The sequence below is a fragment of the Lagenorhynchus albirostris genome, chromosome 19 (genome assembly GCF_949774975.1).
Source record: "Lagenorhynchus albirostris chromosome 19, mLagAlb1.1, whole genome shotgun sequence".
NCBI lineage: Eukaryota > Metazoa > Chordata > Mammalia > Artiodactyla > Delphinidae > Lagenorhynchus > Lagenorhynchus albirostris.
The window spans coordinates 57831856-57963629 of NC_083113.1; the positions used below are offsets into that span (position 1 = coordinate 57831856).

Consider the following 131774-nt stretch of genomic DNA (forward strand, 5'->3'; position numbering starts at 1 on the left):
ACAAATCAAGACTAATCTGTCTGCAAAACAAGTCTGGTCAATTGATCGTATAGGCTCCTCCAAACTGGCTGAGGTGGAACTCCTCAGAAGGAAGTCTCAGACTGAATTCCCAACAGGCTTCTCAAGGCCAGGACAGTCATGCCCAAGGCCCGTCAACAGGCTCTGCCTCAGCGGAGCTCTCAGTCCCCCAGATATTGACATTCTTGTACAGGCCAGGAGACAGTCTTTCCCGTTCACCTGATAAGGCTGCTCGGACCCCAAGAGCCCCCAATTTCTGGAGGGACCAGGCAGAGAGAAAAGAAAAATGTTTTAATTCTACCCACAGGTGCAGTTTACCAAATTGCTAAAAATCATAACCAACTTGAGGGGAAGGGCTTCCCTCTATCTGGAAAACACAGATAAAAACCAGTAACATTCCAGACGAAACCCATAAAAATTATAACCATATTCACCAGTTTGTTTAGTAACCAATCTTTTTGTTAACTTTTTATGGAGCCATCAGGTTTTCCATTAGGATTCTTTAAGTTCTTACCCAGTTCAGCAATATAATCTGAAATTTATCAGAAGCCTGTTACTGTCAAAAGGCCCTTCCTATGAATCTTCTTGAAAATGAAGCACTTTTGCAAAAGCAACAGAGTACAACTGTCTAAAAATGACAAATGACTTTAAAAGGCACAGTTAAAACACCTGATCCCAATGTAATTGATAAGAAACATTTGGCTATAAGAATTATGACTGGGACTTCCCTGGTGGCGCAGTGGTTACGAGTCCGCCTGCCAATGCAGGGGACACGGGTCCGAGCCCTGGTCCGGGAAGATCCCACATGCCGCGGAGCATCTAAGCCCCTGCGCTACAACTACTGAGCCTGCGCTCTAGAGCCCGCGAGGCACAACTACTGAGCCTGCGCTCTAGAGCCCGCGAGGCACAACTACTGAGCCTGCGCTGTAGAGCCAATGAGCCACAGTTACTGAAGCCCGCGTGCCCAGAGCCCGTGCTCCGCAACAAGAAGCCACCGCGATGAGAAGCCCGCGCACCGCAACTAAGAGTAGCACCAGCTCGCCACAACTAGAGAAAGCCCGCGCGCAGCGACGAAGACCCAACGCAGCCAAAAATAAATAAATTTATTTTAAAAAGAAAAAGAATTATGACTGATTATAATCTGAATCCTTAAAAACCTTAATCTCTGGCAAAAACCAAGAAGCAAGTAATTGTGCATTTCTTGATTAGAAAACTTACGCTTTAGTCTTCCTCTCCTAAGCAGGCAAGGGTAGGTAAACTTAGACCCATCCAGTAATTAATGTTCCAGTATTTTACCCTATTTGAAATGACGCAGATAGTCAATGAAGTCTCTTCATTTAACTTAGTTCAGTTTCAAGTTACCGAAGTCTGGAGAGACTATTTTAGATAGATACACCCAAAACATAATCATTTCTATAGAGTTTACTTCAAAGCTCTTTTTTCTCCTTTCCTCTTAGAGATCACCTGAGATCAAAGTTCCAGAGACCTCAGGTAGATCATTTACCTCTCAAAGGCACAACAGCAATTCCTTCTAGAGAGCTAGCTCAACCAATGACAAAAGACTCTGATACAACAGCGGAACCGTTAGAGACCACTGGCCTCCAGATACCCTGGCAGCCCCACTTCAGCCGCCATAGCGCCCCACAAACCAGCGAGAGCCGACCGGGGTTACACCCGCAACCTCCGGGTCCCACGCGCTAGCGGACAGCCACGCAGTTTTCCATTCCCCGTCCCGCATTCCCGCCATCTCGGCGCTCACGGGCGTTTCCTCAGTCTCCTGGCTGGCTTCTCCTGTCGCTGCTCAGCCTCAAGACCGAAGAAGGAGCCCGGAGTCGGTGACAGAGACGTCACTGGTTTCACGCGTGGCGGAGCTTACGTACTTGTCTGAAGCGAGGTTCTGGAGGGCCTCCGAGTGCGGTGGACGGCGGACAGGACGTCGTGGCAGCCTTCGCTCCAGCGGGACGGGAGGTTACCAGTTACAGGGGAATTGCCCTCAGGTGGGCTCATTAGTTACCAGGGAAACCAGCGGAGGGGCACGAGGCCCCTGCCGCCCCTTTGATGAGAATAGTCACCAGCTGGCCCGGGGCAAGTCTGCAGGAAGGTCAGTCAGGTGCTCGGGTGTGTGGGAAGCAGGCGCTGGTGGGTGGGGCGTGTACAGAGAGCAGGTGGGCAGGCGGCTTGAGTGGCCTGACCGTACAGGTGCAGACACCCCACCCTGCACTGTTGGCTAAGCCTCAGGGTCGGGGCCGGGCTAAAGCAGAGCGCAGAGGCCAGGGAGCCAAGCGGGCACGAGCAGGCAGGCCAGGCTCGTCCTACACATGCGAGCCTGGAACGCGGTCACACTCGGAGTCACCTGCCCGAGGCCCAACACGGCGCAGTGGCAGCACCAGGGTCAGGCGCAGCGGGAGCCTCCAGCCCTCCTCCCCTCCCTGGCCGCTAGGCTGCGCTGCCCGCGGGGAAAGCACTGGGGTCAGATTGTGGCCTTAGGGCTCCAATCTGTTTGAGTGTGGGTCGGGCTCTGCCACTTGCCAGTTGTGTCCCATTGGGCGAACATCCTGACCTCTCTGAGCTATGGTGGGGTAGGGCCAGGTGAGGTAGCCCTGTGAGGCCCGGTGGAATGGCTCTGCAAAGCGGTGATGAGCAATAACGACGCTGAGGAAAGGCCCTGCTGGGGGTGTGCACATTCTGGGACAGGGTGGAGGAAGTCAGGAGGGCTTCCTGGAGGAAGGGACATCTGAGTCAAATCCCTTAAGGTGCCTGGGAGTCCGCCAAGCCCAGCGGAGAAACACGGGGCCTCAAGATGCCAGGAGAATGAAGAGTAACGCCAGGACACCTTGCTCTGAGCCATTCTTCCCGTCATGTTGAAGTCAGCTCTGGCGTGAAGAGGACGTTCCAGCTGGAGGACCTCCCCTCATGCCCGAGTGAGTCAAGCTTGCCCTGAGCTGGGTGATTCATCACCCTCAGGAACAGTGCCAGGGAGGTGGGGCAAAGGGAGTTGCCCCAATTGACAAAATGTTAGCTACAAGCTGCAAACCAGTCCAGCAAGGTACAGGAGTGGCAGTGACAGGGAGAGAGGGGACGGGTCAGAAGACACCCTGAGTTCAGGTCTTGCTTCCTGACTGTGTGGCACGTGACTTACTTTCTCTGAGCCTGGGATTCCACCTCTTTAAAACGAAGACAAGGTTACTTACTGGCGTGATTGTGAAAGCCAAACAAGACACTACTTTAGCTGGGAGGAGTGTGTGTTAGAAAAACCCCAAGCAGTAGTATAGGAGCTTCTCACGTGATGACCTGGAGACAGGTGGTCACGGCTGGGCTGACCGCAGCCCCCGTCCCGCCCTGCAAAGCCCTCAGCGATCCAGGCCCCCTCCGGCCCACCACGCGTGTACCCCGTGTACTCTGCTCTCTAAGATGGCAGCTTAGTCTCCAGCCATCCCATTACCATCCAGAAAAGAGGATGAAGGAAGAGACCGACTGCGGGGGGTGGTCATCAGAAAGTAGGCTCTGAGACAGAGATCTCATGTGGGAGGTTGGTGGGGACCACCCACTGGGCCCTGCGCGGTGGGGAAGGAGGCGTTGGACCAGGACGCAGCTGCAGCCAGGGCCTCAGCTGATCCCACAGGGAGCTCTGGAGCTGGGACAGCCCTCTGGAGCTTGGGTTGTCCTGAGTTGAGGTCAGGGGACCAGACTTTACTTTGTCCAGTGGTTGGGTGGGTCAGTCAGTGGATATGGGACCCAGAGAAACCTGTGGAGAGGGAGGGTGGTTCTAGCAAATGAAAGAAGGAGACTGGTGTTGGGGGCGACCGGTGTGGGCTGAGCTGCACATGCTTGAGGCCCGCACAGGCAGGCGGCAGCTCCCCCCGGGCGATGCTCAGTGAATCAGTGCTTTTGGTAGGCGTGGGCCTGAGGGCACGAACGTGAAGAATATACTTGCCCTGGACTCGAAGGGCGTTGCAGTCAGTGGAAGGAATAATCGCAGGGCATTCGAACCGCAGGGCTCCCGAGAGGGGGCACAGGCCAGGCTGGATGGGAAATCAGGGGGGGGCGGTGATTCTCGGACCTTCGGGCAGGTTAAAATCAGACATGTTCTGCTCGACACCCTGTAATGGCCTATATGGGAAGAATCTAAAAACAGAGTGAATATGTGTATATGTGTAACTGATTCTCTTTTCTGTACACCTGCAACTAACACAACATTGTAAATCAACTATACTCCAATAAAAATTAAAAAAAAGAAAAATCAGACATGTCCCCCCAAAGTCACTATTGGGATCTTCTCTGGCTCTGAAGGTCCGTGAGTTGGTGCCCACTTCACACACCAGGAGAAGCTCTGGAGGCCAGTTGGCCTGTGAAATGGGCCTCACTGGAGGGGCAGTTTTCTACAGGGGAGGCCATTCCAGACCGAGGACACAGCAGATGCAATGGTGGCAGGAGGCTTGAGTGGGGTCTGTCGGGGGATCTCCAGGCACGTGGCCGGACTGTTGAGGAAGTGGTGGGTGCCTTGGAGAAGCATCGGGAAGGCAGTGGGCGCCATGCTGAAGAGGGCCTGAGGGATAGGAGAGTTTGTACCCGGTAGGCCACTAACTTTGGAGGTGGCTGCGAGAGGGAGAAGCCACTGGCTTTGGAGTCAGACACCCTGTGTCAGAGATGCAGCCCCTGCACCCCTGGCGGCCTGGCTGTGTGCTGCTACAGGACCCAATTCCAAGATGGTGAAGGTGCTGGCTGTCAGCTGGGAGTCCTGGCCAGCTCAGGACTGCCACCCAGGTTCCCCTCCATGTCAATCTTTCCATGTGGGCCTCTTGGCTTCCCCACATCATGGTGGCTGGGTTCCCAGGAGGAATGTCCCAACAGGACCACACAGAAGCTGTGTCTCCTCTCTGGGCCCACTCTGGGCAGTCACATAGCTCCACTTCAGCTGTAGTTACAGAGCCACTGAGATGCAAATGGAGGAGAGCACAGACCCCCCCACCTATGGGGTGGGGCACTGTAAGAAGAGCATGGGGGATGGGAGATTTCCTTGCAGCTATTTTAGAAAATGCCGTCTTCCATTGCCTAACAGAGAATCTGGAAACAGAGGGAGGCGTTTGGAGGCGCCGTAAGATGCCTGCCTTCCTTCTTTCTGACGTGGCGTGTCAAGATGGCTCTGGAGGTCCGAGTCTATGACTTTATTTGGGAAACGGTGAGGACACAATCACCCCCAAGCCAGACTTATCCAAATCATTAATGGGTACAGGTTGCCAGCCAGCCTAGAGCTTCTACAAATAATCCCATAGATCGTCCAAAGCACTGGTTGCTGACCTTACATTTCCCGTACGGCTTATCTTATTTAACACAATACATTTAAACCCAAAGATGGGAGACCAGCCTCTGTACATAAACAGTCCTGGGCTGAGCTGCCGCTGAAGGTCCCCAAGGATGGGTAACGAGGAGAGACAAAAACCTAGGAAGGATGAGTGGCCCTTGTCCTACTTACTCTCATCGGAATATATGCAGGCCCATTTTTAAAGACAGAGGACACCCAGGGTAATTTTGAAATAAACTCTAGGGACGGGCAGCCTCCTTGGGGTCCAAGACCTTGATCCCGTCCTGACTTGCGCCGGGTGCAGAGGAGGGCTGCCCTCTAGTACAGCCCCGTCTGCTAAGCCCCAGGGAGCACCCTCTGCCCTTCCCAGCAGCCTCCTGCTTGATGAAGCCCGTGTCATCCTGAACTTGGTCATGAGTCAGCGGAGGGCCCCATTTCTCCCCATCTCCCTCCACCGGGCCCCCTGGAGCAGGTGTTTGCTGCGCTCCAGGTCTCTCTGCTTACATAACCCTTGTTCCATTTGGAAGGATGAAAAATCTCCCTGGGGTTTATTGTAAACAGGCTTATGTTCACCCAAACACGGCGCGAGGAAAGGTCAGCGGATTATTCATGCGCCTCCGTCTCCCTGCCTGGCGCTCTCCACTCCCCGCCGGCTGCAGACGCTCCCCCGACCCCGACACCTGGGCAGTGGCCAGGACCTGCGCCCAAAGCCTCCATCAGGCCATCGGGGCACAGGGCCCAGTGACGGGCGCCAGGGCCAACTTGGCGGCCCTGATGCTTTCAGGGGCCCCGCTTTGGCGACTAGACCTCAAAGAGGCCGAGGGAGGGAGTAGGGGTGGGGAGCGGGGAGATTTCTTGAATAGCCTCCATGAGTAGAGGCTTGCTCACAGAAAGACCATCTTTTATGATGACGGAAATGGAGCCAGGCACTCGTGGTGAGGGGCCAGCATGCTTCATGCAGGAAAGGGAGGGCCCGCTGGCCCAACAGGCCACGGTAACGCCAGTAACATCCACGCCCTGACGTGACCGTATGTGGTGTGTGCTGAGCATTTACACACGTGAACTCATCACACACGACCTCACCGGAGATAGCGGCATCAGGCCCATCTCACGGCTGAGAAGCTGCGGGTGGGGCTCAGCAAGGAAGACCTATGGGCCTTAACTGCACGGCTGGTACACTGGTGTCGGCTGGCGGCCAGGAGCTCAGCCCAGGTGAAGCATGGGCGCCTTGGCCAGGTCCTCCGCGGGGGCTCTATGTGGCTGCCCTACTCGGAAGTGGTTTTGTCGCCATGATTGAGGGCCCCATATGCCTATAGGCAGGACTGTTTGGCCCGTTAACTAAGCCTGACAGGCCCCCGGGCGTGGTTCTCAAGGTCTGGCCCCCAGACCTACAACAACAGCCTCGTCACCTGGGACCCTGTTAGAAGTCACATTCCCAGGTGGAGCCCCCAGGAAGCCCCAGGGGCGAGGGTGTAGAGGCAGGCGCACCCTCTGTGCGTCCACATGCCCTCTGGTGCTGCTGAGGTTCCAGCTCAAGTTTGAGATGATCAAGTTTGGCCCGGAGATGCGGGGCCAGCAGCTGGGGCCCAAGAGAATGAGGGGGGCTTTCCCACAGAGAAGCTCCAGGTAAGTCCTGCCACAACCAGAGGGGCCAGATGGGCGAGCTCACCACCTCCTCCCCCTCCATCCCAGGGGTCTTTGGAATTCAGTGTCCATCCTGCCCAGACACACAAAGGGGTCAGGCTGTGCTCTGACATCCTCACTGCACCAGAGGGACAGTGTGATGGGACTCAGGTGCACCCCGAGGGCACCCAGCAGTCCCGGGGCTAATGTTCCGACGGCCGGCGCCTGCCGGGCCCCCGCCCAACACCCACCGCCGTGCCCTCCACCCCCCACCCTGACTGCTTCCTGGGTGGCTGGTCCCCGCGGAATGTGCCTGGCCCGGGTGACCTGGGGCTTCGCTCATCCCACAGAGCAGCTTCGGTAAACACAGGAAATGTGGTTTTGTTCCCAGACACGACAGACTGCACGAGACTCTGGTGGATGGGACATGCTCCTTCCAGGAAAAGTCCCCAAAGCCGGTCTCAAAGCTGACCCTCCCTGGATTCTATATGGGCGTGAGGCCAAACCCCAGCTCCCCAAGGAGAAAAACTCCCAGGCTTGGGGGGCTTTCTAAAACTTGGGGGCAATGATGTCACACTCTGAGGTCACAGTTCTATAAGTGAGGGAGGCGTCACCCACTTCCGCTCTTAACCCTTTGGAACTGCCAGGGCCCTACGAGGGGAGGAGCCATACAGCCCCCCGCACTGCTGTGGGCAGGTCCCTGGGCCTGGAGTCAAATCCTAGCACTGCCTGTGGGAGCTCTGTGACCTTGGACAAGTGGCTGTGCCTCGGTTTCCTCACGTGTCCAAGGAAGATAATAACAGTACCTGTCTGGGAGAGTTGTCATGGGGATTAAATGAGGGGGATATGGTAACTAATGATGATGTTCTGGGTAAATGCTTTTGACATGGATGAATGGATAGATGATGCATGGATGGATGGGTAATTAGGTGGATGAGAGGAGAGATGGACGGATGGATGGATGGATGGATGGGTGGATGGATGGGTGGATGGATGGGAGGATGGATGGATGGGTGGATGGATGGGTGGATGGATGGGAGGATGGATGGGTGGATGGATGGGAGGATGGATGGATGGGTGGATGGATGGGTGGATGGATGGGTGGATGGATGGGTGGATGGATGGGAGGATGGATGGATGGAGGGATGGGTGGAGGGATGGACAAGTGAGGAAGAAGAGTAAGGTGTGGCCTGGAGAATCCAGGTGTGGGTGGTGTGTGGGTGGTTACTGTACACGCCTTCTAACTTTTCTACATGTCTGGACATTTCCATAATAAAGTTGGGGAACACCATTCCACCCACTGCCCCCAGGCTGGCTTTTTCTCAAAGAGCAAAGGCCAATTTTCCCACAGGCCCTTTGGGCACCGGTGAGTGGAGCCACTGATCTGCCGGCTACAGCAGCACCCAGGAAGGTGCCAAGGACGGCACCCCGGGGACAGCTCTGCAACTGTCCTGCCTGAGGCTCTGATGAGCCGGTTTTGTGGCGTTCAGCCTCTGCCCTCAGCAGGCCCAGTCCTTTGTGGTGGCACCTCTGCTCCTGAAGGTCCCTCGCCCTGGAGTCCCTCCTTCTTTTTATCTGCCTAGAAATTTGTAGATTCTGACTCTGCCCGTCAGGTTACCAAGGGCCAGCTGCATTTCTGTAGGGACTGCAAATGTGCATTGTTAAAACCTTAAACAGAGGCATTTAGGTTAAATAATTGGACCCCAGAGGTGAAGTCTGATGCCTATAAAAAAAATGGAAAAAAAATGGATAGAGGTATGGCTACGTGGACAGACACCTGATAAGTTAACTTTCTGCTCACTTACTGTTGCAAGATGGCTCTGAGAGGCTGGATCTGTTTTATATCTAAAACAACCCTATGGTTATGATTCCCACTTCACAGATGGGGAAACTGAGGCCCATGGAGAGTTCTTAAGTGATGTGCAAGGACACCCAGCAGGTCTGTGTCAGAGCTTGGGTTTGAGTCCAGGCAGTCTCGCCCCACATCTGATGTGCCTAGTTTTGTGCAATGTTTGAGGTTAACTCAACTTCTCTTCCTCCTCGGGCTGGTGGCTAAGTACGGGCACAGTCTGGCCACAGGGCTGCCCAGTTCAGCCAGAGGCAACGCTCCTGACGGATTCAGGGCCCTTCACCAGTGAAGCCGACACCCACCGAGCGCCATACACAGAAGGTTGAGACCCCAGAGGACAAAGACAGGTCAGCCCTCCAGGCAGCCTGAACCCAGTGACCATGGCCCCAGTCAGGCCCAGGGTCTCCAACCACCCTGACGAATGTTAGTGGCAACACAGACGTCAGAGAGGTTTCCTTCACAGCAGTGAGGGGAAGGCTGAACTGTGGGAGATGAATCACCATAAAAACCATAATAATAATAATAACGCCAGGCATGAACTCTTGCCTCTGCCAAAGCCAAACAAATGACGGGGTGTGGACGGGGCTGTCCCTTCAGTTTATGGGTCTCTCAGGCCGTTTACGAGGCTGCGTGGTCTGCATCCTAAGTGGGCAGCACGGTCAGTTCTATTATATCTGGGCCCGTTCCAGGCCTCAGTGGTTTGAAGGGAAACCAGCCTACCGAATCACAGTGCCTTGCCCAACGTCCCCAGATACAGTTTTCTTCGACGACTCTATCAACCCGCGTTTTGACGGCTGTCTGCCCAGATGAGGTGCATCAGCTGTGGCCCAGCCATCCTTCCCTGAGCTGCTCCGGCACAAGCCCTTCTCTTCTCTTAATGGTGATGGTGGGTGATGGGCGGCGGGCTTTGCCCAGGGAAAACCCTCCGGCTCAAACCCTCTCAGTCCTGGCTGATTGAGAACTCTAGAATCATCCAGAGAGTTCAGCAAGCTAGAGATGCCTAAGGTGACGCCCAGAGCTTTGGATTCGGACGGTCTGGGTTGGGCGCAGGAAATGGTATTTTAAAATAACCCCTCCCAAGAATTCACAATGGCAGGGTGGGTATTGTGCTTGGTTCTAAGTTGTGGGCATCGGAGCCACCTGGGAGGGGGTCACAGATGAACATTCCTACACCCTGGCTGACGCCTGACTCAGTAGGTCTGGGGTGGGGCCTGGGAATCCGTATCTTTTACTATTGATTTATTTTAGGCTGTGTAGGGTCTTCCTTGCCTGGCGCGGGCTTTCCCTAGTTGTGGCTCGCGGGCTCTAGAGCGCAGGCTCAGTAGTTGTGGCGCACGGCCTTAGCTGCTCTGCAGCATGTGGGACCTTCCAGGAGCAGGGCTCGAACCCGTGTCCCCTGCGTCGGCAGGTGTACTTTTCACCGCTGCGCCACCAGGGAAGTCCCGGGAATCTGTATCTTTTCAAGCAGTTTCCCATGGAGATGGCAAGAGGAGCGTTCAGGAAACTTGGCTTGGCCAGCGCGCTCCTTCCCCGGATTGGAAGTGTCCCCAGGACACAGTGTGGTGTCCCACCCGATGATGGGTGGGCCTTGGTCTGCTGTGCATCAGATCTGGGATACCCTCCCCCACCCCTTGGGTGGTCCTAAGTCACCCAAGGGTCCATTGCTGGCTTTCCAGGACCCTGAAGGCCGCACACCAAGGCCGCAAGCAGTGGGTGGTCATGTTGGCAGTCCCCTAAAGCCAGCAGCTGAAGGACAGTGTTCAGAGCCTCCGAGTGGTGCCAGGGGTTAGGGTGGGGCTGGAAGGGGCACCGCCTTCACTGGTTTTCACGCTAAAACTTTCACAGCAGGGGGTCAAACGGGGCAGGTGACCTTTGGGAGAGGTCAGGTTCTCCCAGAGAGAATGCCTGCCCTTTGGTGCACATCTGGGTCTTCGTGCTCCTTGCATCATGCCCTCTGCGGGCATGGGAGTCCGAGCACGGTCACCTCGTGGGGACCCTGGCCAAGAGGCTACCACCCCTGCCCCATTTTTGTAGCCCACAGAGAGAGAAGGGGCAGCGACATGCAGACCGAGGCCGTAGCTCAGCTCAGTCCAGCTGATGAGAAGCGGGCTGGGCAACAGCCATTTCCCGGGGCTGGAGGAGTCTCCTCCACCTGCTCCAAGCACAGGCATGGGGGTTCCTCAGAGTAACAACTTGCCCAGCTTGAACGTAGGGACCTTGGCTGGGGCATGGGGATGGGGGCATCACTACTTAGAACAACTCCCCTGGCCAGGGCTGGGGCCGTGGGAAGGGAGTAAGGCATTTGCCTTGGGCCCAACATTTAAATGGAGGCCAAAAGTCTCAAAATGAATTTTTAAAAAATCCACGATGGACAAAATATCAAATTTCAAGGAAGGACAGAATCTGATCCTGAGTTGGCGTGACACTGCCTCACCTGCCACACCCTCATCTTGGCCCCAGTTCCAATCAAATTTTATTTACAAAAACAGGCCAGGCAGTAGGCAGTAGTATGCCAGGTGGCTTTTTGTTTGTTTGTCCGTTTTATTTTGTTTTTTACTATTATACCAAAATCTTAACTCATCTTGATTACCAAGATTTTTGGCACTCCCTTAAATTTTGCACCCAATCCTGCAGCTGCCCCTCGAACTCTGGGGACCCTGGCCTGAAATGTCACACAGTGAGACGCCCCTCAGCCTGGGAGCCCAAGTCCCTAGGTACTGGGCGTCCTGCTGCCCCGGCAGCCGCCCCCTCCCTCAGCAGGACTGTATATTTGTAGTGAACATTCCCGAGCGCGTTGCTGCTGACGGGGCAAAGCCTTTGCCAGGGGTATTTGCATCAAAGTCTTTTCAACTTTAATGGTGTATGACATTTTTGAGACAAAATATGGTTCAGCTAATCATATTTTAATAGCTCTACCTTTATAAGCGGACTGCCTTGGAGTGCACACAGTAATATTTTAATTTCTTAGCTCTGATGAGCATCGTTCTAACCAGGTATTCAATTTCTCCATTTATAAATTTCGCTCCCAGATGTTGGATGCCAGGGAACTCTACAGAACAACTATACAAATATAATATTTAATATTGGATGTCAGTTTGCGTGTTCCACTCAATTTCCTGGAAAGAGCTCGAAACTCCTCTTATTCTGGGCGGAATATCCAATCAGTTCCATACTCTGAGGCCCAGCCCGGATTGCCATGTAATACCGCATAACTAAATTCTCTAATTTCTGAGAGACAAATTTGGAGCAGATGTAGGAAAAGTGTGTCATTTGTTTCCAAACGCAACAGTTATCAGGCCGAGTAACTGGGAGGGATAATTAGCAAGGGGCCAAGTTCACGAGCGGGTCCCCCAAACCAGGAGACTTGCCGGGCAACCCACCCTGCCCTTAGGAAGGCACACAGGGTGGGGGGCTCCGCACCACGGTATCAGCTGCTGATGGGGGAGGCCAGACCAGACTTGTGGGTCTGGAGCACGTTTGCATTGGACGTGGAACTAAAAAATAAATAAATAATGGGATGCCAGGGCAGGAAGGTGAGCGGCACGTAATCCCAGCCCTCGTTTTAAACGGGATTCCTCTGACGCTCGGAGTGTCTGCAGTTACCCAGTCCCACCCCGGCTGGGACCCGGGCTTGTTCACGTCCTCAGCCCAGCTCACTCTCAGTCTGGGGGTCATTCGGTTCTTTGGGACTCAAAAGAGGCTCTGTTCTTGGTGACGCCGTCTTAGTGACGTTGATGTACACCGTCAGCTAAGAGCGAGCTCTGGGGGTGCAGAAGCCGCGCGAGAACAACGCCACAGGCAGCCTCTGGGGACCCGGACCAGCCTCAGCGAGTGTCCAAGAGAGGGACGTCTCCCGATGAGGGCATCTTTCTGGGGATGCGGCTCATGAGCTGGCCCGTCCCTCGGTTTCCTCATCCAGAGAAGGAATGCCTGATCCCAGGAGGAGGCCTCCCCCCGATGCTGTAAACAGGGGGGAGGAAATTATGAAACAAGGTACTCTGAGCCTCCCAGTGGGAAATTGGGGTAAATTCCCGACATCCGGTACTGCGTGCTCTTCTTGGTCCAGGCATAATTGAGGCAAGGTGACAAATGGTGCAAAACAGGCCCTTCTGGGAAACCTATCGGGACACCAGTGACTGGAAGGCAGGAGGTCCCGGGGCTGGTCCCAGCTCTCCTGGCACCTCGGGCAACGCGTGCCCCCCTCGGAGCCTCAGTTTCTCCTTCCAGAAGGAGGGGCTTGGATGCGACAGCTGCAAATCCCTGCTGCTCTCAGGAGATTTCTCTCTCCTCTCTCCCCTCCAGGTGAGGACGGAGGATGCAGACGAAGGCCCCTCATCATTTTCTTGCCAGGAAAGAAAGGAACGTGAGTCCTCTGCGTGTTTGGGCCCCAAGTGGAGCTTAAGGAGTCACAGCTGCGACGCCATATGGGGGAAGTGCGTGGGTGGTTCGGCCTTTCCTGCCTCTTTCATTCTTGGTCGGGCCAAGTCCAGGAGCATCCTCCCTCTGCCCCCGCCAGAGTATCGGTTCGCCTCCTTCCTTTCTCCCTGTCCCTTCCCCTCCTTCCAGACACCAAGCAGCCTAACTCCGCCGCAGCGAGCCTCGTTGTGGGAACGGAACCGCCTCGGGTCTCCCTGGTGTCTGGGGGGTCTGCTGCTAATTGGGTTGGAAAAGATGATCCTGCCGCACAGCTGTCGGCAGAGCTGGGCCCCAGTGACACGGGAAAAATCAAATGCAGACAGCCGGGTGGAGTTACCTGCTGAAACTCTGTGCCAGGCTCAGACCCCAGAAGTCGGAGAGGACAGCCGGGCACTTAGATGGGAGAGGAGCAGAGGAGAGGCAATGAGGGACCCTCACTGGAGTCCCCCAGTCAGACGCTGAGATGACCCTTTCCCTGCAGGCCTGCTCACACCCCCTGCCCGCCTCCCTGGGCATCTATGAAATCAAAGCTTCCTCACCCCCTTTACACCCACACTCAGAACACTGCTCTCTGGGACTGCCCAGCAGCTGAGCCAAGAGTGCCCCGGGCCTGCAGTCCCACAAGGCACCCCCCCAGAGCGGAGCGCACGTCCGGGTCCCGCTGCCAGCCACTGGTTCATTCACTCGTTCAAGCGTCACTTATTTACTGAGAATATCGAACAATCCGTCTCTACGCTGAGCACTAGGAATAAAGAGATGATGTGGACAAGACGGCTGCTCTCCTCCCCTATTTGTCACCCCGTTCTCCCCACCCGCCAAAGTAACAGAGCCCTGAGTTTAGCTGGCATGTGTTCAGCCACAATTAAAACTACATTTCCCAGCCTCCCTTGCAGCTAGATGTGGCCATGTGATTACATTTTGGCCAATCAGATTAAGCAGAGTGGGGTGGACCTTCCTTTGAACAACACAGTTGATCCCAGCTTTCTGCCCTCTCCTCTCGGAGATCTTCTTTCCTGCTGGCTGAGATGGAGATGCTGAAGTGGCCATCTTGAGCAAGGTGGCTTTGGGCGAAGAGGCCCCATGTGGTAGGTTAATCAGACAGAAGAGGCCACGTCCTGAGGACGTTATGAAGGAGCGGCACCACGCCAGCCCTGACCTGCCTTACTCCAGACTTTGGTGTGAAAAAGAAAAAAGAAAAACAAATCTGCCTTCTTTAAGCGACTGTTACTTTGGGTTTCTATTGTTTCCAGCTGAAGATATTCAAAACCTACAAAACAAGTGATGACACTACAACAGGGGCGTGCAGCCTTGGCTACAACAGAGGGGACCCGTGGCCTGGTCTTGGGGATCAGAGGCAGCTGTGCGTGGCTGCAACCTGCAGGGTGTGTTGGCCTGGGGAAGGCAGGTTGGCGGGGTTGGGGGAGGCGGATTTCAGGAAGAAGGAAGGCCTGAGGAAGCTCAGTGTGTCTGCGGAAGCACTGGGTCCTTCAGGGAGGTGGGGACCCCCTGCTCTGAATCTGTGAAATGCAGACAAGGCCTTAAAAGATGTTGTCCTTGATTCAAAGGAAGAAGTTCATTACTACGACAAATGCGAGGTCATTTTGCCTGCCGCCAAGGTTGAAACGTTGCTGTCTGATTTTAAAGACTAGTAAACAGCTGACAGTAGGCTCACGTAGACGTTCATAATTGTTGATCGTCCAGGAACGGCTTCTCGGGTCAGCTCAGAGCTTGATGACTTGCGGTTCCGTCTCCTTAGCACCGTGGTCCACATGTCCCTTTGGCTGAATGGCCAGTGCCCTCCTCTCCTTAGGTTCAGCCAGTCCCCTTCTTTCCTCATTGCCAGCAAGTCCCCAGTGCCTTACGGGGGAGGGCGGGGGTGGAGAGAGGAGGCAAAGCGAAGCCATCCCACTGCCAGGCTCGGGGAAACCATCCCAGCCGCACACCAGCTAGGCCATCGAGGGGCAGACTCCGTCTCTGTGGTCACCCCTGTGTCCAGCTCTGTCCCAGGACGCTCCAAGGCATTCTGGGAAGAGAGCCTAGAACAGCCTAGAATGTGGGCGCAGGAAAGAACCTTGAGGGAGGAGAGGCACAACAACGACTTTCAGAGCAGAGCGCGCTCCATTCACAAAAGCACTCCTGTGTCTCAGAGGTTACTGTGCGCTTGCAGGACAGTCGGTGTAGTCCATTCGTGTAAGCAGGTCCACTCTCCTCCCAAGTCTCTGGCATGTGATCAATACGAAAAATTTAGGCCAGGCTGCTGCCTCTGCCGTTTACAGATGAGACACTGTCCCAGAGCTACGAAGCTAGAGGCGGAAGCAGCCTCAGCTGTCTGACTCCCAAACCCACACTTTTCCCCAGGAGTCTAAGTGGGGAAAATTCCACTTTTCCCCAGAATTCTATGTGGCTCTGTGCCTTGGAGAACGAGAACGAGGGTGGCCAGTACGTCCAGAGCACCCGCTTTGTGCTGAGCCACCAGCTCTCCTGGCCAAGGAGGGCATGCATCTGTGGGCTCTCCAACCCCCGCTGGTCTGTGAAACGCACCTGGAACACATGACCCGGGGGCAAGAAGAGAGGACCATGTCTTCTGCCTCGTATCAGGCCCTCCCCAAACAGAATAATAATGAAAGCTGATTTGCTATTCTCGGAACCAGGATTTGATGAAACAGGGTGACAGGCCAGCTCCTACGTGGGATGTGACACCCAGTGAGCGGGTCACAGAGATTGCACATCTGTCCAGGTTGGCTGTGAGATACTGCCCAGCATCCGGGTGCCCATCCACCCGGCAGCATCAGCAGCTGCTGGCATGAGTTTTGTCACTCAGACAGCACAGAAGCTACACTGCGTTTAAAACTTTGCTAGTATCATCTATTCCCCATCATGTGTTCTGCTTATCGCCAGATAACAAAGTTCCAGGTTTGTAAGACCAGCAAAGACAGTCACTCATCCGAAGATGCTAAGGAAGCCCCCAGGAGTCAACGTGGTCCTGCTGTCCCGAGGGTCGTCCAGTTCAGCAGACAGTGGCCCGGTGGCCTCTTGCTCCCCGCATTAGGGGTGCCAAGAGGCCTCAAGATGACCGCTGCCCTTCCAGCCTTCCTTAGCCAGAGGGCATCCAGCCACGTCCGAAGACATGCTCAGCCTGACGTGGGGCGGTGGTCTGCAGGACGGGCCACAGGCGTCCACCCTGAGACTCTCCTTAGTAAAGACATGATTCAAGAAGCAGGAATGAGCGGCCATGCCCGGACCACCTCAGATGCATTTTCCTCCGTGGATTATTAAATTAAGGGCATATTTCACTGAGAACGATTATCTCCTTGCTGGTTTCGGAGGATGTATTTAGTAGAAGTATTTCAATTCTGTTGTCGTTTAAAACTAAAAATCAAAATATCGTTTGTGATATCCAGGTTCTTTCTTCTGCAGAAATGCGCACTGTGGTGTGTTACCATCACGTCTCCACCATTTGCGCCTTAGGTGTACTTGTAGGTACGTTTATTTGGTTTTCGACTGCGTTTTTGGCTGAAGGATCAGGATCACACGTCTAATCTCAAAGGGTAGGATACTCCCAGATGGGATGTGAATTTGGCAAACGTTCCAACTGGTTTAACACCAACAAGTGGCTTCCAAGGGGGGAATGAGGGCAATTCAAAATTTTATACTTTGCAAAAGATAGCTTTTTTTTTTTTTTGGCATCCCCCGTATTGCTAGGAACAAACTATTTTCTTATTTGAAAAAAAACAAAACAAAAACCCACCCTGCCTTTTTATGGGAAAACTTGTTCGGCTCTTTGTATATTATTCCACATGAAAGCAGTTTTGCCTTCATTTGTGGCTGCCTGATTACAAAGACAAGATCTTTAATTAAAATTGGTTTGGTTATGTGTACGTCTTTCAAAGAAAACCATCGAAATAGCATTTGTGACTCATTACCTTCTTAACAGGGATGCTATCCTATCTGCCTCCCTGTTTTCGATAGAGATGCTGACCTTGAACGAGGGGGGGGATGTGCCAACAGGGAGCTCTGTCGCACCCTGAAGTTGTCTTTCTGGGTCTGTGACTTTGACCTGGGGAGTGGGTTTGGTCTGACAATGTGTCGAGGGCATGTAATTCAGGAGGGCAGGGCGGGCGGGCTGGGACTTTTGCAGACCAGCGGCATCTTCCGGGTGGGTCCTGGGCTCATGCGCTCGGGAATGCCCCGCTCGACTTGGCTGGACGGGAAGGGCAGGCCGGAGCTGATTTCCTCATCATCCTCACATGCCCAGGGTGGATGTGGGATCACATGGCTTTCGGGAACCGCTTCCAGCCGAGGCACAGGTCTGCCTAGATCCGAAAGGCTGTCTAACATGTTAGCGAAATTAGTGCTTAGCAATATTTTTGAGAATTCTGTGGTTTGGGCGTTTTATGTTTTTTCCTCTGCCAAAACAAGTTTGCTAACTTCTTTGCTTCTCTCTCTGCAGCAGAGAAAAGCAAAGGGACTCTAAATCGTTTGCACATTTCATGTTGACGGCGTCCTGCACTAGCACGATGGATGGGAAATGAGGCTTCAGCTGGGCTTTCAATAACTGGGTGACCCAGGTTCACCCCCTCACCGGCGCTCCCCACCTGATGCCAACGGCAGCTGTTCTTCCCCGCTCCGCCCCGTGGACCTAGTGCGTTTCAAAGTTGTATGGGGTGAATGTGAACGTCTGGCTTTTCCAAGTGTGCCTGGGATTTTCCAGTTCTGCCTCCTCTTTAACCCAGGCAATACCAGCCACATTCCAATTCCTTGGGTGAGCAATGATGACAAGAGCTAATACTTAATGAGCCCATACTGGGCACCAGGTCTTGTCTAAATGCTTTCTGTTCCCTGATAGGTTTAACTGTCCTAATAGCCTGAAACCAGGTGGCTGGGATTAAATCCTAGCTCTACTGAGCTGTGTGACCTTGGGCAAAAAACTTAACCTCTTTGTGCCTCAGAAAGACCCCCGGAGAAAGTAGTGTGACCGGTCAGGTGAAAGCGATTAAACATGCAGTGCTCTTAAGAGGACAAGCAACCCCTCAACATGCCAGCTGTTACCATCCCAGTGTCCCACAGCCGAGTACTACCAATGGCACCCAGCAAGCTGGTGGCAGAGCTGGGGCCAGGCTTTTGATCACTAGACTACAGTGCCCAAGACAGAAGCAGTAGCTGCAAAATGCCATCGCCGGTTTCAGGGTGTTTGCATAAAAGGACTTCTTACACAAGCCTTGTTCATTGGCCGCTGCGGGGTAGCTTCATGCACCGGAAGGGGTGGGGGTGGGCGAAGGCAGAGCCTCCTGGAGGGGGAGGCCCCCATCTGTGAGAGAAGGAAGTGCTACATGTGGGGTGCGTACAGTCCCCTGCCTCACCTCTGGAGGAGACGGGGAGCTCTGTTTGCCTGCCCACTTCCTGGGCAGGTGTGTGGCGAGCGGACCAAGGGGCAGTGAGGGAGCTGGAAGCAGGACAGAGAGGCAGCGCTGTGACAGGCGGTGACTGTAACGAGCCAAAGGTCCCTCAGTGGGGCTGGTGACACGAGCCGTCACAAGGAAGCGGTCATGGACTGACACGAGAGCAGCGTCAAGACCTGTCATGCTGGCCACGCCCCATCGCGGCAGCACGTAGGGAGAAAAGTATCGCACATGTCTGCATCTCCTTCTGTGTGCGTCAAGGAACTCTGCAAGAGTAAGAGTGGGGGTCCCCCGGGGAGGAGGCGCTGAAACTGGACAGATGGGCCACAGAGGTGAGAGTAAGCCATATATATGTATATATACACACATATACAGACACACGTATATACATATATACACACATATAAATACATACCTACTGTGTCAATATTTATATATACAGTATTTATGCTATATATATATTTACATATGGTATATATGTATACATGGTATAGACATACATGTATAGATCATATATTGTATATATAGTGATTAATAAATATATATAAATCTAAGTGAATAGGTAAATGTCTATGCATTTAAGGACAGAGCTTCAAAATATCATTAAGCAAAATTATACAGTAAATAAAAAAGGCAAAACCCAAAAACTCCACGGTCATAATTGGGGATTTTAAAATCTCCTTCTCAGTAACAGAAAGAATGAGTAGACAAAAGAAATCAGTACAAATATAAACGCTCTGAGCCACCTTGACCGAATTGAACGTACAGAATATTCACTCAACAGCTGTAGAATGAGAGCACGTGAAATGTTCACCAAGACAGACCACACGCTGGACCGTGAAACAAGTTGCCATCCGTTGTAGAGGACTGACACACAGAATGTATCCTCCGACCACAGTGGAATTAAATGAGAAATAAACACAATGGGATGTCTGGAAAAAATCCCCAAATACTTGGAAATTAAGGAACACACTTCTAAACAACCCATGTGTCACAGAACAAATCACAGGGGAAATTATGAAATATTTTGTAATGAATGACGATGAAAGCAAAGCATATTATGATTTGCAGCACTCAGCTAAAGTGATCCTTAGAGAGAAAGGTATAGGTTTGATGCCTATGTTTGTTGGTAAAGAAGAAAAGTTTGAAGTTAGTGGTCTAAACAACCAAGTTAGAAAGCTACAAACAGAAGAATAAGTAAGTAAAAGTGTGTAAGTAAAAGGAAGCAGACTGAAATAATGAAGAGCAGACATCAAGGAAATAAAAATACTTCAGTAACAGAAAAACATTAAAAGGCGAAAGTTGTTTCTTTGAAAAGATTAATACAATTGATAAGCCTCTAACTCAAGGGATCAAGCAAAAAACAGAGAAAACACGAACCGTCAATATCAATAATTATTATTAATTCAGTGGGGGAAAGGATAATCCTTTTAACAAATGCTGCTGGAACAACTAGATATCCTTCGGGAGAAGAAATGAACTTGACACCTCTCTGACACCACACACAAAAATCTGAGATGAATCGTATACCTAAACATAGCCAAGATGCATAGATAACATACAGTTTATTAGAGAGAACGCAGAAAGCACTAACTAAATTAAAAATTGCTAAACTGCACTGCACCAAAATTTAAAACCTTTGCTCTTTAAGAGACACCATTAAGAAAATGAATAGGGAAGCTACAGATTGCGAGAAAATACTTGCAAAACATATGTCTAATGAAGGATCACATCCGGAATACAGGAACTCCTACAACTCAGTCATCAAAGAAGATAATTCAAGGTTTAGGATGCACAAACTATTTGAACAGACACTTCATAGAAGAAGATATACAAATGGCCATTTATCACATGAAAAGATGCTCAACATACTTAGCCATCAGCAATGCAAATGAATACCATAGTGAGATAGCACTGCACACGCCAGGGAGCTAAAATTAAATCCACTGACAACACCAAATGCAACCACTTTGGAAACCAGCTTGGTGGTGTCTTATTGAGTAGGACATATGTCTACCTTTCAACCCAGCAATTCCATTCCTGAACATTTACCCAAAATAACTGAAAACAGATGTCCCTAAAAGGGCAAGTATGCAAATTTTTATAGCAGCTTTATTCATAACAGCCAAAAAGTGGAAGCCAGCCAAATGACTCAACAGGTGAATGGACATACACATTACAGTTTATTTAAGTAATGGAATGAGAGGCAATTAAAAAAAAAAACCAAAAACCTTCCTGATGCACACAGCATGAAGGATGAAGCTCAAAAGCGTGCTGACAAAAAGCAGCTGGACACAGAGTACGTGCTCTGTGATTCCATTACATGGAGTTCAAGGACAGAAAAAACTACCATGCTGATAGGAATCAAGAACGCTGGCCAAAGAATTCCCAGGCGTAGTGGTTGAGAATCCGCCTGCCGATGCAGGGGACACGGTTCGAGACCTGGTCAGGGAAGATCCCACATACCGCGGAGCAACTAAGCCCGTGCGCCACAATTACTGAGCCTGCGCACTAGAGCCTGTGAGCCACAACTACAGAGCCTGCGACCCACAGCTACTACTGAAGCTCCCGTGCCAGGAGCCCGTGCTCCGCAACAAGAGAAGCCACTGCAATGAGAAGTCATGCACTGGCAATGAAGAGTAGCCCCCGCTCGCTGCAACTAGAGAAAGCCCGTGCGCAGCAACAAAGACCCAATGCAGCCAAAAATAAATAAATAAATTTACTGAAAGAAAAAAAAGAAGAAGAACCCTGGCCAAAATCGTGTGCACCTGGCAACCAGAAGTTAAGGCCCAGAGATGCAGATGGGAGGGATGTGGGTGTGGCTATAAAAGGGCAACAGGAGATACTTATGGTGATGGAACTGTTCTGTATCTTGACTGTGGTGGATACACAACCCTACACAGGTGATAAAATTGCACAGAACTACATACACACACACACGTAAAACTGCAGAAATCTGAATTAGATTGGAGGGTTATATTAATGTCAATATCCTGATTGTGATATTATAATATTGCTTTTCAAGGTGCTGCCATTTGGGGAAACTAGGTGAAGGGTACATGAGATTTCTATTTATTGTTCATTACAAATGCATGTGGATCTACAAAAAGCTTAAATTTATAAAACCACAACTACTTGGCCCCTCTTCATCCCCTTCTCTACTGCTAACTGGAATGTAGGTGAGATGGCTGGAATTGAAGCAGCCATCTTGGGCTATCGACTGGACCTTCAGAGTGGAGGTTGCTCACATTACAGCAACAAGATGGGAGGAGCCTGGTCCCTGAGGACTACATAGAGAAAAGCATACTGGCCCAGACTGTCTCCCAGGATTTTCATGAAAGAGAAACTTTTAACTCATTTAAACCCTTGCTACTCAAAGCATGATCCACGCACCAGCAGCCGTGACACCTGGGAGCTGGTTAGAAATACAGAATCTTAACCCAACCCCAGACCTACTGGATTGGAATCTGCATTTTAAACAAGATTCCTGGCTGATCCATGTGCAGATTAAAATTTGAGAAGCACTGATTTTAGCAATTGCGATAATGCATCTCTTAATTTTAATCCAACTCTAACTATTACAGGTACATTATTAGTAATTTTAATGATAATACTCCTTAGAGATTTAGCAGTACTTTTATTCCCTGAGACATATTTCTTAAAGATCGAGGCAGTAGGAGTGAGAGAAGGTTTTCAATGAACCAGCATCTTTTATGTATGAATATATGGGAGGGCGGGTGGTGGTTGATTAATGGGCCCAAATCCTTTTGGCCCACTTGACTGTACCTGCAGCAGCAGGTACACTACCCAGCTCCCTGAAAACGTCCCACCTCAAACACCTGTGCCTCATCTGACCCACCTGGAGGGGGCAGGGCGGGGGCTTTCTCTGTCCCCAAGGGGGTTGCTCAGCCCTGTACAGGAGCAGCTGCAAAGTGCGGGGAGGCTGATGCCCGGGGTGCCCCTCAACCAGTGGGCTGTGGACAATCGCCCCAGCTCTCCTGCGTCCCGGGGGTGAGGTGAGTCCGCCAGGTTTCTCGGGGGTCTGCAGTGGAACCATGCTTGCTCCTCGCGCGTTAAGGCATCCTTCATTCCTTCCCTGTTCCAGTCTCCACACTCCCTCATACCTACTGCCCAGGATCCCCCCGCCCAAGTAACCCACCCCGCCCCGCTCCTGGCGCAGGCTCTGCTTCTTAGGGGTCCAAGCTGAGACACCAGGAGACCAAGAATCCTGAACCCCAGCTCACAAAACTCAAGGGAGTTGCTCATTTCATGCACGGCACCACAAAGAACCGAGACCTCGCCGTCTCAGCGAGAGTAAGCAGCCCCAGTTAGAGAAAAGGCTGCCCTTTGGGAGATTTCACTGGGAAATCACACAAAATCCCCGGAGAGCTGGCGTTTATCAGCAGTTGCTCTGTCTCCCCACTGGGGCTGCAGCGCTGCTGGGAGCACACGCCGAGTCTTTTTTTTTTTTTTTTTTGCGGTACGCGGGCCTCTCACTGCTGCGGCCCCTCCGGTTGCGGAGCACAGGCTCCGGACGCGCAGGCTCAGCGGCCATGGCTCACGGGCCCAGCCGCTCCGCGGCATGTGGGATCTTCCCGGACCGGGGCACGAACCCGCGTCCCCTGCGTCGGCAGGCGGACTCTCAACCACTGCGCCACCAGGGAAGCCCCCACGCCGAGTCTTAATGGAACAGCCACTGGGCCCTTTCCCTGCCGAGAACTGGGATGGTTGAGCCAGAAGCAAAGAAACTCAGGCCGGATCCTGGTAACGCTAAGCCCATACCATTGTTGTTCTGACAACCAACTCCGATGGCAAAACAGCCCCTGTGCTGTCTGTACCAGTGTCAGAACGATGCCAAACGAACAGACTCAAAGACTTGAGAAGTCCGGCAAAGCCTCACTGTCTTTTCAAAACGTGCTTTATTAAATTCATCTTTAAAATGACAACTGAGAGAAGACTATTCACACGAACAATTAATAACCTCCCCGTTCCCAGCTGTGTTTTCACCCCCGCTTCTGCTCCAAGGTGACGTGCGTGGATCGTGTGTCCGGCTGCGTCCTCTCACATTTTTCTCCACGTTGACATAAACATATGGCGTTTTATTGAGGTTTGTGTTTACGAAGTCGAGGTGGGGCACTACAGTGGTTTAGGGCTCAGATCCTGGCTAGGCCACTTACAGCTGTGTGTTTTGGGGCAGGTTGCTTGGCTTCTCTGTGTTTCCTCAATTACCAAATGGGATTACTAATAGTACCTGCCTCATAGAATTGTTGTGAGAATGTATACAGTGCCTAGTGCATGCCTAGTATCTGCTATTGTCACGCGATTTTCCTTTCTCATTTAACGATACATTATTGCCATTCTTACCAGGTCAATAGGTTTATACCTCATGACACATATTCCATCCTTGCAACAACTCCCCCAGAGAAGGTAGGTATTATTATCCTATTTTACACATTAAAAAACTGAAATGGCTCAGAGAAGTTAATTTGCCTGAGGCCACACAGCCAGAGGGCATTATCAGACAACGAGGGGAAACAGAATAATTTTTTGAAAATTATCTTGAAAATGAGAACATTTTGAACTGTGGGTTAGACTTTTTTAGGTAGGGATAGAAGCCGGTCCATGCTCTTCCCCCGGCCCCAGATGCCTGGTCAGGGTGCCCGTCCCATTTCAAAATCTCTCTTGACCCATCCTTCTCTCTGCGGGTTTCCTGGGCTGAAGGGATAAAGTTACATCACACTCTGGCAGTCTCCCTCCTGCCCGGCTTTCCTTTACTTGCATTTTGGGTCATTTTGATCATTTCTAATGATAAAAATAGAGGTGGATCGAAGAGCAGGGACACTCATGTCTCCCGCAATAAAACCTTGGCTTTGACGAGCGTGTCCCGCAAGGAGGAACACGCCGGCCCAGTCCACCCAGGTCGACCCGGGGCCGGTGCGGTCATCCCGGCGAAGGGTGGCGGGAGTCCCCGCAGCTCCTCTCCCTGATCTCCCCACTGGCACCGCCACCGGGAAGGAGCTGCCAGCCCCGGCGCCGAGGTGGGCAGGCACTGCTGCCGCCCAGCCCTCTCTGGGAACCATTTTGTAGGTGAAAATAAAGCAACGCTTTTATCCGAGGCGAGCGGCATAATCACCAGATGCACATGAAATCACTTAAACTCTGGGAGCCCGCAGCCCCCGCGGCTTAATGACACAGCAGGGCCGTGTTCTGCTGAAAGCAATTACATCTGAGATCCCCAGCACGGGCACACGCACAGCGCGCCGTGCTCTCCACGCGCCCAGCCGGGGTCCACGCCCACCCTCCCTCTCTGAGACGCCTTTTGCAGGATGCAGACATTTGTGAATTAGCTATTTGTTCAGGTGGGTCAATACTCCAAGGGCCCGAAGGACAGAGCGCGAAGTTTCTTTCCCTCCCATCCTTCCCCCAAGGCGCCAAGCTCCCCGCACGTAACGGGGCCGTCCATCTCTTTTGTATCCTTCCGAAACCGCTGACACCAGAAATCCATCCATCCATCCAAATGGAGCCTTTCTTCGAGAAGGAAATCGCTTTTCAGACAGCGGGATCTGTGAGCCTCCTATATCATCTCTGTTGCAGTAAACAGCCAACCACTTCTCTCCTGGACAAACAAGTTTGCCGCCGTCAGGAGGGCTCCTTGTTGGAAATCAAATAAAGGGTCTGATTCCAGATGAGGGCTGGTTCCAGGTACCGCTCGGTGAGCCGGGGCTGCCGTGCCCAGAGCTGGCTGAAGAGAGGGTGTGCGGTCCCCACCCCACCCCCCAGATCACAGCCGTGAAAGGCCCCTTTGTGACAGGGAGGGGTCAGACCCCAGTCACAATGCTCTCTTGTCAGAAGGGCCTCCTGGAGCTGCCACGAGGCGGGCAGCTCTACGGAGCAGAGCAGAAGGCAGGCAGCGATTCTGTGGTGGTTTCCGTGGCCCGGTGGACCCCGTGGAGGCGCTCACGTTTCCGGGCCTGGCTGGATCATGGGCGCCTTACGCAAGCACACCAGGCCAGGATGCAAGGCCCGGGGATGTCACCCTCCCCGAGACATGCCAGCCCCAAGGTGGGGGAACGCTGGGCGGCTGCATGGGGCTGTGCCCGCCACTCTTCACTGGCCAGAGAAAGCAGGGCTTCCCGGGAGGATGTGACAGCCAGGAGGAAATTCAAATCCGCGGTTCCAGGCGATTCCCGTCTTCCTGTTATTCTAAAACTAAGTGCCTCACACATTTGGGAAGTATTATTAAATATGGATCTGTTGGATGGGCTGTGGTCGGGGCTAATTTCTTCCAGTTTGCAGGGCGTCTAGTTACCAGACCCCCTCAAGAGGACCTGTCAGAAGTGCTTTGCCTGTGCAAACGCTGCTTGCAAACAAGCTGGCTCTGCGGCCGTGCAGCTCCGTGTCGGGAACGCGCAGGGCTCGAGGATCCAGAATTCCTCCCCAGGTCCCACTTCTCTCCTTGGTGCCCGTGAATACGAAATCCTAAGCGACCGCTGAAAACCTAACGGAGCGATTATTTTTGTTCGCTCCAGTGGGATGAGAGTTTGGGATTTTAGGTTGTGATAGGGTTACCCCCAAAGGCAAATCTATAATTGATTTAAAAAAAAAAAAAAAAAGAAGACCTGGCATTTAAAAAATGCTTTGCATGTTTCTCCAAAGCGTTTGACAGACACAAATTCTCGAAACATTCCAGAGAAGAGACGGGGGGATTAAGTCCTGCTTTGGATGAGGAGATGCATCCTCAAGAGAGAAATGAAGTTTGTGTTTGTCCAAAGAGGAACTTTGGGTCGGGGCTGAGACTCCCAGATGTGTGTCCTGCCCACAGCTGTCACCTCCCAAGTCTGACAAATGGACAGATAGTGACATCCTAGGATGGCACATGCTATAGGCTCAGGACAATGTATTCCGGAGCCAGAGAATCTGGGTTGGAATCCTGACTCCCCCATGTATTAGCCACATGACCCTGAGCAGGTAACTTAGCCTTTGGGGGCCTCAGTTTCCTCATCTTTAAAGTGGGTATAATCACAGCATCTAGCTGTATAATTAAAGGAGTTAATACTTGTAAAGTGGTTAAAGCCTCCTGGTGCATAATAAGTGCTCAGGAAGCATTGCTATGGTTATTCTCGCTTCCTGCATCTGCGTGATGGCCCCACCACCAACCCATGGGCAGGGTCCACCTTTAATGAGAAGGCTGTCCACATGTCAAATTGCCTGGTGGCAGAAAGGCCAGCAAATGGTGGAGACTCGGATCTTTTTTTGGTCGAATTGACAAACTCGGACATGGAGAATGATTGGTTAAAACCTCAATGTTTCAGCCAATCCCTTAAGATAATTCTGACTGGATGGGCTGAGCAAATAGAACCAACCAGAGCTGCTCACAGCCCTGCCTGGTCCCCAGAGCCCGGGGTCTGCAGGGAAAGAGGGACCCAGCCAGGCGCAGTGTGATCTGCCCCTGCGATGGTCTGGTTTATGTGTGGACTTGGCCAGGCCGTAGCACCCAGTTATTCAACCAAACACTCATCTAGGTGTTGCTCCAAAGGTGTCTGGGAGATGTGGACAGAATCCACAGTCAATTGGCTTTAAGAGGAGACCCTGGATCATGGGGGTGGGCCTCATCCAATCAGGTGACGGCCTTAAGAGCAAAACTGAGGTTTCCCAGAGAAGACGAAATTCTGCCTCGAGACAGCAGCATCAACTCCTGCCTGAGTTTCCAGCCTGCCCTACAGGTTTCAGACTTGCTGGTCTCTGCGATGGCACGAGCCAATTCCCTGAAGCACGTCTCTTTCTATACCCCGTATGTACAATGTATCTCTCCTACATATTTATCCGATTCGTTCTGTTGCTCTGGAGACCCTTGCCTGCGGGGTGGGGGCAGGAGGACCCTCTCATCACTACCATGTCGCTGTAACAGTTGTAGCCACAGCTACGTCTTGAGTGCCGGGCACAGGGCTGATGGACTCCAAGGGCCTTATTTACGCCAACCAGCCACCTTCTTTGTTTTTGGAGATTTCCAAGTGAGGGACTGGGGCATCAAACGAAACGTGAATTTAAAATGTTAAGGACGTGATTACTTTCCCTAGAGAGTTTAGTGACTGACACTCCCACCATTAACATACGTAATCCAATGGGTAAAAAATGTTAACTTGGTTTTTCTTTTGTAATTGTAGTAAAAAAACACATAACATACCATCTTAACCGTTTTTAAGTGTACAGTTGAGGAGTATTAAGCACATTCACATTCTTGTGAAACAGATCTCCTTAACTTTTTCGTCTTTCCAGACTGAAACCCCATTGAACTCCCATCTCCCTGCCCCAGCTCCCGGCACCCACCATGGTACTTTCCATCTCTATGAATGGGATCCTCTAGGGACCTCGTGTAAGTGGAATCCCACAGGACTTGCCCTTTTGTGACTGGCTCATTTCACTTAGCGTGATGCCCTCAGGGTTCATCTATGTTGTAGCACATGTGGGAATCTCCTTCCTCTTTATGGCTGAATAATATCCCATCGTGGGGACGGACAACATTTGCCTATCCATCCGTCCGTTGATGGACACTGGGGCTGCTTCCACCTCTTGGCTACTGTGAATAGTGCTGCTATAACGTGGGCGTGCAAATAGCTCTTCAACACACTGCCGTCAAGTCTTTTGGAAATATATCCAGAGGTGGGGCTCGTTGAATTTTGTATTTGCATTTCCCCACGAGTCCTAGTGAGGCTGGACCCACTTTCATATCATTTTTGGACAATCCACACTGTTTTTAGCACGATGGTTATGCTAGGCACGTGTCTGCCTAGCCACGATCTCACACACTGACTGGCCATGGAGAGGATGTCTGGCAAATTCTGGCCCAGGGCCTGGCCCCTGGAAGGGACTCAGTAAGTGGTTCTCAACTGTTACTTGCTGAATGAACGAAGGGAGGGGTGAGCTGGAATAGGACGACGAAGGAAAAGCCCCATCTCTCACAGAGGGCAATTTCACTTTCCATTCTCACTGAGCCTCAAAGACAGTAGGGTGGAGGGTGTTTGGTTTTGGGGTCCGGCAGGAAGCTCCGAAACAAACAATGCAAGTGGGACATTGCCAAGGAAAGGAGGTAGCCTCATCTTCCTCTGGACAGTAACGTCACTGAACCTGCTGGGCTGCATAACGTCCTAGAGAAGAATTGCACTGGGAGCTGCCTGCAGGCCCCCAAAGGCCTTGGATAAGCTACTCTGGAAGAATGTCTGCATCCCATTTTGCAGAGGGCTTTGGCCAGAAGCTCCTACAGCTTCTCAACTAACCATAATGCGCGGGGAAATGCCTAGGGCAGTGCCTGGCATCTAAGTGTACACTCAATGCACTTCCCCTCACGCTCACAGGCTGGGAGCGGGTCCACATCTCAAACGACAGAGCTGGACCCTTGCCATGCTGGGGGTGTCAGCCAGTGCACATGGAACAAAGCTAAGCCAGCGATGGCCCATAGCTGCTGTGCCCCAGGATCCAGGACACCGTAAAGATCTAGGACTTTCCCAGGCAAAGACCCATCAGCCTTCCTCCAGCAATTCCCAGGCAGCCGAAGAGTCAGGAAAAGCTGAGCCTGTCCCCAGAATGCCAGTCCCCTCCTTTGCAGAGACGGTCACTGGCAACCAGTATCTCATTTCCCTCTTCTTTCACAGTCATCGAATTTTCCACCCAGCAAATGGCCACCTCCAATAAAGAATACGCTTCCAGGCTACCTTGCAGCTAGCTGTGGTCACGTGACCAGGCGCTGGCCAGTGGGATGCGAGTGCAAGTGATGTGCGTAAGTTCCTGGGGCTGCAGTCCAAACAGTGAACAAGCAGTAGAGACAGTCCCTGAGAAATCAAAACACACGCCGACCATAAGGAACCCCCCGGGCCGTGCCCGTGTACACCGACCTCAACACTAGCTCTGGGCGTGCTCTCCCCTCGACGCTGCCCTTGCGTCCTTCCCCTGCCCGGAAGCAGGCTTGCTCGTGGGGAGAATCATGCATATGCAAGCAGCAGCCTATGGCTGGCAGACACACCAGAAAGACAGCAATTCTGGTCCTGACACTGTGGACCAACCTCTCAGTCCCACGCGCTGTGTGGGACACCGCCCATGGGCGGGAATTACATTCTCCCTCGTTTAGACACACGTCATCTGGACCTTTACCGCAGGAGCCGAGCCCACACCCGAGAACACATCTTCCATCCTCTCCTCCCCGCTCCATGCTCCAGTTTTGCTTTCCGAGCAAATGAAATGGGACAGTTTCTTGCTACAACTGCCACTACCTCAGTGCAGGTGAGGGTCTTTGAACGGCTACTGCTGGTTGGTGGTGGCCCCGAAAAAGAAATGTCCGTGTCGTAACCTCTGACACCTGGGAAGGTGACCTCAATTGGAGAAAGGGTCTTTGCATGTGTGGGTTAAGAATCTTGAGATGGGGACTTCCCTGGTGGTGCAGTGGTTAAGAATCCGCCTGCCAATACAGGGGACACGGGTCCGATCCCTGGTCCAGGAAGATTCCACATGCCGCAGAGCAACTGAGCCCGTGCGCCACAACTATTGAGCCTGCGCTCTAGAGCCCGCAAGCCACAACTACTGAGCCCATGTGCCACAACTACCGAAGCCTGTGCTCTAGAGCCCATGCTCCTCAACAAGAGAAGCCACTGCAATGAGAAGCCCGCGCACCGCAGCGAAGAGTAGCCCCCGCTCGCCACAACTAGAGAAAGCCCATGCGCAGCAACGAAGACCCAACGCAGCCAAAAATAAATAAATTAATAAATAAATAAATTTATTTTTAAAAAGAAAGAAAAAAAAAACAATCTTAAGATGAGATCACCGTGGATTTGGGTAGGCCCTAAATCCTGTGACAGTGTCCTTATGAGAGACAAAAGTGTCCTTATAGGAGACAGAGAGGAGAGCGGAGGCCATGTGTGGACGGAGGCAGGGACTTGGCCATCAGCCAGAAGCCAAGGACGCCTGAAGCCACCAGGATCCGGAAGAGGCGGGGTGGACCCTCCGTCCCCTAGAGCCTTTGGAGGGAGCACGGCCCGCTGACACCCTGATTGCAGACTTCTGGCCTTCGCTAGAATAATTTCTGTTGTTTTACGTCATCCTGTTTGTAGTCATTTGTTTCAGGGCCCACAAGACACTCAGACACTGTGGCTACCACTTTTCTCAGCCGCCTCGGAGGTCTCGTCTCCTTTCTGCTGAGGATGTGTGGTTCCATGTAAAAAGCATGGGGTGAGCGACCCAGGGTCATTGCTCCCAGCCCCAAAGTTCTCAGACCCTGCTTCTCCAACTGCATCTACCAGCCCGCACCCCATGGGCGTCGACCCTGAGAACCCTGGTCCCCCGCCAGGTGGGCTCTTCACTCTTCCCTGGCTTGCCCTCGGGTGTGGGCAGGGAGCCCCGCTACCTGGGCTCAGGTGACCCCACAGCCTGCCTCGGGGGTCTTGCCTCTTGAAGTGTAAGAGCGGTGATTAGAACGCAGGAAACGAAGCCTCCCGACCATCAGGGTGCCGCAGACCCCAAGGGCCTGTTTTGGAAGTGGAAGCCTTTCTCTTTGCACTCCTACCGTGACGTGCTAATCCTTCCCGGGGTGAACTGCTGCCTCTCGCGGAAGGGCACAAGGGGTCAGATTTAACACACATTCAGTTCCAAGTCACACAAAGCTGCTACGAGAGACCCCAGCACAGTGGCTGCAACAAACAGAGCTTTCCTGCCCCATGCTCACACGCTTGAAATGAAAGTCCATGCAAGATAGCTCAGGGCGGCAGGTGGTGTGGAACTCGCAGGGCTCTCGGACCAGGCCCCTTACGCCTCTGCTCTGCGCCCCTTTGCACACCAATCTCTGTGTCACAAGAAGGCCGGTGAAGCTGAGGACAGCAGTGACAGCTTACCCTGTGCCTGCGTTTCACACATCCTGCTCCTTTAATCCTCATAACCCCCCAGAGTTGGCCCCAGTTTATAAAGGCGAAAACAGGCACAGGGCGGGGGTGGCATAACTTGCCCAGAGTCACACAACTAGTAAGCGGTGAAGCAGGGGCTTGCACCCAGTCTGTCTCCAGCATCTGAGCTCTTGACTACGATGTGAACCAAATGAATCACCCCGCTGTACATCTTGGCTGGGCTCCTTAGAAAGCTTCCCTTCCCTTACAAAAGCGAAGTGTCTTTTCCACTTGCCCCCTTCTTTCTTCTTTGGGATGTGGGAGGAAGGATGTGATGTTTGAGCTATGGCAGCCATCTTATAACCATGAGGTGAGAAGGCAAGCACCAACGTGCAGAAGACGGCAGAGCACAAGGATGGAGAAATCTGGGTCCTCAATGACAGAGGACAGCACTGAGACACCACATCTGACCTGGCCCACCCACCAGCAGATGCTTCATGTGAGAAACGCACATGTCCTCATTGCTGAAGCCAGTTTTTCTGTGACGTACAGCCAAGTGCATCCTAAATGGAGTGACAGTGTGTGTGGGCTGTGGGGAAGAAGGGGGTTAACTAATGGAAGGGCATGTCAGGAATTTAAGGAATAGCAAACAACAAGGCCTTGGGAAGGGACAACCTAGGGCCGTACTGGGGACAATCAAGATGCTTCCTCCAGTGAAGACTCAACTCCTGAAACCCGTGTTCTAACCTTGAGTGCAGCAGAGCCGCCTGGAGGGCCTGTTATGATACAGAGCTTCAGAGTCAGTCGGTTGGGCTCTGGGCGTGGCTTGCTGTTTCCGAGCTGTGTGACTCTCTGAGCCTGTTTCCTCTCGACAAAAATGAGGATGAATGAAACACCTTTTGAAACACAAGGCTCTTAGCACAGTGCCACAGTGCTACACGGTGACAGCCCAGTAAAACTGGGTGGCTATTTCTGAGGGTTTGTTTGCGGCCTAACAGTCCCAGCTGTCCAGCACTAGGTTGTCCAGACTGGCCATTAGGGGCCCTGTGAGGATAAAGACTTAGTGTCACAGGAATGAGGTGCAGTCCCAAGACGGGCAGTCTGCTGCCATCAAAGGATTATGAAAACTCCACTCCACCGCCATGTGTGCCCTTCCAGGGACCTCTGCCCTGGGACCGCCCGTGTTGGCTGTAGGCAAAGACGGCACTTGTTTTCATAGCTACCTGATTCCAACACCTGATTTTTTTTTGTTTTTGGTTTTTTTTCCTGTACGCGGGCATCTCACTGTTGTGGCCTCTCCCGTTGCGGGACGCACAGGCTCAGCAGCTATGGCTCACGGGCCCAGCCACTCCGCAGCATGTGGGATCTTCCCGGACCGGGGCACGAACCCGTGTCCCCTGCATCGGCAGGCAGACTCCCAACCACTGCGCCACCAGGGAAGCCCTCAACACCTGATTTTTAAAAAAAATATGTGCCAAAGCCCACCCAAAATACGGCTCTGATGGAAAATACACCTAACCCTTACGTTTTATACACATAAATTCATTTTAGAAGCTGATGCCCTAACATAAAAATAAATCTGATACCTTAACCTAGACGGAATGATCGCAAATCAAATGCACCATGATACGGAGCTCATTTTTACAACATGTGTCTTTATGCAGGGTCATCAGATTCAGAGAGAGGGAGAAAACGTGTTTCCAGGTGGAGAACCCTCTGCCCCAAGCGTCCAACCTTTCTCTCCTTCATCCAGCTTTCGCTGAGAACAGAAGTTAAATGTGCTTTTCCTTTTGACGTTAAGATACTTTTGTGGGTCTCGACCTTCCAGACATGAACCTTCTGGGACCTCTGTCCTTGGTTTCTGCTTCTCCTGCTTCTGCCTGAGAGAACGCGACGCAGAGCAGAGGGCCACAGGGTCAACCGGGGGCCGTGGGGGGCACTGCAGTGGAGTGGGCTTCCGCATCTTTAGTCTTTTTTTCCAGTGTAACGAACCATCCTGAAAGGCAGCGGCCTAAGACAACAGTCATTTATTCAGTAGGCGACCTGGGTTAAGGGCTCAGCAGGGACGGTTACTGGGCTGGAGGACCCACTTCCAAGATGACGCAGCCCCCCACGTGGCGGAGAGCGCGGCCAGGGCTATGGGCCGGGGGACCTTGGGTCCTCTCCACGTGGGGCTCTCACAGGCTGCCTGCGCTTCCTCAGAGCATGGTGGTTGAGTTCCAGGAACGAGTGTCCCAAAGCCTTGGAAATCACATCCCCTCCCTTCTGCTGTCCCCTTCTGGTCGGGGTGGTCACAGAGCCTGCCCAGAATCAAAGGGACACGCTCCAACTCTACCCTTGATGGGAGGAGGGCGGCAAGGTCTAGAGGAGCGTGTGGCATGCGAGAGATTGTGACGCGTGTCTCTGGGACCTGCAATCTGCCCATGAATCAAAGAGACCTGGGTTCAAAGCCCAGACAAGTCCTGTCTTCACTGTGTGGCCTTGGGCAAGCTCCTTAACTTCTCTGAGCTTCAGTTTCCCCAAATGTAAAATGGGGTCATTCTGACTCAAGTTGGGAAAATTAAAAGAAGAGCCTGGTGCGCTATGGACTTAGAATATGTTGGCGCCCTTTTCTGTCTCCCTATTGGTGATGTTCATAATTATACCCAGAAACAGCTTTAGAAACTGGTGAACAGCTATGTAATCATTAGTTTTACTGCAAGTCCATTTCAGGAACCTAACAGGACCCAGCAGAGAGCAAGCAGGAAAGAATCGTCAGGGGTCTCTGACGAGTCCCCATCATTCTGACCCAATACAAAGAGTTCCTGTGTCTTGCTCCATCAAGCCATGCTCCTGGGGTATCCTGCTTGGGTGGCCTGGCCTGGTCTTCAAGGCAAGACAGGCCCTCAGCATCCTGTTAGCACCACTTCTGACTCTTAACAGTAACAGTCATTTCCTTGGAATTTTCTGAAACCTTCCCACCTTCAGGCCAGACTGCAGACAAGAGGCCTGTGGGGGAATTCCAGGAGCGCTGGTGAGTTTTCAAAGACACGGATGCTGTTTGCTCCACACAGAAGGGCCAACCGCTGGAGGTGCCGACTGGCGTGCCCCGAGACTCAGGGACAGATGGGCTCACAAGCAGTAGAGTCCTGCCTGGAGGGTGGGAGCTCCTGGTTGCGGGGAGACAGCGCAGCCCTCGAACCCGGCTTGCACCCTGAGCCAGTTGGGGAGCGGTTGGCGTGGCTGCCTGGGGACCGAGTGCGCCGGGAGAGTTTCTCGGAAAAGGCCCCACTCCCTTCCCACGAAACGGGCAGACCCCCAAACTCCACAGACGTTGCCACACCCATGACTCTGTCTAGAGGCTGAGCCCTGTCTGCATGCTGGAGGGACGGTTTACCCTTTCTGTTTCACACACAAAGAAAATTTCTGTTTACTCTAGCCACATTGTTTGTTGTTTAAAGGAATGAAATAATTAAAACAAGAGGAACCCTCTGTAGACTTCGATTTTTTCTTTACAAGCATAGAAAATGTATAGATAACATCATTTTTTTAACAATACAATGTAATGAATTTAATTCACTGCTCAATGATTTATAAATATCTTTTATTTAACAAGTACACATATATACAAACAATTAGATACTTAAATCTGTATGAGTTTCCTGGGACTGCCATAACAAAGTACCACTAACTGGGGGGTCTTAAAACAACAGAAATGGATTCCCTCACAGTTCCAGAGGCAGGAGTCCAGGTGTGCATAGGGTCGGTCTGCTTGGGAGGAAGCATCCCAGGCCTCTCCCCCCAGCCGCGGTGTTACCAGTGATCCTTGGCATATAGACGCCTCACTCCAGTCTCTGCCTCTGTCGTCGTCACGTGGCCTCTCCCTGTGTCTCTCTGTGTCCTGCTCTGCGTGGTGTTCTCCGGTCTGTGTGTCTTTCTCTATCTTTTTTAAAACAAAACCGTCTTTGCCCATCTTTGTCTAAGCTAGATAAACGACCAAGACAACAGGCGTGAATCTGCTCCGCTGTGCCGTCTCCAGCAGGTCTGAGCTACCATCACTAAGCAGTGGTTCTCTGTACTTCCGGCGAGCACTCAGCATCCTAACTGCGCCCCTCTCTCCCTGTCCTGTTTTTGGGGGCTGCCCTTGGGGAAGGCGAGTGGCAGCCATCCGTGCAGTGAGTCCACCTTCCTGCATATTTTTGAGGATGTAAACACCCCGGGAGGTAACTAACTTGCCCAAGGTCACGGTCAGTGGGGGAGCGGGGATTTGAACCCTCGTATTATAGCTCCAGAGGCAGAGCTCACGCTCACGGCACTACACTGTCTCCGCCCTGGTCCTAAGGGTCATATGCTTCAAATCTGTTCATGCTGCCATGAGCAGCTTCATTCCACGGTTTCAGTGCTGCACGGCAGCCTACCACATGCACATGCCGCTGTGGTCCAGTCTGTTCCCCTAGAGAGGGACACCTAGGTCACCCCCAGTTCCAGGTTCCCCAAGCCCCACGCTGACGAACAGCCTAAGTGCTCCATGCTGGACAAACGTGAGAGTTAGTTTATGCCCACGCTGGTGTTGAACTGCGGGATCTGGGTTGGGGGTAAAGTGTGGGCCGTTTCTACGGAGGAGTCTGATTTACAGAGGAGGGCGTGCCCTTGGGAGCCCAAGCCAGAGGCAGGAGCCGGGGACCAAATTCAGCACAGCTCCCCAGCCGCCGGTCAGGACACAGGGCACAGGGGTCTGGACTCTCACTCGCTCTCCGCTCACATCCAGGGGCCCCGAGACAGCCGACCTTTAATGTGGAGGCTGAGGTCAAGGCGAGAAGGGCCCTGAGGGGATCCTTAAGTCCTGGTGCACTCTGAGCACACGATCCACTCCCCACAGCGACCGGAGCAGTCCTGCTCGAGTGCCGATCAACCCGCCATTCACTCATGAGCTCCAAAGGTGGTCCCCAACAACGTCACCAGTCTGGAGGTGCGGGACAGTCCTCCATCCAGAAATGGACCTTATTTCCCTCTCTGGAGCCTGGCTGGGCCTCTCACTGCTCTGGCCGATAGGATGATGGTCTGGGACATCTGAGCCCAGGTCCTAAAAAGGCTGGAAGCCTCTCCTTCCCTCCTCTTGGAATCCAGGCACCTATCATTAGAAGCTGGACCACATGGTGAGGCCACAGGGAGGAGAACTGAGGTACTCTGACCCAAAGTTTCAGCTGGGCTCCCAGCACCGGCTGGGAGAGAGGCCAGCTCGGTCGTGCAGCCCAGGTGATGCCCTGGAGCATCACAGGGCGGAAGAACTGCCCGGCTGAGCCCAGTCCATCCACAGAATCCTGAGAAAGAAGAAAACGGTTATTGTTTTAAGCCACTACATTCAGGATGGTCTCTTACGCGTTAAGAGACGTGGAAACAATGTCCAATAGAAATGCACACATACATCCACCAAAAGGCACATCCCAGACATTCACAACGGCCCTATGGGTGATGGACGCAAACTGGAACCAAGTCCGTGACGTCCCTCAACAGCAGCAGGAATACACAGCCTGGGTCCGACCACACGATGGGTTGCCGCGTAGCAATGGAGGTGAAGGAGCTGTGCACGGCTCCCTGCAACAACCTGGGTGAGTGCAGACACACGACGCGGAGTGAAGACACCGGGTCGAAGGAGTACGGCCCCTATGATCCATTTGTACAGGGTTCGCGCAAGGCAGGACTCTCTCTGCTGCTCTGTTCCACGGAGCGCATACACCGCGGTGTCCCAGGCACCCCCGAGGGAGGACAGCAGCCTGGTCACCTCCCACAGGCCCCGCCTCCCGACTCCATGACGCTGGGGTAAGGATTTCAACACAGGAATCTGGGGGACAGGGACTTTCAGTCCATTGCAGGGTGGCAGTGACCGGCAGGGGGCACAAGGGACTCCTGGGGGATGGGCTGCTGGGTCTTGATCTGCACGCTGCTTGCAGGGTGCGTTGCCTTTGAGAAAACTCATCAGGCCGATCTGTGGACTTCTCTGTACAGAGGTTATATTTCAATACAAAGTTTACTTGAAAAATGTAAATCAGACTTTTCTCGGGTAAGCTGCTGCACAGCAAATTATGCCAAAACGCAGTGGCTTTATTATTTTTCCCAGTGTCTGTGGGTGGGGAACCCGAGCGGGGCTGGGCTGGAATGGCTCTAGCTAGGCTCTCTCACGTGGTCGAGGTGCCGTGGGGGCCGGGCGGGGTCGTCTGCAGGTTCCTCATTCACACGTCTGGCCCCTGGGCTGGGAGCCTGGAACAGTGGGGGCTGGAGTCGAGGGGGCTCCGGGCCCTCTGATCTTCATGTGGCCTCTTCACGTGGGCTCTCCAGCACGGGGCTTCTGAGGAGCCGACCCCCTTCAAGGCCATTCCAGGTTCAAGGCGTGTGTCCCGAGAGAGGCAGACAAAAGTTGCCCCCTTGCTCCCCTGGCCCTGGACATCACACACCTCACTTCCACCACATCCTATTGTTCACGCAGCCTCAAAGTCCCACCCAGGTTCCAGAGAGGGGCATACAGACCTTCCATCCCTTCTGGGAGAAGAGGCGTCGAAGAATTTGCAGATGTGTTTTAAAACCACCCACAGATCAAGCCATTTTCTTTGCCAAAAACCTTCAACAGTCGACCATCACATTTAGGATAAAATCTACTTTCTGTGTCCCACCAGACGGGCAGGATCACCTGGCCGCTGCCCACCTTTCCCCACTCTTTTTCTACTTTCTCAGCCTTCTCTGCTTTCTACTCCCCCCACCCCCAGGCACCCTGGCCTCCTGGTGGATCCCAGAAGTCCGCCCACTGCCGCCACCTCAGGGCCTTTGCACACGCTGACTACTGTCTGTCCCACTCCCTGTCATCAGGCCTCGGCTCACTTCAGCTGAGCCCTCCTTTCCCATCACTCCACCGCACTCCTGGTTTTACTCCTTCACTGCACTTCGCTCCATCTGAAATTAGCTTTTCTGCTGATGTGTCATTTCTTGTTGCTAACGGCCTGCCAAGCAGAATGGAAGCTCCTTGTTCACCACCACGGCAATGCCTGGTGCCTGGTAAATATCCACTGAATGAATACGTGGGTGGATAGTGGACGGAGTGATGATACAGAACTAGCGTGGGCTTTGATGATGTACAGGGAGACAGACGCCAACACCTCCAGCGGATCACAGGCAGCTGGACTAGTGCTCGGCCAGTGCTACGAACAGAGCCCTCTCTGGACCCAGAGGGAGGGAGGGACTTGTGTTGCTGCAGGTGATTGGCTGGCTCCCAGCATCCACTCCCCTTTTCACACGTATCTTCCTGGTCCAGAAAATAAAGAACTACATTTCCCATACTCCCTTGTAGCCCAAGGGCTGGCTGGGAATGAGATACAGCCAATGAGATGCAGCCAGAGGCAGAAGGAAGGCAGCCTGGAGCAGATCCGGCTCCTGCTGGGCTCTGCAGGTGTGGCAGTGTCCCAGCCTCCAGTCACCCACCCTGAGGGGGCAGGAGGCAATGGGCGGTGACTTCCTGATCCTGGATGCCAGGCATAGCTGTTCTTGAATTCGGCAGAACCAGTGGCAACCTCCTGCCAGGTAGCTCTCTTGGCAGGTCAGCTCTGGAGGGCCCACTAAAACCTATGGCCTGTAGGAGTTACAGGCCACCTGATCATTTTGGAAGCCCCGAAGCCCCTGTGTTAAGTCCCAGTCTGTATAAAACACTTGGAGGGTATCATTTTATCACCCGCCGTGGCTGGGATGTCTGAACACATGGAGAGGGCGTGACGATGCAATAGCCAGTCACCGCATTTACAGACAGCTCAGCAGATCCCAGGACGACCTGAGAAAAACAGGAGACTGCAGCCCACCACCTAGAAACTCCGCCACAAGACTGAGAAGCACCCAGATATTTGGAATGTCCAGGTGTCTCCCCGGACTGTTCACCTTCCTACCCATGTGTTTACTACAAGACCTGGTTGACCGGCTGCTCCGATGATTATGTACAACAGCAAACACGAAACTCTTTAGTTCTGCTACATGACATGGTTTAAAAGAAGAAGGCCAGGGGGCTTCCCTGGTGGCGCAGTGGTTGAGAGTCCGCCTGCCGATGCAGGGGGCACGGGTTCGTGCCCCGGTCCGGGAAGATCCCACATGCCGCGGAGCGGCTGGGCCCGTGAGCCATGGCTGCTGAGCCTGCGCGTCCGGAGCCTGTGCTCCGCAACGGGAGAGGCCACAACAGTGAGAGGCCTGCGTACCGCAAAAAAAAAAAAAAAAAAAAATGCTCCAGATGCCTCACAGACACTAAGACGCAAATAAGAACACCCACGGACGCACTCAGTTTTTCTAGAAGCGATTTTTAGAACTTCAGGAGCGATTCTAGGGTGGTCCGAATTCAAACATGTTCAGAATACTATGAACATGACGTGGAAAGTGGGCCATTTATTTTAATACCTACCCACACCAGGCCCCAAACTCCTGCACCACCACCTACAGCTCCTAACCCTGCATCTTGGGTTCAGTGTCGGTGGTGATGAGCGGACAGCCAGGACCCCTGGGGACTGAGGCTCTGGTGCAGGACGCTGTGCTGGCCCCTGGCTCTACTGCTCAGAACTCTGTGGGTGGACAAGCCAGGCCTTCTCTGGCCCTCCATGACCCCATCTGCAGGATGGGAACAGTGATCTCAAAGTCTCTCTCACAAGGCTGTTTGGGGACTAAATGAGATCATAGAACACGGTGCCTGCCTGGTGCCTGATGCACAGGAAGTGCTCCATGAACACCGCTGTCCTGGGACCATGGTCCTGGTTTCCTGAGATGAAGGCTCCCCTGGCCGGTGTCGGTCTCCCTACACGTCAGCTGCTGAAACCAGTGCTAACCCGAGAGAGCACACCAAAACATGATCCCGACGGGAAAACGTTGTCTGCTTAGCCTAATCCTTCCGGATCTTCTGCTATCTCCTCCGCCGCTTGAGCGAGCCTGACACAGGAAGGCATTCAATCTCACTCTCACAGGGAAAGAAAGCATAGAAACACCCTTTTTGAACAGAAAGAACTTAGTTTGTGCAGGAACTGCCGTTTCAAAGGCCTGGAGAGCACAACTGGAGGACTGGATGTTGTAGGTCGGGCTCTCCACCGGAGCAGCCGGAGCAGCCGGCTCGCCGGACAGTAAACACGCTTCTAATGAAATAAACGCTGTTGGGCAGCAGAGTCTCCGCGGTGAGTGGCAGGCGGGCGCTGTGCTTCCAAGAGCGTGTCAGGCTGAGGGCATTCGTCATCTCGGAGGGAGACCCTCCCAGCGACACAACCTGAATGGCAGCACGGAGCCCAGCCCTGTGCGCTGAGCCTGTCTCCAAGGCAACCGCAGCCTGTCTAAGGCACTGACTCAGGACCCACCTGAGGCCAAGGACTATGTGTGGACACATCGGCGGATGCATTTATGCCTTTACCACCCGCGTCATTCTTTGCCGTCTCTGCCCTGTGGAGTTCCTGGGTTATACAGTGAGCAGCCCGAAGGCACTCAAGATTTCAGTGCACGTTTCCCCTTAGCGATAAACCGCATATATATTTATATTAATTGACCAACAAAAGTTACACCTTGTGACGTCATTTAATCAGGACTCCGTGTGATTAAGTACTGAATTGCTCCCTGTGCCCCTTCCCAGCCCCCGGGCCATCCGAAAAGCCTGGATCCCCGTCACCTCGGGATTAAATGCCCATGAAGTACCTGGTGTGTGCTTCCTGAAAGTGATGGGGTGATGCCTTAGAGAGAGAGAGCTGCTCAAACTGAGAAGGAGGGTCTGACATCGAATGTCGCAAGTGGAAGGCCTGGCCTCTTGAGGATCCTCATTGCCCAGAAGAAGAAACAGAGGCTCAGAGACAGGCGGGACCTGGCCACGATCGCAGAGCTGTGAGGGACAGCACGGCACCGGCACTGCCATCCAGCACTTCCCGCTTGGAACTGCAAACACCTCTGGAATCGGCCATGATTCGTAAAGGTGGAGAGTGTTGGTGCCCTCCCCTTTCCAGGACGGAAGTCCAGGAGGACCCCCAGGACTCCCTGCAATCTCATGTCAGACAGGCCGCCTGGGAGAAGGGGGCTGGCTGAGCTGACAGGACAGCACCAGGACGGTGAGGGTCTGCCCTAAGGAGGCAGAGTAGGGGATCTGTTTGTTGCACGTGTGTGTGCTCATCAGGAAGGTCTGGGGGACCTGCTCTTGCCCCAACACAACCCACATCTAATATCTGGCAGGCACTCTCAGAATCTCTGGGCAGGACGTCCATGGGGAGGGATGGGGAGTTTGGTGTGCTGCCCAGCCTGGAGGCCAGGGAAGTTGGGCCTTGGCCAGCAGGGGAGAGGGGCCATGGCCACTTTCCTCTAGGCCACACCTGCCCGGCCTGGGAAGGGGGCCCAGCAGCCTCACAATTAATCTGCCTCCTCGGAAGCCTCGGGCAAACATTTAGACTGGGGACTCCCTTGTCTCATCTGTCCAAATATTTGTAGCCCGTGGGTCACTTGGTCATTTCCTGAGAGGCTAAATGTGGGGTGGTTTTGACCCACACAATCTCCGTCTCCCTTGCACTGCAGGGGCCAACTTGAGCATCTCCAGCATATACAGAAGCTTCTGGTTCCAACCAGGGCCACCCTGACATCCCGGATTGGGGGGTGGGGGGGGGCAGGAAGTGAGATAACGTTTGAGCATCTTCCCTCCTGTAAAGCTCTGCACTGGATACAGCAGCATCTCAGCTACTGTTGGCAACTCTGGTCAGGTAGCATTCAAAGATGAGGACCCCAGGGCCTGGACATGGAAAATAAGCTACTCAAGCCAGTGGGCACAGCTGGTGATGGTCTGGGCTTCATTCAAACTGGGTTCCGTCCAACCCTGGACTCCAAGTCTCCCCCAGCCTTACATAAGTGCTTTCATTCATAATTCATCCCAGCAGCCTATAAAGTTGCTTTTTATCAGCATCCTCATGATTTTTCTCTCGGCCATCACTTGCTAAACTGCCCCCTGGGTCAGATTTAATTCTCCTGAGCCGCTAGAGAGAAGGCATGACTTCTCCCCCATTTTACAGATGAGGCTACTGAGGCGCAGAGAAGTCAGGTAAGCCACCTAAGGCTGCACAGGAGAAACAGAATCACTCTAGAAGCCACATGTTCCGACCCCACCAAGCTCCAGACCATTCCATGGGCACCTTCGATGTTGCTGTGCAGCGGCTCGGGGCACCCTGAGGCCGTGCCTTTCTGGCCCCAGGGAGCCAGTGGCAGGCCTGTGGCAGGGGCGCGCAGGTGAAGGCGGGGAGGGCCTGCGAGCACAGCTTGTCCCGCCTGGGGTCGCCTAGAAGCCGGAGCCTGTACTTAGTTCTCTCTGGTAAATAACAGCTCCGGTTTCTGCTCAAAGGATTCATTCCCAGAACACAATAATGTTCATCTCCCCCTCGCTAACCCGTAGTTTACGCCTAAATATACGCCGTAATGAGCCCCTGGCCTGATAGTGTCGTTAAGGAGACATTTGACCTCGGGTTTAATTGCAGGATGGAATAAATGGCTGGGACGTGCAGAAGGGGCCCCCGCCAGCTCGCAGGCAAGTTCAGGGCTCTGCATCTGGCATCCGTCAGTCCCGGAGAAAGTGGTGCGTCGGAGAAAGGGGCTCCCCCGGCGCCTGAGACGCAAAGGAGGGTGAAGGCTCCGGAGCCCAGTGCGGCCATGCGGTCCCTGGCCAGGGCCGCCCTGGAACCCTTGGGTGTGGGTGGATTCCGGCGGCTGCTGACCCTGGAGAGCGGCCCTCTTGCGACTAACTCCCTCTTTCCGCCTGCACCCTGCTTTCCAAAGTCGCCTAGAAAAAAGCCACTCCTACCCTCCCACCACTGCCCCCCTCCCCCTTGGCAGAATGCAAGGCCGGTTTGCTGGGCGTTAGGCTTGGGACAAGAGTCACCTCCGATCGCCACAGACTAGACACCGGTTTCAAGTGTCCCCGGCACATGCCTCTGTATCTGTCCTGGCTGGTGAGGGCGAGGGGAGAGACGGGACCCGGGAACGAGGGCGCCCTGGCACCTGCTGAAGGCTATCGAAAGAAAGAAACTCGAGCAGGCAGACGACTTGGTGATGCGACCCGGAGCTGGGCTGCAAGTCAGGAGGGGCTCCGCGAAGCAACCTGCCTGTGGGCGATGGGCCGGTGCTTCTGCATGAAAAAACGTGGCTTGTGACCTCCACGCCCCGGAGGGAGGAGCGGGGGACAGATTCCGGCCTGTGGTAGTGCAGGGTGCACCCAGTCGTGCCTCTTGGATTTTTCTCTCCGCTGCTCAATGTCAAGGCTACAAAAGCCATCAAGGGAGTGTCAGCTGAACGGAGGGCTTTGACAAATGACAACTGCTTGAAAGAAGGGAGTGTCGATAACTGTGACTTGCGCCCAATTTATTCGATCTTGGTGGTTCTTATTTGGGAGGGAGTGTGTAAGGGACTCTGCACAGCACTGAAAGCTATGGGCTGCTTTTCCACACACCTAGTTTTGCACCTCCCACCCCAAGATCCTTTGGTCTTGAGTTAAGATCCGCACCCCCAACAGCTCGACCTAAGACCCGGGAAGTACACCAGGGTCTGCCCCTTCCCTTGAGGAAGCCTCTACCTGCACATCTCTAAGGGCCAAGTAATCATCTCCCTATTTTTCTTTTCCTGAAAGAGTTTTGTTTCTTTGGCTCCCACGGCTTCTTTACTGCTAGGGTGCCAGGCGGATTGCTGAGTCGGGGTGAGCCTGGCCGCCAAAGCCTATCTGAGTATTGTCTGTGGACTTTGTAGCATCCGGGAAGCAGAGGTTCAGAACCAGGGAAAGTGGCTCCTGGATGCTGCTGGGAGCTCCCGCCTACCAGGCTGGAAGCCCAGGCGTGGTGTTCTCTAGGCCACTGCCTGGCATCTGCAGCGGCCGAGCACCCTGCACACAGGACTGGGAGTGGGCTGAACTGGTCCCAAAAGGTAGGAGCACAGCATCTCCACAAGCAGAGCGTGCTGGAGAGCTGCGGGGATCTACTGGGAAACTAGACTCTCCCAGCCCAATGTCCTCTAGGAGATTAGACAAGGCCCTGAGTTCTCCATTTGGTTACACAGTTGCCAGTCTCCCGATGCACGGTGTTTGGAGAGGGGCTGGGGGCGTGTTTCCAAGAGGACGCGCGCGGCTGTGATCCCCAAGGGGTGCAGAGCCCACATCAGTCCCGCTGCCCTGGTCCACCGCACCTGGCCTCGGCCATGGCCGCCGCTGCCCGCTGCCCCCCGAGCAGTGGAATCCCTCCTGATGGCTGCGGGTCGGGGGATCTCTCCAGCGGGGTCCTGCTTTTCCTACTCCAGTTTTCATTCAGCTAAAGAAAAGGAGGCGAAAGCCAGCACATGCCGTCCTCTGAGGCAACGGAAGAAAAGTGGGCAGTGGGTGTTGAGAAAAAGAGAGGAGAAAAACTCTCTTGGGATGGGGGAACTGGGGTGGCCTTTGGAAAGCCAACTGCTTCTCCCCAGGAAAAAAAAAAATCATCCCGGCCAGGAAACAAACGTCAAAGCCTGGGGTAATTATATTATTTGAAAAGAAAAGAGACAAGGGAAAGGCTGGTGGCAGAGGGAGGCTGGAGGCTGCGTTTATCCCCCTGACTGTCGCAGAGGAACTGTCTGGGTGCTCTTAGAAACGGGCGTCGAAGGACTTAAATTAGGGTTTTTCTTACCCAGAAACCTGATCGTGCCACTGCGGACGGCGGGGGCAGGGGGGGGATGATAACAAAGAGAGTCCCGATTTTGCACCGTGGGGGGAGGAGACATGACAATTTCATCCAGTTAGAAGAAAGAGGACGGGGTCCTGCTAAGAGTCCGAGCGGCCCAGGGCGCACGCCCTTTGATTGGACCTGGGATGCGAGCACCGCGAGGCCCCGGCGGCTGAAGCTCCATCGGCGGGCTGTTTGTAATTCCATCCCTTTTTTCATTAACATAAACACCACTTGAACAAAAATATACACGGCCACCTACTTTGCCGGGGAAGACGGCCCAGCGCCCACCGGCCCGCGCTCGCCCGCCGACCGGGACCCCTGCCCTCGCGGCGCGCCGGGGGCGCCCGGGTCCGCGCCATCCACGCGGCGCGCGGGGCCCAGGCGGAGGCCGCCTTTGGGTGGCTTTGAAGCTTGAGGCCTCCCGGATCTCGGGCCGGCCCCCCACAGTTCAGCCTGTCATCCCGGCCGGCCGCCACCAGAGTCCCGACGGAGGTGCTGAGTTGTCAATGTAAATTCCTAGTTAAGCCACTTGTTGATAAAGCCTCGGGGCAAATTGGTTGCTCTTTACCTGCCCAGCCCCCGCCCTCGCCCTCGCCCTCGCCCGCAAGGCCCTAATTTCAGGAGGAGGTGGTCGCCGGCGGCGGCCTCGCAGCGAGCTAATTGAATTGGAACCCGCACGGCCTCCATTCAGCTGGACGCCTGGAGGGGTGGACGAAGGAGCCGGGGGCGGGGGTGGAGGTGGGCCTACCGCCTGGGACTTCTGGCCTGGGGTGGGCTCCTGGTGAAGGAAGAGCAATAACATGGGGTAGTCTCTGCCGTCAGCGTAAACGGGCGCGGTGACCATCTGGCGGCTCTCCTGGTGCTCTGGCCTCCCGCGTCCGCGTCCACGCAGTCCTGGCCCCTCCGCTCCCCACGTCCGCGTGTGCAAGCTGTCCTTGCGCCAGCGGGGTCTCCGACCGCGCGCCCCGCCCCAAATCAGAGCTCACCGAGAATCAGCCCGGAGTCGTGGGTCTGAGCTTCGCTCTCTTCCACCCCGCTCTGTACCCCCATTTCGGGCCCCGCACCCGCACGAATTAAAAATCGACAGGGTCTTGGAGACGGCAAGGGGAAATCTCCCCGACTGGTCCAGGCCCCGGAGCCAGTCTCCGTCTCTGCGGGCACAGGCAGGTCAAGAACAGAGCCAGTTCCCCGTATAATTCAGGCCCCAAACAACGTAGTTGGAATTGTCCAAGGAGTAGACCTTTGATGTTCCTTTTTCCTGTTACCTAACGTTACTACATAATTTTTGGTCTCCGCTATTTCCCATTACCCGTATAGACACGTCCCAAGCAATTATGCACTATAGACACGTCCCAAGCAATTATGCACTTTAAGTGCATTTCCCGGTTTTGCAGGAAAAAACGGAAAAGAAAAGAAAAAAAAACACTTCGAGGTACCCCAGTTTCATGAGCCTTAGAGTCTGACCTGGGCGTCTCACTCTCTAGCGGCACCCTAGGTAGCATCCGGAGTCCAGCGCGGACACCCTTCTCATCCGCCCTTCTCCCTTCGTGCGCCCAGTGCCCGCGGTATCCGAAACTGGGCAGTCCCCACCACGGTCAAAGGGAGGCGACGGGGCCCGGAGACGCGCGCGGGCTTGGCTTCCAGAAGGCGCCTCTCCACGAGCGCGAGTCCCGGGCGCGCCCCGGTGCCCCAGCCCCCGGCCTCTCCGCTTAGACGCCCGCAGGAGAAGGCTGAATCCTCCCCCTCGGCTCCCACCCAGGCAGGGCCAAGCGAGCGAGAAAAGGGAGCTCACTGACCCCACCTCCCAAGACCCTACCCCAGCCCGAGAGTTTTCGGATTTGCAATTCCAGCGTCCCGCGCTCGGGCGCACGCCCCCTCCCCGGGGATGGTCGAGGTAAAATAAACACCGTGTTCAAGCAAGCAGAACCCATCATTAGCCCAAACCACGGTTAAAATAATTGCTTCGTCGCGGAACGAGAGCGGCAGTAACCAGCCGGGACTGCCTGGGACGCTCCCGCCGCCGCCGCCGCCGCCGGGGCCTCGGTGGACGCGGAGCCACGTCGCAGCCGGGGCGGCCCCGACCCCGAGGGGTGACGTGCGCGACGCGGAGCCCCGTGGGCCCGGGTCCGCACGGAGGGAAACGCGTTCTCGGCTTCCTGCGCGAGTGAGAGCGCCGTCTCGGCCGAACGCCAGCCTTCCACAGTTATTTTCTGGGAGGTGACTAGACAGTGCTCGAATCAGATTCGCAAAGCCAGAGTGAGTCTCGGCTGCTTAAAAAGGAGAGAGAGAGAAAGAAGTTAGGGCAGGTAGGCGGCGGTGAAGGGCAGGCACCCGGCCTGAAGCTACGTTCTTCAGAAAATGCTGCTTTGCAAGAAACGCGGAGAAAACGTGGAGGCGATGGCGAAGGGGGTGTTAGGATACTCATTAGCGGTCTCTTAAAAAGGGCAAATCTGACTCCTAATGAGTTAGTTTTCATGGCGAATTAAATGGGTCTTCGCCCAATTTAGGGGTGGGGCGGGAATGACCTCGTGGAAGCTTTGCCTGCAGCCGCCAACATGGACCTAACTCATTCTCAAACTTTAACAGGAAAAAGGGAGGTGGGAGGAGAACGGAGATAAAAAGATCGATTTTGACCTTGGGAATATAACAAAATGTTTAAAATATTTTGAGGTTTACACTTTTTAAGATAGCCGATCTTCCCATGTCAGGGCTATAGAGACTTTTTGCATGTAATTGATTTCTAATTATTAAGAAAAGTACCCAGGATAAAAATTAATTGGTGCTGGAGTACAGAAATGAAGTGCTTAAATGCAAACCGAGTGCCCCAAGGGAATTAGTTTTAAAAACGAACCCATGCTAGGACCTGTGTGTGATCAAATCGTTCCCAGATTTGGTGTATCTCGAGCATGGAGAAAACATGTTTCAAAATAAAAGAACCAGAAAGTGTGAGTGACAACTTCATCTTTGCACCTCTGTTTGATTTTTAAATTCGACGGGGCAGGTAGCTGCCGGTAGGAAGGTGAGCATTGACGGAGATGCAAAAATAAGTACAGCCTAAAGGGACACAGCACATTTTATTTTACTTACTTTTTTATTTTTGTTGCGATACGCGGGCCTCTCACTGTTGTGGCCTCTCCCGTTGCGGAGCACAGGCTCCGGACGCGCAGGCTCAGCGGCCATGGCTCACGGGCCCAGCCGCTCCGCGGCATGTGGGATCTTCCCAGACCGGGGCACGAACCCGCGTCGCCTGCATCGGCAGGCGGACTCTCAACCACTGCGCCACCAGGGAAGCCCCTAGACACAGCACCTTTTAAAAGGCAAGGAGCGGCGCTGGGGCAGCTCTGCAGTTGCCCCAGGTTGAGACCTACTGCCTGGGCTGGTCAGGACCGCCACCGCCAAGGGATCCCACTGGAGGTCTGCTCCTGGGGGGACGGGGACCCCAACGGTCCCCAAGGAGCTCAGCCGGGGCGCTCCAATGTCTGCCTTTCCCCAAGTCCTCCTGCCCCAATTTAAGTCCACAAAAAGAGTGGCCCTGAAGACTTACCCTGAGCACCCTGCGGGAGGGCAGTCGAGGGTCTCAATAAGCCCCCACTCCCAGCAAAACAGACGCCCTGGAGGAGTGCAGATGTCCAGGCCAGGCCCCGCTGCTCTCCGTCGCTGGCGTTTCTCAGAAACTGGGCTGCTGGGGAGCAGTGCCAGGAAGCGGGTGGGATCGGGTTGGGGCGGGTGTGGTGGAAGTGATTCGGAGCCCCCTTGCCCCACGCGGGGGTTACAGGGCAGGGCCCAAAAGGCTGGAGACTACTGTTCTGTTACTACACAGGGTGGAAAGCCGGGGCAGGGGGACATGAAGCAGAGCCTCCGGGTCAGGAGCCAACGGCCTCCCCTCTTCTTCTTGGAGTTGCCAATGGCAGCCCGGAGTTGGGACCCCACAGGTGCCCTCGGAAGGAGGAGAGAAGTGTCTTAAAGCAAAGCCACGTTTACGGAGCCCTCGCCGTTTGCCTCTTGCTCTCGGTTCTGCGAAATGGGCTCAGCACTGCAGCTCCTTAGCCCGGTGCTGGTACACAGCAGGCGCTCAATGGTTCTCTAAAGATAACGCTGTTCTTATTTAGTCTTCACAGCGGCCCGAGGGTAGGGATATCTTTATTTTCACCATCACGCAAATGAGAAGAGGGGCTCAGAGAGGTCACTAAGCTGCGCAGAGGCCACACAGCAGCCGGGGCAGAAAGGTGGGATTCTAACCCAGGCCTTTGGCTGCCGGGCCCCTGCTCCAGAGGTCACCCCAAGCGGGATGGGAGCCCTCAGTGGGCTCTGTTTTCTGCAGAGGGTGTGACCCGGGACCACGCCTGGCGGGTGGAGGGGCGGGGTGCGCCCCTGAGACTTCACCACCCTCCCGTGTGGCAGCAAGTTGGCTCTGAGCTGTCAGAGGGCCAGAGGAGGCTCCCCTCCAACCCAACCTGATGCTCTGCTCTGTGAAGTAGGTGCCAGGATTTTGAGCTACGTTCTCTTCCACGCCACCTAGGGGTGAGGGCAAACCAGAGTGCCCGGGGAGGGGACTTGCCCCAAGTCTCGGGTGAGCTGATTCCCCTATTTGAGTTCACTCCACCAAAGCTTGGTCCTGTCAAGCTAAGCCCCACAGGATCTCAGCCCCAGCACCCCAAACACCAGGGATGAGGGAACACCCCCAATAACAACAACCAGGCTAAGAATTATTCACAATTTGCTAACTACCCAGAAGGAGCTACTGTCAATGTTCTCGTTCTGCAGATGAGGCGACCAAGGCACAGAGAGGTAAGGCCACCAGCCCTGGGTCACACAACAATGGAAGCCAAGTCTCAGTACAGTCTTATTTATTTGTTTAAGAAGTTCGCCCTGGTTCGCATTTATATTCCCCTGCCTTAGCCCCCTCCTGGACCGTGCTCAGAGCTCTTCTGCCTTTCTCCTCTGGCTCTCAGGCCGCTCCATGGATGGGTACTGACTTTCTCCCCATTTTAAGATAAGGAAAAACAAAGGCACCCAGAGATTAAATCATTTGCAAAGGCTCTCCTGGTTCCTCGCTGCGCCTGGCCGCCTCCTCTGGCTTTCCTCCCACATGGCCCCAGGGACACTGACAAGGGCCTCACAGGGACCCTTCCCGACTCTCTTGGGAAAGCCCCACCCCAGGGCTAAGTGGGCTGAGGTCTGGGACCTGCTCCTCGGAAAACTGGACACAGAAGAACTTCCATGTCAGAGTGGCCACTGCCCGCCCAATGCTGGAGCCCCAGAGAGAGGTGTCCAGTCACCTGGGGCTGTGCCTTCAGACACAGACACGCACGCGCGCGCGCGCGCACACACACACACACACACACACACACACACACACACACACACACACACACACACACACACACACACACACACACACACACACACACACACACACACACCCCCTCTGTCTCTTTCTGTCTCTCCTTCCCTCTTACACACACTCCTTTCCACTCTAGAGCTCCCTGCCCACCTCCTCCCCAAGCAGACCGCGGGGATCCCTCCCTGTGTGCCTCTGGGTGAGTTGTTTCTCTCTCTCACCCCAGGCTTTGTGGGAGTCCCTGCTTCTCTCACAATCCGCGTGAGTCTCCTGGGGCTTCGCCCTCTGTCTGTTTGACCCAGGCATCTCTGGGTTCTGGTGACCAGATACCTTGGGGTCTCTCTGGGGTGGAGGAGGGTCTCCGTGTCTCCTGGACACCTGTGCCTCTGTTCTGCGTCCACAGGGCACTCTACTCAGCTCTGACTGCCCGGGAGCTGTGTCGCCTTCCCTGTGTCACACACACAGCTGGCTCTCCGATCGCAGAAGACAGACCGGGGAGGCTGTGCAAGTCGGCACGCCCACGTGCAAATCCTCCCAGGGGGTCCCTGGGGCAGCCAGGAAACGACCCGGCTGGGACAAAAGGGCCCAAACCCAACCTGGGGTGCGGGGGAGGCGTGGAAAGAGCACGTCCGTCACCTCCATTTCCTCAGCAAACCCGGGGCTCTGGGCCGCGCTCAGGCAGGTGAAGTCCCTTCTTCCCGCAGGCACTCTGGGCTGCGCGGATTCTGTTTTCTCCCTAGAGATAACACTTGTTTTCGTATTTCCCACACCCTCTAAGTGGACATAGAGCATCACAAGCTATCAGGGAGACCAACAGGCACATTTTGGGTGCGCACGCTGCCAGGATTCTGGGGGCAAATTGCTGCTTCTGATTAAGGACCCAATCTGAGCACACTCCCGCCCCGTCCCTACTTGGCCTGGTCCTCATTTCCTCATCTCGCCCTCTTCTAAACCCCCTGATCCCCGAAGGTGGTGTGTGTTGTTTTATCTCCCCCTTGAACCTGAGAAATAGAAAGTATCTGACGTTTGAAATTTAATTTATAGTTTCCTTTTGGTTTTTTTTTTGGAAACTCACTCATTTTCATCGTCTCTCTCTACACTATCCGCTCCCCCTGCCCCCAGAGGAGTTATTTCCACGGGGCGCCCCCCCCCCCAGTAAGTGTTGAGGACCAGTCGCTTTCTCTCAGCCGTACCTCTTGGGAGATGCCTCTTTTTCTCCCTCCGTGTGGGTCCTTTGCTCAGAAACAAGATCTGGGATCCACTCCCTCCCTCACACCCCCCCCCCCCCCGTGATGGAGCGAACGTCTTCTCGCCATCTTTTCGAGAGCAGCTGTCCAGGCACCGGGGATAAAGACACATCGGAGGCTTTGGAGCGTGCCCCTGCGGGAAGGAGGGCTGCAGCCAGGCCAGGCACCGGGGTGGGAGCCCCAGGACACGCAGCGTCCCCGGAGCACTCCCTGTTCCTTAGAGCAGTATGCACTGCTAATGCCAGAAAACTCCCAAAAATCTCGAGGGGAAGAGGGCTGTAAATTCCTGGGCTGCAATGTTGTCAAATATTTCATTGAAGAACGTCATGGAAAATGCGTGCTTTTGGGTAAAAGGCCAAGTGGAGGGGCAATCGCAGGGCTGCCAGCAGCGCAAAGACGAGGCTCTTTTTTTTTTTTTGACCAAAATATGAACCTCTCCCTAATGTACAGCTGACAGGGGAGATGAACTGCCAGGACCTGGGTCAGGGATAACCCTTGCCTCAGCTGCTCCCCAAGCGTGGCCCTAGTGGTCCCCACAGGTGCCGTTTCGGAGCTACATCTGTGTCGAGCGGGGTGTGGCCGGGCCCGTGAAGCCAGAGGGTAGGGCTCTCTCTCCTCCCCACTGTGGGGTAGCCCCAGGAACACTCTAAGGGGCCCCAGAATCTGACTTGCCATTGACAAGAGGAGACAACAGGACTGCCTTAGTTTAGAGCTTGGCTGGCAGCAACGGGCACAAGCAGGGACAGCACCCCGAGGTGTGGGTGTGCAGCCTCCCCAATGGCCTTCTGAGGGCGCTGGGGCTCCCCAGGACTTGGGGTCCCTTCTGGTGCTCATTCTGCCCACGTTCCTTGCCTCTGCGTCTTTTCTGTGCTGGCTGCAGACAGAGGCTTACACGGTTCTGAGCTCACAGCCTCTCAAAGACCCGCACAGAAGGTAAATCGTCCCCACGTCCCCACACCATGCCACGCCGACGAGGACAGCCCTCCCTTCCCGGCACGACAAAGGGCAGAAGAGTTGCTCTGTCACTACAAAAACAGAGTAGGAGAATCACTCACTTCCCTGGGACCTGAGATCAGAACAGAACCTGCCTCCCAGGGTTATGGTGGGGGTGACTGAGCGAGTGGTGGCCCTGAGGTGCCTAGCGAGGGAGGGCACAAGGTCAGGCCTCCATGACCGTCGGACGTGTGAGCTCTGTATTTTTATTACTGCATGCTTGGCTGCGTGCAGACCTCCTGACGGTGTTCTACTCACGCCACCATGCTCCACTGCAAACGCACTGCCTGACGCTTGGGCAGACACAGCGTCACAGCGCAGACCCCTCTCCTTGCGAAACGCTGCCCGGGTGCGCACAGGCACCGCGCCGTACTTTACGATGTGCGTGTGAAACCACTGTATCATGTCCAATACAACCCATTATATCACGCACACACCTTACAACAGTCCACGTAGTTCTATATCATATGGTCCGCAGAGCCTACAGTATTCTGTCCAGAATACGTGATGCTGTACACACCCCAGCGTGCGTAACCTGCTACATACTACACACACTTTAGAATATTTGGTGTACAGGACACTTCTTATTGCCCTCAAATATTCTGCACACACAACGTGTCATATTATTCACATCTTAAAACATTCATTACGCATGAAGCCACTATGCGGTACCCACACCCTAATAATGTTCAGCACAGGAAACAGTTATATTTGCACACCTTGTGGTATTCCGTGCACACAGGCCTTACATTGTACACCCACCTGACACGATCACACTTACGGGGCACTACCCGGTGCCTCTCTAGTTCTATAGTTCCTGCTCTCTGGACAATATTCTGCACATTGGCACGCGCGACGTGTGCACCTCCAGAGTCTGCAGAGAAATACCCCACTTACTCTGTGCACAGATTGCCCTGTAACTGGGGAGAGGGTGCCCTCTCCTCCTGACTCTGACGCTTCTCCCCACAGTCTCCTGTCCCCAGGGCCGCATTTTCACCACAAACCTCCCACCCCTAATCCCCCACCGACGTCCGCAAGCCAAGAGGTTTCCTTTACTGCCAAACGCCCACCTTGGTCTGGGGCCCGGCCCACGCTACCTTCTGTCGCCTTTGGACGTCGCCGGGGAAGGGGTTCGAGGGAGCGGGGACGAGGGAGGTGCGGGCCGGCGCTAATGCAGAGCAGGGCGGTTGCCCTCGCGGTGGGTGGTCGGCGGCCGCCCCCGCCCCCGCCCGTGCCCGCGCTGCCGGCCCGGGCACAATCCGAGCTGGATCTGGTTCCCTGCTCGGGTTACGGCGCGCTCTCGGCCCGGGCGGCTTCACTTAAGCAATTAGCCAGTAAAAATACCTTGGGTTCGGGGAGTGGGAGACATGGCAGGCGTGTCTGTTTTTACACCCCCCTCCCCATTTTGGGGTTCCTGGCGCCGGCGCTGGAGCGCAGATTGGATTTGGGATGGGTGGGTGTTCTTGATAGATCTCTGCGCTAAGAGCAGAGAGCTGCCCGAATCCCTGTCTGCGTTTTCTCCGACAGTCCCTGGAGCTGGGCCCCTGGGGGTTTTGTTTGTTTCTGTCTGTTTGGAGAGCCTGTCTTTCTCTGCACAGTCTTGTCCAATCCTCCCAACAGCCCTAAGAAATAGACGCCATTATTCGTCCCATTTTTTAGGTGAAGACACTAAGTTACAGCGTGGGGATTACAGCTAACAACACTGTATCGTATACTTAAACGTTGCTAAGAGAGATCTTTTACGTTCTCACTCCCCCCCAAAAAAAGAAAAGAAAGAAATGGTAACTACGTGATGGGATGGTGTCATTTTGCAACATATAAACGTATCAAATCAACACTCTGCACACCTGAAACATACCCGATGAGTTAATTGTATCTCAATAAAGCTGGGGAAAAAAATCACCCAATAAATCCCACCCTCCCACTCCCTGCCAAAAAAAGACAAGGAACAAATGCATAAATGGCTTATGCAACATCACTACATAGTGGAGGCTGGATTCAAATTCGGACCACGATTGTGAGTCTGCACGTAGACAGTCTCTGCCCTGTGCTCCGGAGGCTTAACCCCCGGTCCTGCTCAGACCTGGATTTGTGTCCTGCCTCTGCAGGGTGACCTAGGACGTGAGGCAATGTCACTGAGCCCATCTGTAAAGGGAGGGATAATATTGACCTGGTAGGGTCATCTGTGAAGGTTAAACAAGTATCCTTGGGGTGTTTAACCACAGTCCTGGCTTCGTGGATGGGAGGTTGGGGATTCATGGGTGGGCTCCAGGCATTTGGTGAAACCTTGAAAATCATTCTACAAATGTCGCAGGTATCTTTCCTCTGGAAGGGGTGGGTGTAGGGTTTTAGTTTTCAACAGTTTATCAAAGGGATTCACAGCCCAGAGAAACACCAAGAACATCTGAGAGGCGTTTATAAGGCGTAGCTCAATACCGGGTGCATGGCCGGCAATCGATAAATCCTATTATCGTCATGTGTGTGTGGCGGTGGTTATTATTTTATCACCGTCAGTTCTCCAGTGGGTCTCAGGGCCCTTGAGCCTGGAATGCCAGGGGTAGGGGGCAACAGAAGCATCTCTAAACACCCCTCTCTCTCCACTCTCGGCCTGTAACGAGGCATCTGGGAGGGTAAAATTCGATGACAGTCAGCCCCTGGAGGCGGAGCAAACCACAGAGAGATGCTCGCTCGGCAGCGCTGGCCGACCCAGGCCAGGGCCTCGCTTTCTCCATCCCCCAAAGACAGGATCAGGAGCGACCTCTCAGGGCATCTTAAGAGGCGAGAGCTTAGTCTCCGGCCACCTGGGAAAGCCCTCCTTGCCATGGCTGTGGCTCTTTCCAGAACTGGGGGGGGGGGGGGACCTCCAAATCACACAGCTGGAACTCATTCCCCTCCACTTTACCTCCTGCCCCAGTGGAGATGCGGGGTTGGGGGAGAGCCTCTGTCTGCCGCATTCCTGAGGCTCCCAGGCCGTTCAGCCTCTCCCTGGGCACAGCAACTGCTGGCCTTCCCCGGCAAAGTCTATTCTACTGTTAGACCTCGGGGTAAGTGGAGGCCAGGCGGGGCCCTGACTCCACACTTCCTCCCAGGAAGGCCGGAGCTTTCCCACCCCAAAACACACAGGAGCCTGCAAAGGGAGCCGCTGAGAAACAGTGATGGGCAGGAGTGAGGGAAACTGATCTGTGGGTTAGCTGAAGACGGAATCTGTAGCCCTCTCCCAACTAGAGAGGGCCTAAGAGGGAAGGGGGCTACTGGAAAAAGGGGCCCCAACTTCATGCTCTATAGAGCCCCCTCATTTTGGAGCGTCCTGTCAGTGGGGGAGGAGCGAGAGAAAGGGAGGGGTTACTATCACTTTCTGGGAGCCTCGGGGCTTTGCGTTGCACCCCTCGCTGCCTTGGGAGTGGGGCAACCTCCCCCAATAGCCTCTCTTCTAAAGGCCAGATGTGCTCCCGGCAGCTGGTAGTAACGACCCCTTCTCGGGAACTTCCCTCCCAGCGCCGCGGGGCCTCCTACCCTGCAGCTGCCGTCTGGCGGGAAAAAAAAAAAGTGATGGAGAGAGAAATGTGAGATTGCGTGTGCGTGGACGTGTGCGCGCGCGAGTGGAGCGGCCGTGCGTGCGATTGCGTGTGCATGTGCGGCGGGCTGTGCGTGGGCGAACGCGCAGCGCAGGAGTGTGTGCACGTAACCGAAAGTGTGTCCTCGGCGGTGGGCAGGCCAGAGCGCTCGTGCAAGGGTTGGGGCGCCTGAGCTGTGTGAGGGGTGTTCTCTGACGTATGGAGGCCGAGGCTGTGCGCGGTGCTCAGGATGCCTGCGGTCGGTGGATGCTGGGTGGGCTCTGGGAAGTGGGAGTGGGTCTGCCAGCGCGCGTCTACCTGCGCGAAGACAACCGCACACGACGCGGTCACATCCCACACTCACCCTTCCCCTGCCGACCGACCCCTGCCTGCGTGCGGAGCCGAGGCCGGGGGAGCCGAGCGAAAGCGCAGCGCAGAGAAGCTGGCTTTCTAGTCTCCCGCGAGCGCGCTCCGCCAGGGCAGGCTACGCCGCCGAGACCCCCAGCTCCTCGCATGGACGTGCCAGGCGTCCCGAAGGCGACGAGGCGTCTACCGCCGAAGCTGAAGGCGTCGGAGCGAGGAGGGGCGTCAGCGGGTTGACAAGGAGGCCCGAGAAACCCGAGAGGCCGGTGGGCTTTGAAAAGCGCCGCGGGGCCACACTCCGAGCCCGGCACACGCCTCTCGCCCCAGCTCGCGCCGCAGCACGGCGTCCTGGCTCCTGGCGACGACCCGCGAAAACACCCCTCGCCTCCCTCCTCCGAAGTCTGCGAGCGAACAGCACTCACCTGGGTCCCCGCGTGCGGCGTTGCGCCCGGCTCCTGCGCCATCCTGCGCTCGGCGCCACCGTCCCCCCTACCCCGTCCTAGCCCGCACCCCAGCGCCGGGAGGTTGGCGGGGTAAGGCTGCGTGCGAGCCCCCCGCTGCGGGCAGCCCGGCGCGCGAGGGCCGCCCGGGCCCATGCTCCCCGCCCGCGCAGACTGCTTTCCGGAACCTGGCCTGGCGCTCAATGTCAGAGGCCCCCGCGGCGGCGGCAGGCCGAGCCCACAGGGGCATTAGGCCAACTCCCCCCGCGCACGCGGAATTCTCTATTATTATTATTAAAGAATCCCCCAGAATGTGTTTACGTTGAACCGTATAAACTTCCTGCCAGGGCCTTTACCATCTGCGAGAAATCGGAACCTGCTCTTGGGAAGCGGGGACACAGGGACTGCGGGGCCAAATAGGCGGGTTTTCAGTGTGTATGCTGGGGGGGGGGGTCAACTGAGTTATGTGTGAGCTCAGATCAGCGTGGCTAGTGTGCACATGAGTGGGAGTAGGTGCGAATTGAAGCTCCTGTGGGCCTTTTGTGTGCGCGTGAGTGAGCGCACGAGTGGGCACGCACATGCCTGAGCGCCGTGTGCGCGTGAGTGGGAACGAACGCGTGGGTGTGAGTTTGCACGTCTAAGTCTGCGAAATTTACCGGGTTTGCATGTGCATCAGTGTATGCATGTGTGTGCACGAGTGCACAAGTAAGTGAATGAGCGTGGCCGCCTGTTCGGGAAGCCCGTGAGATGTTGGTCTCCGCAAGGCCAGAGGTTCTCACTCGCTCCCCGAACAGCCTGCGGCGCCGGAGACAAAGCGGCAGCGACCCGCCCTGCGCTTTCGTTTTCCGCCCGCGCTCGGCTCCATCGGCTGCCCGCCCGCTCGCGCCGGGCTGGGCGAGTCCGAAAAGTCCCGGGCGCGGCGCAGTCCTTCCCGGGGCGGGGAGAGTGGGTAGGCGGTCCCTCGCGGGAACACACGCCCGCCGGCCGCGGGGACCCGTAGCCGAACCGGCTGCGTCCGCGATGGTCACGACCCGGCGGCCACGGCCGCCACTGCAGTTGCGATTTGCCACCGAGCAGTACGCGTCGGGGAAGGCCCGGGACCCGGGGTGCGTTTTCCTCCGCGCGGGCCGGGCAGGGAAGGCGGGGGGCCTGCGCGCAGCTGGGCTGAACCGCGGGCCGAGGGCGCTTTAACACTTGCTCGCCAGGTTGGTGGAGGCGGGGCGGGTTCTGCAGGCGGACGCTGGGAGGCGAAGGTGGGGGCCCTTTAAGCGCCCACCACCGCGGGGGCCGGAGGGGGGCAGGGAGGGGAGGGAACTCCTGGAGGGTCTTACGCCGGCCCGCGAGACGCCGCCGAGAGACAAGGCAGAGAGGGCGGCCTCGGCTGGAGTCGTGGAGCCGAGCGCCGCGGGTGGTGGGGATCGAGCGCTGCTCCCCGCGGGGGCGCACGGCCACCGGCCCGAGAGGTGGTGCCTCCCCCGCAAAACCGGTGGGGGGCTTCCTAGCGGCCTCCGCCCAGGCTGCAGAGAGCCTGCTCTCAGCCTCTGCTCGGCTCCTTCCCTTGTGGGAGGGCGAGAGGGAAAGAGGGAGGAGAGTAGGTGGGGGGAGGAGGCAGCTGGAGAGAGAGGGGGCTCTGCGCCAACCGCCCGCGGATCCATCAGCTCCTCGGGGAGGACGAGCGAGCGAGCGGGCGAGCGAGCGGGCGGGGGAGGGCGCGCCGAGGCTCGCTCGGGAGAAGTGGCCGCCGATGACGGCAGAGGTGCAGCCAGCCCCGCGCGCGCAGCCCCCTCCCCCTTGCCCTCCTCCCCCTCCCCCTCCTCTTCCTCCTCCTCCTCCTCCTCCCGGCTCGTCGGCGGCGCAGAGCAGCAGCGGCAGCGGCGGCGGCGGCAGCAGCCACCCGATGTCTTCGGCGCCCGAGAAGCAGCAGCCACCGCACGGCGGCGGCGGGGGAGGCGGCGCGGCCATGGACCCCGCGTCGTCCGGCCCGTCCAAGGCCAAGAAGACCAACGCCGGCATCCGGCGCCCCGAGAAGCCGCCCTACTCGTACATCGCGCTCATCGTCATGGCCATCCAGAGCTCGCCCACCAAGCGCCTGACACTCAGCGAGATCTACCAGTTCCTGCAGAGCCGCTTCCCCTTCTTCCGCGGCTCCTACCAGGGCTGGAAGAACTCGGTGCGCCACAATCTCTCGCTCAATGAGTGCTTCATCAAGCTGCCCAAGGGCCTCGGGCGGCCGGGCAAGGGCCACTACTGGACCATCGACCCGGCCAGTGAGTTCATGTTCGAGGAGGGCTCCTTTCGGCGGCGGCCGCGCGGCTTCCGAAGGAAATGCCAGGCGCTCAAGCCCATGTACAGCATGATGAACGGGCTCGGCTTCAACCACCTCCCGGACACCTACAGCTTCCAGGGCTCCGCCGGCGGCCTCTCGTGCCCGCCCAACAGCCTGGCGCTGGAGGGAGGTCTGGGCATGATGAACGGCCACTTGCCGGGCAACGTGGACGGCATGGCTTTGCCCAGCCACTCGGTGCCCCACCTGCCCGCCAACGGCGGCCACTCGTACATGGGCAGCTGCGGCGCCGCGGCGGCCGGCGAGTACCCGCACCACGACAGCTCGGTGCCTGCTTCCCCACTGCTGCCCGCGGCCGCCGGTGGGGTCATGGAGCCCCACGCCGTCTACTCAGGCTCGGCGGCCGCCTGGCCGCCCTCCGCCTCCGCGGCGCTCAACAGCAGCGCCTCCTACATCAAGCAGCAGCCCCTGTCCCCCTGCAACCCCGCGGCCAACCCCCTGTCCGGCAGCCTCTCCACGCATTCCCTGGACCAGCCGTATCTGCACCAGAACAGTCACAACACCCCAGCTGAGCTGCAAGGTGAGTGGGGAGGTTGAACTGTCCCAGTCCTGAGGGGAGCACATCTGTGAGTGCACTGCAGACCCAGCCCCCAGAAGCTGCTGACCGCCCTGGGCCACAGCCTGCGGCCACTTCTGTGCGGTGCCAAGCTCCCCAGGGTGCCTCTCAGCCCCACCTCCCCCCATTTGAGACGCGAGTGCAGCCTGGAGCCCCCAGTATAGACTAAGATGTCGTTTTCTCTCCTTTTCTGTTTCAACTCCCAGCTGCTGGCTGCCCCAGCCTGGTCAGGTAGGCCCCGTCCTCACCAAAAAGACTTATTAGACTCCAATATTCTAAGTCCCCTCAGGTCCCTTAGTCCCCTCACACCTCAGCAAGTTCCCAGGATGGAGCCAGGCCCAGCCCCGGACAGCTGGCTCACTCTCCCCACTCGCCCCAGAAAAGCTGCGGGAGAGCCGCCTCTGCTCTGAGCCGGGCAGGACGGAAGAGTTAGGCCCAAAGCCGGCCGGGCTGCACGCCTGCTCAGAGGCTCAGAGCCCGGCCTTTCAGGAATCAGGCCTCGGCCACGCGAACATTGAGTCGGGGCATTTTGTGGTGACAGAGGCAGAGAGGGGACCCGATCGAAGGTCAGAGTTGCAGGCCCCCCACACAGCCTGTTTCTCAGGAGCCAGGTTTTCAGGTCTCCAGGTACCGCCCCACCCCCAATCCTCCGAGAAGGAAGGTGCACAGCAATCTTCCCCTCTGAACCCTCCATCTCGGCACCCGCTAGCAGCCTTCTGGGCCTGGTTCTGAGAAGAGCTTGGAGTGATCCAAGCAGGGGCCTGCCAGGAGTCAGCTGTCAGCAGCCTGTGGGGGGAGGAGCCGGGCCTGGAGGCTGGAGGGGCCCTCTGCACCGGGTTGCCCGGCTTGGGCGGCTTCAAACTCCAGGCGGGCTCCAGCTGTCCCAGAGGCTCGGTTCTCAAAGGGCCCTTCCTCTGCAGAAGCCACCCTTGGCCCCCGTGTCGGCCCCTGCCGGCCTGGCTGGCTGCTCTGGGGCCACCGCAGCCTTTGGGGTTGGAAGGTGGCTGCCCAGCCCCAGGCACAGGCCCCAGGCTGCCCTGAAAGTGGAGGCCGCTGGACCTTCTCTGTTGGCGCATCTCGGCCCCTCTCACCACTTCCCCCGTCAGCCTCTGGAAGGCCCCGGCCCAGGCTCGGTGTCCAAGGTGGGAGAGGCCCAGCCAGCAGGCGCTCAGGGGAGCAGGGATCCTTGCCAGTGTCTGGGGATCTTCCCTTTGGGCGCCGGCCCTACGGAGACCGGGAACTCAGATATGGGGAGGCGCTGTGGAGGAGAGGCCTCCAGCCCTGCGCCCGAGCCGGGCAAGCCTGCCCCGTGCACCCCTCGGGCAAAGGTGCTTCTCCACCTGGAACTCTGGCCTCCGGAGGCTAACCCTTTAACGTCCCCTTTCCTGTCGCCCTGCCTTGCAGGCATCCCGCGGTATCACTCGCAGTCGCCCAGCATGTGTGACCGAAAGGAGTTCGTCTTCTCTTTCAACACAATGGCATCCTCGTCCATGCACTCAGCCGGCGGCGGCTCTTACTACCACCAGCAGGTCACCTACCAAGACATCAAGCCGTGCGTGATGTGAGGCCACAGCCCCCGGGGCCCTCCGGGCAGGGGCTGGCCGAGCACTGGGACTTCGGAACCCATCGCCAGAAACTGCTTTATTTTCGAGGTATAACCGTCGGCAGAAGAAAAGGGTTTGACCCCTCCCCGACCGGATTATTCGGGAAAGGAATCCCCGAGGCAACGACGGAGCCCCGCTGTCGGCACCTCCCCGCCACCCGCTCAACAGTTTCTTTAACATGGTGGTGGTGGGGCCTGATCTGACTGCAGCTGTTGAAAAATAAATATCTATTTTTGATCCTATTGAAACCGGCTGAGAAGGTGCTGTGTTGGGGAAAAACCCTCAACATCTAAACAAGCATTCTGCTGAGGTCTCTCCCCCTCTTCCCCTCCAATGGCAAAAGTCGGGGAAGGAGAAAGGCAAACGTGTGAGACCGTCATTATCAAATACTTTTATTTTTTGGTTGAGTATTTATCTTTTTTAATTTTTTTTGAAAGAATGTCTTGGAATGCGCGTCTCCTTTCAGAGCCATCTTTTGCAGGGAAGGGGGGGCAAGAAATCGCCTTCTCCCTCCCCACCTCAGAAGTCCTCCAACCAACCACAGGTGGATCCTTGTGCGAATAACTTGCATTTCTGAAGCCACTGCTCGTCTTAGGAAAGAAACCAGGAGCCCAGAAGCGGCGGCTCTCGGGCCTCTGCTGCCGTCCCCCTCCGCCTTCCTCTCCATCCTTCTCTTCAGTGTTTTTGGTTTGGTTTCTAACTTTATTTTGACTTTTTTGGTCGGTGTTTTTCTCCCGAGACCTGGCTGTCTCCTGATCTCTACTGTAAACCTTCTGGTGGGAGAGTGAGGAAAACACGGCGCCGCGGGGACCGGGAAGGCCCGCTGAGCGCTCGGATTCAGGATTGCGGTGACGCAGAAAGGTTAAGGCACTTTTAAAGAAACGATAGCAAGGCTCATCCTGTTATTTATTCTACTTTCTTTCCCTAATAATCGAAACACCGCATAGGCTCCTCCGTTTATCAGTATTAATGGTGTAACTTTGTTGGCAATATTTGCCGCGTAGATTTTTTTTTTAGGTATCCATTGTAAATTTGAAACTAAGTCCGATCTGTGTAAAGACAAATTTCCATATGTTTTATATAAATAAATAAATAAATATATATATAAAATGAAGGCCCCCCCCTTTTTTTTAGCATTTTGGCTGCTGGGGTGCAGCGTTTGTGACACGTATTTTAAATTTCCTTCTGCACTGTATAAAAATGACAATTTGAGGATGTTTTTGCCTTCTGTGTATTTTTTCCTAAAAAAGAACAAAAATAAAAATGTATAACATTTGTACATGGCCTTTAATATTGTATCAACTAGAAATAAAATCGCATGAGTATTTTATTGGGATTGGAGAATATCTTCCAAATACAGACAGAAACGAGCCTGGGATCTCCAGCCTTTTTTTTTTTAAAAAATTTAAAGTATGGATGATTCTTAATCCTTTTTTCTTCTTTTTTATTTCTTGGCTAATCCTTCTCTTTTCACTCTTCATTTCACGCTGAGGTGAAATCTGGACGAGAGTAACTCTTTTTCTTGGCTTCTGTTTTTTAAGAAGAGCCCTCTGCCCCTCGATATGTCGTTTCTTGTTTTAAAGAAATAAGCAAACGTTTAAAGAAAAACTATAGTTGTCCCTCCCCCAGGGAAAAAAACATATATATACATATATATATATGTATATACGTAAAATATTTTACACTTCTGTTTTGGCCACTCCAAGACCAATGAGAATTGTACTTTGAGTTTCAGACTTTACTGTTCCCATATTCTAGCTGTTATAAATCATGGAACACCTTTTAAGGTTTTTTTTTTTGGTAGGATTTTTTTTTTTTTTTGGTGCCCTGCACTTGGTTTTCCCCAATGGAGAAGCGAGTAAAATTTGAGCAGGAAAAAGGCTGTTGGTGGGAGAGCAAGGTGATAGGCATGTTTCCAATCTGCTTACATTTCCCCCTAAATCATTAGGGGAAAAATCCATTTTAAAAAGTCTGTCTCCCCTACTGACCCTCCTTCTATTCCAATTCCCAGCTACCTAGGAAAACAAACACAATAAAGTCACGTTGTCGGTGCAGCCGTTCAAGACCCACCACAGCTTCTCCGCGTCGTGGGGTCGTGAGCCTCTGAACCTGGTTCTTCTCAAATCTGACATTCTGGACGTGAGGGCAATTTCTCCGGTGCTCTGTTACATCAAAATTATCAATAAACTCGCCCAAGCAATTAATGCCCCAAACTAACAGCTGTCTATAAAACAGAGATAAAGGGCACAGGAAAAAGCCGGCGACTCTGTCCCTCGGGGTCTTGGGCGGCCGAAGCGGCGGGCCCGGGTCTCCTGGGCAGCGGGCGGGGAGCAGCTTCATGGAGGGCGGGGGAGGCACTGTCTTCCGGGGCAGAGGCCACCTCTCCGCACCCCCTGCCTCCCGTTGGTGCCCAGAACGGGGCCAGAGAAAAGCCCCCAGGCCTCCAGTGCAGGAACGTCGTGCTGGGGCTCCGGACAATCTTGGCAGGGAGGCAGGCGGGCAGGCGTGGGGCCCCCTGCTTCCTCCATCGGAGCCTGCGCCCCAATTAGGATGGAGGCTCCGGGGAAGTGGGGCTGATTAGGAGAAACCCAATGCCAGCCCAGTCGGCGCGCTCCCTGTCTTCTCGGGCAGCGTCTCCAGCCCCCGCACCCACTCCCTTGGCCCCTTGGTGCGCCCTGGTAGCACGTGGCTTTGGCGCCGCCGGACCAGAGTGGGGGATGGGGGGCGGCGGCGAACCCCGGTCTCCTGTTCATCTCCCCCGGAGCGCCTTCATTTCAGCAAGACCTCCCGGCGTGCTCACGTCCGGGCCAAGCCAGGTGGGACGCACCCAGAGGGGCCTGTGCAGGAAAACCAGCCCAGGGATCAGGGATGGGCCTGGCCTGCCTGGGGCCTGACCTGGAGCCTGGGGATGAGAGCAAAGTCCAGCCTTCCCCGCGGGGAGAGTGTGGCTCCAGGCACACCCGAAAGGGTCAGATTCTACAGGCACAATTGCCTCCACGCCCAGGACCAAGATTTCACGAAGCCGCCCGCTGCCCCCGCGCAAGACCACGCTCACTCGAGTCTTCCCCAAGGCCCATTTCGGCCTGGCTCGCACAGGGACCACGGGGATGAAGCTCCCACCCCCGGTGCCAACACAAAAGCGCGCACGGCTTGTGCAAGTTACCAGCTTAAAATGCAAAGGCGCTTCTGAGTCCGGTGCAAAATCACACGCCCTGGGTGCACGAGGGGTACCATTCTAGCGTAGGGGCATTTTCGAGAGAATCAATTCAAAAGTTCTGCACACATCTTTAGGGGGTTTGTCCTGGAACAACGCAGTCAAAATACCCCAAGGGTATGAATACTCCCCAAAACAATAGGCCAGGAGGTGGGGCAGCGGCCAGGATGTTCACGACAGGGCTTCTGTTCGTGGATTACACCTCCCGTGGCAGTTCTCTGCGCAGGGCCGACGGCTGGGACACAGCTGAACCTCGGCTGCAGGCCATCGCAGCCCCAAGCGGCAGCAGCAGCAGCGGCGCCTTGGCGCAGTGTCCCGGCTCCCCAGCCCCTGGCAGACGCGAGCTGCAGGCCTGGCGACCAGTCGGCACTCAGGGTGCGTGCTTCCGAAGGGGAAGTGCCTGCCTGGTCCTGCCGTTTTCTTTGCCCTTTGGGGCTGGAGGGCTAGGGACAGGGAGCGGAGTGGCTCCCCGCCTGCAGCTCTCCTGGAAGCAGTGCAAAGATGGAGCTAGAGTCCCAGCTCCAGCACCACTTGACCTGGGTGAGACAAGTTACCTCGGAGCCTCGGTTCTCCTCACCTCAGTGGTCAGCGAGGTGACACCTGCCAGGAGCAAGAGGACAGCCTAGCTCCAGGACGCCCAGCCAGGAATGGCTATGAGGTGCGCATTTCCTATCCTCCTCCCCTGGAGTGTGGGGTGGGTGTCAAACGAGTTGCAAGAACCCATATTCTACAAGGCCTCCTGCTCAGGGACTCGGGCAACCAGCTTGGGAACCAACCACTGGACGCCCCATCTTCCAGTATGACGCACCTGGACTTTCCCTCCGTTCCCAGGGAGAAGGAAGACGTCCCACTTGGCTCCAAAGATGGAATTCTAACGTGGGGCTGAGTCAGGAGTTGGGTTCCGATGTGGACCCTCCCCAGGATCTCCTAACCCTGCGCTCAAGGGCTTCACTCCTGAGGGTGGTTCCGAGTGCGGCCCAGGAACTGCCCTCAGCAGAAATACCAGGGGTGTCTGCTCACACTGCACGTGGGGGCAGGGGCAGGTGCTGACAGTCACTGGATTAGAATCTCTGGAGGTGGGACCCGGGAATCCACAGGCTCACAGATGTCCAGGTGGTCCTGATGGGTGCGAAGTTTAGAGTCTCTCGTCCAGCATTCTCTGGGCTCCTGAGAAAACCCCGGTGAAGGAGTCTCATTGTGGCCTCTGCTGCCCCCTCCCGCCCAGTGGCCCAGCCAGCTCGTGACCCTAAGCAGCAGCTGATGGGGGGCACTTGGCGCCCAGGCGAGCAGACGCGGGGCTCGGGTTTGTGCAGGAGGCGCCTTGCACTGGCCACGCGGCCGTCCTCTCTCCACACCACCTCTGTCCACCTTCTCGGCAGCCCTCTCAGGCAGGTCCTACAACTTACTGCTCTCGACTCCAGATTCAGAAATGAGCTCAGAGAGGTTAGGGGACTTTATCAAGACACTGCTGGTAAGAGGTGGAATTTGGACTCAGACCCAGGACTTTCTGACCACAAAGCCCATGTCCCTAACCACTGAGCCCCATGGCTCCTGGACACCCATTTTCCTCCAGCCATGAGGCCTAGTGATAAAAGAGGGAAGCTGAAGTGTGGTCCGTGACCCAGCCTCTGCCAGCCTCCTGCCTCCGCCGGGGAGATGGCAATGGTCAGGGGCAGCACAAGGGACTGGGGTCCCTCTGATCCCCCTGCCTGCATCTGGATTGGGGGGGGAGGTCCTCCTAGCAGCCCCAGCTCAGACCCCTGACTTTCACCTCCTCTCTGGGACAGTGGACCTGGTTTTCGTAGGTTCCCACCACGGACCTCCACGAGAGATCCCTTCACTTCCTTGCGCCCCTCAGTCCAACGGAGAAAAACTCAAACAAAAGATGAAGCTCAAGGAAGAGAGGCCAGCTGGGGCAGCATATGTGGCTGTGCCCTCCTGCTCTGCCTCTGGAATCTTCTGGGTACCAAGAGCTCAGAGTTCTGGGCTGTTTTAAGGAGGGAGGCCCTTGTTTAGCATCTCCCACTGGCAAGCCACATCCACTCACGATGGCGCACTGACATTGTGGGACCGAGACAAATCATGGGCCCTTAACTGTATTGATCTCTGTGCTCTGGGGATAGGCAGGGGAAGAGGGACGACTGACTCTGCAAGTGCAAAATACCATTGGCACGAAACACAGGACAGAGGAGGCATCTGGCACAGATTCACTCATTCAGGGACACTGAGTACCCACTGCCCTCTGCCATCGGGTCAGACAAGATTCAGCGGCTGACACACCCCTGCTGACACGGGTCAACAGCACCAGGATACTTGGGGTCGGTCGTGTCAACACCCTAAAGAGGCAACGTCACCAAGGCCAAGGCAACCCAAGCCCCCAGCGGAGGCAGAAGGCTGGTGCTGTTCAAGACCCCCGTGTGGGCGTGGCCACCAAGGTCCCCTCCGACTCCTACAGCACGGGCTGTCTGAGGACGCCGAAGGGTGAGCCTGTCCAGAGCGGACAGAGGCGCTGGGGCCGGTGCAGACTGTGCCCTGCAGCTGATTTCCTGCAGTTCACTGTGTCAGTGGGGTGGCAGCCCAGGGAGAAATGCTGCAGCTGGAGAGTGGTCTGAGGAGTAACGGTGGTGATAAGCCTCCCCAGGCTTATGTCATTAAAACCACGGCATCACACCAGGGAGGAGGCACGGGCTCCGTGAACCCTGCTGTGTCAGGGCTCACGACCACGGGGCATGCCGGGCCCTCAGATGTCCCCTGGAAAAGGAGACAACGTTTCTGCATTTGGAAATTTCCACCAAAGCCAGCCCCATAGTTCAGCACACCGTGTTTCTGGGTCCTGCTGTAACACCTTTGCGTGGTCACAGCTTGGGGTGAAGCAGGGAGGGCTGGGCCATCTCTGTCCAAATGGTCAGAAGCCTTCCCTGGGCAGAGAGCTCGGGGCAGGGGACCCTCCCTGGGAGAGGAGGCAGCCTAGCACCTGAACGGTCCCAGGGATTCCGCCCCTGGCTGTTTCTGAGGGGGCAGCGCCACCTGCTGTCCACCTCGCCGTTTTTGTTGGGATAACAGCAGGGACCCACTGAGGAAAATTGATTTCACCTGAACGTGGACAGAGGCTGTGCACAGAGGCTGTGCACAGATAAACCTGATTCTGATGTTTCAGGGTCTCTGACCTTTGTTAAAGTGCAGCTGGCGTTTTTTGGGAGACAGCTAAACTACATGAATTTAGTCTTTTCCTAATTACACAAATGATAGGACTTATTTAAAATAAAATAAATAAACTGTAGAAAGGTGAAAGGAAGAAAGCAAACATGGCTTCAAACCCACCCCTCGAGACAGCGTGTCGGCTCCAGGAGACGTCTCCCTGCACACACGGAGACCTGCCGACCCTGGAAAAGCAGGCGATGAGCCCAGGATTGAGACCCTGGGAGTCAGAGAGCCCGAATCTGAGTCCCAACTCCACTGCTTCCCAACTGTGAGCTCGGGCCGGTGCCTCCCCACTATGCCTCAGCTTCCCCATCTTTAAAATGGGGGTGATGGTAGGAGAACTCCTCGCAAAGGATTAAGTGATTAGAAAATGTATGAAGGGCTTACAAGTGAAGAAACCGAGAGGGCAAGCACTCCACCTGAGGTGGCACAGCAAGGGCCCGTCGGAGCTGGATTCACTGCCAACCCTGGCGGGTGTGGCTTCAACACCACGTGCCTCCACCACTAAATCAATTGTCTCTGGTGTCCCCATGGGCCACCCTGGCTCCCAGCTACCTCGGAGGCCTGTTGGTAGTCAAGAGATGATGACGGACAGGCTTCTCCCTTGATGGTGGGGAGAGGCCCTGGGACTGAAGGCCAGCTCTGCTGTGTGACCTGAACAAGTCAGATAACCTCTGGGAGCCCCATCTTTCTCACCTAGAAAATGGGAACGTAACAACACCTGCTTCATGGGATTCTTCTAAGGGTTGAGTTAATCCACCCTCCGAGGCAGGCAGGGATGTTTAGTTTGCTCACAACTCGGCACTTCAGGGTCTGAGTTTATTGCTTCCCAAACATCCAAAGTGCAAAATGTCCACATTACATGGTCACATGTCAGCTCCCATTATAACTTTTGTGATTTATGGACGTCGGAAATAAAGAATTCCATTCACAAGAAGAAATCCTGCCCCACTGGAGGAACAGGAGTGTGGGTTCCGCTATTCAGAAGTCTCTGCTTGTTTGAAAGAACGCCCAGGCAGTCTCCAGTGAAAACCTAGGATGATGACAAGGCCTGGCAAAGCAAGTGGGACTCACAGGGGAGGGCGTGGTAGGGGACAAGAGGGGCTCTGCCACGCACCGGGGAACAAGCCAGCACAACTCGGTGCCTCAGCTGCCTCATCTACACGTGCAATAAAATATGGGGCTATTTCAAGCAACAGACGGAAAGCTGGCCTGGTGACCCTCAGACTTAGGGCTTCCAACAGGGGCAGCTACCTAGTGACGTGCAGATCAGAACTGAAGGCAGCAGGACAGATGCAACGCAGAGTGGACAAAACCCACCGCCCCCTGCCTGGAGACTCTCCTGCAGGCTCCTGAACCGAGCAGCCCCAGCCCCAGGGGTGTCTCTGCCATGTGTGCACCTGGGGGTATCACCCCACCCTGCATCTCTCTTCTAGAAAATGACCCCGTTTTGTGTGCCTCTTTCTACCTTAGGTGGCAAGGTGAAGGTGACCCACAGTGAAAGAAGACAGATAACTCTGGCCTAGTCTACAATCAGCTACAACCCGACTCCTGGCTTCACTACCAAAGCTGGGGGACTGTGGGCCAGTTACCCATCTGTTACCCGCTTCTCTCAGAAGCGACTGTGAGGGTCAGGTGAAATCACACACTTGCGCATCTATATAATTTGTATTTCTAAATTGTATCTTCAGTAATATATGTGTATTTATAAATGCATCATATAATTCACATAGTAACATTGTTATAAATGAAATTATGCCACTGACTATTAATAAAGAACAAATCACCCTCTAAACTTAAAGCAGCAGAAAGGATTCATTTCACTCCTGACTGCAGTCTGGGCAGGGCGCAGTGGAAACAGCCCTCGTCTGCTCCAGGAGGCATCAGCTGAGACGGCTCACCTGGGCTTGGGGACCGACTTTCAAGGTGGCACACCCACGAGGACGGTGAGGTGGTGGTACGCACTCCTCTGCTAGGCCCTGGCCCAGGCAACTCGGGCTTCCTCACAGCGTGGGGACCAGGCTCTGAGGACAAGCGTCCCGAGAAGATGAGGGGGAAACTGCCAGGTCCTCAGCCTCCGCGTGCCAGCCAGCAGTGTACACCCAGCTGCCCCAGGGCCCAGATCCACGGGGATCTGCACAGACCCCTTCGCTCAATGGGGCTGCTGAATAACCTTGGGCTAACACTTCACAACTTCCACAGCATTTTAAACAGCTCAATAAATTTGAGCCATTACCATCAGGAGTGAAGACAGAAGACCGTATCACCAGAAGACAGAAGCCAACCCAGCTGAGGTCGGCACCCCACTCTCAGCTGCAGAACAGCTGGGGGCTCAAGTAGGCAGCGCCCGTTAAAGAATACTGCGGGAGGTGACTGTAAATTCACCTACACACCAATCTCTGCTTCCTGCTTTTATGTATGGAGTTTTGTGTCAGACTTATCTTGAAGACAGACTTCCCCAGGATAGCCCTGCCCCACCCCACCCCCTAAAAAAACCCATTTTGAAAATGACTAGAGAGTCCACAGTATCTACTGTATTTGGAACATTGGTTGGGTTAGATCCAGATACAGGGTAAGTGAGGTTAGCAATGCCCATTCAGCTCTTTCTGCTGAGTGCAGGGGGTGTGAGAGGCAGAAGCGAAGTTTTGGAAGAGTCCTCTGCAAGCCAGGTGCTTCCTGGGAGCCTGTGGGGGGAGGCAGGTGGTGAGAGGTGGCAATGCTCCCCAGGAAAACAAGAGGTGAAGGGAAGGATCCTCAGTTTTGCTCCTTTGGCAAAAAGGCAGAAAGCTTCACCTCGTAGCGATCGTCTGGCCCCAGTTCCTTAAAATCCAGGGCAAAGCCTTCTCAGGCTCGGCCAGTAAGGGTGCTGGGATGGATTGCTGATGTCTGCTGTGGGTGCGGGTGTGGACGGAGAGCTGGATTTGCCCCATGTTTACCATCCCTGGACCCGATTACTGTTTCTTTTTAAATGTTGCTCTCATCTGACATTTTATCTTCTCGCCAATATCTCTTCACCAAACATAAACTCTTTTGGGGTTTTAGCTACATGGGCTCTCTTTTCTTGGGTAGTTTTATTCTCAGCCTTTTCTATTTGCAGTCTTGTGTCACCGTGTTTCTTTCTCCTCATGCGGCATCTGGGGGAGGTCTGTGTGCGTCGCTGGATGGGAACCAGGAAGGCAAAATGATGGCCGAAGGACAATGGGAGGGCAGGCCTACAGGACCCCTCCCCTAAGAGTCTAGGAGGGCTGGCTCCCACACGTCCTGGCCGCTTAGGGGCTGCTGGCTGAGTTGGGGAGGGTGGGGTGTGAACAGCGCTATCCCTGCTCCTCTGCTGGTAGAGAAAGTACAGTCAACCCTTGGTATCTGTGGGGGACTGTTTCCAGGAGCCTCCGTGGATACCAAAATCCACCTATGCTCAAGTCCCTTATATCCAGTTGTGTAATACAGTCGGCCCTCCACATCCATGGGTTCCACATCCAGGACTCAGTATTTGCAGTTGGGTGAACCCACGGTTGGTGCAGAACCCGCAGGTGTTGAGGGCCAACTGTCATGTAGAGAAGCCGGCAGGGTTCCTGGGGCAGAGGCCAGGGTCCAAGTACCCGCTTTACCTCTGCCTGGGTCTGGAGCCCCGAACAAGCCCATTGCACTTTCTGAGAGCAGCTGTTTCCATTTGTAACAGTCACCCAGTCCAGAGGCCGATTTTAGAAGTAGGAGAACATGTTGTAAAGCTTATTTATCTTAACATTCCCCAAACGACTTAAGTAATACTAAATAAAATCATTTATGCATAGTGACAAATTTTAGAAAAGAACACACAGAAATTTCGATGCTTAAAAACACTGGTGAATGCCGTCGCTTGGAGAAGCGTCCCGCAGACAGCTCATCCTGGACGGCTCGTTTGGATTCCATACCCACCAAAACCTGACATTCCAGGAGAGGACCAGGAGTAAGTTCCTCCTTAAATTCAGGGCCCCGCCCATCCTTTGCTAACCCAACATTAGAAAACATTCTTTTATTATTTCCAAATTCCTTCATTTTTATGTTTAGATATTTAATTAGCCTGGAATTTATTTTTACGTGTGGTACGACTTAGAAGTAAATCCAAGCTGCTTTATTCACCCTTCAAAACAACAAATCTAGAGGAGGTCCTATCACTATGCCCACTCACAGTTGAGCACGTGGAAGTTCAGACAGGAGGTACCAGGCAGCAGCAACACTGATGCTCTCGGCCGAACCTGTGTGATTCTGAAGCTCATGCTGTTAATCCTAGCTACGTTTTACAACTGCACAGAGGAGAGACTGGACGTAAATCAGAGGCAGTGTCAAGGCTGCTTAAGTGGTGGAGTGAGGGGTGACACTCTTTGTACTTCTGATATCCCCAAATTTCCAGAATGGATAAGTTTACTTTTATAAACAGAAAAAAATCTAAGTGACGGTGAGCAGTGAGCCTTAAAAGAAACAGAACGTTACAACCGTTCAGGCCTTAGAAACAAACACGCTCAACCCTCTCTTTGTAAAGATGAGGACGCCAATGCCCGGAGAGGCTCCATGACTTGCCGAAAACATAGGAAGCGTCAGCAGACACAGTGAAGCCCCAGGGCCAGCGCTCGCCATGCAGTTGAGGGTGGCAGGAATCTCCTCGCATCTGCAAGCAAAACTGCAGCGCCACTCAGGAAAACACGAGATGCGACCCATGAATCGTGACGAATCCACTTAAAAGGGGTTCATACAGTCTCAGCAACTTGTCGAGCGCTCAGTTCCCATTACTTAGTAATATGCGAACTATACAATTATGATGCTGGCAAATACTCAAGAGCTCTGAGAACGAAAAGCAGGGTCCCTGAGGGCCCCTCCTGGCGGCGCTGAGAACTATGGCTCTGGGGCTGCCCGAGGCGAATGGAGGGGAGGCGCGCAGGTGACACATCTGGAGGGCTTGTATTTCAGGCCCTTGGTCCTAGTTTCCCTCATACTAACCTACTGTCCACAAATATAAAAAAATGATGAATGCATTCAGATTATCTGTGTATCAATACATCTGGATTATTCCGGCTGAAAGTGACAGAAAACCCAGCACTCTGGCTCAACCCGGAGGGATCATCCCTGATGGGCACAACTCAACAGTCTAAGGTGCTGGCGACAGACTCACCAGACACCGGCCCCCAGGGCTGAGGCCGGGACCCAGCCTCCCCCTTGGCTCTGACGGAGCCCTTCCCATTTGCATTGCTCCTGAGTTGCTGTGTATCAACAGGTGGCTCTCACAGCTGGGGCTGGGGCACAGTGGGGAGTAAAGGCAGGGACAGACTCACTTCCTGCCCTCCTGTAGCACTACTCCAACGGTAGCAAGTCAACGATAGAAACATCAACCAAAACTGAACAAGAACATGCCAAAGACAGGAGGCATTCTGGAAAAAACGGGAAAACCAACCGGAACAGAGCAAGGAGTTCAGATATCAGGTCGCTACTCTGGACTGGGCGGTCAGTCAGCCTGGGATGGCCAAGCTGAACACAAGTGACAAAACGAAACCAGCCAAGGGACAGGGGTTGGGCAGAGAAAGAGTGAGCCCAGAGGCCCTACGGCCTGGACTGCCTTGTGTTAAGATATTCTACCCCCTGGTTTTGCTCATGTCAATGTGGAGTCTGCATTTAACCGAGCAAATCTAAGGATCAATTCTCTTTCCAAAGTCTCCACCGCATTTTCACTGTAAAACCAACGAGAAAATGCTTTTTCAAAGGGAGACTGAGAGCCTTGAGAACCTTATCTTCAAAGTGCAGGCAAGGCCTGGACCCTCTGGTGGAAAAATAAAAATGCCCTGTGCATATACATTTGGAAAAAAAAATGAAATCTCCACTTAAATGCTCATCCTGACTTTTCACCCAGGATCACTGCAAAAGCACTTCCGTTTAGAAAGCACAGTTCGGCCAAAATCCAGCTTGATTTCCAGGAACAAAGAAATGGAGGGAAAGAAAACATACGACAGTGGACAAATGAGTGTGTGAGCGTGTGTCTAGCCTCGTCCGTGACGTAGGCTGGGACAACTCATTGACAGCCAGGATTTCCTAGACACAGGCTCCCTGCTGTTCAGGGGCAACTGGCCGAGTGCAGAGGGTGTTCACCCCGGGGGAGGAGCCTGGCTGGAAAGGTAAGGAGGGGACAGAGGTGAGACCACACAGCCGAGGGTCCACGTCAGACTGGCCTCCATCTCCGACACCAGGACTGAGGTGTGACAAACAGTCTGTACCCAGGGGACTGAACCACCTGGCTTCTGCGAGCTGAGCGCATCTTTTCCCTTCTAGCAGTGCCAGGCCAAGGAGCCAGGAACACAAGGATGTCTTCTGGTTCTGAGCCGCCACGCCTCTGCAGCTGGTCCTCTGTCCACCTTCTCTTAATCTCCCACGCCTCTCAAGTTCAAAACACAGACTCCCCTAAATTGCAGTCAGCATTTACTCCAACTTGTTTATTGCCCACTCAGTCCCCTAAACCAAGACACCAGCAGGGCTGAGACACCCAGCAGGCTGAAGGCCCAGGATAAGTCAAAGCCTGAACATGGACCTTTCTGCCTTCAGAAGATGGGAAGCATATTACGGCTGACTTCCCTGCTCCTCAGGAGACACCAGGCAGCAGCTGAAGCTCTGACTTCCAGGAGAGGACTGAACTCAAGGCAGCTCGTGCAGCACAGCTCCACCACAACCCGCTGTGCCAGGTCCTGAAGCTCGCCGGGGCTGGAGCGGGATGTTGTCACGGGTCAGGGTGCGGCTCTCCAGTGCGGCCGCCCGCCGGGCCACTGGCCCCCTGATGCCTGGCCAGCGCCACCCTCACTGTGTTGGCGCCCAGACAGAAGCCCTGCAAGCGGGAGATGGCCTGCCAGGCCTCGTCCGGGTCCCGGTAGTGGAGGAAGGCCCCACGCTGTGGCCCTTGCCAAGTGAGCCGTGAGGGCGCCGCGCCCCGTGCGCTGAGGGCTCGCTTCAGCTCACTCACCCGGGCGTCCCGGGGGAGGTTCCCAACGTAAACAGTGCTGGAAGGCACATCGTCCCCCTGCCAGGAGCTCGATTCCAGCGAGGGCAGCTCCCGCGGGCTTCTGACGGTGCTCAGGGCGGCCCGCGCACGTGGCAGGCCCCGGTGTGTATCCCGAAGGGTGACGTCCTTCCCGGCCTGCTCCTCTCGGCAGCGCAGGCTTCTGAGGACTGGCATTTTCCCCATCATCTCACAGCTGATCTGAAAAAGCAAGGCAGTTCCAGATTCTTGAGGTGTCCAAAAGGGACCATGACTTGGTGACAAGGGAGGAGAAAGCAGTCACTCAGGGGCCTCTGCCCCACATGCTCGTGGAAGCCTCCGTCCACTCAGGCCAGCCATCTCCATCTGCCACTCTGTGTCTGCCAGACAGGCCGTGGCTGCTGCAGGAACCGGACGGCTTCCTCCGTCTTCCTGGGGGCCCAGAGGGCAGCCAGCCACGGCTTCCTGCGCAGAAGGCGAAGAGCTAGGGGCTTCCCCGGCGGCCCAGTGGTTGGGACTTGGCCTTCCAAGGCAGGGGGTGTGGATGTGACATGCCTCACCGCCAAAAAACCAAAACATAAAAGAGAAGCAATACTGTAACAAATCCAATAAAGACTTTAAGTTCACATCAAAAAAAAAAATCTTAAAAGAAAAAAGGGGAGGAGCTAAGATCACTGGTATGAGGGTTACAGGGTCACAGATGGCAACCGCCCTGGGGACCCCAGGATAATGGGGCGGTTTCTGCTTCCACACCCGTCTCCTCCCCAACCTACACCTTTGGGTGGGATGAGGTCTTTAATGGGGCCGTGGGGATCTCCTTCTCAGCCTCCCCCCACCCCACACCTCGCACCCCTTAATTAAGGGCCAAACCCATCCAGACCTCCGGGAAAAAGCACAGACAAGGCGAATGTGAAACAGAATGCTACATGGAGAAAGAACACTTTCTAGCAAAGGGTGATCAGGCTACAAAATAACGAATCCCACATACAATGTTACATCTCAAAGAGAAAGACTTTTACACAAAAGACACTTTTGGCTTTTTGGTCAAATTGATCAGCAAGTGTTTCCTGAGCACCCATGGCAATGGCGGTGACAGAAGCGCCCCAATACTCGAGGTGAAGCCTGAACAGGACACCCACGGCTCCGTCCTGTGGGGCAGGGGCACTGGGGGCTGAGCCTGGGGCAGAAGTGCCTGTCTTCTCTTAAGGAATCCCAAGGCAGAAATGAAACAGAAAGCCATGCTTAGTTCTTTTCAATAATTCATTCTTTAGAGATGGTTTCTGTCTTCTGTTTGGGGCACAAAGCATGTAAATGATCAGTCACCAAGGGAATTCCCTGGCCGTCCAGTGGTTAGGACTCCATGATTCCACAGCTGAGGGCATGGGTTCAATCCCTGGTTGGGGAACTAAGATCCCACACAGCTGTGCAGCATGGCAGGAAAAAAAAAAAAATCAGTCACCAAGAGGCAAGCAATGGTCCAAACACGGGCTTCCCACAGATGTGGGTCCATCAGAACACAGATCAGCACACAAGGCGGACAGCTGTAACTCTTCTACAAAAATAGTTCAACTAGCACCAGTGTTCTCAACATATTCAGAAGCCTATGTAACTTAGGGCAATGGTTCTTATCCTTGTCGGGGTGTCAGGGACCCTGGAGAGAAGCTGGGGTTCCCTCCCAAGAAGGGCTCCACCACAAGTCTCTGTACAATTTCCCAGCACCTGTTCCCGGACCTACAATCCGCAAGAGGCACACAGGTCCCAGGCTGAGAATCAACAGATCAGAATAAGATTTAAAGAAACACGAACACCTAAGCACGGCACGTATCTTCTCACAAACCTACAGGCTGCTAACCCTCACCAACTTCGTCCTGGTCGTCTCTCCCAGTGCTGTGCAGATGATGCTCTCCCCCGCAGCAAAGCCCTGCCTGAGGGTCAGAGCTCTCCCCAGCCAGATGCTGCCCTTGTCCCCGGCACAGCCAAGTCAGGAGCCTTGCGGGGGCACCCGACCACTCGGGTCTTCAGAACAGAGCACACTCTTAGCGCAAAGAAAAACTCCCTCCTTCTCATGTTTCCCATTGTTCAGATACAAAGAGAGAAACAAAAACCACGTCTATGCCTCGGAGACACCCACAAGACGGAGCCACTCTTCCTGATCAAAGGGAATCTTCCTCCACTTGACCCTCTGCCATCTCCTGAACTGACTCATCTGCAGGTGGTTAAACTCACAGACCAGTCCTCCAGAGGCTCCAGTTCCCAAAGAATCCCAAAGACAATGCGCGTCTGGCCAACCCAACCCCCTGCCACGTCCCTCTTCTGCCTTCTTCAGGAGGTCACATTCTTGCATTCTTTCAAAGTACCTAGGAGCAGACTTAAACCGGTCATAATTAGATTCTTGGGGACTTCTTAAGTTACTGGATCTAGCATTGAGAAAGAATGATCAAATTTAAAACTGTAATTACAATCAGAGAAAAAGTGTGACTACGTCCTTGTATGAGAACTAAACGTTACCCCAGTCCAAGCACCAGCAGCGGGAGCCACCAGGCCACACCTCCTGGGAAACACCGTGCATCCGCTGGGCCCACTGTGGCCAGATGAGCACCCCCGAAGTGCCCACTGGACCCACAGGGCTGCCTCAGGCAGAGGTGCGTGTTCTCATGAAGGCTGACCCACGGGGTGAGGCTCCACGCTCAGGCAGCAGACATCCACCCTAAAACGTGTGTGAAGCAAACACGCATCCTTCTGTGCACGTCCCCGGGAGCTACCTGATCCCAAGCTGGCGCACATACAAGCTGCAATCAGCTGCAGGATAAGGAAAGCCTTCCAGCACACACTGTGAACTGAGCCCACAGCACCGCCACACTGGCCAACACCAAGGGATCCTTGGCAACAGAAACACAGAAACGCGAGGCTTTTACGTAAAGCTGCTCGTCCTGAGAGCGGTATGTCCTTTGGAACAACAAAGCCCAGTGTCAGCTCCCTCTCCACGCCACTCCCACCCCGCGAGCTCTAGAGGACAAACCTCCCTGACCATGAGGGGGCCTCTGCCACTTTCCCAGCCATTTGCCACCTATGTGCTCCTCACGGGATGGCGTAGGTTGATGGTGGCCCTGCAGCCGACAGGCTTCTGAGAGCCGAGTGGACGGGCTGGACACCCACACGGGACCCACACTGCGGCTCTCTATTTTTCCTGGCTGGCAATTAGGAACATTTGTTAGGTTTTGTCTATTTGCCATGTGAAATGGAAGATTTTGCTTGTTAATCAAGCAAAAAAATGCATGCCCTTCTGTAACTAATCATACCATTTAAAAAGCAAGTGTAAAGCAAAATAGATTTTTTCTGTGCGCTACGATCCCTTTTTGCTGAAGCATGCAGACGGCAGTCATTTCTAAATATATGTTCCCTTTAGACATTAAATTAAACCTGTTCCCTAGAAATGCTCGCTAAGCCCAATACAATCAGAAATCTGACTCTCGACGCATCTGCTGCCAGCCCAAGAAGACACTTGGCTCTGACCTCCCTCCGCCACACGCCGGGGCTACACTCTGGGATAAATTGCTTTTCTTTCTGGTTCTCACTTCCCTTGACCAGAAGATAAGGTGCTGGGGAGGGATGATCTCATTCTATAACGCCAGGATGTGCTGGAGCAGCTGCTGGCAAAGTTAAACAGAAACACCAGAAGTATTTCTAATGAGAACTACAACTTCCATAAAAATCACGTTAGTCTCTTGCAAGACTTAGAAGGTGGGTCGAGGAGACCCACTGTCTGAAGTGACTGGAGCTGGAAACAGAGTCCATATCAGATCAGTCTATTGGCTGGGGCAGTACTCACATTTCTTGAGAAGCTGGAGCAAAGGCTGGAAAATCAAATGCTGTACAGTCTTTGTGTATTAAGAATGAGTTAAAAAAAAAAAAGCATCACATTTGGTACCTATTTCAAAACATTGCATCTGGGAGGGCTACAGTGTTTAGAAGAAAAAGGGGACTCCAGATATTCCAATGATAAAGACAAGAGGCAAATTCCTAGAGTCTGATCCCTACATGGCGAGTCTCTGGGTAGAGCATCACAGAAGGATTTACCGGTATGTGCCAAACAAAGAGCCACCCTGAAACAGCACTACACCCAGCACTGAACTGCCCCCCACCTCCTCAGATCTTCAGCGCAGGGCTGCCCTGGTGGCGCAGTGGTTGAGAGTCCGCCTGCCGATGCAGGGGACGCGGGTTCGTGCCCCGGTCCGGGAAGATCCCACACGCCGCGGAGCAGCTGGGCCCGTGAGCCATGGCCGCTGAGCCTGCGCGTCTGGAGCCTGTGCTCCGCAGCGGGAGAGGCCATGGCAGTGAGAGGCCCGCGTACCGCAAAAACAAACAAACAAAAATCTTCAGTGGAATTAGGGACTTTGTCCCCAAAGTCAATGAAAACGCACTCTGGCTGCACACAGAGCAAGGCCAAGACAGAACCCCAGGGGCTGGAGAGAGTCCTTGCCTTCACAGGACCCATCGCTCTGCACTGCGGAACTGAGAACACAGGACCCAAAGTAAGAAATGGCCTTTTACAAGCTAGGGATTCTCGCCAAGGCCTCACTAACGATTAGCATCCTTCGGGAAGAGGATGAACAAGCCGACACCCCGATGAGCAGGCTGACGTGTCTCAGGAAGCTGTGCTTGAACTTGGTTTCCTTTCATCTCAGAGGGATTATATTCATCTAACACAGCTGATAACCTAATTTGTTGCTTTCTTTGTATTTTTCTTGTTAAAATCTGCAGACTGTAACCACGCCTATTCTCCAAGGCAACCAACTCTCTCTCCCCGGAGAGGCCCCCAGAATCCTCCCAGCCTGCGCTGCAGCTGGCCCTCAGCTATGAAGTGCTGGCCCCAGGGCACCTGCAGCCTCGCTGTGGCCGCCCCTGTGACGTATCCTCCCCAGACCGCGTGCTCACCTCTGAGCACAGCCACCTCGCTCCCACGGCCTGTATGCCAGTCGCCATTCAAAGGGAGGCTGTGGGCCTGAATTCTGGGGAAGCCCAAGTTCTAACTGTCCCGAGAGATGCTTTCATAGTCGTGAAGGATGCTGCGCCTTCTCCCCGGTGCTCAGGGTGCACATGGACGGTCCCACACCCCAGCTCAGGGTCTCATGTGCTCCCCTCTGCTCTCCTCAGGGGCTCTCCTGGCAGGAGCGCGGGCATCTGTGGGGAAGCCCTCAGGGTGCGGTGAGAGCACAGGGCTCATCCTCGGAGGGGAGGTGGATGCTGCTGACTCCCACGCCCCCAGGAAGGAGGCCTTCCAGCTCTGGATGACTCAGGTTTAAGGAATGTGAAACAGGGACAAACATGCTAAGCTGACCAGGAGTTTCAATGCAAACAGAGCACAACTTCTCCAGTTTTCTCAGTAATTCTGGCTATTTACCAGCAGATGGCATCAAAACCCACAGGTTGGCTTCTGGGGTCAAACTCCAATTGCAGACCACTCTGCGGTCCATGCCACTGCCTGTTCTGGAGATGCAAGTCACCACGGCATCAGCTTATGAAGGCTTTGGGTACTGCCTCCTACCCAATTCGGTTCTGCATGGAGATGCAGACGGTAGTAAGAAAATCTGGGTTTGCAAAAGGACAGACTGATGATTAGGACCATGCAGAGCTGGGACGGCAGAAGACAGCTCTTAGCAGTGAAAGCCAGCGGGCAAACAGACTCAAGGCATCAGCTCTCCTAGTTGAGTTGGTCACTTCCCGCTGCCTAGAGCTGGTGTCGTGTAGAGACCTTGAACCCTGCCTGCTCGTCAGAACCAGCAGGTTTGCAAAGTAGATTCTCCAGCCCATGCTTGGAGCCTGTGATCCAGAAGCAGAAATGTTCAGAAACTCGTGGGTGACTCTAACGCACAGCCATGCAGGCCTGGGGGCAGCCGCCATGCCAGACAGAGAACGCAGGGAAAGAGGAGGTGCCTACAAGCCACGGGCCTCGCTCCACACCACGGTGACCCACCTTGGACCACACGATCCCTGTTGGCTTGGGGCGCTCACACCCCGTGGTGATGACTCGAGTTGGAGTGAGAATATAGTCCACGGTGAGGTCGTGATCCTCAAGGAGTGTTTCAGGTATGTCGACAACCTGGTCAAACAGAAGCAGGTGAAGGAGCGGACAGGGATACGGCCCCAGCTGTGTTGGCTGCACCGCTGGGTGGAAGTGTGGTGTCCCCCAAACCCATCACGGGCAAGGCCGAGCTGCCACACCAAGCGAATCCAGCCTGGCTGAGCGACGCCATGCCCGACACAGCATGGAGTGAAGGCGGAGACCCTGCTGGCCTGTTCCCAGGAAGCACCTGGCAGTCGTGGACGATGGTGACCACTGGCGTCCCCTGGCTGACCGCTCCCATCGACACCATCATGGCGTATTCAAGGTCGGCATAGCCTTCTCCCTTCCCAATTCTCCAGCCTAAGAACAATGCAGAGAATCAATGTCTCTGTGGGGTCTGGGGAACCACGCAGGATTACGTTTCTCATCGTGGACTCAGAGGAGTTACAGAGGAAGAGCCACACACAGCGGTTCACACACAGTGAAGTGAGCGTGGAGCCTTTTCAACACAGACCTCTCCTTTACCAAGGAAACTGCGCTTGCATTTATGGGAGCTTTACGTCTACAAGTAGTGAAACAGTAGTTTTTAAAAACACTAAGGACAAATTCCTACTAAAGGCAAATCTTTTTCATCATGGAGCGAAAGCAGGAAGTCTAGATCAGGGACGTGGCTGTGAGACAGCACAGCCTTGCCTTGTAAAAGCACTACGGACTCACCCAGCGCAGCCCCACAGCTTGGAAGGAGGCGGTTTAAGCAGCACTAGTGCTATTTTCAAATTCACAAATGCGGCACAAGAAAAGGATTCATCCTCTGAGGCTGAAGGACAAGCTAAGCAGGAGAAAAGAACGCAGGACAGCGGACAGGGGACGTTAGCACGCTGCCAGCTCCCCGCCGAGTCCAGCTACTCTGCTTGGCAGGACGCCCAGGCCAGCCGGGAGCTCTGACTTCCGTGTAACGTCAGCATCGTCAGCAAGCGTGTACGCACCATCACTCACGCGTCCTGTAAGATTCAGACCTGACTGAGCTCCTCTTACAATGAAAAGCCTTCAACCGTGCACATTAAGAAGCAAGAGGAAGACAATTCAATAGCAGAACAGCAAACGGTACAAAGAGTCCAGAGAGAGACGGGCGGACGGACAGTGAACACAGGAGAAACGTTCAAGCTCACCCAAACCAGATGCCAATGAAGAGGCAACTCAAATACCACTGTTCACTATCAGACGCAGAAACTGAGGTGGGATAATTCTAGTTATTCACAGAAGAGGGAGAGAGGCACGCAGAGGGGTGGGGACGTGAGGTGGGCACACTTTCTGGTGGGTAATTCGGCCACATCCATCAGGATTTAAAAACCCTTTGGTCCGGCAATTCCTCTCTTAGGAATCACCCCACAGGTGGTCCTCAAAGGTACCCCTAGAGCATACGATAAGACGACACCTCATTCTGGCGGTATTTGCAAGGGAAAGACCGAAACAAACACTGGAGATAACTTAAATGTATATCAGTCAGGTCTGATGAACAGGAGGCGGCTGAGCTCTGTGCTGACGGGCAGAGCCCTTGGAGACACAGACGCAGCAGCAGCAGGGCACAGCGCACTGTCAGTGCAGAAACAGAACCAGGATGAACGTGCAGCCCACACACAGAACACTCGAGATGCCTGTATCTCACACCACACAAGCTGATACTTCTGTGGGCATCAGGGGACAGGCAGAGGGAAAGTGGCCAGGCAACGCTTTCTGTGCTATCCACCTTTTTTAAACACATGCATGGTGATTTTGTTGTTTTAATTAGGGGGTTATCTAAACAGTGACAGTTACAAAACATTGTTTTCTTTTTCATACATCCTGAATTAAAAAAGAAAACTCCTGGAGGGGTGGGATAGGGAGGGTGGGAGGGAGGGAGACGCAAGAGGGAAGACATATGGGAACATATGTTTATGTATGACTGATTCACTTTGTTATAAAGCAGAAACTAACACACCATTGTAAAGCAATTATACCCCAATAAAGATGTTAAAAAAAAAAAAAGAGAACTCCTGACGTCCTTTTAAAAGAAGAAATCTTTGCTAACTTCCCACTGCCAAAAGAGTACAGCCCAGTTCCCGGCATCTGGCCTCTGGTCTCTGGAAGGACAGCCCCAGACACTAGAGGGCCGTGCTACGTGACCACGGCACTCCCTCTCCCCGTCCTGCCCCGCCTGCCTCGAACACACCTGGCACGCAGGAGCCAACCCTGAGGCCTCTTCTGAGGTCACCCTGCTCCAAGCTGGCGAGTCCCTCCTCTGAGCCCGCCTACGTCCACCCCGGCTTCTGTTTCCAGCACTGAGCACGTCGTATTGTAGCTCAGCTCTCATGTCTGCTCCACCTACCCACCGAGGACCCACAGCAGAGTCCACTCAGTGCCGGCCTGGCATGTGGCACACAGTGGGCACACATGTGCTCACGTGTACCCGTCCCTGAGGACACAGGTAAAGCATCTATCTGTAACTGTGAGTACAAGGAAAACAAGGAATAAAGACCTGTAACATCTCACTCCTAAGCATCTCACACAGTAGCTCAGAGCAGGAGCTGGGAAAAGAGTAAGTTTAAAGTGATGGTATTAAAGGCCAACATTTAAAACACGACGCTCAGGGTTCAGAACGAATGATTCAGAGCACTGCTCGCCAACTGTTTATTCGGAACCTCTACTGAAGGAAGAACCTGGCTTTGGCCGACTAACTTCCAAAGGGAGATCTGAGGATGAGCATCTCAGGACATTCTCTTGGCGGGAAGGGAGGAGAGAGAAGGCTTTCCTAGTGAGGGTGGGGGTCCCAACCACACCACACGAGCGCAGCTCTGCAATGTGCTCATCCTGCCGCAGAATCAGCAGCTCGTTTCCAACAGCACCCAGCTGGGCCTGGGGCAGAGCAGGGCAGAGAGGAAGAGGCCCTAGGGAACCCCAGAGACGAGTCCTGAGGGCGGCTCAGCCCAGGGCAGAGGCTGGCATAGTGACCCACCCTGTCCCTGCTCACAGGCGTGCAGGGTGAAGCTCCAGCCCTCAGAGGCAGGCTCAGGACACCCCGCACTGTCCAGGAGGCTGCTGCTTCACAACAAAAAAAGAGCTTCAGAACCCAACGTTTCTCCACTTACTGGAGGCTCTCCAAAAACAACTATTTACTGACGCACTGCAAATAAGTTCAGCTCCAGTTCCAGTTAACTTAAGAACAGAGGGGAAATCTTTCACCACCTGAAGAGAGATTATCTCACTTTATTTTTCCTGTTATGAAAAGTGAAAATGCTGTAAAGGTGTTGAGTGGGACTGAGAGTGGGAGGGACCGAGTTAATTCTTCAAAATGAGTGATAGACGCAGTGGTTATGCAGGCCAGGCACACGTCCAGAAAGCTGAAATCACTCACCATCAACGTCTGAAAGGCGACCAGAGCGCTGGGGGAACAGCAGGCTGCAGGGTAAGTGGTCACATCCGAGAGTTTCTGTTCTTAATCTTACCTTTTTCAGAAACAGCCACGGACCCCACGACCACTAAGTCCACAAGGACCCTGGAATCCAAGCCCACGGGAGTGCTGTAGTTCCTCACGCCCTGTGGACAGACACGCGGCCTGAAAGCTCCCTGGCAGAGAGGCCAACCGTCTCATAACCCACGGGGAGATGCACTCAGGGTCTGAACAGCCTCCCGAGGGAAGCAAGCACGTGCACCACCCCACAGCAAACACGCAGCATCACGGAAGCAGCAGCTCAGGAAAACCATGGATCAGAACCATTTTAAGACAATTCCCCACAGTTCTTCCCCAGGAAAGACATCAGGAGGAACTGATAGCACAATGACTAGGATATTCATTTCATAATATTCAACAAATCATTTTCCTCCAAGAGGCAGGAGAGCCCAGTGATTCGAATGCAGGCTCGGGAGTCACAAGGAACTGGGTCCAGGTCCCTCTCCTCTGTGGCCTCAACAGGAGGAAACTCTCTGAGCTTCAGTCTCTTCCTCTGGAAGACAGGGATACCAGCCCTGCCTCGTCCGACATGTTGGAATGAAATGACAGAGCGCAGGTAAAGCGTCTAGCATGTAAGACATGGCCATTAAGCGTGTGTGACATATTAGTTCACCGTGAAACACTGGAGGCCTCGCTCTGCGTGAACAGCTGGTCACTCCTAACATATTAATTATTCAACCAAAGAGCACCCAAAGCACACCCACTTATGCTGACTGATGGAGGCCTGGTGCAAAGCACAGGGAGGCTCCTGGGGCCATGACTCTGATAACGGGCGACAGGGGAATCTCGGAAACCAGAGGAGGATGCGGCACGGCCCAGCACCCGGCAGCAGTGGTCGCTGGATGTGGTATGGTGCCCAGTTGACAAGCACGTGACAAGTCCCTATAGGATCGGTACCATGATTGGGGCCTCCCAGCCATCAAACCGCAGTCATCGGCCCGCAGTGCCCACTGCAGGAAAGCGTGTCTTTCGTTAAGCTCACAGTGGCCACGCAGGCAGGTCTCTTGCCCACGGCCCATGTCCTCAAGCCTGTTTCAGGGCGCTTGGTGCCTGGCAGCCTTGGGGAGCATGCACCTGCCTGGGGTTTTCTGTGTTGTAACCTGTCAGGCCCCCTCTTCTCTCGGGGGCTCAGCCTCACCTGCTCAGTCTGACCAGACACAGTGTGAGCAACCAGGAGTCACCCTGACTCTCCAAGATCCTGTTCTATTCAACCAAGAGTCACCGGATGGGCAGAGGGACTTATGAGGCAGTTAACAGACCTTTCTGCCTGCCCCCTGGGGTGGTTACCAGAACACTCCTGAGTCAGAGTAAATACAAAGACCAGGATGGCACACACAGGTGGCTGGGGTGTGGCCGTGGCAGGGGGCTGAGGGACAAACTCAGAGTCTTATCTGCCATGAAGTAAGCCTACATCACAGTCTCCTACAGTGACACGCACGGTGGCGGCATTTCACCACTAAGCTTTGGCAACCTAAATAATAATCGTACTAAATTTGCATCTGCGTTAGACGTGGCTTTAAGAGTCTCTCTCTCTCCTTTGCCATTTTTCCTCTGCCACAAAGAAAACAAAAATCTTTGGTTTTTTCTACCCGCGCTCTGTCATTCTGAGGTTCATGGCCCTGGATCTCTGATTTCCATCCGGTATCTCATGATATGACAGAGCCCAAGCACAGTTCAATCTGTGCGCAAGCTCAGTTGTGAGAGCTGGTCTGGCTTTACGCTGGCCGGGACCAGCCAGTGCCGGCACCTCACAGGGCCTCCTGGCAACGAGCCCCATGTCGGTCACCCTTCGGAGGGGAGTGGGGTGCTGTTAAGGGTGACACAGACCACTACACCAGCACCACGGCCACGTCTGACCTGGACCTCAATGCGTGGAAAGGGGCTGCTCTCGCTGTCCGGAACCTACCCGTTATAACAGATCACACTCCCTGCCAGCTCGCGGAAGTATGGGCTCAGATCTGTGGCCACAACCGCCAACTGCAAAGGATCACGGGGTGGCCACTTTGAACACTGACCAGAACCAGGGTTATCTCTTATTTTTCTGCATTTATTTTCCCTTTGTTCTTTTTCCTACATGTATTTTATTATGTTACTTTATTATATATATTTTTGTATGCCACATCAAATTCTATTTTTGCAATAAGACAGGTTATCAATAAATAACGATAAAGCATTCACTTTTTATACACTAAACTTAAGTGGAAAATCCCTTTTTAAAAGGAACATCTTGATGCCCTATTTCTTCTTCCCACCGGATTAGGAATCAAATGACCTGGGGTCAACTCTAGAACTCTGGAAAGTCACCAGATTCTATTTCTTCATCTCTAAAATACTAGACAAATTCCATTATAAGGCAGTCTAATGTGACATTTACACCCTGCTTTTATGGTATCGTGAGGTAGTGAAGAAAATCATACTGCTAAATCACTAAAGCCATTATTACTTTAGCACTTGCTGAGGCAATTTCCAATTGAACATATTTTGGAAATTCTACCCCGTGTCCCCATTTGCTCTGGTGGCATCTGAGAAAATGCTACAGGGCACTGAACAGCATCAAAAGTTAACACCAGAGGGCGTCAGAGTACTGGAAAACTGGCTTTCCCTTTTCTTAATTAATGGGGGAATTTACTATTTCTCAGCTTAGTGCAAGAGAAAAACCGAGTTACAGGCAGTTTTTCTGCTTGGCTCCTGTAATGACGAGATTGCTGAACACTTAACATCACTCTTCACTTGGCTTTGTTAAACACAGGTTTCAGCTCTGGTGCATTTACACTGTTCTAACTCACCAGAAGCCAACGCTGAGAACGGCTCTTCCCTGTGGCCGGTGTTGCTTTTCACACTTACCTGAGAGGTGGCACATTTTCTCAAGATGTCTTTAGTTGCCCCGGGGGGTGGTGTGATCTTATTAAACAACCCCGTTCTCAGTCGTGGTGTTGGAACCAACAATGTTTTTTTGCTCTTTTAAAAGAAAAGACAATCGATAAATTACAAAATTTAAGATGGGAACTTTCTTGTGTATACTTTTAACATTTCAGGAACAGAAGCAAGTTACTATTACCTGTATTTTGGGGTGTGTGCCAAGGAGATGAGTTGCTTTGCAAACCCAAGTGAATAATACAGGGGGCCCATTTTACTTAAAGCAGCTGCACTACCCCGCCTCAGAATAAAGGGGCAGGAGGTTTGTAAAACTCGCTGACTCAACTCTACTTGCCATTCACAATGCTTACAGGTGAAAATGACAATGCAAATCCTGACGACCTTCCTGGGCCTTCTGCTCCCAGCATTAAGCACTATCCAGGTACAGGGATGTTTTATCTTGAAGCTGGCATTACACAGCCACATTAAAAACACTACCCCGTCAAGCACTTATATCTAGTTTGCTGCTCAATAAATCACAGTCTGAGAGATCAGTGCTCATTACAATTAGTATTTTATATTGACCTGTGTTGATAACCGTCTTCTTCTATTTAGTTCTCAAATACCTACTGCGAGCCCCAGGGCAGGGGTTTTCAAAGTGGGGGCCCCTGGCCAGCAGCATCAGCAGCCCCTGGACACCTGTCAGAAGTGATCAGAAGCCCTGTGGGGCCCAGCAACCTGCTTTAACAAGCCCAGCCGGTAATCCTGATACGCAAGAAAGTTGGAGAAACAAGGCCCAAGGACACCGCTGCAGAGTATTCAGGGGTGGGCCATGAGGCAATCATAAAATTTATAAACTCTTTCATGTAAAAAATCACGTTTTACTTTTTGTGCAGGAGATGACAGCCTGAGACCAACAAAAGACCTATAAAAACACAGTTTGGCTTATTAAAAAAAGGTTTTCAACCCCGAGAAGAGTATTTCAGCAAAAGTAACGAGTACGTGCTACTCTCCTTTTGAGTGTGACAGAGGTGGGTGGTTTTATTTGCAGTCTCCAGATCCTGGTATACTGCACACTACTCTGATCACCCCTCGGCTGTACACCAGAGTGCCCTGGGGAGCTCTGAGCCTCAGCAAAGTACAGTTCCACTCGAGCCTGACTCAGAAGCAGACACTGGCAAGAGTCTCCAAAGCTCCTCAGGGGTGCTGACTTACAGCCAGTGTGCTCAGGCCCAGGGATCTCAAAGCTCCATCAGGGCGTTTGCTATGAACAGGTTCTAGAACCGAATGAAGGTCTGGGGTCAAGCCTGGGAAGCTGTGCCCCCAGGTGTGGTCTGCGGCCGTAGGCATCGCGCTGCCCCTGCCTGCCGAGGTATGCACTTTCCCACACAGGATGAAAGGCGTCCGCAGATCGAGGATTCTCAGGAGTTGTAGGGAAACTGAGTCACCACCCGAGGCCTGGTGGCATACAGCAGAATCCCACAGACCCCGCACTGCCACACGCAGCACTATACTCACTGTTAACCGTGTTTTGTTTCAGCAAAACAACATCATCCATTACTTTAAATGAGTGATGTTATCTGAATTTTACTGCTTTTATAGTTTGGTTTATATGTAATTTACATGTTTACTTTGGTTTTACAGTCACATAAGATCCTGAGCCTTATACTTTATATCAAGTTTTATGTTTATACTTATTAAATTATAATAAATTGAAGCAACCCTGGGGGAATTTTTCCTCTGGAAAAGGGGCCTATTATATCTACGTTAAGAAACACTGTTCTAATTCATATATTTTGGGGACTCATTTCTCAGATCTCTTACTCATGGGTTATCAAGTTTTGAAGAATTATAGTATTACAAATGTAGCAGGTGAAATATATTGTAATCGTTCGCTTCTGGAGAGGTACATTAGAATTGGGATGCCTCAAAGTCATGGTTTCAAAGTCTTTTCTCTTTTAATTCAGAGATGTTCAGGACTTTTAGACCGACAGACAAGGGAAGAGCTCTGGACCGTCCTGGAAAAAACAACTCCAAGGACACATTCTGCACTGGAGGGAGTCAGAAGCACCATCTTTCCAAATGTGGGACTATGCACATTTGCCAGCCCCCTGGGGAAGGTGGGCCGCTCAGGAGCCAGGGCTCAGGCTCAGGGAATGGGATTACCTGCAGCGCCAGCAGCCGGACGCCTTCCAGCGGTTTATCGGGGTCCACTTTAACCTCCTGCGTTCTGGCAAAAACCGCGAGGTCTTTGATGTTTTGGCAAGCCAGATAAGAGCCCTGGTTAGGCAGATAGACAGAGGTGCACTTACGTTGAGGACGAAGAAGCGGGCATTTTTCTGGGGTGCGTCAGGGTTGACTTTAATGGTTCTGGCCATTTTGAACGCCTGCAAACGTGGGAAATGCTCAGCGGCCCGAGAAGCACCCTGTTTTTAAATGCAAGTGCACGTCACTAAGAGGCCACCACCCTGGGCCACCCTCAGCCTGATGCTCCAGCATCTCCCCCAGACAGGCGCGGGGGCCGATTCTGAGACCAGGTCTGGGGTCACCCGAGAAATGTCTAAGGAAGCAGCTAGGTAGAAAGGGCTGAGAAGCCAGCCTCGCTGGCTGGGGCTCCCTCTCAGAGCACGTCACTCCTTAGGAACCAACTGTGTGAAAAGGCACCACAACCATCGAATGCTTCCAGCCAGGAGAAATATTTCACTCTGTACCAAACGGGGAACAGTAGCCTTAGCACCTCCTCATGGCAAGATACGACCCACCCACCAACCCTGCACAGAAAGGCAAGAGGTGCTCGAGAGTGAAGGTTAAGTAACATGATGAAGGACACCTCAAAGCATAAAAACACCCCGGCCAGCTGGTTCCGATTTCACACCACTCACTGTTCACCGAGTTCAAATCCACCGTGAAGCAGGAAGGTAACTGTATTACCACTGTTACTCATCTAGGGGTATCCTGCTTTCACTGTGAATGCTCCAGGAGTGCTTCAGTACCTTGAAGTTGGGAATCCTGTGATGAACAGGCCGGGGGAAATCAGCTAGATTTCGTGCCTCCATGTAGTCCCAAATCTGCTCACGAATGTCCTGTTTGGAAACACCTGTGGCAGTAAAGGGTGTGACTGATAAACCCACAGACAGGAAGCCCATAGCGCAGCAGTCCCAGGGCCCAGCGCTCGCCCGCTCCCGCTGCACCCCCAGCTCTGCCCCGCCAGACAGAACCTAGGGCTTCTGATCCCTACGTCGAAAAACTAGGGTCAGTGGTAAGTGTTTCCACCTCAATAAACTGCTATAGTCCAAACACAGTGTAAACGCAACGTAACCCAAGTGTTTAATTAAGCTAGTTCTATGAACCTGCAGGGGCGGGAGAACAAACGCAAGCCAAGCCATGGACCCAAGCATTCCTAACCCCTCACGCGGAGATACCAGTTCTGCTCAGTTAGGTCTCTGTGATCTCAGTCTCAGTCTATGGGTCTTGAGACGGCTGTGATTACTTCACTCCTGCTGTAAGTCCTTTTCGCTTCTCTTAGACCTAAGTGACTCGTAACCCAGCTACTATTCTGGATTACCAACTACAACCCCCTTTATTGCGGGACTCTTTATTCCAGACCTCGCTTTGGTAATGGACTTTTAGGCAACGAATATTCCTTAAGGACGTGACTGGGAAAGTCCTAAGAAAATCCACACCAACCACGTGCCCCTCCTGGAATGGAGAACCATGAAAAGCATTTTCCAGTTAAGCAGGAAAAAATAAAATCAGCACATGCATATAAACAATTTTAAAATAGTCACTGAATTTTTGTTTTCCTTTGTCCGAAAGGATATCCCTGCACTCATACAGAAGTCTGTTTCAAATCACTTTGGTGTGACGGGGCACCCCTCATCACCCAGGCAGGAAACAGGGGCAGGTTCAACCTCTCAAGTCCTCAGTCTCCCCTGCTGGAGTGGAGGCTGCTCAAAAGTGACACAAGGGAGCAGCCAGAGAGCTGGGAGCCACCACCCTGGGGGGCGGGATGTGGCTGGCAGCTGGCTTCTAGCCATAAACATTTAGCAATTGTGTGGCTTTGAGTCTTGTGAATCAATTACATTGTAAAAGCTTAATTCTTTTGTAAATGGAGCTTTAAAACATACAAAGGCATCTATAATGAAGAGCCTCTCTCCTCACGGCCTGCTGAGTACCAGGTCCCTTCCCCCAAGGCAATCAGAGCACCTAGTTGTTCTAGTGAATTCTTCCCCAGGCATCTCAGACTTCTCCCTGGAGACACTCCATTCCTGCCCTCATCCTCTTTCCCTAAGAGGGTGTGCTATACATGCAGCTACACATACTGCTTTCAACTCTGCTATTTACTTACTGTCCTGCAGACTGGTCCATACGGTATACAAAAGCACCCTCATCCTTTTCTGCTGCTGCCCAGTTTTCCACGATGGGGGCAGGTCAAATTTTACTCAAGACTGATGGGCAACAGGTGGTTTCCAACCTTGTTACTGATGTACGCCTTACAGCCCTTGCCCATTTTATAGCCATTTGTTAAACCCCTACGTGTAGTTTTAAGGTGTTCAGGGCCAGAACCAAAGGTTTCCACTGCTTATGCCCACAGGCTAGACACAGATTCCCCTGGAACAGCAGCCATGCCAGGCCCTTCACAACCAGGCCCCAGAGCCTCCTGGACTTCCTGCCAACACTGCTGGTGCCTCTTGACCCCGGCTGTGCTTCTGAACCACTGCAGAAATCAAGAATGCAGACTCGAGTGTACACGCATCTCCACGGACGCAGGCCAAGGCTACGCTACTGTTGGCCTGGGTAGGGCCATGCAGGCAGTTTCCAGCACTTGGCTTGTTCTTTCCCGCTGGGAGCTCTGCATTTGCTGGTCTCTGCTGGAAAGTCTGTTCTACTCCCTGTCCCTCAGGCAAACCCTCACTCTTCAAGGCCCAGCTTCGGCACCACCTCCAGAAGTCTCCCCTCCATGCTGTTCCAGTGCCCCGAGGATCCCTGGCACAGGGTGTAGAATGAGTTGCAAAGCTCTGCCGGCCACTTCAGCCTCATCTCCTGTCACTCTCACATCGAATTCAAAAAGTGGCCCAACCATGTCGGCCCCTAGCCCCACACACCTGTCCCCCTGTCTTTTTCAGGCCTTTGTACCTCCTCTCCTCCCCTCCCAGGTTCTCCCCTTCCTGTCCCTTCAGACCTAGCTGAGACGCCTCCTCCCCCAGAAAGTATTCTGAGTGCTGGGTCACAGACAGACGTCCCTCCTTTAGGACCCTCCCCCGTTGAGGAACCCAGAGCACGCTCACTGCTTGTTTTTTCCAACAGAAACCATTACATCGACACAACTATTAAAAGGCTACTATATTTATCACTTTCACTAACAACGCAGACATCCAATAACATCCCCAACACTGTGCACAGTGCTGTGTGGGACACAAGAGATGTAGGCATTGGGGCCCTTACTCCACAGTCAATAAATCACAAACATCCCAGTGACTCCCATTTAGAAAGCAGTGGGCTAACTGCAAGGGGAGGGAGAGAATAAAAGGGCAGGTTCTTGCCCTTGGGAAGTTACCAAAACATGGGAAATAATTAGAATAATAAAAGGCGACATATATTAATGTGAGAAATCCATGAACCCTGTTCCGTAACTGCCCAACAGGTCAGCCTGGGTCTCGTTCCTTCCATCTCTAGCCCTGAGGTCACTCCTGGCATCTCCAAAGGTCTTTGTCACCATCCCACTGAATTATCGGCACCTGTTTACTGTGCTGTTTCCATGCTACCCGGACAGTAAGGGAGGAGGGGATTTATTCACGGTCGTCGAACCGGGCTTTAACAGACCCTGGGGCGCCAACGGCCTTGGTAACACCTTTGCCAGGCAATTCTGCAATGAGTAACCAAAGCTCAGGGGCTCTGGGGCGAGTCTCCCCGAAGCCTAGGGAAGGGCCTGGGACAGCCTAGGTCTCGGAAACCATCCGTTAAGAGGTCTGTGATGCAGCACCCCAGCGTTTAGGTTAAACTGGCTTCCAGTCGTGCCCCCGCCAGCAGCTGTGAGCCTCCGTTTCTCCTGCTGTAAAGAGGACGTGATACGGGAGACACATCTCACGGGGACGCACGGACAGTACCACGTACCCAGAAGATGGCCTCCCTTCCTCTTCCCACCTGCTCCACTGACAGTGTCGGGTATCCGGGTCCCAACCCGCCGCAGGTTCGGCCCCGCACCCGGCTCCGACCCCTCTGAGACCCCGCCCGCCCGCCCCTCCACGTCCCGTCTGCCCAATCCCCGGGGACCCCTCCGCGTCCCCGCGCGTCTCTCAGCGGCCCCTCCGCGTCCCCGGCCCGTCTCTCAGCGGCCCCTCCGCGTCCCCGGCCCGTCTCTCAGCGGCCCCTCCGCGTCCCCGCCCGTCTCTCAGCGGCCCCTCCGCGTCCCCGCCCGTCTCTCAGCGGCCCCTCCGCGTCCCCGCCCGTCTCTCAGCGGCCCCTCCGCCTCCCCGCCCGTCTCTCAGCGGCCCCTCCGCCTCCCCGCCCGTCTCTCAGCGGCCCCTCCGCCTCCCCGCCCGTCTCTCAGTGGCCCCTCCGCCTCCCCGCCCGTCTCTCAGGTGGTCCCTCCGACGGCCCCTCACCCGCCCTCGGCTCCATGGCGACGCCGTCAGTGCGCGACACCTCACCCAGCGGAGTCCGGCACGAAGTGACGACACCTGCGCGCGCCCTCCAAGCGCCTGCGCACTGGCCTGGGGTGGGGGTGGGGGCGGTGGCGTAGCCGCGGAGGCCTGGTGGGAACGTTCCGCGGCGCGCATGCGCATGCGGCTCCGCGGGCCTTGCGAAGGGAGGTGGGCGTGGGGCCTGAGGGTTTGTTCTCTGAGCAGGCCAAGCACAGAGGCCCTGCTCCGACGCGCGTTTGCCGGGCGCTGGGGAGCTACCGAGTGAACAACCCCTGGCCTGTCGGAGCCCACTGCCAATTCAAACACAGCTACCTCCTGTTCTATTCCCCAGAGGCCCCCTACTCCGGGAAGCCGACCTGGATTTCTCCTCCATGCCGCGATCCCTCTCCTGTGAGACCCTACAAACGTTAAATGCCACAGTTTATTTTCTGTTTCCTGACTTCCCCCTGCATCATCTACACACACACACACACACACACACACACACACACACACACACACCCCTCCTAAAGTGCTAAACAAATAAATAATTCTAATAAAAAAGGCTGGCTCCCGAGAAGCTAGAAGATTCCCTTCCCCCTGGGGAGCCGCTCTGCTTCATTCGGTCCTTTACAGGCCCCCTAAGGCCTCCCTTGCTTATCGTCACCGTGAGACCCGGTGGTCACTTTCAGGCAGGATGGTGATTCCAAGTCTGGTGTATTCTCTGGGGCTCAGAACACACATCCCACAGTCTGCAAATTCGGTGAAAAACATACAGCCTCCTCACCTCTTTCTCTCCCTGCCCTGTCCAAAAATCAAAGCCCTGTCTGCACCTCCCAGACAGCAGTCGCTTCTTGCAGGCTCTGATAATGAATCCTTTTACCCTACCGGGTTAATTAAGCTTGCAAGGTGGTGGTATAAGAAGCTAAAATTTCATAGACATTGAGTCATGTGTTCAGAAGTCATGCCTTCGTGCATACGCTATTGACTGTGTATATATAGTTGTGAAATTACATAAATGTATGTTTCCATATAGACTATTTTTATTTATATAGAAGTTTGTATTTTAACGTTTTAAGTTGACTCTGATTTCCAAGACGCTAACCCTAATCTTAAAGAGGCAGCAAATTAATGGGTTAAGAGATCCTGATTCTCTCACTTGTAGCTGAAAATTTGTGGTTACTTAAGATCTCTAAACCTAAGGTTCCTCCCCTGTAAAATGGTGATATTAACAGTACCTACCCCAAAAGAGGATTAAATGAGATGTCACAGGCAGAACATCTTGGCACACAGTATGCATGCGTTATATTTTCCCTTATTTATTAGGGAGGAAAGTCTTGGACAAGTCATACGTTCGTTCAATAAACACTTCTTGTGTACTATTATGCCCCAAGGTACCCTGCCAGGCACTGGGGCTGCAGAGAGAAACAAGACAGAGTCACTAGCTGCCTGGAGAGGTAGGACATGTGTGGCAGACATGAGACTGCTAAACAAAAGTCAGCTCACCCATCTGCCTGGGCACAGGGAAGACTGAAATCCCTGCCCCAGGGGTGTGTTGGGGCCACATGATCTGTCCAGGCCGATGAGTTGTGAATGGAAGTGCCATGTGTCACTTGGACACTTAAGTCCCAGGGCAGAATCTGCCTCTCCTGCCCCTGCCAAGGTGACAGAAGGGGCAGCCTTTGAAAACCCAGGCTCCTGAGTGACACCCAGCTGGGGTTGGCTCAAGATGAAGTCAGTGAGACTCGGGTTGTTTGTTACTGCAGCATACACCAGCCTCAACTGACTGATACACTGTGTAAGCCAACCAATTGCATAGTAACATGCATGAGGGCAACTGTATAGAACTGGCATGAAACCGGCAGCAGAAAGAGGTATGCAATTGACTCTCTTTAAGAAGAAACATATGTATATCTTTAATATTCTGTTTCAGAAACATCTACAGTACTCTATTGGATTTCTTACAATTTTGATGGTATTAATTGTGGTGATGCTTGAATTATACAGATAGATAAGCTCCTTAGACAATCAGCGTTTGGTTGTTATTTTTTTTAAAACAACCACAAGTTAATGTGATAAACTCCATGGTTGTTCAAGATTGTTTTCCAGAAACTTCTAGAACACAAGGAGAGGGGACATTGGGGGCCAAATTAGGCCCCTACGTTAGTGTTTGCAATACGGAAACCCTAATTTCCTTCCATGGAAAGATGTTTGCTCTGTGTCACATCCCTTTTTAAATTTCCAGAGTAACAAAGATGGTTTTCTCCCAATCTTTTTCTTTAATTTTGAAAAATTTCAAACTTAGAGAGAAATTGCAAGACCAATAAACAATGAATACCCACATACCATGGGTTCAGCAATTGTCCGCATTTTAGTACATTTTAGATAACTTTCTCTTTCCTTCTCCTCTCTGTCCACACCCTCCCCCTTGGTTGAATCTTTTAAAAGTTGCAGAGGTGATGAATATCAGCTCTAAATATTTTGACATGCATCTTTTAAAAACAAGACATGTTCTTACTTGACCACATATAATTATCACACTCAAGAATTTTAACCTTGATAAAAAATTATTACCTAATGCACACGTGATATTCAAACTTCCCCAGGTATTCTCCTCTATTAGTGTTTTTAAAAAATTTCCTCCATCTAGGATTAAATATTGCATTTAGTTGTTCAGTTTCTTTAATCTTTTAACCAAGAACAGTCCTTACCCCTGTTATTTTGTTGTTTATGGTGCTACCATTTGTGAATGGTGGTTTGGACAGTTTTCATCAGGCACACACTTTTTGTCCTGGAAAAAATTTCTAGGAGCTGGATTGCAATGGATTTCTAAGAAGCAGCATTGGCTCTGATGAACTCAAGGGTTCATCAGATCCCAAGTAGCTTTTGGAAGACTGAGACGGCTCTCATTTCTGGTCCCTTTCCCTAAAACCTCATGAGCCCAGGAGAGAAATGTATTGAAAATAGTGAGGAGGGACACAAAAATCCTTTCACTTGTCTGATCTGTTGTTCCTCAAAAGCAGAAGCGGCTGCAGAGGTGTTGTAAGCCTCCCTTAACTTTGGTTAAAGTTAAGGGTTGTTAAAGCCAATGTCAGGCACGCACGTGCAGCCCAAACATTTTTGATGAGTTCCCTGAAACTCACGCCACACATCGGGCAGAAAGACAGCTGTCCTGGGAAGACACGAGGAGAGCAATTTGTTAACAACTCTGGCAAGAATACAGCCAGACTTGTAGACACCTAAGAGGCGCAGGTTTTATTTGCTTAAAACCTCAGCGAGTCTCCCTAGAGGGGATTTCTTGCTCCCCAAGCAGTTTCAAAGACACTTCTGTTTTCCAGCACATCATGTTCTTGACACATCGCAAAACCATGGAAAATGTTTTGTATTTTCTTGATCGACTCGCCGCGCACAGTTTATTTACCTTTCTCTCTCAGAGATTTTGAACTTTATTCCTGCCATGCAATGCTAAGGTGCATCCATAAGGTGTCAGCACCTCCATTGTAACCAGAATGGTTGAGTTTTCCCCCCACCCCGCCCCACTATTTCAAGAGTAGTTCCCTGATGGGCCTCAAGGTGGCGCCAACACCACAGGTCCGCCCGAGCCGCCTCCAGGTGCAGGAGCCCGCGGCGCCCAGGCAAGGACTCTGTGCGGTGGGGCGCGGGGCCGGGGGTGGGGGAGTGACTTGAATATCTTCTGCCTTTATCGTCGCTTATTATTCTACTAATGCACAGGGCTCTCTGGGGCCCGATTTGGCTTTCGGCTCACTGACAGCAAGGTCAAGAAAGGAAGAAATCAGCAGCCCCCAATCCAAAATACCTTGGCAGGAAAAAGAAAAGATCGGAAACATGGTTTTTGCAAAGTCCAGGTGTGTGGAAGGTGTTGTTTTAATAACCTGAACAAACATCTCTCCCGGAGTCCTACCGAGCGGAGAAGAAACCTAATTCCAGGGGCAAAGGAAAATGTCTCTCTCACCTTTTCTGTCTTGATTATAAGGATTTTTCCCCTCCCATCCCACTCTTTTTTTTGGGGGGGGGATAATTTAGGCCATTCAGCCTAGTTCTTTTCAGATGTCATTGGTTTAAACCTGGACACCCTTGTAAATATAAACTCAGGCAAAAACTGCCATTTTGGGATTTATTTTCCGTGGTCCTTAGCTATTTTGGTTTTTGCCCTGTGCTGTGATAAGGCTTTTTTTCTTAAAGCACCTCGTAAAAGCAGAGTAAATAATATTCCTCCAGGAAGTCTACAGACTGAGGAGTGTTTCTTGATCAATAGTTTGCATTTCCAGTAAAATTGTGAGAACTCGGGCTGCCTGTCACGTACTCCAGGAGAAAGACACTTTTTGCTAGAGGTTTTTTTGTGTTTTTTGTTTTTTTTTAATGGATGTGAAAATACTAGAGGTATGAAAAAATAATAAAGTTGTAGTGGGAGTTGGAGGGTTGCGGAGAACGCTCAAACCATTCACCTGTGAGCTGAGGACTGGGCAGTTTATTTTACTTCGTTGCCCCCCAAAAAATCAAGTTAGAGAAAGAACCCAGAGCACCCATAAAAAAATATAGCGAATGTTTCAGAAGCAGAATATTCGAGGTAATAGGAAACTATTTCGTACTTTCCCTTTGATTTTGAATTTATCAGGAGATAATACCATTCAAAGATAATGCATATAAATGTTTTTCTTTTGTTCTGTTATTGAAAATGAATGAAGTATCCCCAATGCGTTCTACTCACCTCCCCCAAAGATAAGACTGACCGTAGATTCTCTCAAACCCTTTTCCTGGGAATCTAGTAAACAACTGATGGGAGAGTGAGGAGGGGAAAAGGAATCCCGAAATACAAAAGTTTTATCCGAAGTCTTCTTCCCTTCCCAACCAGACCGACAACTTCCAGAAGAATTCTGACCAGCATTTAGCCCGTCTTATAGATGTCCTGCCCCTTCGGGGAAGCGAGCGGAGGGGGACCTGATTATTCGAGGTGTTGAAGAAATAAATACCCAGTCCACAAATAAACAAACTTTCTGGGACTCCTAGAGAGAAGGAGAAAGCTTTGAAGGGCGAGGATCTCCGAGTCGCTCCAGGTCGATATGCCGAATAATACCATCTCCGGAGGTGTCTTTAACCATTTGCAATCGCTTACCCCATCCTCTCGCGGAGCCCCAGTGCCCAAACCACCTTATCAAACAACAGCCAAACAGAAAAGACTGAAATACAGAAAGTTAACTTGGAGAATCCCAAGGGGCTTCTCCAGGAACTGGAAGCAAGAGCTGCGCCCAGGGTTGTGGGTTCCAGCCGGCGGGGCGCCGGTCGGGAACCCGCTCTACGGACGCGCGTCCAGCGCGAAGCCCCAGCGGAGCGCAGAGCGCGGAGCGCAGGGCTCAGAGTGCAGGGCGCGGGGTGCGGCTCGGGTTTCTCCTCGCGCGCAGAGGAACCCGGCTTTCCCGGGGCCGGGTGGCTGGTGCATTGTTCCCATCTTCGGGGAGCGCGGGAGTCAGCCTGTCAAAGGGAATTTATCTCTGGGAAAAGGGAGACACGCTGCGAAGCTGGAGTTGGTGGGCTGCAAGCGTCTACGCGGGAGGGGAAAGGGGGAAATGAACAGAATTATTTCACTCTCTTCCCCAAACCCCACAAAACGGCTCCCGATGTCGTGGATGATTTACTGAATCCACGGCGAATTTAGAGGATTGTATCGTCAAGATGTCGCTACTTTCCCCACTTCGCCTTTCCCCTATAGACGCCTCGGCCTGCCTCCTCAGGTTGGGGTGAGGGGCACTCGGTTTCTATAATTTGCCTCTAAAACCTTTATAAGTTATTCTTGACTGCCCTGAACCTGGAAACTTCCCGTTGATTATTAATTATTTGCTTAAATAATGACAACATACAGCGGAGGCTCCTCCATTCCAGTCCAGCACGTTTACCTGGAAGCTATTACACCTGGACCCCGATAATTAGGAAATCTAATTATTTGCCTCATCACTCATTAATAAGAAAAATAGTCCCAGGTTCTTTGCTACTTACAAGGTCTTTGGGGAGATACTGGACTACATTAATCAATTCGATTTTATATCTCAAACTGACTTTTATCTGCGAAGGAGCGTCGGGGTTTTTTTGTTTTTTTCTTTTGCTCTGGGCACGTGGGCCCATTAACCAAAATGTGATAATAAAATAAATTTTAATAAGATATAACTTTTTAAAAAATCTTTTCAAGTTAAGACTGAGCTGCAGAAGTCTGGTTTTGCGCGGCTGGGTCTTAGAGCCGACGGATTCCGGCGCTCCTCGTCCTGATTGGTGCCAAGTCCCCAGAGCGGCCGGGTTATTGGTCCAAAGTTCCCGGAGGGGGCGTGGCTGGAGGAAAGTAAAAACTCGCTTTCAGCAAGAAGACTTTTGAAACTTTTCCCATTCCCTAAAAGGGACTTCGCCTCTTTTTCCGGGCTCGGCAGGGTAGCACTCTGGACCCCGGCTCTCCGACCCTCAGGGCTGCCGATTTGCTGGGGGGGCTTGGAGAGCCGCCTTCCCCTTCCTGACGCGGACCGAGGGGCCAGCCTCGGTCCACCGCGCGCGCGGCGTCTCCGCTCCGTCCCCGGCCGCCCGCCCGGGCTGCCACCCGCCGAGTCCCGAGAGCGAGCGGGCGAGCGAGCGGGGGCCGGCGCTGCGTTCGCCCGGGCGCGCCCTCCAGGATGCTGCTCCGCCCGGTCCGCTGAAAGAGAGCGCCCTTCCCGGCCCAAAGGCGGGCGCCCCTTCCCGGCGCCTCCTCCAGCTCACCCCTGAGGCTTCTAGGCGCCCGGGGCTCCCCCCCGCCGGCTCCCTTCCTCCCTCTCGCGCTCTCTCGCTCGCGCTCGCTCTCGTAGGGCCTTCCTCGCGGTCCGTGCGCGCAGGCGGTGGCTAGCCGTCTCGGACGCAGCATGCAGGCGCGCTACTCTGTGTCCGACCCCAACGCCCTGGGAGTGGTGCCCTACTTGAGCGAGCAGAATTACTACCGGGCGGCGGGCAGCTACGGAGGCATGGCCAGCCCCATGGGTGTCTACTCGGGGCACCCGGAGCAGTACGGCGCGGGCATGGGCCGCTCCTACGCGCCCTACCACCACCACCAGCCCGCGGCGCCCAAGGACCTCGTGAAGCCGCCCTACAGCTACATCGCGCTCATAACCATGGCGATCCAGAACGCGCCCGAGAAGAAGATCACCCTGAACGGCATCTACCAGTTCATCATGGATCGCTTTCCCTTCTACCGGGAGAACAAGCAGGGCTGGCAGAACAGCATCCGCCACAACCTCTCGCTCAACGAGTGCTTCGTCAAGGTCCCCCGCGACGACAAGAAACCTGGCAAGGGCAGCTACTGGACCCTGGACCCGGACTCCTACAACATGTTCGAGAACGGCAGCTTCCTGCGGCGCCGGCGGCGCTTCAAGAAGAAGGACGTGCCCAAGGAGAAGGAGGAGCGGGCCCACCTCAAGGAGCCGCCCCCGGCGGCGTCCAAGGGCGCCCCGGCCGCCCCCCCACTAGCGGACGCCCCCAAGGAGGCCGAGAAGAAGGTGGTGATCAAGAGCGAGGCGGCGTCGCCGGCGCTGCCGGTCATCACCAAGGTGGAGACGCTGAGCCCCGAGAGTGCGCTGCAGGGCAGCCCACGCAGCGCGGCCTCTACGCCCGCCGGCTCCCCCGACGGCTCGCTGCCGGAGCACCACGCAGGCGCGCCCAACGGGCTGCCCGGCTTCAGCGTGGAGAACATCATGACGCTGCGAACGTCGCCGCCGGGCGGCGAGCTGAGCCCCGCGGCCGGGCGCGCGGGCCTGGTGGTGCCGCCGCTGGCTCTGCCCTACGCCGCCGCGCCGCCCGCTGCCTACGGCCAGCCGTGCGCGCAGGGCCTGGAGGCTGCGGGCGCCGGGGGCTACCAGTGCAGCATGCGCGCCATGAGCCTGTACACCGGGGCCGAGCGGCCGGCGCACATGTGCGTCCCGCCCGCGCTGGACGAGGCCCTCTCGGACCACCCGAGCGGCCCCACATCGCCCCTGAGCGCCCTCAACCTCGCCGCCGGCCAGGAGGGCGCGCTCGCCGCCGCCGGCCATCACCACCAGCATCACGGCCACCACCACCCGCAGGCGCCGCCGCCCCCGCCGGCTCCCCAGCCCCAGCCGGCGCCGCAGCCCGGGGCCGCCGCGGCCCAGGCGGCGTCCTGGTATCTGAACCACAGCGGGGACCTCAACCACCTCTCCGGCCACACGTTCGCAGCCCAGCAGCAGACTTTCCCTAACGTCAGGGAGATGTTCAACTCCCACCGGCTGGGGATTGAGAACTCGACCCTCGGGGAACCCCAGGTGAGCAGCAACGCGAGCTGTCAGCTGCCCTACAGATCTACGCCTTCTCTCTACCGCCACGCAGCTCCATATTCCTATGACTGCACGAAATACTGACCTGCCCCGGCCCTCCTCTGCCCTGGCCCGCTCTGGCTTCGCCTCCCAGACGCGACCCTCTCAAACAGTTCAGGCTGCGGAGACGCAAAAAGAACCCAAACTTGCCCACCGCTTTTTCCGCAGACCCGGGAGCACAGAGCGCGCGCGCCAGCCTCAGCCCTCTGCGAAGCTGCAGGTAACTTTAATTCGCCGCCCCGTTTCTGAGATCCCAAGAGGCCCCAGTACAGGGACGCGGCCCAACGAAATGAATAATGATTTTAAAATCCCCCTCCCCTTCCAGGATGGCTGTGCTCACTGCTCCACTCGGGGTTTCAAAAATTATAACTTATGGACCAAATCCCATAGCGATCCAGTAATGATTCTCTGTAGAGACCCCCATAGGTCTATGGGGGTCTCTATAGATTATGTATGTGCTGTGTGTAATTTTAAATTTCTCTAACCGTGCTGTACAAATGTGTGGATTTGTAATCAGGCTATTTTTTTGTTGTTTTTCAGAGCCATTAATATAATATTTAAAGTTGAGTTCACTGGATAATTTCTCATCTTGCCCGACCATTTCTAACTGCCAAAGTGAAAATTCAAGAAACCTATGCGGGGTTCCCCCCCTGTACAATTATGAGATATAATTCTTCTCCCAGTTGTAGGTCTTTTACAAAACAAGAAAATAATTTATTTTTTGTTGTTGTTGGCGGATAAAGTCAAGTATCTGATACTTTTTATTTACAAAGTGTGATGGTGTTGTATAGTAGATTCCTCCCCCAGCATTCCTAAAAGAAAAAAAAAACACTAAAAATTTAACTTGACCTGTGTTTGTCTTATGTGGTCTTAATTGTTGTACTTGCCTTAAAATAAACCCATGTTGTTTTTCTGCCCAAAGTCCGGACAGTGTGTTTGTATGCTCGAATTTTTAAAAACCAGGTGTGTTCACAAATCCACCTGTTTTGATTATTTTTGTTACACAGGTGGGTAAATGTATAGACATCTACAGATGATCACAGAAGACTGGGGGAACTCCCCTGTTGTCCCGCCAGTGTCACAAAAGGCTTTCGATTAATTCAGAATCCCACCCTGACTGAGGCAATCAAGAAACAGTCCTGCTTGGACGTTGCTGCCTGAAGGGCTGTGAGCCATAATGACATTTGCTGTAATGCATTTTGTTAAACGCAGAAAAACATGCCAATAGTCAAAACAAACAGTGCCATTCCATCCCAGTGTCCAGCCATCTCCAATTTAGGAGGTGAGGGAGAGGAGGATAAACATTTTCCATTAGCTGACAACAAACCAGGGGGAGTCCTGCTTTTCCTCAGTTTCCTAAAATACGGACTTCCTTCCCCACTTTAATAGTTCTCCAGAAAAGAATTTGAACCCGGATGGCGGAAATCCAAAGGGGATTGATTCTGTACCATTTAATGACCATCCTTGGCGGTGACCAGATCAGAGGTGAATCTTTGACCTCTTCACTTCTGGATTTGATTTCTAAATGTTTACCCTACTGCAGTGAAAAATTTTAAAGCCTCGTCGCACTTCAAAAATAATTTACAGTGCTTTTAGAGTTTTAAATTTGTCAACTTTTCCAGGACTTTAAATAATAGATTATTTTTCTTTTCAATGTTGATACCTTGTCCTTCAAATTTTAAATAGCCATGCAGCCTTTGTGAGGTGCGGCTGCGCAGGGGAGGGGGCATGGCGTTACTATCTGTTTCACTGACCAAAACACGCAACTCCCCTCTTGGTCTCTGTGTGTGACTTTGGGGTCCAGAGCTCCAAGTTGGGAATTAGTTTCCCAGCCCAGCAGGTGAGAAGGCACTCGTACCTTGCCTAGAGCGCAGCTCCTGTGAACTTACCACTTCAGGAGATGATGATTTTCCAGAAGGTGATCTTGCTGGATGCAGTAGCCTTGAATGTAACCTTGGCGTTATGTTGTTTTTAACACGGCATTTTGTCTCTGTGTTATGCTGAAATCGAATTGGGGGAGGTTTGAGCATAATAATTTCCCCCATATGTGCAACACAGCTTCTTTCAATCTGTGGCCCCAGAGGTGGCACCTGGCTAAGCCTTAAAGTTTGCATTTTATTCCTTTTCATGACCATAGGAGTGGTGAGCCCCCGGGTCCTTGGTGCTCAGTTGAGTGGGATGCACCAGAGAGAGGGAGGGAGAGACCCCTGAGACCATTCTCTGAGCTGCAGAATGAGGCTGCAGATCGCTCACTGCGGACTCGGGCACTGGGGTTTCACTTTGCTCCCCTCGAGGAGAGTGTTCTAGCTGGCTTTCTGCTTCCCCAGATATTTCAGAGTCCTCCCTGAAAGCCTGCCCTCACCTTAAGATTTAGAACTCAGAGGAGGTCTCAGAGACACATGGAAAACAGTGGAGAGAGAAATGGAACCACGGGGTCAGAGATCTGATCTGCCCTTGACACCGCGCTGGGGTCTCCTAACTTTGAGAAAGCCTCTTAAAGAAGTCCCCGCTGTGCGTGGGCCGCTCACCTGAGCGGGTAGCTCACGGAGGCCACGGCGAGGGGCCCTTCCATTCCCCGGGGACCGTGGCCACCTGGGGACTGTTGGAGGAGTTATCCAGGCCTGTGGAGGCGGCAGAATGGAGGCGAGTCAGGCCCTGGGCCGAGGAGGCCGGGAGTGCGGGAAGCGCCTGGAGGCCGGCCGCGTGTGGGGTGGGCGGGGGGGAGGGAGGCCCTGCGCTCGGAGCCAGTCTCAGTCCCGGCCTGCAGCAGCCCGAGAGGCTTCGGGACTCAGTGGCCTGGGGCGTCCGTTGCTCCGAGGAGTGGGAAAGACCGGACGCCGGGACTGAGCGCGGAGCCCAGGCGCCGCCGGCTGCCTTGCTGGTCTTCGCGCCACCCTACGCGTCTGCCCCCGTCGCGCAGAGACTGCGCGGGGCGTCCCGGCTCCACGTCTCCATCCGCTCGCCGCTCCTTCCTCCGCCGCTCTCCTCGGGAGGCCCAGGGCCTTTCAGGAAAAGGGGAAAGGAGGTCGGGGCTGGAAGGGCCGGATTGAGGTCTGCCGGGACTCCTTGCTAAGGCGGCTCTGTGGTTCACCGAACGCAGTTTGCGTGAAGCTGCGTCTGATAACCACGTTTCTTCCTGACCCAGTAAGATACAGCCGGGCAGGTCTCAAAGATACAGCAAATAAAATGGAAGTGACCCGACTACTACAACAGGGGCCGTTTCCCACAGAGATAACCCTGCGTCCCCGACTGGCCTTGGCTGGGTGGACTGTGTCTCTAACCAGGGTCCAATTTTGACAGATAAAGGCCGCCAAAGAGACCCAGTGGCCTTTGAGCATCCTGCACGTTGTTCTTAGCCCTGGAGAGGCCGCAACTGGAGGAGCCATGCTTCTTGTAAGACTCGGAGAGACACCCAGGCTCACTGCTTTCAGGGAGAGAGGCCGAAAGTTGGGCTTCTCCCACGGCCAGTCTTGGGTCTGTGGCCCGGCAGCCCTCACTGCTCTGGTTCAAGTGGCTTGTCCTCGAGGACGCCAAAATCGGTAGCGCCACGCATCCTCGAGTTGCTGGAGCAGTGGGCTAGGGGTTAGAGGACCACATCTCGCTGTGTGAACAAAGTCCTTCCCTCCCTCGCCTTGGCCTTCTCATCTAAAATGAGCAGGTGAGTGCAAGGGCATTTCAGGGCAGCGGGCATGTTTTTTCCTGCATCGCCGGCTCCTGCGATGGGCCCTCGCTTATCCCCACTCCCCTGCCCTGCTCGCAAGAAGTGAATATCAGAAGTTAGTGGGAGAAGAACATGCAGGGTCCTGGGAACTTCAGCATTTGGCTCATAAATCTTCCCAGGTCCATCTCCTGCCCTTTACCCCAAGACTGCCTGGGGGGTGGGTGGGATCACCTCTGGGCCTGGGAGAGGCTTGTGAGCTTCACTCAAAGCACAGAGCAGAGCTCCCAGGTCCCCAGTGGCCGAGTACTCGCCGCCTCCATCCTCAGCCCCAGCCCCAATCCAGAAATCTGGACGGGGGTGTTGGGCCAGGTTGGCCAATGGAAATTTATTGATAACCATAAACCTGAGGTGAGTGGAGAGAGTGACATCGAGAAGAGACTCCCGTGACGAATAAGTAGAATGCACTGGGGTCTGGGAGCCCGTACTGGGCGGGCGTCTCAGGGGATGTGTGCCCGCGCGGTCGGTCAGGGCGTGGTGGGAGCGGATGAGTGGACAGTAGGGCCGCCTTTGGGTGCAGCCAGGCCAGGGGTGGCTGGGGAGTGGGGGGCAGACTCCAGGCCAGCGGGACCCCCTGGTCAGAGCCACCCCCGAGTGCCTGTTAGCACCACATACTTGAAATGCTTTCCCAAACGCTGAGAAGCATTGCCTGCCTGCCTCCTTCTTTGCCCGGCCTCAGCTCACCAAGGCATTTGAAATGTTTGCTTTTTGACATAGGCATGTAGGGAAGGGGGTGGAAAGTTTCAGGGAGTTGGGAAGGCTGGGCAGCCGCGGCTGCACCTGGGAAGACGCCACCGCCTCCACTTATGCAAGCCTTTCCCTCTCTGGCTTTTGCAACGTTTCTGTTCTGCAGCAGAAGCAGACAGACATAGCTTGGGTAGAGGTGGATTCTTGAAGGTGCCTCTCTGGCGCTGCGTTTCTTCCTGGGTCAGGTCCGTGGGGACTTTATGCTGGGGCTGTGAGTGTGTGAAGGCTGGAACAGGGGAAGGGGGTGGGTGGACAGCTCGATGGACTTGCTGGCATTGATGGTCCCTTTAAGGGAATGGAGTTGGGGAGCCCAGGGAGGGCTTTGTGCTCACTCCATACGCCCACCCAGGCTGGGAGGTCATGGAGGCCAGGGAGGCCGTTCTGACCTCACGGAGCCTCGGTGGCCCTTGATCCTGGACCTTCCCTTTCCAGCAGCCCCTCTGGGCGCTCTCTCTGCCCTCATGTTATTTTTCCAGATGGGTTCCCCGATGGAGATTTTTCTCTCTAAGCCAAATCCACAGGCACCACCTCGGGCCCTACCGCGCACAGGCCGACTGAGGGTGCCCGTGACCTGGGGCATGCTACCTCAGGCTCTCTGAGCCCATTTCTCAACTGAAAAAATGACAGGATCATCAAATAGGGTTATCGTGAGGATTAAGGAACCCAACACCCGTGGGGAAAGTGCTTCGATAACATCCAGTCCATGGTAAGGGCTGTTGGCTATTAGGATTTACCTGGATAACAGAAGAGCAAGGATTCTTTGGTCTCACTTAACTGCATACATCAGGCTAAATGCTGATGTGCTTGGGCAGGGTGGTGCCCGGGCCCTAACTGCCCCTCTTCTCTGGGCTTCAATCAGCATCAGCTGACTGGCCAACCATTACCTTTATGGCTCACTTCCCCTGAGAGAAGCAGAAGACACTGCTCTAAGATTCCTTCAAAGTGGAAGAGGAGGGTAGGGCAGGAGAGGGTGTCCTGGGTTTTGGCAGGATGTGAGGACTCTGGGTCTCCTACTTACAATGCCCCAAATCTCCCAGCTCTGGGGGTGGGGCACTCATCCCTCCTCTCCAGAGGGTCCCCTTGCCCTTTGATTACTCCAGACACACAGTACTCAGCTTCTGTGCTCACCTGAGGGTGTCAGACCTCAGAGAATCCCCCTTTGGAGGACACCGTGTGGGTTCCAATCCCTGTTCCGTTTACTACCTCCGTTGTTTTCCGGTGTTCCGTGCCCGGCCTCAGTTTCACCATCTGTAAAATGGGTGAATCCATCCTCGCATCTTCCATAGATGCTGCCAGGGTTCTCAAGAACCACACACAGTAGCTATTATAATGCGATTGTTTTCCTGTGTTTGGAACACTTCCTCCTAGGAGACCTGAGGTGAGTTAACTTCCTGGCCTCAGTTGCCTGATCTGCAGAATGGGAACGATAAATGTTTCTGTTTCTTAGGGTTACTGTGAGGATGGAGTAACAATACAAGGAAAGCACTTAGAACAGTGCCAACACACAGTAGTGTTCAAGACATGGTTAGTTATTCGTATTACCCTTATTATCATCATCCTCGCCCACATTTTGTCATTAAGGTGACCTTGCATCCTGCCACCCTCACTCTTCTCAAACATATGGTAGAATCATTCGTTCATTCAACTGAATGAATGAATCATTGAATGAATCATTCATTCATTCAAATATATATACAATTCGTTAACTATCTTCACACGTAGAAAAGTGAGGCAGGTATCTGGGAATATGGCGCAGATCATCGTTAACCTGAATGTCTGCTCTTTATTTACCGGTGAAGCAGAAGAAGGGTAGATGGGAGCGGGGCATGGGAGGAACTCCTGTCTCTCCTCCGAAGACTTTTATTGTGAGGCCTCTTTGGTCCAGGCTAGTGCCTGGCCTGCCCAAGGAGCAGGCTTTCTGCCAGGGAGCTGGGAATGGTACTTTCTGCCCTCATCCCACACTGAACCCAATTTGTGCTTGGGCCCCAGAGCTGGAACTGCCACGGTCCTTCCGGAAGCATGATTTCAGGGCTTTCGTGCAATCTGGAAGACGCACTCCCACTGACTTCAGAGATGAATGTGCTTTTCTGGGATTTGAAGACCTATGAACCTGCAGGGAACTTTCGGCGTCTCCATCTGGCTCTCTGAGTCACCCAGTCTGCCCGGCTGTCTCCTAGGCTCAGCTGGTCCCCCCACCGAGCCTCCGATAGGTCCTCACCCGACAGAGCTTCCGCACGAGGGCGCATCCACACTCGGACACTCGGTGCTTGTTCCCTGCGCTCCCCGGAAATTAGCCGCAGCGCGGGGCTCCTTCCTGCAGCGTCCCCTCCTAAGCTCAAGTTACACACTTCACCTGGGAGCCCAGGATTCTTCCCCCTGCCGGAGCCGGGTTAGGGCGCCCTGCCGGAGTCCTGCGGCTGAAACCTCTCAGAGAGGTTGCTAACTGCTGCAAGCACGTGGGGCTCGCCTCTCCAGACCGCGACTAGAACTGGGGTTGTTTTTTCTTTACTATCAGTGCCCTGCCCACCAGCTGCGCGTGTCTCCGCCTGCGTCCCGCCCATGCCCAAATTGGGCGGTGTTTATTATTGTACGAATTCAAGCTCCGATTTGCCTTAGAGTTTAGAAGGAGCGCTGCGGTGGCGCGCCTTTCCGGAAAGGCAAGGATGTACGTGCTGGACTTTGGGTGCCTGGGAAACTCCAGGAAGGGCTCCGGGAGCGGAGGTGGGGGCTCCGCGCAGTAACACCGGTTTGTCTCTTGCTCTGGGTCTGGCTCTGGGTCTGTTCGAGCCGGCACCGAGGCTGGATCCAAACTTGAGCTTGCAGGGGGCGCTCTGGTCTGGAGGGGTTGGGTGACTCCGGCGACTGTGGTACCCGTGCGTTGCAAAAGCGCCGACATTGAGGTTGTTTTTCCATCCCAGGGTTGAAAGGGGGGCTCCGAGGAAAGCCAGGGATCCAGAGAGAAGGCAGCGCCCCGCCCCCTCTTGGCTAGAGGGCCATCCTCAAGACCAAAGCCGGGACCAGGCCAGGCGGGACACTGGGCATAAGTTAGAATTGCAGGGCTGGGGACGGAGGCCTGGTTGTGTCCCAGGGCCTGACCTGGCTGTCCCTCAAGCCCCGCCTGCCCCCAAACCGGTTTTTCGACCCTGACCGTGACTTCCTTTTTGGTATTTCAAACGTACCGGGTCCCCTGTAGTCTGTTCGGAACCCCCAAACACATGGGTTACTTTCTGGATTCCGCATTGTAGAGTGGGATTCTCCCTGCTTTTCCGTGTTCAGGGGTGACCTGAGCAGTGGCAGCCGGTCCCCAGCATAGGGTCGCCTCTCTGAGACAGCAGCAGCAGACAGGCCCCTCCCTCATTAACGCAGGTTTAGTGCGTGTCTTCCCAATTGCCGTGGAGCCTCGAGGGCCGTTACAACCCTCACCTGCCGTCCTCACTCCTCTGCCTTCTCTTTGGCATCCACACGGTTGACTCAAGAAACGTTAATTCAGTTATCCCAAGCTTTTTCTTTCTTTCTTTTAAAATATATTCAGCAAAGATGGTAAAACAGGCACTAGTCACGTTACGTGCCACCCCTCCAAGGCGGTGGAGTAGGGGGAGACACCTCCTTCTAAGTCAGCATCATCCAGGCTTTTTGATTCAAACCGGGACGTGGCTAAATGTAAAATGAGACCGGGTGGGGAGTGCTTACACCCCAGGGTGAGTGGGGAGGGGAGCGGCGGGAGAGCGAGCAGGCTTCCCAAACGCTTAATGTAATCACTGGCCAGCTGCGTGCACTTGTAAAGTTGTTGTAACCCCCTCCTTGTTATAAACAGGAAGGCACAGAATATAAAGCAAGGACCCGCATTCACAAATACCAGCCCTGCTGCACCAGCTGCCAAGTTCCCCTTGTATGGTGCTCCTCCTCGCAATCTCAGGCCCGTCAGAAAGATCGTAGTCTCTCCCCCTCAGCTCTCCAAAAGGGTTTACTTTGAAACCTCCCCAACTAAGCCACGGACCCGGTACTGCACGCCCTCTCCAACTCTCAGTGCCCTGTGCCACTGGCTTCGGGAGAAACTGGGCTCCTGGAGTCCTCTTCCCCAGGTCCCCAGGGAGCCCCGAGGGGCCCCGAGCCCCAGGGAGCCCCCAGGGAGCATCCTTTCGGGATGCTAGGCCCCCAGGGAGTACGCCTCCACCCCCCCAGCTCCTCTGGGGCATCCCAAGGATCTCTCCAAGGAGGGCTGCATCCTCTTCTAATCAGACTCCCGTCTATCTCCTCTCCCCCGCCAAAATATCTAAGAGCTCTTAAAAGACCTCAGAAGGCATTTTATGAGACTGTGTCATCTCTACATTTCCTACTAAGCCTGGGAGAAGAAAAGATCTTTTGTGGGAGGCCATGGGACTTCGGGGCTCCCCCAGGCCAGAGGTAAAACTCACCCCTGCGCCCCTCCCCCCGCACCTCTCCTTCCTGGCCTGGCAGACCCCGCTCTGAGCCACCGCTATCCACATCCTGCCTCACTGACTGTGTGTGCTTACAGCGTCAAGGGGTGGACGTGATATTTCAAACATCAGATCAGTGCGTTTATATATTGGGTGCCCGGAAATTTTTCCAAATAAACACAGCTTGATTCAACTTGGGTGGGCGGACTTATCAACAGACTAATTCTATAAACAAATGAAGGAATAACCCCGAAACCGATTGGCTGGTATCAAAAAGACACGTGGAGGGAAAAGCTTGGAGTTTTTCAGCAATGAAATTTTAATTAATGTGGGTGGGCTGAGAACACAGCGACTGTTTATCATAGACAATTTATTTTCCAGCGCTAAGTCAACATATAATAGCAAACTTACAACAATTATTTAACATTTTTAAAGCCATGAAGAAGGGACAGAGCCCCGAGCCGCCGGGGAGAGCGGCAGAGCGGGAGGCAGGCGCAGGGCAGGCTCCCCTGGAGGGCCCTTGCGGCGCGGGGCACAGTCCCTAAGCCGCCTGGGTCGCCTGCGACGCCGGAGCGCAGCGCGGGCTCCCACTCGCCATGAGCCACCTCTTCAGTCCCCGGCTGCCTGCTCTGGCCGCCTCTCCCATGCTCTATCTGTACGGCCCCGAGAGACCCGGGCTGCCTCTGGCCTTCGCCCCCGCGGCCGCTCTGGCGGCCTCGGGCCGGGTGGAGCCCCCCCAGAAGCCGCCCTACAGCTACATCGCGCTCATAGCCATGGCGATCCAGGATGCGCCTGAGCAGAGGGTCACACTCAACGGCATCTACCAGTTCATCATGGACCGCTTCCCTTTCTACCAGGATAACCGACAGGGCTGGCAGAACAGCATCCGCCACAACCTCTCGCTCAACGACTGCTTCGTCAAGGTGCCCCGCGAGAAAGGACGGCCCGGCAAGGGCAGCTACTGGACGCTGGATCCTCGCTGCCTGGATATGTTCGAGAATGGCAACTACCGGCGCCGGAAGAGGAAGCCCAAGCCGGGCCCCGGAGCCCCGGAGGCCAAGCGGGCCCGCGCCGAGCTGCAGGAGCGCGGCGCAGAAGCGCAGCCGGAGGTGGGGAGAGGGGGAGCGCGCCCCCGCTCCGCGACCCCCATCCACGAGGGAGCGCCTGCGCGCCCCTCGCCCCTCCGGGAAGGCTCCTCTCCTCCGGCGTCCCTCCACTGGCCCAGGCCCGCGTCGCCCTCTGGGGACGCAGGCGACGCGCTCCAGGGCGCAGCGGCCGTGGCCGCCAGCCAGCCCGCGCGCACGGTGGATGGCTCGCGGTCCCCTCCGCGCCCCGCCTCCCGCAGCTCTCCGAAGAGCTCGGACAAGTCCAAGAGCTTCAGCATAGACAGCATCCTGGCGGGACGGCAGGGGCAAAAGCCGGCTGGAGGGGGCGAGCTCCCGGGGGGCGCCAAGCAGGGGCCCGGCGGCTGTCTGGGCGCCTCGGTTCTGGCCACCTCCTCCGGCCTCCGTCCACCTTTCAACGCTTCCCTGATGCTCGACCCGCACGTCCAGGGCGGCTTTTACCAGCTCGGGATCCCTTTCCTCTCCTATTTCCCTCTGCAGCTCCCCGACACGGTGCTTCATTTCCAGTAAAGCAAACAGTGCCTGATCTTTCCCCTGCCCTGGTCTGAGCTTCTTGTGAGCAACCAGGACTCCCACCGCTGGAGGAAGAAGTCGCGTGTTTTTTAGAAAATGATTTCCTCTGCCGACTCCTGGGAAGTATTAGCAACCTCTGCGCAGGGATGGGCACACTCCCCTGCCTCCTGCAAGGCGGACCTTCCCAGAACCCGGAGCAGCTTCGGAGATTTAAAAGACATTGCCCACGCTGGGACTTGGGCATCTCAGACCTCCTCCTGTGGGAGCAGGAAAATGCCTTGACCTTAGGTCGGTCCCACTGGCTACCCAGACAGGCCCTGCGCGTCTGGGGAACGGGAGGGCGCAGACAACCCGAGGGCAGATACGTGGCCGCGGTGTGGTCCTTTCTATCTGAGAGCCACGGTCTGACCATCACCGGCTCGGTTGTCACTGTGGCCTGGGCCTTGGCTTTGAGCTCGTCGGGGTGATGGGTGTTCACAGCTGGGTTTGTCCCTGAAGTCCAGGGAGAATTTTTCGCTTTTCCTTTCTAGATAGTAAAAGGAACATGCTATATTCTTTGGCTAAAATGCTTGAGTCTTCTTACTGTAAGGATTGCCCTCTGAAAACATCTGTATTAACAACTTCTATTACGAAAGTGCACTCTGTATCCTTTAGCATTTTGTTGCATTATGATAGCTTGTTAATCGATACACATGTTCGCCAGCGCATGTTGCCAGCAACAGCCAGCCTCCCGTCGCTTTGCTTTTTTGTTTAAGGGTCGAAAGATTTCTGGAGGCACCGGAAGTGTGCGAGGGGGAGCGAAGATGCCTAAGACAGCGGAAGATTTTCCACTTCCATGTTTTTTTTTCAAGATCTAGGCTTGACCGTTGCTACATTTTCCAGAATTGTGTAGTGAAGGACTACTTTTAATCAAAAGAGCTGGGTGAAACAAACACACGGAAAGCGAGTAGAGGGAGAGATGGGTTAGTGCCAGCAAGAGTAAGGGAGCCCACTGGTGTCTGTGGAGGCGGCTCTCTGGACCCCAAGGAACAGGAGGCTTGGTGGGAGGCTTCCCAGCCGACTGCAACTGGCTCCTCCCTCTAAGCCCCAACCAGGCAGGCCCAGAGCTTGCAGCTAAATAAACACCTATGGAGGTGACTGGAAGTCTGGTGTGAGGGGTGGGCGGGAAGGCAGGGGGCTGAGACAAAGATCTGGTGACGAAAATTGAGATTTTTCACAGCCCGGTACAGCTTGAAACTTTTGGGAAATGCATCTAACTTCTTATGGTATCTCTCTTTGGGTTGTTTTGGTGGTTCTGAAACTTGATTTCCTGAACCTCCAAGTTACTTTAATTTTATCTGATGTGGGAAAAGCACAATAAGCCATGAGTTCTTGGAGGGAGGTGGAGACAGTCTCTGCATTTTTTAGAGCAGTTTCCAGGACATATAAAAATGAACACAAACTTTACATCAGGAGAGCCTGTTGGTTAATATGTTGGATATTTTGGACAGGCAGAATAATTTAGTAACTAGTAGGCACAGAGCCGACTTACTGAGAATTCATCCTGAAGGCGTGTGCTACCGACCCACACGTGCATCCACGACCGCTTTCTGCCCGGGCTGGTGGGAACACTTTGGCGGGCGAGTTTCAGGGTCCTTGATGTTAAGAACTTTGATGAGATCCTATTGTTGAGATCCAGGATCACTGTGATTGACTTAAAATGTGGTGGAAGGGCCGTCATTCGATATTTTGTTATCCCGAAGTCTCAGCCTCTGTGAATAAAGTTGTTTTTTCATTAACCTCTCAGTGACTGGTTCAATGGATTACTGGGGGGGGGGGGATAAACAAACAGTGTAATAAGAAAGGGGAGCCTGGGATTATATCTCGGAACCCCAACAGTGTCTCTGGAGGCTCTGGCTTCCGAGGGAGGGTACACAAACATGGACTGGAGGGTAGGAGCTGAAAACCCCAGGACTGGTGGATGCTGCCTGAATGTCAGCAATAAGATGAAGATTCTGCTGTGTAGGATGTATTTTTAGTGTTTTCTTTTTATGTTTGATTTGAGATCTCGTGTGTTTTGTTAAGTTATGATGCCTGTTTTCTGGAGAAGCAAATAATCGAATACTGTCATTTTAAAAAATACTGTCATTTATCTTAGAGTTACAGTTCCAAAAAGTTCCACAAACATTATTTTTATGGCAAAGAAAAAAAAGGCAGGAGTATGTATTACTTTGTAAGGGTGTTTATACATACATAAAGAGGAATTCTGTTACCTAATCCCCACATTCATCTGGTTTAGGAAAGCAAAGAGAAACGGACAGTGGGGTCATTTCTATGGATTCTGTACAATTCCATGTGTTTTCCTTCCTACTGGAGAGAGAGAGGGGCTGTGGCACTTAGCAATCCAAACAGCTGTTCTAATGTTCCAGTTTAGTCATGTGCTCCAAATTACGGATCAATGAGAGCAAGGAAAGGTTTCTACTCTTAATAAAAACAAAATCACCTAGATTTCAAGTAAACTAAAAGCAACCAAATCATTCTGTTCTTTGGCAATCTGAAGTATGCCTCAGTGTTCTCTAAACAAAGGGAACAGATTCTGGTTCCTGTAGATGATCGTTGGTTTAAGCCTTGATTACACACACACACACACACACACACACACACACACACACACACATACACACACACATACACACACACTTATGAGTACACTGATCATAATAGGGGATATGGCAGGTGTATGTGCAGCGATAAATGTGTGTGTGTACATACATGTATACATGTGTGTATGTATATACACACATGCATGTGTGTATATATGTCCTACACACACAAATGGTCAGAAATTCACCTTCATTGCATAGCTGGGACAGATAAACTCAAATCAAGTGCTGAATTCCTTTAGATTTACACAAGTATTGGTACTTTGGGAAAGATTTTGTTTTTCTATATAATTTGAACAAGGAATAATTTAGTTTTTTGCACTATCATAGTGAAACTAACAAGGACTTTACAAAAGAATCTTGGAAGACATACCCACCTGAGACCTTTACCTTCCCAACTTTTGCAAGGGGCTTCAAAGAGGCCTTTTGCTTTGTCTGCTCATGGATGTTACCTGGCTCTTGTGGAGGCTGATGGCCTCCTGGGTCTTACACGCCCCATAAGGTTTTCCAGAATTGGAACAGGATGTGTCTTGCCATTTTCCAATACAGCCGCATCTCTCTGGAAAGAGGCCCACCCCGTGGTCTCTACCATTTCGTGAAGAGTGGTCAGCGTCTATGCATGTGTGGGTTAATGAATTAGCCACATGTGATGATATTGTTACAGCTGAAGGCCAGAGCCCATCCGCCCGGGCTGCACCCATGTGAGAGCCACGACTCGGTGTACTTCCCATGTTCATGGCGGCTGGGGTCTTGTTTCCATGATGCAGGGGTTGTTCCATCGAGTCAAAAATACACGTGAGAGGCTTCCCTGGTGGCGCAGTGGTTGGGAGTCCGCCTGCCGATGCAGAGGACGCGGGTTCGTGCCCCGGTCCGGGAAGATCCCACATGCCGCGGAGCGGCTGGGCCCGTGAGCCATGGCCACCGAGCCCGCGCGTCCGGAGCCTGTGCTCCCCAACGGGAGAGGCCACAACAGTGAGAGGCCCGCGTACTGCAAAAAAACAAACAAACAAACAAACAAAAACACATGATAATAAACCAAGTTTATTATTAAAATTGAAGAACATGAGTTTGTTGGAAAAGTAAAATTCTTTTTATCCACATTTCAAGCAGTTTTTATGCCTGAATAGCCAAGTGTCAAGTTCTCGTCTACACTTGTCTTTATCCAGACGCCCCAGACTCGGGGTTCTGCAGGGTCAGACAGATCCCATAGATTGTACAGTGACCTAGAGGGGTCCACAGGGAGCGGTGGGGCCTGGGCCCGACTGGGAGGGTCTGTCTCTTCCAGTGGCGTCCAGTTGCCAACTGCCCTGGGAAAACCACACAAGTGGCTCATAGGCCAGATGTGGATTCAAACCCAGGGTGTACACTGTGGTGGGCAGACGAGACCAAGTGGAAAATTCACTTCTTCCCCTGGAAGGTGGCTGGAGAGAGGGAGGTGGGAGGGCCTATCCTAAGTACTGGGGGTTGGGGGGACATTATCAACTCAGGTGTCTTTATTTACCCTGGCAGTGATAGGGGCGGGCAAAGGGTAGGCACTGGGGCAAAGATTCAGTCTCAACCTCCTCTTCCCATTGGCGTGAACCAGGGTTCCAGCAGGAAACAGAAACCTACTTAGATGAACCACTGGAAAAGACCTGGTTGGAGGGACTACTTACAGGGGAGCAGGTGGAGTGAGTGTAGATGGGACCGCAGTGCCGGCGCGGGCAGGAGCTGAGGAGAATGACCCGACTTCTCTCCTCTTCTGCCTTCCAGCCTCACGTTGATGCCTCTGATCGGCTAAACCCCACCAGGAGTCCAGCCTACAGGAGTCCAGCCTACAGGGAGCCCAGGTGATACAGTCCACAGGGCTCAGCCTGCTGGGGCAGAGAGGGGTAGAGAACGCACCAGGCTGGGACCGAGGCAAACAGAGCACAGCCAGCACAGTGGAGGGTCCTGCCTCTGGGGCCAGTTGGTGGCAGCTGCCCGGACCACACTGTTGACGTCCAAGGGCCAAGACCAGGATGCCTGGGACAATACCGGCGGCTGCACCTGGCATTCTCAGAGATGGGATTCTCCCGTCTGGCAAGCTTCCGGGAGAAGGTGGTTCTAGACCCTCGCCTGAGAGCCTCTTGGGTGGGCGGAGTCTGGATTTAGCTCCTGAGGGCCCTGGCCCTGGCCGTACAGTCTCCGCCTTCTCACCTCTGAGCCTGGAAAGGACTTGCTGAGTTGCTGGGGGCTGCGATGACTGCACCTAGTTTGTATCCATTTGCTGAGCATTTAAAACAAAGTTACTCCTTCCTGGCTAGTGCGAGGAGCGCAACTGATGCCGTGTTACTCTTCCAGAATGTGTGTCCCACACGCTGGGGAGGGCGTCCTCCAGCCGGAGTCCAGGGAAGGGACACAAAGGAAGTGTCTCGGCCGAAGGTCAGGCACTCTGGGAAGAGTGGGGAAGACGCCCTGCTGTCCACAAGACCATGTCACCTTGGACAACACCAGGTTTAAAGCCTGACTCAGGTCCTCATACTGTGCAAGGTGAATATGACACATGTCCTGTCTCCCCAGCATCCTGGGACCACAGTTCTTTCCCAGGTAGTGGCCACCTTCTACTGTTCCACAGGTCTCTCTAGACACACCTACTAGTGAGGAAAACCCCTCTCATTAATGTCTTATTGACTCATTACCATTCAGTAATTTGAAGTTCAGATGAAGGTGGGGAGGGGTATGTTAGCCTTGTCAAGAGTGAGCCCGCCAGACAGAGAATAATAACCCAGCTCTGCTCTGACTTGCTGTGTGACATCAGCAAAATGACTTAACCCTTCTGTGCCTTAACTCTCTCACCTGTACAAATGGGGGCAACGGTAGTAACTGCCTCACCAAGCTGTTGAAAGGAGTAAATTTAACGATGGGTGTAAATTCCTAGGACAGCACCTGACCCAGTTCTCGTCTGCAAAATGGGACTAATCATAATGCCTTCTGCATCGGGCAGCTGTCAGAATTAAATTAGTTAATATATACACATACAATATCTGGCCTGTGGGAGGCATTCGGTCAATGGGAGGTCTTGTCTCTGTGTATAGACGTAGCCTCTAATCTAAACACTCTTGTTTTACAAGCCCATTTGCGAGCCCACAGCGCGGCTCGCATCCCGTCACTCCTCCTGGGCCAGCTTCTTCGGCTCCTCCTCCCGGGCAGGCTGGCAGCCATTTTCGTCTCTTCCTCGCAGTGTTATATCTCTTGAGATGATCCAATCGTTTGAACACAAAACCAAAAGCAAAGTAAGCCGCCACACGCGGCAGGGGATCCTAGGAAACCACAGGAGGGCGATTTCCACGAGCCCAGGAGGGCGAGTCCTTTGGTGTTTCTTCGCCTCGCCCAGGAGCTTACAAGGAGCTTCCCAGGGCTGGCCGTCCAGCCATAGTGAACTCAGGGGCCTTGGGAATGAATAAAACTCTTCATTTCTGCCCTCCCCACAGCCCAGCACCAAGACCACGCCTGTTGATCAAGGAGAGGCTCCACCCCTCTCCCGGGGACAAAGGGACCAGACTGGGGAGCAGCTTTTCCTAAATTCATGAGTTTCATAGCCCGCCTTATAAAGTGTAAGGAACATTTCTTTAAATGCTGTGGCTAAATATAGCAGGGGCTGGGTCAGCGAGAACATTTTTAGAAAGCACATTACAAATCAGGAATGTTTTAGAGAAATAAATAAACTTTCCCACATTTTTGGACTTTGTGTCGGCTCTGCAGGCTCCATCTTGAGAGCATGATGTGAGGTGGGGGTGATGAATAATTCACGTTGGGCTCTTGCGGGTGCCCGGAGCACCCTGCGAGTGGCTTCTCCTTCCCTTCCTTGGGCATGGGGCTCTAGGACAGGGGTGGGGTGGGCATGGGAGAAACTGTCAGGCTAGGGACAGCTCAGCATCTGAATAAGGGCCACTCAGTGACATAAGGAAGACGGGATTAAGGAGAAATACATCTATTTCCAGTGCGTTTCATTTCTTGTCTCTGCTGTCTGTTCCGGGGGTTCACTGGCCTTCCACACGGGGTGAGAACAAACCCAGGGGGCCGTGTGCCCACCCCTCTGTTGCAGGATGACCTCCCGGTGCTTGTGTCCTGTTCCCAAGGGCTCCCATTCCGTTGGCCTCTGGTGGGACCAGGTGGCGTGTTTCTATAAGCTCCTCAGGGGAGTCTGCTCTGCAGCCAGGGTTGCGAGCCACCGTAGCGAGGTACCGACGTCATCAGGCGGGTCTCTGGGCGTGAAGGAATCGTGCAAAGCAGGTTGTTCATCTCTTACTCTTTCTTCTTATTTATCCACATTTGTACTCAATTTCCTCTTGGTCAAAATAGACTCTCGGCTTCTCTCCATGGACGAAAGCATCCTTTTTCTATTTCTTCGGGTAGAGCTGCCTCCACTAAAACACTCGTAGAAGTTATATGTGTTCACGCGAGAAGTGTGGAATATTTAGAAGAGTACTAAAAAGAGAACCAATGTGTGATCCCATGACCACCTGTAATAATCCCACCACCAGAGATGATGGTTGGTACTTCCCCCCTAGACTATATATATATCTGTATCAACCATAGATATACCATCGATATTAGATCGGTATGTATATATACAAATTGTTCTCTACTTCATCACTGCTGCCCCCATCACCATCATCATCACCACCACCATCACCATAGAGCTTTTTTGCACACGCGGAGAGCCAGGGAGGTGCTGTAAGGCCTCTACGGCACGATCCTTTAATTGCTGACAGCCTGGCCACACAAAGACGAGGTGAAAATAGGTCTGTTTATTTATTTATTAACACCTTTTATTTTGAAATAATTATAGATTCATGGGAAGGTGCAAAGAGATGCACAGGGAGGTGAAAGAGACTTATTTTGTGCAAAAATTTTTATAGCCCTTTTCTCATTTAAATTTAACCACCTATGGCATCACCATATCTCTGTTTACACACACTAGGGCACAGACACGTACACACACACACACACACTCTCTCAGAGAGACAGGTGTCTTGTCCTAAGGCACCTGGCTAGTCAGGCTCAGAGTTAGTCCTGGAGCACATGGCCAGCACCGAGGTTCTTTCTGACCCCCTGCCATGAGGTCGGGACCAAGGATGGGGACAGAGACTCCCACCACATGACCGCTGGTCCACAGACCCAATCTGCACTCCTGCTGTCCCCTCCCTCCCCATCACGGGGGAGCCACGCCAGCACCTAAGATCCATTCTTTGACTGGTTTCCATGCTTCCAGCAGTTACGGGTAGAGCTGCGAGTGAGAACTCGACTTCTGCTGTCTGTTTGGACGAGTGGATCTCTACCTGCGCTAAGCACCGGAATCCCCAGGGGGTCTTTAGAAAAAATGCTGGCGGCCGGGTCACAGCCCCAGATGGTTTTTAGGGTGACCCCCCCCCCCGCAATAATCCTAGTGCGCAGCTGGCATCGGGAGGCAGTGGTTTTGGTATCAGTAAGGGAAGGCTTAAGGTCAAGTGCCTGGAGTATTCAGAGAAACCTCTGGGCAAGAAGGAACAGAGAAGTGGGTTTCGGGTTGAATGAGGCAGCCCAGCTGCTGGCATTCATCAGGGCTCACGGCCTCCCTGCCTCCTCGCACACCATCTGGGGAGAAGGTACTGAGCACATCACCGCTTTGGATCATTTCAGCAACCCTGTGAGGCTGCCTTGAGTCTCCCAACTTGCTGGAGGAGGCATCAAGGCTGGGTGAGTGCGTAACACACAGTCAGGGAGAACCCGAGTCAAACATTCGGGTCATTTGTTCCTAAAGCTCCGGCTCTCTTTCGCAACATCTTCGCTGCACAAGCTAGCGTCTCACAGATCCCCACCCACGTTCAGCCTGGGGTAAAGGAAGCACATGCACTTAAGGATACACACAAAGGAGTAAAGGCATTTGTTTTCCCGTGATCAGGAACTTGTTCCAAGAGCCTCTGTCATCAGAACAGCTTGTCATTCTCCATCCACCAGATAGTCATTAAGTGCCAGGTGTGCGACACACCTTAGCCACATACAAGTGGACCAGACCCCGGTCCCGTCCTCGAGGGGCTTATACTCAGGTGGGGAAGACCAGCAAAGCAAATTGACAGGCACCAGCCGATGCACTGTTGACATTTATGGTTACTCAAAATCTTTTAAACACTCTCCACTTCCTGAGAGATCCCCATTCTTTCCAGCCGGTCTTTCAACTATCAGAAGCAAAGAAGGAACCCCCCACTCGTCTGTGTGCTAGGATGGGGCCCACCACCAGACATACGGGTGTGACCTTGGGGGCCAGGTGGGCAGGGAGGAGGGCATAGTGTACCTGCTTCGATGCTGCGGACCACGGGAGTGGTCCTGGGACCTGGAGCCGTGAGAGCCGCCCAGGACTTGAAGCCCTTGGAGCCTACTGGAGGTGGGAGCTTCCGTGGTGGCCAGCCCTGCAGTACTGGCAGGGAGGCACTCCTGGGAGCTCAGCTTGGAATCCACTTTGCAAAGATCCTGTGAGCTACTTGCAAATTCTTTCTGTGTAACTGAACGAGAGTTTGCAGTAAAAACTTAAGCTACCCCAAAAGTGATAAGACCTAGGAGGGGCTAATCATCATTTTAGTATTTGCTGAGCACTCGGTCTCTGCTGGGGACCGGTCTAAGGACAGTACTTGGCATGTATTATTACTCACTCACTTTCCCCCAGGCCCTGTGAGTTAGGGACGGTAGTTTTCCCTCCTTAACAGGTGAGGTGGCAGGTGTAGAGGGCTTAGTCACTTCCCAGCGTCTCGTAACCCACACACGGCAGAGCTGGGCTTGGATTCAGGCTCTCCGGCTCTGAGCAGCTGTCGAGCTCTGTCCTGAGGGCTTTATGTGCACAGTCTCTTTCATTTTGAGATGAAGCTGGGAGCTGGGGATTACTGTGTCCAGTTCACCAGTGGCATTTGACTAGTGCGCTCCCCAGGTCGCAGAGCGAATCCTTGGCAAAGTAACAGACCCAGGCATACCTGTCTTTAAAACTCGTAGCTGCCTTTCAGCATCAGCTGACCGGGTGTGAAAGGAGTGGGCCTACAGGGCAAACACCTCCTCACCTCTTAAAGTGAAGGACGCAGGCAGGGAACACACCGCCTGTCAAGCAGCATCCTATATGAGGTTCTCAGTCAGGTCTGCACATCAGAACCATTCAGGGAGCTTAACAAAATGTGCTTCCCAGACTCCACTCCCAGAGATGCTAGGGCATCTGGCCTGGGCGGGTTGCATGACCACCTGGTGATTCTAATGTGGAATAACCATTGACCTCATCTGGTCCTGCATTGGTCTAGTAGGCTGGCTCTCAACTGGGGGCAATCTTACCCCCTGGGGCAGTTGGCAATGTCTGGAGACAGTCTGGGTGGTCATAACCAGGGGAGGGGTGCTAATGGCATCTAGGGTGTTGAGGGATGCTGTTGGACAGCCTACAAAGCACAGAACAGCCCCTCACAACGGAGGATTATCCGACTCTATAGCCCTGAGGTTTGAGAAACCCCGTCTGTTCCCTTTGTGAGATCTCCACACCCAAAGGACAGAGCTAGTGGCGTAGACACATTTCCATCTCCTTCCCATCTCTCTGGGATTTTCAAGCCAAAGGGCCATAGAAAGCTTCTTGATCAGGGACGTATATTTGGATCTTCTAGGCCAGTGAGCCAAAAAAGACTAACTTAACAATTTTAGTAGCCACCTTAAAAACGAAACATGGAAAGGAAACAGGTAAAGTTCATTTTAGGGAATCTATTTTATTTAACCCCACCTCTCCAAGACATTCTCATTTCGGTGTGAACTTAACATAAAAAATTACCGACATGCTTCACATCTTTTTGGCACCAAGTCTTGGAAATCCGGTGTGTACCCTGCACTAATGGTACATCTTAACTGAGATGAGCCGCGTTTCTGGAACTCAAGAGCGATGCGTGCGTACTTAGCCGCAGCCCCGCTGGACGGTACGGCTTCAGATTCTCTTTGGTTGCCCTTTCACACACTTTTATAGAATTCTGCAGCTCTTCAGATTACTTATCCCAACTGCAATTAGGTCATTATTTGCCCAGTGATGAGTTTCGCATCTGTCCCTCCCCACGATGCGACGTGCTCCATGAGGGCAAAGGTTACATCATTTTCTGTTTTGCCCCTTTTTTCCTATCTGTCCAGCCCAGTGCCTGCTACTTAGCAGGCGTCCAAAAAATGTCTGTCGACGGGACTGCACCTTTTCCACGCCTGACTCTCTTGCCAGAGTGGGCGTCCCTCAGCTTGCTGTAACCCAGTGCTTGGTGTGTAACAGACAGTGAATATTTGTAGGACAATAATGTGAAGGCACTTGTCCGACTCCCGATGCTTCTTTCCATCCAGACTGTTCTCTACTCCTTTACTCACTCAGCCCAGGACGGGCGGGTGGTGGGGCTTATCAGACGGGTAAACATGCGTAGAGCTAGGCAGGCATCCGGGGCCCCAGCCTGGCTTTGTCCCCATGGGAGTGAGCTGCCCTCTACTTTGCTCTCAGGGGTCTGCCCACTCCCCACCCCAACTATGGGGTGGAGCTTCGAGCGTCCAGAGGGGCCACTGAGTAGCGGGCAAGTCTGTTGCTCACCACGGATACAACCCACAGTCTCCAGCTGAGCTTTCAAAATAAATCTTTTTGACTTCTCTCGGCCCAATCCTGTCATTTCCCAAAGGGTTCAGAATTCAGGCAATCTCCTGGTTTTCCTGGCGAGGACCCCACCGAGGAGCGGGGAGGGGAAGTGAATTCCCCAGGGCACAGAGTTACATAGTGGAGGGTCCCGTGGGGGCGCCCGGCTCCCAGTCTGGAGGGCAGGGGGGCTTAGGCTGCAGCTCATGAGAAAAATGCCTGTCTCGACTCTGGACGCGCCTCTGTAGGCAAAGACCTCCCCGAAGAATCAAAGAGGGGGGCGGTCTTTACAGCACTGTGCACCAGACCCAGGGGTTCCATATTTAATCTCCGCGACTTCCCAGAGGAGCAGGGAGAACGTTCAAGCTGCAGGCGTGACCTCTGGATTTATGGGTTGGCGAGTGAGGCGTATCCCAGTCCCCTCTGGTGAGAGGATGCTCCTTGGAAGCTGGAGTTGTGTGGGTGGGGGCGGGGAGGGCTAGGATCAAGGAGGTGGAGTGGCAGCTGGGGACTGTGAGAAACAGGAAGAGCCCTTCGAGCTCCATTAAGAGCAAGCGGTTGTCTTTCCCAGCAACAGAAATTCTCCACGGGCCCCATAATTCATACCGTAGAGCCGAGCCTGAAATCAGCTCCAAGAAGCTGCACTCTGTACGACCACACGATCAGGACGTGCGTGTGTGTGTTTGCGTGTGCGTGGCTGCGTGTGGCCAAGTGGGACGGCACAAAGAGCCTTTGGGGGGATCAGGAATCTCCATCACTGACTCCCCGTCTGTCCCCAGATTGCGGGGATCCCCGCCAGCACCCAGCACAGCTTCCTGAGGATCCCTTCGGTGTCTCCGAGTGCTTCCCAGGACTTTGTTTTCATTAGCAAAGCAATATGTAATAATAGTTGTTAAAATAATTGTATTTCTGTTTTTACATCTGTAAAGATTAAGTTAAACAGTATGAAGCCCATTAAAGTATTTCATGACACGCTGCCGTGAACTGCCCTTCATTCCCTCTGCTACTATTATTCCAGAGTAAACTTCAGAGATCGGGCGGCTGCCACGGAGGGTTATTTATAGCGGCTCATTCATCAATAAAAAACTTCAAAAGGAATCTGTTACTCTTCTATTGGGAAGCCAAAGAAAACTCACATAAAGACAGCCCTGTTAAGAAACAAAGCGGAGCGACCGCAGGACATTTAGTTAAGTAAAATCCTGATTTCTAACAAATACCATGTCGCAAAAAGAGATTGCTGGCAACGTGAATCCATTTAAGCAACTGGGTTCCCATTGGATAGTTAAAATAAGCTGTTAAACAGTTGTATTTACGTTGGCTTCAAAGGCCCTGAGTCTCCTCTTTGGGTTTTAAAAGCGTAAGAGGTCTGTGATCCTGACATAGCGAAGCAAGCCTTGTTTTCATCTTAAGAAAGCGCAGGGGACGGACACAGCCCCTGCGCCTATGGGTTACGGCTTGATTTACGGTTTTCTTGGCTCTTGGTGTGAAACTGGACTGGGGATTGGAATGGAGTCTCCCATGGTGGGAAGACCACTTATTGAGCACTTACTGTGTTCCTGGTACTGTCCCATCGAAGCAGGTGTTAGTGGCTCCATTTTGCAGATGGGAAAACCACGGTTGAGCCCATTACCCATCACGCTGGGCCATCTGTAGGATCCCGTCTTTGGTGGCGTCTTAGAATTGTAGCGATTCGTTCGGTACTGGATCTTAAGGTGATGAGATGCAGCCGTCTGCACGTTCACGAGCGAAACGACCACGAAGGCCAACCCCAAAACGTCAGTGGAGACACGCAGACAACCGCAGCCCCGGCATTTCGTCGTGTTTCTGTGCCTTGACACCAGACAGGTTCTGGGAGGCATGATGCTGGGTTGTAGAAAGGAAACTGCCTTCGAAGGACTCTCTTATGGAGACATCTTGTCCTTCTGGAGGTGGAGGTGGAGGCTGGAGGGTGGGTGACGACACAGTCCAGAGCCTCCGTAATTGTCGGGCAGCTAGGAAGTGCTGGGAACTCTGCCAAGCGAGAGCAGCAGAGGCCTCTGTCAGTTATTTTTTCCAGCCTCGTGATGTAAATACCAACCACAGGCCCATTTTACAGATGAGGGGATTGAGGCTCAGTAAACGAACTTGCTCACGGTTACCCAGCGGGGAGGACACAGAGCAGGGCTTGGCCTCTGTGCTGGAGGTCAGGGCGGGGGCGGCCTCTCCTTGGCTAACAGGAGTGGGAGGCTTTGGATTCAGACAGGCCAGTGGTGACTGGTCACGCAGCTTGTCCACTGCTCAGAGCTGGCCGAGGGGCCGAGCTAAGGCTGAACATCCAGCCCGTGCATCTTGGAGGAGAGGCGCCTTCTGGGCTCCAGATGGCCTGGGAACCAGGCCTATCCGGACTGGAAATCTGGCTTTGCTCCTCGTTAGCAAGTTATTCACCCTCTCGGAGCCTCAGATTTCTCATCCCTCAAATGGGATAATGACATCAGGGCAGCGGTGAGGATGGAGAGGGGTGAGGTCATTTATCTGCAGGGACTGGCTCAGCATAACAACCACAACAGTGGGCGCTGACTGCACGCGTCCCCTGGGCTAGACCAACGCCGACAGCCTTCGTGTAGAAACTCGTGCAGTCCCTCCAGCCACACGCTCAGATGGGAGCTGTGAGCACCCTCGTCTTATAGACGAGCCAGCTGGGCCACAGAGGGGCTCGGTAGCTAACTCAGCATTGCACGGCTCTGCGTGGGATGCAGGCCGGCCCTGAGTCCATTCTCGCACCGCTCTTCCCACCCACCTCTTTAGCGGGTCCTCCGTAAATGTGATGGACTAGGCGCCACCCCGTAGACAGCACTGACGTGCATGCCGAGAACTAGTGCTTATTCTAGGAACATGGGGGCCACCGATGCACTTTTGCACCCCTCTCGGGACTCCATCCACAAGGATTCTCATCGTCAGTTGTGCTCTAGAATGCCTTCTGGTTGTGCAACACGTGATCTGAGATGCGGCCTGTGTGTGGCCTGGGAATCGGGAAGCTGGGCGCCCACCCCCCTGCGTTGCTGCTGTGTATCCTGACACGTGAGCCCAGGGGGCCCTGTGCCCTCAGCACTCAGTTTCCTCACCTGTGACATAAAGGAGGTGCCTCGAGGGCTGGCTGAGGGCTGCCCCGTTGTCACCTGCTTGGGGTGTCCACACTTGAGCGCAGAGGGGGACCCCTGAGCACATGCCTGACCACAGGCCTCGCTCTAGAGGGACTTAAAGAACACGTGCTTGGTCTCTGTCCAGAGCCTGAGGGAGGGGCCCCATCTCGGACACAGAGCTGTGACTACATTACTTTCTTTTGCTGAGCGCCCTTTGGGTTCCCCATAGATGGCCACAGGGTGGGTTTGGAGGGAGTCTCTAATTGGGGGTGGGGACCTGGACAGTATGCAAATGCTGCCCTTTGCAATTTCCCTTCATCTCCTTTAAGGCAGTTATCGAGAAGAACGGCGGCTACAAAGACCAGAACCCCTTTATGGCACTGTTAGCCGGAGCTTCAGCTCACAGCCTTCCGGTGTGTGGAGGGGAGGCCTGTCCTCGTTGGATGGAGGAGAAGCTAACAGCCACCCTGGCGTGGCGTCCCCAACTTGTTCAGCAGATCCTTTCCCAAGATGTGCTGTTAGCATTGGATGAATTCAGCTGCATTTTGGATTTGCCAACCATCTCACACTGTTTTTAAAATGCTTGGGGTTTGATAAAACTGAAAAAGATATTTGCCAAGCCCCATTCCCCTTCATTTTTTAAACCCATGTGGATTTTAAGGGGAATTTAATCCATATGTTTCTGATTCATTTGCTCTTAACTCATCAAAACCTTGTTTCAAAAAAGCTATTTGATGTCCAAGGAGCTTTTGGAGTTGGGTTTTAAATCTTTTAAAGTCCTCCCTTCCTGGCTTTGAAATGAGATGTTGCCGTTTGCCAAGCATAAATGAGCTCCCTAGCTGAAAAAAGGTTCATGTTTGGTTCACAATTAGAGAACTGTGAATTCTCAGTGGGCTGTGAAATGGGCAAAACCTGCCTCCTTTGAAGACTGGTCAGGACCCCCTCCCCTAAAGCCAGGGCCAGGGTCCCACCGCCTCTGTGTCCAGGAGTCATGCCATCGGCTGGGTGAGGGACAAGAATGATGGATCCTTTTACTTTAGCACCTTGATTCTATCAGCCCAGAGAAGGGCAGCCTGGAAGATGTTTCTGAGGACTGGGCTCCACACATTTTAGGAGAATATAACTTAGGAGGGACTTACTTACATGTTTATAAAGCCTGATTTATTTTAAGCTTTTTATAATGGAACCTTTAAAACATATACAAGAATAGAGAATGTCCTCATGTATTACTCACCACGCCTCAGCCCTTATCAGCTCAGTATCAACCTTGACTTTGAGATGAATCCTGGATTTTCTATCATTTCATTCTTCTACAGTTCTGTCCATATCTCTAGAACATAAGGAAAGACTCTTTAAAAGTCCACAATACCCTGATCACAAATTGGCAATAAATTCCTAAATGTCATAAAAATCCTGATTAATTTCCCCCTATTTTCTCATAAGTTAGAAAAACTGGGTTCTTTGAATCAGGATCTAAATGAAGCCATCCATTGCATTTGGTGGCTTTTAGTCCTTTGGTTTCTCTCTTCTTTTTTTCTGTTGGCAATTTATTTGTTGAAGAAATAGGTCATTTATCACGTGGCATTTCCCACATTTTGGATTTTTCTGATTACATTCTTGTATTTAACAAGTTTCTCTTCCCCTAAAAATGCAAGTTCTTAGAGTTTATGTTTTTGAAAAACTTCAGAGTCAATTCCAGTAGAACAATATTTTACATTTTGATAGGCTTAATATTTCCTTTTTTGTACCTTGAAATATCCCCTTTGGCCCTATATTTAACTCCATTCTCTGAGTATTACTCCCTCCCATCTCTCTCTCTCTCTCTCTCTCTCTCTCTCTCACACACACACACACACACACACACACACACACACACACACACACGTACATTTTTGTTTTACTTATTCGGTGCCACAGTTACAAGACATCAAATGCTGCAGTGGCAGGACCCTGTTCCATTATGTACTAAGACCCGGAAGGAATGAGGGCACAGGAGAAAGCAGAGATATCCTGAAAATGAACACACAACCATCATAAGCATGCTTTTCCAAATGTGATTTTGAGTGTTAACACGTCATGAGTCACCCAGCTTTCCCCCTTTCCGTTCTCCTCCGCGCCATTTGATGGCATTAAGGAGCGTCTCAGTCGGTGGGGCCGTGGTCTTTCTTCCCTCTAACACCTGCCAATCTTCTCACGTAAGGAAGGCAGATGAAGGCCTGGGGGTGGAGCCGTGGCCAGGTAACAATATCTAGCTAGCGCCGAACAGCATTGCTTTGCTTTTCTTGTACCTGATTTGTTTACGATCTACACATCAAGAGATACGGACTGTCCATCGTCAGCCATACTTCAAAGCTTACTTTTACAGTAAAAAGCGAGGGTCGACTTAAAGGAAAACGTTAATGACATCGTGGAACGGTGCTCTGTGCTTTGGCGAAGCCTCGCACTCCCGGTGCTGGCTGACGTTTGGCAAGCAGTGCAGGAGCAGCGGGAGATCTGGGGGACGCAGCGAGAAACTCTGGGTCCTTTTCCTCCCCTTCTTCGTAATCTAACCAGTAAATGCAGGCAGCCACTTCACCTCCCTGCAGGCTGTCTCCCCCGTGGAGTGGGACGCAATCCCTGCCCTGAACCCCGGCCTCACCTCACAGGGTTCTGGTGGAGGAACAAAGAGATGAGGAAAGTGATGCCTTGTAAACAATAATTATTACGCATAATTTAATCGTCTATTTCGCACCCCTCCAGACACCATTTCTTCTCTCTTCTCCTCTCCCCCTTCTTCAACAGTCTTTACCCTCTCTTCTTGATGCCCCCATTCACTCACCGTCCTTCTGGAACTATAACAGGAAGAAAAGCAGGTGGTTGGGTAGAGACTAAAAAAACCCCCACAAATCCTTGTCTGAAGGACCAGAAATAATTGGGGCTGGCGGCCCAGGATTCCTCCAGTAGTTCCGTCTGCATCAGACTCCACCTCTGGGCCACAGTGATTGGGCCCAGCTTCGGACATGTGACTCCTGTTGGGCCGATCAGAGTCTACCACAGGGGTTTTCCTCACTGGAGCGGGGAAGCACGTGCTCTTTCTCTGAGCAAGATGGGAGCCTGGAGGTGCCTGCAGATGTGGTTCCCACCTTTGGTGGGTGGATGGAGCTGACCCGAAAGTCACCCAGTGAGAAGGTTTCCCCCTTTTCAGTTCTCTCCCACACCATTCGACTATATCAAGGAGGAGAATGTCAGTTTGGTGGCGTCTTTTTTCTTGGAATAAACAAGAGAAAATGTCGGGGGTGGGAGGGGAGAACAGCCTTGGAGTCCCTGAGGCTCCCTCTGCCCCAGATATTTGATTAGAGGAACCGAAAAACTCTTAAGCCAATTTACTTAAGCCAGAGTGTGTTGTGTTTTTGTCACTTTCAACCAAAAGAGTCCTAATGAAATACAGCTGGTAAAATTACATTTAAAAGCACATATTGGACAAACAGGATGTCTGCAAACAGATTAGGGACAGGTCTAATCGCTTTGCGATGGCCAACCTGAATTGCTTCAGAGGGAGAAGTTCTAGTCCTAGACCAGCATCTGAATCCAAGCGTCCTCAGCATCACTGTTGCTAACAGCTGGCTTCCTGTGACAGACTTCCAGCTAGCGCCTTGCATTTTGATAACCTTACCGAGTATTTTCCTATTTACCCCTTTTTCTCATCACGTCCCTTTGATGTGGTCCAGAATGACTGATTGATTAATTTGACCAAGCAATGTTTGCTGAGCACCGACAATGAGCTGGGCACCCCGGTGGAATGGCAAAGATGTAAGATGGAGTTTCTATAGCCAAGCAGGTGATACTCAAGAACCATCCATCTGATAAAGAAATGGAGGCACTAAGCAAGGTTAAGCGGCCTCCTCCAGGAGTCTTAGGTCTTTCGGATGGAAACGGGACCTTTTAACTTCCCAGCCCGGGCCCCTGCACCGCAGCCTGCTGCCTGTTTCACAGTGTTTGAAAGAGGCTCACTCTCTTTCCGCCACTCAGCTGCGCCAGTGGTGTCTCTGGGGCCCTGCGCTCCCGACTGGGGAGTGAAGGATTGCATACAGAGGCCTCGGACTTGCAGCCGATGGCTGGGGGCATGAGAGCTTGGCCGTTTTCTTTGGTTCAAAGAAACATATTTTAAAACACACTGTATCTCACAGATCTTATCCTTGGTAGCAACCTCAGCAGCCTAGTGTCTGTTGCCTTACACCTGGCCCATGTCAGTGACTCTTATTATCTTCCTGGCCCTTGTAGACTTTTGAGTTTGCATCACAAGGTGGTCTCTTAGGTAGTTTCCAGTCTTGATATATATTTTTTTAATTTGTTTATTTAATTAATTTATTTTTGGCTGCATTGGGTCTTCATTGCTGCACGCGGGCTCTCTCTAGTTCCAGTCTTGATATTTTTATGACTGTATCTTACTCTTAAAAAAAAATATATATATATATACAATATCCATAAAATTTTAGACATGTGGACACTC

At 53.5% G+C, this 131774-nt stretch overlaps 4 protein-coding genes across 10 annotated transcripts; 3 read left to right on the plus strand and 1 right to left on the minus strand.

The window, feature by feature from the left end:
- The first annotated feature begins 58408 nt into the window (after nt 1–58408).
- Nucleotides 58409–62873, plus strand: FOXF1 (forkhead box F1). The gene is made up of 2 exons (XM_060131045.1): nt 58409–59957; nt 61398–62873. Exons 1-2 carry the CDS (start codon nt 58838–58840, stop codon nt 61556–61558), a joined length of 1281 nt encoding a protein of 426 aa, XP_059987028.1. The 5' UTR covers nt 58409–58837; the 3' UTR covers nt 61559–62873.
- Nucleotides 62874–74452: 11579 nt separating this feature from the next.
- MTHFSD (methenyltetrahydrofolate synthetase domain containing) lies at nt 74453–104296 on the minus strand. Of its 5 annotated transcripts, none has more exons than XM_060131040.1 (8): nt 104280–104296; nt 90404–90493; nt 89577–89690; nt 87399–87512; nt 84550–84640; nt 81315–81427; nt 80978–81103; nt 74453–75225 (listed from the first exon to the last, which is right to left on the minus strand). In XM_060131040.1, the coding sequence occupies exons 2-8, from the start codon at nt 90464–90466 to the stop codon at nt 74749–74751; spliced, it is 1098 nt and encodes a 365-aa protein (XP_059987023.1). In that variant the 5' UTR covers nt 90467–90493; nt 104280–104296; the 3' UTR covers nt 74453–74748. The 5 variants fall into 5 exon arrangements, with proteins under 5 accessions (XP_059987023.1, XP_059987024.1, XP_059987026.1 ...); XM_060131041.1 differs by lacking the exon at nt 104280–104296 and adding an exon at nt 94016–94101 and having other exon boundaries at nt 90404–90507; XM_060131043.1 differs by lacking the exons at nt 89577–89690; nt 104280–104296 and adding exons at nt 89723–89797; nt 94016–94101 and having other exon boundaries at nt 90404–90507.
- Nucleotides 100465–103301, plus strand: FOXC2 (forkhead box C2). 3 transcript variants are annotated; one of them, XM_060130381.1, is made up of 3 exons: nt 100465–102339; nt 102559–102610; nt 102931–103301. In XM_060130381.1, exons 1-3 carry the CDS (start codon nt 100930–100932, stop codon nt 102942–102944), a joined length of 1476 nt encoding a protein of 491 aa, XP_059986364.1. In that variant the 5' UTR covers nt 100465–100929; the 3' UTR covers nt 102945–103301. The 3 variants fall into 3 exon arrangements, 2 of the variants coding, with proteins under 2 accessions (XP_059986364.1, XP_059986363.1); XR_009536965.1 differs by having other exon boundaries at nt 100465–102610; XM_060130380.1 differs by having other exon boundaries at nt 102559–103301.
- A 7521-nt stretch (nt 104297–111817) lies between the features above and the next one.
- FOXL1 (forkhead box L1) lies at nt 111818–114053 on the plus strand. Its single transcript, XM_060131046.1, has one exon. The coding sequence runs from the start codon at nt 111870–111872 to the stop codon at nt 112905–112907; it is 1038 nt and encodes a 345-aa protein (XP_059987029.1). The 5' UTR covers nt 111818–111869; the 3' UTR covers nt 112908–114053.
- The last annotated feature ends 17721 nt before the right edge of the window (nt 114054–131774 follow it).

Excerpts from the sequence above, each read along its gene's own strand:
- FOXF1 (XM_060131045.1), top strand. The coding sequence starts at position 58,838 with ATGACGGCAGAGGTGCAGCCAGCCCCGCGCGCGCAGCCCCCTCCCCCT. Across the intron at positions 59,958-61,397 it reads CACCCCAGCTGAGCTGCAAG|GCATCCCGCGGTATCACTCG; the intron begins GTGAGTGGGGAG and ends CCTGCCTTGCAG.
- MTHFSD (XM_060131041.1), bottom strand. Across the intron at positions 81,428-84,549 it reads CGTGGCTGTTTCTGAAAAAG|GCTGGAGAATTGGGAAGGGA; the intron begins GTAAGATTAAGA and ends CATTGTTCTTAG. Across the intron at positions 75,226-80,977 it reads CAGGGATCGTGTGGTCCAAG|ATCAGCTGTGAGATGATGGG; the intron begins GTGGGTCACCGT and ends TTGCTTTTTCAG.
- FOXC2 (XM_060130380.1), top strand. The coding sequence starts at position 100,930 with ATGCAGGCGCGCTACTCTGTGTCCGACCCCAACGCCCTGGGAGTGGTG. Across the intron at positions 102,340-102,558 it reads CGACCCTCGGGGAACCCCAG|ACCCGGGAGCACAGAGCGCG; the intron begins GTGAGCAGCAAC and ends CTTTTTCCGCAG.
- FOXL1 (XM_060131046.1), top strand. The coding sequence starts at position 111,870 with ATGAGCCACCTCTTCAGTCCCCGGCTGCCTGCTCTGGCCGCCTCTCCC.